Source organism: Somniosus microcephalus, chromosome 21, assembly GCF_052327205.1.
Source record: "Somniosus microcephalus isolate GS21.2 chromosome 21, FLI_Smic_1.0, whole genome shotgun sequence".
NCBI lineage: Eukaryota > Metazoa > Chordata > Chondrichthyes > Squaliformes > Somniosidae > Somniosus > Somniosus microcephalus.
In genome coordinates this window covers 50,439,785-50,548,415 of record NC_141007.1, presented here as the reverse complement: position 1 = coordinate 50,548,415, position 108,631 = coordinate 50,439,785, and the positions used below count along the sequence as shown (strand labels likewise).

The following is a 108,631-nucleotide window of genomic DNA, read 5'->3' as shown; positions in this document are numbered from 1 at the left end:
TTTTATGTCCACCTGATAGAGCAGACAGGACCTCAGTTTACTGTCTCATCTGAAAGACGGCACCTCCGACAGTGCAGCACTCCCTCAGCATTGCACTGGAGTGTCAGCCTGGATTTTTGTGCTCAGGTCCCTGGAGCGGGACTTGAACCCACAACCTTCTGACTCAAGAATGCTACCCACTGAGCCACAGCCGACACAAATTGTGAAAGTTCATACTGTATCAATTTTAATACATCGTTCAGGTGCCGGAGCGACTGCCCCTGATGAAGGGATAAATAGCTGTCAGTATATATGACCACTTGTACGGTATGAATTATATACTCCCTAACCTGATTCTTCATAAATAAAGCTTATGGAATAAATATTGTATTATAATTTCCTGCTATGTAATGTGTTTATAGTGGATGTTTGGTAAATAATTAGAAAAAAGGTAGATATAAATATTTTAACAAAATATTGATGGGTGAAAAAAGGCTGAGGGGTGACCTAATCGAGGCCTTTAAAATTATGAAAGGTTTTGATGGAGTGGATACAGAGAGAATGTTTCTACTTGTGGGGAAGAGCATAACTAGAGGCCATCAATATAAGATAGTCACCAAGAAATCCAATTGGGAATTCAGAAGAAACATCTTTACCCAAAGAGTGGTGAGAATGTGGAACTCGCTACCACAGGGAGTGGTTGAAGTGAATAGTATAGATGCATTTAAGGGGAGGCTCGACAAGCATATGAGGAAGAAGGGAATAGAGGGTTACGCTGATAGATTTAGATGAGGAAAGACGGGAGGAGGCTCGTGTGGAGCATAAACGCCGGCATGGACTGGTTGGGCCCAATGGCCTGTTTCTGTGCCGTATATCCTATGTAATCCTATATAATCCTATGCAATGTAATGTTTTCCTCAGTGTTGTCCCCATTATAACTTCAACATTGCATCAATGTGGTAGGATGTTTTATCTACCCTAACCCATTACAAAAACTATATACATTTAAAGGTTATAGGGGAAAGGAGCAGGAGAGTGGGACTAACTGGATTGATCTTCGGAAGAGCTGGCGCAGACTCGATGGGCCGAATGGCCTTCTTCTGTGCTGTATTATTCTATGATTCTAGGATGCAGTGGCCACTTGTCATCTCTTTCCTCATTGGTTAAATGTCTTTTATTGAATAAGTCTGTTTGTTTCCTTTCTAATTGTTTTTTCTTTTCTTTAATCAAGTATATTCCACAAACCCTTTTCCAACAACGTTTTCTCTCCAATCATTGTGTGGTGACGGGAGAGAGAAACTTCCGTAGGCTACAGCTGCCAAGATACGCCTCTCATTCAGACTGAAGCGTTTGAAACTACAAACTAGTGAATTCTGAGTTGAGTGGATTGCCGTGTGCTCCTAGGATTACTGCACGAACCTGAAACTCCATTTACAGCACCCTGATGTACAGATGCCTGGCCCTCCTCAAGTTCTGAATGCAAATGGAGGATCACTAACTGCTGCTACACCTACCTCTTCCTTTCTACCTACCCTAACTGCTCCACTGACACCACTGCTCCCTCCCTTGAAGGCATGGTCAAGGGCTCCAGCTAGGCTCCCTCCTCCAACCTCAAGACATGACCCCTTTCCACTTCAGACCAAAGGTTGTGGGTGGTGGACAGACCAGAAACTTAACTGGACCAGCCACATAAATAACGTGGCAACAAGAGCAGGTCAGAGGCTAGATATTCTGTGGCGAGTGTCTCACCTCCTGACTCCCCAAAGCCTTTCTACCATCTACAAGGCACAAGTCAGGAGTGTGATGGAATACTCTCCACTTGCCTGGATGAGTGCAGCTCCAACAACACTCAAGAAGCTCGACACCATCCAGGACAAGCAGCCCACTTGATTGGCACCCCATCCACCACGTTAAACATTAACTCCCTCCACCACCGACACATTGTGGCTACAGTGTGCACCATCTACAAGATACACTGCAGCAACTCACCAAGGCTTCTTCGGCAACACCTCCCAAACCCGCGACCTCTTCCACCTAGGGGTGGAAGGTGGCAGCAGGTGCATGGGAACACCACCACCTCCAAGTTCCCCTCCAAGTCACACATCATCCTGACTTAGAAGTAAATCGCCGATCCTTCATCATCGCTGGGTCAAAATCCTGGAACTCCCTCCCTAACAGCACTGTGGGAGTACCTTCACCACACGGACTGCAGCAGTTCAAGAAGGCGGCTCACCACCATCTTCTCAAGGGCTATTAGGGATGAGCAATAAATGCTGGCCTTGCCAGCGACGCCCACATCCCGTAAAAATGAATTAAAAAAAATAAAAGTGGTCCCATGGCCCTACTAAACACAAAACTGTACTTCTTCCTCAGCACATAAGAAACACTATAAATGATCCACTTCTTATAAATTACAGTAGTACATGACTACAGTCATCTTCTACTTTGCTTATAAATTCTAGTCGTACCTGGCTATAGTCATCTTCTACTCTGTAAGAGATTTTACATAGAATGACTGGAATGGGTATGTTGCAAACCTGTTAGAATGGTGGGATCACGCAATTCAAAACTCAAGACTGAAGTTTTATTGGTTTGTGAATATCATTTGAACTGCTTACTAATACGTAGTAAGAAATAAAAGATATGCAACGTGCTCAGTGAAAAATCCACAAATTTCAAGCTTAGATCAGATTCACTATTGTTCCACAAACTACACCATACATCTTGCTTGACACAACTGGTAGTACAGTACTCATGTCTCAAAAGGGTGTGGGTTTAATTCCCATTCAAGGACTTGAATGCAAAATCTAAGTTACATAAGAACATAAGAAATAGGAGCAGGAGTAGGCCAATCGGCCCCTCGAGCCTGCTCCACCATTCAATAAGATCATGGCTGATCTGATCCTAACCTCAAATCTTCTATCACTGTGCATCCACCCGAACCCATGTGATCTCCCGGGAGAGGCGAAAAACCAGATAAAGACCCAATGGCCAATTTGGGAGAAAAAAATCTGGGAAATTCCTCTCCGACCCATCTAGGCGATCGAAATTCTTCCAGGAGATCACTCTGTCCCTATATTTTCTACAGTACTTACCTTCTGTAAAGGCGATCTCCACCCCAGCCAGGAACAGGAATAAAACCATCTCCTGAAATCTAACACAGAATTAGAACACAGTAGGAGCAGAACCAGGCTACACGGCCCCTGGGCCCACTCCACTACCCACAGGGCCATGACCATTCTGAACCTAGACTCATGTCCAATTTCCTGCCCGCTCCCCGTAACCCTTAATTCCCTTTACTTCTAGGAAACTATCTATTTCTGTTTTAAATTTATTTAATGATGTAGCTTCCACAGCTTTCTGGGGCAGCAAATTCCACAAACCTACCACCCTCTGAGTGAAGAAGTTTCTCCTCATCTCAGTTTTGAAAGAGCAGCCCCTTATTTTAAGATTATGCCCCCTAGTTCTAGTTTCACCCATCATTGGGAACATTCTCACCGCATCCACCCGATCAAGCCCCTTCACAATCTTATATGTTTCAATAAGATCGCCTCTCATTCCTCTGAACTCCAATGAGTAGAGTCCCAATCTACTCAACCTCTCCTCATATGACCACCCCCTCATCCCCGGGATTAACCGAGTGAACCTTCTTTGTACTGACTTGAGAGCAAGTATGTCTTTTCTTAAGTATGGACACCAAAACTGTATGCAGTATTCCAGGTGTGGTCTCACCAATACCTTGTACAACTGCAGCAATACCTCCCTGTTTTTATATTCCATCCCCCTAGCAATAAAAGCCAACATTCCATTGGCCTTCTTGATCACTTGCTGCACCTGCATACTAACTTTTTGAGTTTCGTGCACCAGGACCCCCAGATCCCTTTGTACTACAGTACTTTCCAGTTTCTTGCCATTAAGATAATAACTTGCTCTATGATTTTTCCTGCCAAAGTGCATAACCTCACACTTTCCAGTATTGTATTCCATCTGCCAAATCTCTGCCCACTTACTTAGCCTGTCTATGTCTCTTTGCAGGTTTTTTATGTCCTCCTCACTCACTACTTTACGTCCCATCTTTGTATCATCTGCAAACTTTGATATGTTACACTCGGTCCCCTCCTCCAAATCGTTAATATAGATTGTAAGGAGTTGGGGACCCAGCACTGACCCCTGCGGAACACCACTAGTTACTGGTTGCCAATCTGAGAACAAACCATTTATCCCAACTCTCTGCTTTCTGTTAGAGAGCCAATCCTCCACCCACGCCAGAATATTACTCCCAATCCCGTGATTTTTTATCTTGAGCAATAATCTTTTGTGTGGCACCTTGTCAAATGCCTTTTGGAAGTCTAAATACACTACGTCCACTGGTTCCCCTTTATCCACCCTGTATGTTACTTCCTCAAAAAACTCCAGCAAATTTGTCAAACATGACTTCCCCTTCATGAAACCATGCTGAGTTTGTCCTATTAAATTATGTTTATCCAAATGTCCCGTTACTGTCTCCTTAATAATGGACTCTAACATTTTACCAACCACAGATGTTAGGCTAACAGGTCTATAGTTTCCAGCCTTCTGCCTACTACCCTTTTTAAATAAGGGTGTTACATTAGCAGTTTTCCAATCTGCCGGGACCTTTGCTGAGTCCAGTGAGTTTTGGAAAATTATTACCAATGTATCCACAATCCCTACCGCTACTTCCCTCAAGACCCTAGGATGCAAGCCATCAGGTCCAGGGGATTTATCCGCCTTGAGTCCCATTATTTTGCCAAGTACCACTTCCTTAGTGATTTTAATCGTATTTAGTTCCTCCCCCCCTAGAGCCCCCTGTTTGTCCAGTGTTGGGATATTCTTAGTGTCCTCTACTGTAAAGACTGATACAAAATAATTGTTCAGTGTTTTTGCCATCTCCATGTTTCCCACCATTAATTTCCCGGTCTCATCCTCAAAGGGACCAACATTTACTTTAGCCTCCTTTTTTCTTTTTATATAACTATAGAAACTTTTACTGTCTGTTTTTATATTTTTTGCTAATTTACTTTCATAATCTATCTTCCCTTTCTTAATCAATCTTTTAGTTATTTTTTGCTGTCTTTTAAAGACTTCCCAATTTTCCATCCTCCCACTAGATTTGGCTACCTTATATGCCCTTGTTTTTAGTCGGATACTATCCTTAATTACTTTACTTAGCCACGGATGGCTATCTTTTCTTTTACACCCTGATTCAGTCCAGGATTGAAGGAATAAGGCATTGTTAAATTATTGTCCTTAAGATGTGTTATTAAATATTGTCTGCCAGTTTCAGTGGGCATTAAAGATCCAAGGGTATACAGTAATTTGAGGAACAGCAAAGAGATCTCCTAGTATACTGGCCAACACTCTTCCCTCAACCAATATCACCAAATCTCAATTTGTTTGTCACCCATCCAAATATGCTGAGTATTTTTGCTTCAATATATTATTTGGCTGTAAAAACTATTGTTTTAGATCTAGTTTAGCATGTGAGCCAGCCATCCAATAAACTGAAGACAGCAGAAACCCTATGTAAATTCTGGTGTGAAATTTACTGTATTCAGGGTTCATTGTCGGACATGGCCTATTTTTATCACTACAAGGCATAAAGTGAAAGATACACATTTCAGACTGTAAGTGATGCAGTCCACTTATGGAAACTACCATTAAGCTGTTTCACAATAAAAATGTTCAAAAAGTCCAAGCCGTAACACAAATCAGACGTAATTCCTAACATTCTCCTCAGCATTGACAGCTGCAGTAGAAAATATAATAAAAACTATCAGTTTTGTTTCTATAATTATAAATAGAATTCCAACTATTTTTAGTCAGCCAGGTCAATACGGGGTGATAAGGAGATCTGAAGCTGGAGATGAGTAAATTATATACAATGAGGCCCAGCTGGCTTTTGATTGTGCCTGGAGATTGTGCAATTGTTTCACCTGGTGGAAAATATGGTTTACCCAATATATCTTGTTTTCAGCATAGATTTTAGTTAGTTGTACTATGTGGTGTCAAAGTTACCCCAGTGCTGGCGAGCATGAAAATTAGCTAAAGGCTTGCTAGAATTCACTCACTTCTCTTTGAAGTGGAATTGTGCATTGGACTGAAGTGTTGCTAGTAGAATGTGAAGCATCAAATTACACCATGATTTCTTCTAAGATTACTTCTCTGCATTACAAGTGTTCCTGGAACAGACCGAAGACGATTTCTTGCAGCCAGAGTGTCTCCCGTGCTGTCAGCCGTGGCTCAGTGGGTAGCACTCTCACCTCGGAGTCGGAAGGTTGTGGGTTCTAAGTCCCTCTCCAGAGATTTGAGCATAAAAACCTAGGCTGACACTCCAGGGCAGTGATGAGGGAGTGCTGCACTGTCAGAGGTGCCGTCTTTCAAATGAGATGTTTAACTGAGGCCGCCTCTGTTCTCTCAGGTGGACGTAAAAGATCCCATGGAACTGTTTCAAAGAGGAGTTATCCCTGGTGTCCTGGCCAATATTTATTCCTCAACATCACTGAAACTGATTATCTGGTCATTATCACATTGCTGTTTGTGGGAGCTTGCTGTGTGCAAATTGGCTGCTGCAGTTCCTACATTACAACAGTGACTGTAACTTCCAAGAAAAAAGTACTCCATTGGCTGTAAAGCGCTTTGGGACGTCTGGTGGTCGTGAAAGGCGCTATATAAAGGCAAGTCTTTCTTTCCTTGCTGTCTCAGTGATATAATCCTCTTGGTCAGGCAGATTTCACGCATTGTTTCTTGTTGATAAACCTGTCTCTGGGACAAGATTTCCTCGATGGACAAGTTGTGCAAAATCAAACATGCTGTGAAGAATAGGCTTATGATTCTGAGTGCAAGAAGGATTTCTCCCCCACCCCTCTGCTGTGAAGCCTAGATTCAGTTTTAACCTATTTTTTTTAAGCTTCTGTAGCCTGTGACAACCCGTCAGATAGTTTCAATTGCACTTTTCCTTGAAAATACTGAATGCAACTGTGCCAAGCTTTTTGACACTGATAAGAGTTGCAATTGTTAGTAGTTTACAAGGATGAAATGGTTGAAAGGCTCTATTACAATACACCCTCAGTCAAAATCTCCAAGGAATTTCACTAGATCTTGTTTAACTGATTGTATCATGCGAGGGTAATAAATGCTCGGGGTTAGGCTACAATGCAGTTAAGATGACATTTTACAACTTATAAAAGGGCTATTCAAGAAGTTTGTCATCGCGGTTCAGATGTGGTACTGCTCAGAAAACAGTCCCAACACATTTAAATCTCATCAGAGGAAGAAACTTAGAAACACTGGATAAAACCGGTAACAAATCAGAATCAGAGTATACCACTTAATTTAAATTGAAAGTGATTTGAAGTTTTATTTGATGTTTAATGCTACAAATTGCAATGCCTTGGATAGAATAATACAAATTATAACTACAATTTGTCTTGTATGATCGTAAACTACAGTGGTCAGGATAGCTGTGAGAGCAGCAGATAGCAATTAAGCTTCAGTTAGTCAAATTTAATTACGTTCTCGTGAGAAATGGCACAATTACTGCATTGTCAAAAAATTGACAGAAGCCTAGTAATCCTTTCAAATATCTAATGAACTTAAATTACTCCAAAAAATTAAACCTTTAATTATTGTTCTGTTCTATAAAAATGAATTTTAAACCAGAAATTGATTTTTATTAAAACATAAAATACAGGCCATGAATATGGCCCAGAGTAGCTGTTTTACAAAACCAAGGAAAAGATGGTAAGTCACAAAATACATGAAATAAATTCACTGACATACGTTTGCTAATGACACTTCAAACAGCAGGATCGGCCCACTTACATGAATGTGTGAATGTCCGTTCCTCTGCATAAAAGGAATTGGTGCATTATCTCAAAAAAAATGATCTTTATGCAGTACCTCTTTATGTTCGACTTATTCGGACTGATCATTTCAGCAATTTAATGGGAGTTCCACAGGGGGAAAAAGTGACATATGCAGTACACACACTTTTACAAAATGCAGAATCGTGAATTGACCGTGTAAAATGCTCACACCATTAGGTCCCTTGTTTTGAATTAGAGATCCCCTTGTGTGACTTTGTTTTTGCAAAGGAGGTTCTGTTGAATCTGCGAATTAGTTAGAGAGTGCACCAGAAACATCTGCTAAATATGAGTTGGGGTGGGGGGGAAATAATTGACATGCATTGACGTTTTCTGCTACCTCCATGTAAATAGGCCATGGTTTCTGCTCTGTGCAGGTCGTATTTTACAATTATGACTAGGTGTCATCGGTTGTTTTGGTAAAATATTTAGGCCAGCATACCCCGCCCCCCCAAACATCCTGCTCCCCAAAATTCCCCTCTGGCCTACAAGGCCAGCAGAGCCCGAGTTTTGCTACAACTGCCATTTGCTGGCAGGCACTGTGATTGGAATGGCATGAGGATAATGATGCCAACTTCTCATTCACCACAATGGACATGCTCATTTACGGGTGTTGTTCCAGCCAGCAGCTTCATCCAATCGCCACAGGCAAGTCGGACTGCCGATGCGATTCCGGGACTCAAAACTCAGGATCTTCTGATTCGGAGCCAGGCACTTAACAACTGATCATTCCAGGCGGAACTGGTTAGGACCCTTTTTGCAATGCCAAACTTAATACTAAAAATAACAAGACTTGACCTTTATTTAATTCCACACACAAAAACACAAATAGTTTACAGTTTGGGAGAAAAATTATAAACATTACTTTCGTGGACAAAAAAAAAGGAATGGATCATGCTATTGGTAGGTTCCACATTACATTGTTGTTTTACAAGCTATTCAACTGGACAAATTAAAAACTGCAGCATCATCAGTTTCTATTTCCTCATAGACAATGCATGTCTCAGAAATAGGTCAGTCAGTTTTCTCTGTTTGCCCTTTTAACAGTTTCTCTATTAAGCACTATATTTACTGCTTTGCGCTACAACTAAGCCACACAAAAATTACAGTTCTTGCAACAAATTCAGTGTGAGAAAAGACTCGACAGCTGTACAATCTATTGCACGCGCCAGGAACCATGGTTTGATTGGTCAACGTGTAAATCTTCTGGTTCAGCCCTCCCGAGCAGCAACTCGTGGCTCTGCCAAAGTGTTGTGGATGATGCCGACAACTGAATCCACTGAGGCTCCCTTTAAGAATGTCCAGTGATCTCCCTCGATTACGTGAATTAAGACACGCCCATCACAAACCTGGGGGTGAAAGAAGATGATGGAAATCAAAATGAAATTCGTCTCATTTTCTACAGAAATATAGGAGGTAATTTTAGCCTACCCACCCATCGGGAAACTTAGGGTGGAGGGGTGTGAGGGGAGGAATCAGGTGGAACGCTGGTTTTACATCCCGTCCAATATTACTGTCTGTTGGCTTAGAGTAAAATCGGGCGGGGTGTAAAAGCAGCGTCGCACACAATTCCGTCAGTTTTCCGATGGGAGGGTGAGGGTAAAATTGCCCCCTTGGATTAGATTGGGTAACTGCCAGTAAAGGTCTTGCTCTTTGTGTAACACTGGCCATTTTGACATAAAAAGTGAACGCGGGGCCTGAAACTTGGGCAAAGGCATTTTGCATTCATAGAACATTAGAAGTTTAGGTTTTTCATTTTGTAAGACTTAACAACTATACAATAAAACGTGTTGCTTGTCTTGAGTTCTTGTTCGTAAATGTTACCGAGAGATCTATCTTTTGCGTATCCCCAGCTCTGAAACAAGCACGTCAACTGCAGTTATTCTGCTGTCAGAGTGATGATGATCCAAAGGGAAGTGTTCACTCACGAGGCAGGAGTTTTAAATTACATTTACAAAGCACACCTCACATGAGTGGCCATCAGCTCAGTGCTTCTACAAAGGCTTGACCAACTATCACCCTCTGGGATGTGGGTATAGAAGATCATCTGTAAAGAGATTTTAACTGCAAAGGACTTGCGAATCTTGCAAATGAATGGTAGTTGACATCAGCATTTAGATCTTCAGAGACCAGGGATGTTTGGAATAGCACATCCTTAAAAGGCTTCTTGTAGGGGGACAGGGTAGTGCAGTGGGCTACCTCACTGTCCTTTTCCCCTCAAGTGATGAGCTAAAGGAAAACATTTTGGACAATTCATTTCTGTCTTTGAGACCCCCGACCCACAACATAACTTGGCAGTCTCAGGGAGCCCACAAGCTGGCTGACGTGGGAAAGGGAATGACAAGTACGCCACACGATAAAGCAGTTGTGTAGGTGCATATTCAGAGGAAAAGCTGTGCATTCAATGCATTCAGCAGCAGTAACCAAGCTGACATGCAAGGGAACTCTATTTTGTATTCCTCACTCCTGCCAACAAGATAAATGTAGCAAATGCATTTGAAAGTGGAAGCTGATGCAAGGATCTGGGCAAGTTTTTACAAACCAATAAAAAAGAGCAATTCAACATGAGAGGGGAATAAAATGCATATATCCAAAAGAAAAGAACAACAGCTCACCTCAGAGAGTTGGTAATCTCCACCCAGACCCTCTTGAAGTTCGTGGGTGGTCTTTGCTCGCAGCAGTGTGATGTTGCCACCGAATTTAGACGCAGGGATATACGCGTCTGCTGCTTTAAGTTTGTAGTAGAAAGCGGTAGCAGCAAAACTAAGCGTGTTACGGTTGATGCTTTTATGGTTTGTGGTGATCATATCAACAACTGCATCAACTCTAGCTTGCAAGTTCTCCAGTGGCAGCAACTTCTCAAAGAGCTGCAGAAAGAAAGAGATCGGAAATGGTTAATTTCACACAGACTGTTGCACAGAAATCCCAACATATGAATGAACAATACTGGAACTCAAAATACTTTTGCATTTCAGTAAATTTAATAAGATCACAATTGCTCTGTTTGCAGCATTTGCTGAATAAGCAAAGAAATGAAGTAAACAAACAGTCACTAACACAGACAGATTTTACTTCCTGGTCTAAAACATGCTAGGAGATGTTTAGAAAGGGGAAGGTTTGTTTATGTTGTGGATAGAGCTGGACATGTAGCTGCTGAGAGACTGTTTCATATTTTCCACTAAGTGTTGCAGAACCTGTTTTACTGATGTGTTTTAACGCAACTAGATTTGGTTCTAATGAAGTAAAATTTTCACATTTTTAATCTTCATTTGTTTGTAATAATCTCATTTCAATTCTGCCAAAAGTCCCTTCCAGTTGCACCTTTAAGAGTCTCTGCTACCACTGACAAAACATAAATCTGTTAGATTGATGGATAAGGAGATGGATAAGGAGATAGATTTAAAGACTGAGGGGGGGGGGATTTCCGTAGGGTTTCTCCTGCTCGTACATCCTAACCTCAGTGGAAGAGCCATGAAAAGCTCAGGATAAGAAACAGTTTACACACCATTTTCCTGGGGTTTCCATTACCCTTCCACCCAAGTAAAGGCAGACGAGCAGGAGAAGCCCTCTGGAAATTCACCCCTAAATATTGGGAATGTGGTGGCACAGTTCAGTGCAGCAGCAACGTACGGCACTCAGTGGATGCAGACTTGTTCCGTTATGCCTTCAAGTTACCAACATCAAAGAAGAAGCTAAACCGTAGCCAAGCTATTGAGGGCAGGAAAATCACAGTGCATCATACTCAGGTTGAAATCATGCCCCTTCTATTGCTAGAAGGGAGCAAATTCAGTGACAACCCACAGGAGTGTGGTGAGGGCCATCTCACCCTCTCGAAAACAATTGTCTGGGGATACCAGGGACGTTTACACTGACATTAAAATAAATTGTGTACATGTTGGAGTAGAAGCGACAACATTTCGCATTTTCCCGGTGATTTTTTTTCTGCTAAACAGGCTCAGCCCATACCTTGTTATGTTCTGCATTTGTGAACTGCCCAACAAATGCACACATTGCTTTGGTTTCTGCTTCAGCATCATTTCCAGTTGTCAGTTTTGCTTTGTAACTCTAGAAATCAAGGGAAAGAGAAGTCCATTAGTGCTGATCTCGGAAAAATAAGCAGGGTTTAAGAGTCGACTTTTTAAAAAAATTTCGCAGGACGGTTCAAAGAAAGAGAACAGCACTTGTCAATTATGGAAGCACTTTTTGATCATGTCCATGCAGTCCCTTTTACCCAGTAGTGTGGGGATAGTCTTTATTAAATAAAAGCAGAAAATACTGGAAATATTCAGCAGGTCAGGCAGTATCTGTGGAGAGAGAAACAGAGTTAACGTTTCAGGTCGATGACCTATCATCAGAATTGTTCAGAAGGCCATCGACCTGGACCGTCAACTCTCGTTTCTCTCTCCATAGCTGCTGCCTGAGTATTTCCAGCGTTTTCCATTTTTACTTCAGATTTCCAGCATCTGCAGTATTTTGCTTTCGTATTGGTCCTTTTTATTGCTTTCCATAAATTACAGCATTGAAAGCAGGCACACTTAAGAGAAATGTGAAAAGGGACAGAATCAGCTCCACTGCAGTCATGGGGGGGGTGCTTCACTTAAAGGCTCCGATGACCAACCGAAAAACAAATTATAATTGCCGTCAATGGAAAGGGAAATCAGGCCGAGTGCGTAACGTGCAAGCAATAGGGCAAAGGAACAGAGGTACACTGCAGAGTAAAAGGGAAAATACTGCAACTGCTGGAAATGCTCAGCAGGTCAGTTAGCTTCCAATTCAGGCGTGTACCCTTCATCAGAACTGAAACCCAACAGACAAGCAGGCACTTTAGTAAGGCGGGGAAAAACAAATGAGAGGGGGAGGGGAAGAGAAAGAATAGATCCAGCAATCAAGTGACCTGGGTTAAGTGACCTGCAAGCTGTTTAATAGAAAACAATTAGCCGATATAAAAGAGATGCATTGTAGCTTCTTAAAATAATGGGGACAGTTAGATACCTGGGTGTACGCAGCCACATACGAGTGGGAGCCATCAAGTAGGATCAGGCAGTCAACAGGACGGGACATGTTGGCCTGCGCTTGCAGCTGTGTACAAATTTCAAACGCCACACAGGCACCGAAGGAGTAACCCGCAATTCGGTAGGGCCCCTCGTGCTGGACCTGCTTAATGCAGCCAAGGTAATAGGAAGCCAGGTTCGGAATACTATCCAGAGGGGCAGCTGCACCACAAAACAGACAGAGAAAGTTAATGCAATGTAATAATCCACAGTATTTAAACTCAGGTCTAGTTTACACGTATAGTGTCAGCCATGTGCCCGACTCTCTGAAACGACACTCTGCCCTCCCTCTGTGGGACCGAGCGGGCAGGGCTGGGGAATTTGATGGGATCGCACTCTGTTGCTTTCCTGCCCACTGAATTTCTTGCTGGCCCCCTTCAAAAACAGCAACCCATATATGGGTGGGTGCGTGTATTGCAATAGTCTGCAAGGAAGGGGAAATACATTATCATTTACCCCATAGCAGAGGGACACCGGTTTGTCCCTGGTGTCTAGCGTTGTCACGGGCAGTGCAAGGGCCATTTAAATGACACAAACCCCTATACACCAATTCTTTTCTTTTTTTTTTTTAATTCAAAATTTTACTGGTTGCACTGTGATTGTTGGCAAGGCGACACTGCGGCAGGCTTGCCACAGCATTTCAGCACCCGCTGCAGGCAGACTCCCCAGTAGAGGCTTGGACATGCCAAGACTATGCAAATATCTGCCCCAATTTTGGTAAAGCAGAAAATCTAGGCCAGTGTTTACTAATGTTGGGTTGGTCTTAACCCCATTTTCATAAGCCAATATTTTGACAATTTGTTTTTTTAAAAATTAGTATCAATAATGCAGTATTCAAGCAAAGTGATCATCATAAAAATAATAATATATCTTTCTGTAGCTAAAGCTGCAGAAACTCTAGCTAGAATCTGAACATTTTTTGCATGAGCTGTTTTCAGTTGAATGGTTGCCAAGAATTCCCAAGCTGATTGTGATGGAAAATGTTTAGACAAGGGGCTTGCCCAGCCCTGTACCTTGTGTACACTGCAGACCGTAGCAGGGAATGCTGACTTTGGATGCAAGGGCCTTGAAGGCTTCAACCGACCCCTCAATTGGGTGGATGAGGAAGAGAGGTCGCTCATTACTCTCTACGTTATTCAGTTTGGTGACGGTTGACCCTTCAGGATTGACAAGTAGCACATCAAGGTCCAGATCTTTCAGCTGAGAGTCTATTGGTGTCAGAGGTGCGGGTTTTGATTCTGTACAAAAGACAAGAGTATATTAATTATCCAGAGCGAGTGGTATGAATTTGCATCGTTTCTTAGTGATTAACATTATTGCAATTTTCTGAAAGAAAAACCTGCAATAAATGCAACAGGTTAAGTTAACAATATTTAGAACAGTGAATATTTTAATAAAATAACATAGGAATAAAATTCTCAAAGAAAGGTAGAGCCCATTCACATAAAACTAAAATGTTAGTCATAGCATTTGTTGTTTTAGTATCCAAGTATCAAGGAATATTTCATTTTTGAACACATCCCCCGTGTTGCCTGAATTTGCGTTTCCCAGCCAAGTGCGTTACTGGCCAAGTCTTTCCTGTGCCTGTAGAACTATTCAAAATGAGGGCTTGGGTGTTATATAGCAAATGTTGGCAACGCCCATGCTACAGGCACACCCACACCACAGGCACGCATAGTCACAGTTTTGCCAGAACAGTAAAAATTGAGGTTATAGTGTACCACCGTTCAATATTTTTAAATTCCTACCTCCTGTACTGCCGGATTTGTTCACTAGTTCACGTAATTTATTGATGGTGAGTTGTCGGATTTCTCTCATCGTCATGACAATTTCATAATCCCTCTCAAGTGTTTGTCGTACTTCCACTGCCATCAGCGAATCAAGGCCTAGGTCGCCAAGAGTTGTATCTGGGTTCAAACCATTGACGTCACGTGCACCTTAGGGGAGAAGAAGAACAGCACCTTAGCCCAAGAGACTAAGCCAGACAACTGAATACATAAGCTCTGCAAATTAATTTTTCAGAATTTCCAGGGCAATTTCCTAAGATTCTGCTCCAAATGCTTAATGCCATAAAAACCTGTTGCTAAAAGTCAAAGTGCTCAGGTAACACATAAATTATCATGCATGGGATCACCAGCACTGCTAGATACAGGAAACTTTCTGGTATCCGGCACTGACGGGACCGAGTTGGTGCCGTCCCATCAAAACCACCGTATAAACCAGCGCTAATGTTAAAACATACGGAGCTTTTGAGCTCCGTGTGAATCAACAAACCCTGTTGCTTAGCAACAGCTTCAAAACAGTCGGCTGCAGCTTAAAAGCGTCTCTGTAGCTAAGCAACAGCTTCAGCTAGACCTTGCAGAGCCTGACTGGGGGGAAAAAAAGCAACGAGAAGTAAAAAAACTTATAGGAAACAGCTCCTGAATTTTGCCGGTAGATAAGAGCTTTCCGGACTTTTAACCTCCGGTTAAACGAAAGTTTCCTGTAACATGCATGGGATCACCAGCAGTGTATATTCACTGCAGTTTATCCTTATGAATAGAATGCCCTGTTCTAAAGCTCTCTGTTTATGTATACCAATTACATTTAAAGCTTCCTGTCGGATTCTCCGGATGAGTCAGTGGGTTTATCCAACAAGTACCCGAGCCGTACAGAGCAGGAAAGTCCCAGAATCAATCCGCAGTCTGTGCTGAGTTAGTTGATCTTAGCTGGGGTGGTGTAGAACAGGGGCACTACAACTGGTTGCAGCATCACTGGTTTAGGGAAGGAACAACAGCCAGGATTGTCATTCCTAATCACTCACCAAAGACCCTGCCAGTATGTTTGGATGTTGGGTGAGGAAAGGATAGAGTTTGGCTGTGATTCCCCCCAGAGTTCAATGCCCTGCCAAGACTTATAATAAAGGCTTATACATTAATAAAGCCTGTGGAGCACAACTGGTGCACAGGGAACCATATCACAAACAAGGAGTCAACAGGGCTCCAACTTCTGCTGGGCGCAAAACAGGCGGCAGTGGATCCGCCAAAATATATAGGCCCGATTTCCCCCAAAGTGAATGGAAAGGAAAATCAGGCAGGGTCTATAACGGGCAGCTGATCCACTACTGCCCATTTTGTGTCCAGGTCAAAGTTGAATTTTACCTCCAGTGTCTTTGAGACGAGGAGGAGGGAGAAACTGGTGAGAACACTTTTTAAAAATTGCTTCTTGTTGGATCATACCTAACCAACCTTCATGGGAAGCCATTACAAATGTTTTGTACTGTCTTAATTTACAAATGTTTTAATTGAAAAATGACAAGAAAAAAAGTGTGGCGCCTATTATAATTTAGAATTTTTGAAAAATTGCGATTGTAAACTAAATCATGAAGATATGAAATCCAGGTGTCTCCTACATTCTGCAATATAAAACAGCTGACTGATGGTAACTATTCCTTGATTTGTAACTTTGTTCAATATTCAAATAGCAGCAATGTTCTTGCTGTATTGTTTGCATGCTGAATGAGTTCTGCAGGCTACTGCTCCAATCCTTCATTTTAGAAACCATTTTAATCCGCTGTATTGTTGTGTAAGCAAACCACAGTTATGACATGGAGAGACACAGATTGTTTTGCAAAGTAACAGAACTACATTCACTTGGTAAGTATTTATTTTTAAACCATGTGGTGTTAAAATTAGCCACTTAATATAGGACCAATAGCAACAGGTCCTACATTATCATACAAAAACCTAAAATCCGTCAATATTCACTCACCAAGTATGTTGGCAACAGCCTCGATGAGGTCCCGCTGGCCACTGCCATCGGTCTTTAGAGCTATTTTCTTCTGAGCAAGGACGAAGCTGCACATAACTGGATGCGACTGGTTCAGGAACTGGTCCAGAACCTCTAAACAGGAGTTGATCTTCTGAGGCAGAGTTCCACCGATTACAGTGTCGTTATCGCCCATGAGTTCCAAGATAATACCCACATCTCCAATGGCACCCCACTGTATGGCTAGGCCTAAAGACACAGATTGAAGATAGTCTTTGTAAATTGTAAATTACAGAAACATGCTCAAACATCCTTAGATATTTTCACAACCATTTATTCTTTTATGCTTTTCCAATTGCCTCGCCGAGGTGATTTCTATAAAGGAACTGCCAGCTTTTATTACTTTAAAGTGTTTTCAGTTGAATGCCCTAAATTCATTTGGGTATTTAACTCATTATTTCTCTTCCTTCCCAAATGCTTTTGTTCGAGTTCTAATGAGGGTTTAAAGTTGGAAACGTTATCCCCTCAATTTACAAATGCATTTGCTGTGCATTTCCAGGTTATATTTCAGATTTCCAGCATTTTTTTTTTTTTGATTACAGGAAAGGATGCACTTATTTGCTGCTGATTTATTCACTCAAATGACGATTATTGGCACACTCCTGTAGGGGCAAAGAGGGCTGATGTGCTGTCATGTTGTAGGATGGCAGTGGATTGAGGGAATGTCCCTTTCCTGGAAAGTAGGGGAGGAGATAAGGTGGTGGTGTCAAAGGTAGACTACATTACACAGAAGAGAAGACTTGAGGGACAAGGGGTCTTCTGATGCACCATGCAGCAGTCACGGAGGAGTCCCGAGTTTTTGTCATTTTTGTTCTTTTTCATTTAGTTCTGCCTTCAGCCCAGTTTTCTTGCCACTAAAATGTTACAGCCCCATTTATATACCGCCAATACAACAGAAACAGTGAGGTAATTCACTCCCAAGGCCTCCCTTCAGCGGGTGAAAACTGGATAGTACGTGAATGATTGTAATATTCCTTCACAATAATAACATGGCCTCACATTAAACTGATTGATATTTAATGACTGGATGTCAAAGTTTGATAGAAAACTGCCATTTTCAAAAACATAAATAATACACTATGAATTACTGAAACTTAATAGAAAAGAGTAAGGATTTTTTTTGAGGGGGGGTGATGAGTGAGTCTAAGAGGGGAGATCGCACACGATCAGTCATGAAGGAAAAACATAGTGGCCCAGAATTTGCTGGAGTGGGACATCTCGCGGCATGCCCTGTTAGTTACACTTCTTCCCTCACCCTTCAGCTCAAAGTTTTTGCCCTGTAAGTTGTTGGAAGTGTGAGCTGTTACCAGCGCGGCGAGGGCAATGGGGCATCTGGGACCTACAGTCTATCTCCTTAACCAATACGATTTAAGGATTGAGAAAGAAACAGAGGAATGACGGAGAAGGAGGGTGAATCAAATCAGGTACAGAAAGAGAAATAGAGGGAAAGAAAGATTGGATTGAGAGAGAGAGAGAGAGAGAAAAAAAAAGATAAAAGAAAAGAAAAATCTTAAAAATTTAGAATTTAAAACATTTCTAACAATGTCGGAATGAGACTCCATGGATTAAATTGTTCCCTTTCTGGGCTGGAGAAGTTAATTGGCATTGCAGGAATATAAATCTCCTCACTTGCACTGTTAAGTACTAACCCTAACTTTCTGCAGTTAGTTTAATGAGCATTTAATGCGCAAATGCAGCAACTTCATGAAACTCATGGGGAAGTCGAGGACGAGCTGCGGGTTTTGCGAGGTGAATGGCGGAGTGGCGTAAATCATCCAGCAACCTGCGACGATTCACGGGGCATTGCTTCCTCACCATAAGTCGCTGGACAATTTACACGTTAATAATGGCGTTATTTTGGTAGCAAATTCCGGGGCAATATTTTTAATACTTGATACATCAGGCAGGGCACTAATCTTAAACCAATTACTGTAACTTCAATTTCTTTCAGAATTAGGAAAATTTCAGAAAAGGAAAGTTGGACGAATTTGCTTCTGTTGGATACCACGTACCTGCCAGTCCATCACGGTATCTCTGCTCACAGATTCGTTCCATGGCAGAATTGGCAAAACCATAGTTACTCTGGCCAGCAACACCGTAACCACAGCTCACAGACGAGAAGGCAACAAAATAATCCAGTGCTGGGCATTTCTCCCTACTGACCCTAAAGAAGAGAATTGTAACAAAAAAACTTACTGGCTGCATTAAACTGGCATGAAAATCAAATTTAAAAGATAAAACAGGCACTAAAAATAGTACAGATGTTAATCAGGCTCTCGGTACATTTAAATCATACAATAGTATCTCTAAGAAGGATTGTTGATTAGAATGAATGCCACTGCATAAACAATGGGTTTTGGAATGATTTAGTTTTTCTGAAGTTTTCAAATTCATTGATATGTAATACTAATACTATATATCATACAGCTGTCATTGTCTCTTTTTGACTTATAGTTTGTATTTTACATTTTTTGGTATGATAAAATCTTAAATAAAAAATGTAACTCTTTGCAGCTTGTAAGAGATGACTTGAGACAAGTTCTATAGACTATGGTGGCCAAGGAATGCAAGACTAGCCATCCCAGTACCCTGAGTGGGGGGGAAACCTGTGGTCCGAGCCTGGTGAAGTTGAGGGAGGAGCAGGGCTGGGAAGAGCTGCCTTCATCAAAGAAAAAAATGAAATCTAGTGCGTATCCACCTTTATCGCTCACATGGTTCTTAGATCATAAAACAATATAATGTATAAGCATTAGGTCACATTAATCCTACCGACCAATCAAATTGGTGGAACAGTAATAGTTTGGCTCACGTGATCTTCATGGGCCAATTGGATCATGAGAAGTTAACATGGATTGACTGAGGCAATCAGATGTTCAGAAGGGAACTCAAACTTGTTTTCAATGATGAACTGATTTTTTTTAAATTTTTTTTTTTTTAAAAGCTGCTGTAATAATTTGACTTGTATTCCAAAGATCTTCACAGTTTACTTGCCTGTCCAAGTTAATTGTGCCATTGTACTTGGGCTGATTAACGTCCTTGAAGAGGTCAGGAGTCAGGTTCTCCAACATGGCATCTTTTAAAACCTGTAGAAAAAAATACTTAAATGAGATTCCAGCAAATTTGAAGGCAGGTCTCATGGGTTAACAGGGCAGTGTGCTACCATGTGAACAATCTAGTCACCAACAGAGATTACAGAGCTTAATCAATCTGATCTGAATTCAAATGCAAGTATTGGAATTTGAAAGAGCAGGATTCACTTCAGAAGTTGTTCCCAAGTAGGACCCTGTGTCCGTGTAGAGTGGCCACATTCCTTATAGGTACAGTAGCTAGGTTTAAATATTCTAAACTAGATTGTAGTATGTAGGGAAATTTGCAGCAGTGATATTTAGCGCTACTCTTGAAAGAAATAGCCACCTCAATCATGGAATAAGGTAAGTGGCTAACCTTTGGCGAATGTAAAAGTTTGTAAAGTGCTTTTGAAAACATTTTGTGGGGTGGCAAGACATGAGGGAACTGGATTTCACTTCCGGGATTTTTTTCTCCTCTCATTACAGATAAATCCAACTGAAAGTGGAAACCATACAGGAAGCACCTTCACATGACACCGTACTCTGATCACATCCAATATACTCACTTTGGATGGTCACAGTGGTGCAAATATTCACATCCATGGTAGCAGAGGGTGGAAAATATTACTACTCACTGTAATAATGCAGTGCATGAAAAAGCCAGCACAAGCATCATCTGTGGCCAAAAGAAAAACATAAATATAAACTCAGGCCCGCTGTGTCCATGGGACCTAATTCCTGGAAGCAAGTCTTATTAACGGACGTAACAGTGACCGGTTTTAATATTAGCACAGCGCTGTATTCTGAACTCACCATGGCCAGGTGGAAGATGCCACCCACAGAGCCAAGAGCAGAGGCCTCTGCAATGAGACGTTGTGTGCCCTCTAAAGAACAAACATCACTGGTGGAAATGAGGATTTCTTTGCCCATTTCCCTCCACTCACGTACCCGCTTAGCCTGGTACCCTGTAACGGAGCAGGAAATATCCTTCAGTTACAAACAATCTGTCAGAGGCAGCGCAGACATTAAATAAACCCCATTCAACAACTGCTAATAATTGCAGTACAGTCAAATTTCAACTATTTCCCCAAAGTTCTTGGGTGACAGAGCTTAAAAGAGTTTAAAGTTCCCATTCAGCTGACTACATGGAGGAGTACCAAATTCAATTTGCCGTTAACGACAACAAATTGTGTGTCCAATGGGAGAAGGGACTTTACACAGTTACAATATGGGACAATAGTCAACCCATTCTGAAACATGATGCACGGTATTAATCTAAGATGGTCAGGCATCACAGATTATGGCAATTGTTTATGTGTTTTAGTTCCAAAGATAACACTCAATGGAGATTTCTTTCTACCTAATAGAAAACTGAAGCCATACTTAGAATTCTTGTAACACTACAATCATTTTACACGGAGTGGTTAGCATTGGTCAAAACAAATAAAAGATATTTTCAAAAATGCAGTGAAGGTAAGAATTTACTTTTGCTAAATTGGATCTTTAAAAAGCTACAAAAAGATTTATCACACACACGCACACAAGTTTGACAGACAGACTTGCATTTATATGGCATCTTAGAGTACCACATACAATGAACTACTGTACTTGGTAACTGTGACTTATTATGCAGGCAAACATAGCAGCTATATTACACATAGTAAGATCCCATAATCAGCAACAAGTTTTGATAACTAAACTAAACTTACCATTGCGTATTCCAGATCGGGATGTCAGCACCAGTTTCTGAGCACCTCTCTCGATCAGCCAGTTTGCCAGCTCCAAACCAAAACCTCCCAGACCTCCTGTGATGATATAAGACTTTGTTGCTGGACATGCAGTGCGGGGCACTGCAGCAATGGAGAGCTGTTCTGAGTATGCAGAAGGGGATTTGCCTTCTTCTTCTCGAACCTGTTTAGTGACACACCATGACAGTTCTTTAAATATGATGAGACTATTATTTCCACCTTTCCACCAGCACCACCATCATCAAAGCTGCTTCACCATCAGTCAGCACAAGGTGAAATCCTAACAGGGCAACATGGGCAGTATAAGTGGTTTCCCTCCCTACTCCCCCTTCCCAATTCCACCTCACAACCCAGCTAACAGTGAATGAAACTCGTCTACCTGAGGCCACTGGTTTCAAGTGTTGGCCCAAGCAGGAGCTTCTAACGGAGAATCAAATGTGCTCACAGGCTACTTTGATAATATGGGGACTGCAGAAAAATATACTCCATTAGGTAAAAAGCGCAGTAAAGGAGGTCGGAAAACAATGTGGGCAACAGGGGACGTAAGGGATAAAGAAAATATAAAACCACAGGTAAGAGATAATGAAAAAAAGGTAATGAGAATACAATTACAAAAAATATGGAAAGAGAATATTTCTATAAATGTACTTGGGGAAAACAGGTGACAAAGAAGGGTTCACAAGGGGAACATGATAACTAATAATCAAGGAGTGGCAGATGTCTTTAATTTTTTTTTGTGCCAGTATTTACAAATGAATCTGAAGATGACCGTGCCCTTACAAGGTTGCAACTTAAAGAGGAAATTACTCACAAAGAAGATAGAATGAGACCACAAAGGAGAGCAATGCACCCAGCCCCGATAGACTCAAAAGGAAATGCTAAATTAAGTTAGTCATGTTGCGAGCAATTGCTAAATATAGAGAAGTTGTTTCATGAGGTTATAGGGGTACGGTGGTATTATGGTTATAGGGGTACGGTGGTATTATGGTTATGTTACTGGGCTGTTAATCCAGAGGCAGGGAATAATGATCCGGAAGCGCAAGTTCAAATCCCACCACGGCAGCTGGGGAATTTAAATTCAGTTTATTAAATAAATCTGGAATAAAAAGCTAGTATCAGTAATGGTGACCATGAAACTACCGGATTGTCGTAAAAACCCATCTGGTTCACTAATGTCCTTTAGGGAAGGAAATCTGCCGACCTTACCTGGTCTGGCCTATATGTGACTCCAGACCCACAGCAATGTGATTGACTCTTAACTGCCCTCTGAAATGGCCTAGCAAGCCACTCAGTTGTACCAACCACTACTGCAGCGGTTCAAGGCGGCGGCTCACCACCACCTTCTCAAGAGCAATTAGGGATGGGCAATAAATGCTGGCCATGCCAGCGACGCCCACATCCCTTGAACGAATAGAAAAAAATATATATATCAGCGGTTTGGGAAGGTGGCCGCTGTCTATAGGATAAAAGGAGATCAACTTGCCCAACTTCATGAGCAACACCAAGCCTGATGGCATTTCTCAATTATTTATTAGTCTATTTGGAAGATGATTGTTTTATTCGGTTCCCTAGATTGACAATGCATTCATGAAATTGCAAAACATGTCATAGTCAGGTATCCTGCAGATTGGCTGCAATTTATTTTACAGGTTTTCCTATTCATTTCCTTAATGATGAATTTTAAAAAGGAAAGTTCAGGTAGCCAAAGAACTTTAAATATAAAACACTCTCCTTAACTATTTAATGTCAAAATGCGTTTAAAACCGCCCATCTCACAGGAGGTATTAACAGTTTTAATATTCTTTGAGATCCAACACCTTGGAGCCCCGACTATCAGTAGGTAGCTGCTCAGCTGATGCCAGCTATAGGCTACAGAGCAAAATGATGTATTGAAATCATAGAATCATAAACGATTACCGCATAGAAGGAGGTCATTACACGACACAGAATTTTAGATTTGGATCTTGGCTGGCGTAACACTGCTCAGTTTGGCACTCTCTGCTCTTTATTTAGGTTTCTCCAAACTGAGATTAGCACTACCAAAGCAGTAATTTTATACCAAAATTGATTTTTCCCCATTATGAGAATAAAATGAATTGCAAATGATCCTATAATGATCCAATATGTTGAGGTTTTTTTTTTTTTTTACAATGATGCAATAGGTTTCTTGAATTTAACTTTATAATTTCCTCCTAGAGATATGACAGAAGGTATTTTGTGTACAGCACCTCTGAAAGCTGCCTGCTGATTACTACCTACCGCCCTCCCTCAGAGGGGGAGAGGGAGAGCACAGAGGGATCCAGGACTTGAGGGAGGGGAAGAGAATGAGAGAGAGAGACAGAGGTAGATAATGAAAGGGACACGAGAGAGAAACACACAGAGGGGCAAGAGATAGTGAGAGACAGAGACACGAGAGTCAGAGAAAGAGAAAACCCAGTAAGCCAGGGCTGTGTTGGTGGAAGAAAGGGAGTGACACCAAGAGAGAGAGAGAGACAGAGAGTGAGACACAGACAGAATGAGAAAGAGATGCAAAAAGAGAGATTGAGAGAGAAGGGGACAGAAAGAAGAGAGGAAATCATGGCTTGGATGGGGAGAGAGAAAGAGCAGGAGCGACAGAGTGGAGACTCCTACTCATTCGGCATGAGAGTGGGAGAGAACTGTGGGATTTTGGGGAGGGAAGGGGTTTCTGGTATTGAGGCTCCCGGGGTAGACCAGGTTTAATGATCTGTACAGTTGAGGCCAATTCATTAAATATATTCAAGAAGGAGTTAGATATATTTCTTAAGGCTAAAGGGATCAAGGGATATGGGGAGAAAGCAGGGACTGATCTCATTAAATGGCGGAGCAGGCTCGAGGGGCCGAATGGACTACTCCTGCTCCTATCTTCTATGTTTCTATGCAAAGGACACCCAAGTACAGTACTTAAAAGGTTAAAGCATTTGCTTCACAAACCGGTCTTTCTAGATTCGGCACCTAGGTTTGTCTCACACCCTATTCTTTAACTACAAGCCACACACAATTAGTTTTGTCAGTTCTTGGCAAAAATGTTGGGTGGGGCGATTAGCAGGAGCACAACATCTGACTCAATCGGAGGTGGGCCCAGAATATTCAACACACTGCAGTGCTTGCTGGTGGCTCTTCAAATCACACCAACTTTATAAGAAGAGTTTCGAATCTGCTTATCCTCCCAATTGAAGGCAGCTTGCTGGAGCTAGATCATCCTTTCCACCACCTACGGACTGCAGCGGTTCAAGAAAGCGGCTCACCACCACCTTCTCAAGGGCAACTAGGGATGGGCAATAAATCTGGCCTTGCCAACGATGCCCATAAGCGAATTTTTAAAAAATCCTTCAGAAGTGAAGAGGAACATGACCAAATGTTTTTTGACCTCACCTTCAGAACAACTTTTCCAATGTGTTTACCCTGTGCCATAAAACGAAAAGCAGCTTCCACATCATCTCGATCGAACACCGTGGTCTTCAGTGGTTTGACCACACCGCTGTGTATTCCATCCTTCAGGAGCTCAGATACTTCCTCCCACTCACTGTTTCCTTCCTCAAACAGGGCATCAAGCAGGATTCCATGGAATGCAATATTCTTCAGGAAAACAGCCATGCCTGAAAATAATGTATGCTCATCACAAAGGACGGCTAAAATTGAGCCCCGTGACTAAAACATATTGTATAGAAAGAAAAGATTACTGGAAATGACTTTAGTTCAATTCATCACAGATTAAAATAATTTGATATGTAAATATACAGAAACCTAATAACAGTTTGGAGACCACTGTTTTAATCGGTAAATAGTTACTAGACTTGCGTTTGTACTGCAACATGCTTACCGAGTGGATTGTTATTAGAAAGGTCATATTTGCCAATCTCAAGGAAGCATCCATGCCGAGCCAGGCAACGTAGACTGGCCTGCAGCTTCTCTTCAGCTAACGAATTCAGCACCAGGTCCACTCCTGCGGGCAATGGCATCACAAAGTTAGATTAATTGACAATGTTCAGGGGAAGATTATTCTCCATAATCAATACTTAATGCAGTAAGGACAAAGAGCTCCTCACAGCAGCAATCGCTATAAAATGTGCATGCCTACTGCTACCTGACCACAGCTTGGACACAGACCATTTGTCATTAAACAGTCGTTCTACCAGTTGGCGGTGCAGCCATCATCCTCAGGTCTCTAGTTTTCTCATCAGCTATACAGTGCCCATATGGCTTCAGGAGGTGGAAGGACCAACATAGGCATCAGCAACATGACAGCCAATTTGACTTTACACACATCCAAGTGCGGTGCCATGTACCATCTTTCCTCATCATCCTGTTTAATCCACATCCTTCTGTGGGAAACTTTAATCAGAGAGACTCGCCTACTATGGAGCTGATTCCACCTCCAGGGTACTCAGCAACAGATTAATGTAGGCCAGAATCCTCCCTCCCCACAACAGTTTTGCCACAAATACACATCACAGCTTGGTCCCAAATATTCCACATGGGCCCTTCCATTGTACACCTGGGATTTCTGAACCATGAAGAACCATCGGGATATGTCTTATAGGCCACAAGCTTAACTTGCATAGGGACTTTAACGTCATTGAAGAAAGATAAGACAGCCCTAAGCTCCTTTGCCCTTTTTAAGTACAGTCCCAAAGGACTGTATCCATGTTGAAATGAGCCTTACAATGCCCAGCAATCTTATATAAAGCCAAAGCAATATTGACGGGGTCAAAATTCGGATTACTTTGTGGGCCTTCAAAGCATCCGATACAAGTCCTGAAACAACTAGCTCAAAAGACCTATTTTCTGATCTAGGATCATTTTTACGTAGTTGCATGCCTCTGTGAACGAACCCAACTCACTGATCCCATGTCACCTCCTTAATAACCCTCCTAACTTCATGAGCTGCTACATCATAATCAATCTTCGCAGCAGCTTTTAATTGTCTAAACAGCCTTTAAATACTGTTTCAAAGGCCTTCTGCTTTTGCCCAATAGTTCCCCTTCATAGTTAGAGACCACAGGTGAATGACTAGGTGGTATCACAGACACACGACATAGTTGCACTCTAATAAAGCTGGAATTATTTCGTTTATAGTTTATTTTCACATTCTGGTTGAGGCAAAAAAAAGAAATATGAATAAACGGTTCAGATTCCAGTCAGTAACCACCTCAACAAATAAGAATATACTTTGCTGATTCAGCTGCTAATAGTAATCTTACTGCCATAAATAGATCATTTTGTTGGTGCTTTAACAATGTTAATGGCAAAACAAAAAATGCCTGGGAAACAAAAACTGTTTTGGTTTGGTAATATCCATTTTAAATTACTGCTACTAATGCCTATTGGAACAAGTGCGAATTGGATTGTTTGGGGGAAAAAAGTAGATCTGTCCAACAGTAAAATGTCGGAGTTGGTAAAATCCATAAACAAACACTCTTGAAAGTCAAATCCACGGGAAAAGTTTTAGAGTCAGGCAGTAGCAGAGTCTAATATCTGCCAGCAATACCCATAGAATTTCACGGTTTTAAAATGAAGGCTGTACAAAGATTAAATAATATCGTAATTGTGCTTTGGAATGAATTCAGAATCTACAAGTAGAATTGGGCAACTAGTTATCCTGCTACCTGATCCGCTTCAGACTTTCTTCCCAGCCATAAAAAGTGACAATATCATTTATTCCTGAAAATTCAAAGGAAACAAAACTTCCCCTAATCAGTCTTTCACCTCCAAAAGAGGAGAGCGCTAAATCAAACTTCAGTTCACCGACCGAGACTACAGGCACTCAGTAAAGGTCCTCTCTAACTCCTTGTCCCCTATACAATCACATTCTGTGTATCATCTAGGAAGCAGACTTAGTTACAAACTACTCTACAATATAATCACGCAGCTTGTACTAGTAGCATGGGCGAAACAGATGATGACAGACTTTCATAGTCTAGTTGAAAATGTTCTAATGTGCAGGAGTCAGTTGAGCTTTCTATTACCCTAGGCCACTTCATCTGAATTTGCCCAAAGCAGGCAATTCAAGTCCAATAAATTTAACCAACGTTCTCTGGATTGTGAAGCTGGCAAGCTTTCTTACTGGGCTATTTGTTACGCAGTTATTCTAGTTAAACAAATAAGAGCTCACCTTTACCACCAGTCACTCGTAGCACATGCTGCTCAAAGGAAGCGTCTCTAGAATTTGCAAAAGATTCGTCATTCAACTGTGGGAAACGTTTCTGAAGGTAGGCACGCTTCTCTGCAGAACCTACAGGGAGCGATTAGAAAACTGGTCAGTCAGTGCCCCATTGTTATAATCATTTTAAAATGATCTTACACATTAATTAAAAAGCCCCTGCAAATACTTCTATATGCAACCCCCCCACCCCAATGTGTCCATCAATAAAAGGTATGTGTTCTGCATATTTAATGTAGATTTGCAATTTTGATTGAAAAGTACATAGATACATTTGTTATAAAGCAACTACTGCTGTTCATCAGCAAGGCAGTTTGAATCACTAGAAATCCCAACACACAGCAGCAGCCACTGCATACAGTATTCATAAAGAAGAATTTAGATTGGTCCCGAAACATGTTAAAATCCACATTAAATATATAATTGAGCGTAAACATCAAAACCTGTTAATTGATTTGGTTCCTGCCATCAAAGTTGGTGAATCACTGACATCAACAAGCAAATACGTTGCAATCACACTAAAATGTAACTAGCAAGATTTATCTTAAGTTGTGTTTTTAAGTACTAGGCATCACGTCATGCCAATAGACGGATGCACCAAGTCAAAGATACATCTATACCCTCTTGATATTATTGCCTAATAATTGAACCCTTCTATAACTTAAAAAAAATCTCATTTCACTTACCGACAGTAGTAAAGACACGACATCCCATACTGAGGGCAATGGAAATGGCAGCCTGTCCAACACCTCCAGACCCCGAATGGATAAGTACACTCTGGTTCTTCTTAATTCGACCTCGCACCACTAATGCATAATATGCAGTAGTATAAACAACAGGCACCGAAGCAGCCTCCTCCAAAGTCCTTAATAAAGAGCAAAGAATGAATAAATAGCAATGCAATTTTTCATACACCAATAAGAAAACTATAAAGAAACAACTAAACATCAACTCCTAGGACTTATTCTGACAAGTATTTGAACACCTCTGTTGGACATCAAGGTGTGCAATCATGCAACAATAATACAGATCGTACAATACAGAGAGAAATCAGAAATTGTGTGAAAATATGGAGCGCCCCTAATGAATCACTGGGTAAATTAATTGTATTGTGCGCTACTGAATCATACAGACCAGGTGTGATCCCTATTCTGTGCTGAGTTCACTGATCTCAGCAGGGATAGCAATGAGCATTTTACAATTGGCCTCAACACCTGTGGGATGGCGATGGTTAAAATCAACAGAGTTCCTGTCCCTAATGCCTATTCAGTAACCCTTGCTAAAAAGTGCATGAGTCAACCTTGGATGAGGACAGGATCAGGCTTGATTGTAATGCTATGATCAAAAACCTGGCCAATACTCATTGTCTAGGCTCCTGCAGTGTGGGCGAGAGAGAGAGAGAGAGAGAGAGAGAGAGAGAGAGAGCGCGCAAGGGCGAGAGAAAGGACGTGAGAGAGAGAGCACAAGGGCGAAAGAGTGCGTGAGTAAGTGAGAGCAAGAGCAAGAGAAGGTCTTTGAATGAGGACAGAATAGGTTTCAGTTGTGAGGCAACTAAATAGCCAGCAAATACTTGTTTGCAAACACTAGCCTCAAACCTGAAGGACAATCACTTGGTCATAGAGGGCTGCTGCTGCCACTCACAGAATCGCATGTGTCACTACCTTTAGGATAGAAAGGGAAGAAAAAAGGGGAAAAATCTGGAAACAAGTACAACTATTTACCTACCTGTTCTAGGGTTAGGAGAAATCAAACAACTTTTAAAGAAATGTCATTTTGTGTGTGAAATCTAATTGATTGTAGATGACACACTCCATTATGGTAGAGTATACAAATGTGGGACTACTTTAAATATCATTTTGTTCTACACGGATGTGTCAAATGTTTATGTTTTAAGGCTCCTTGGTAACTCGTGGTAGTGGCAGGATTTTAATCAAAGGACAATGTTCGGATCACAACCTCAACCTATAACTGCACATAACTGCTCAACGGAAATGAATTTTTATCAGTTCCGGCCACCAGATGGAGCGCTGCTTTGGGGCCAAACAGAGTACAATACAATACAATACAAATCGCTTTATTGGCATGATAAGGTACATCTTATGTTGCCAAAGCATCAAAATACATTTATGGTTGAACACATAAACGCGGTTCCATTCATACAGTGTATAAACAGGTATATCCCTGAGTTTATAAATATATTTTCGCCTTGTTTATATATACTCTTGTCTTAGTTTACTGGTTGTCCCTCTGTTCATGGCAAGCTGTAACATAGTGTGCCGCCAGTGTTACACAGCTTCTCTCCTCCCCCAGTAGGAATGGGAGTTTTTGGTTGTCAGTCAGATTTCTGAATTCAGGGCATATTTGTGAGAATTTTTGATAGAAATTCTCTCTGATGCCCTGATATTTTCCACAGGCTGTGAGGAAGTGCATCTCTGTCTCAACTACTCCCTGACTGCAGTGAGAGCATATCCTGTCTTCTCTTGGCAGCCTGGTCTGCCTGTGTCTGCCTTTTTCGATCGCTAGGCTATGTTCGCTAAGTCTGTACCTTGTCAAGGTTCTTCTCAGTTTGTTATCCTTTACCATGGTCAGGTAATCAGCTATGTTGTATTGTCTGTTTAGGGCCAAGTAGCAATTGAGTTTGCTTTGGGTTTTTGTTGTTTCTGCCCAATATGACAGATATTTTTCCTTTTGCTTAGCGACGATTGTGTTGGGTCGAATTCTTTGTGTTACCCTGTCACTGTCCTGGGGCTGGTTATTGTTAGTATTGTTATTAGTTACTTTATTGAGTCCCAGGACTAGTTGACTGAGGGTATTCTTCTTTATGGTCAGCTCTTGGCATTTCAGGGCGTCGTAGTGATAGCATTGGGGGTTGCTCATTTGTAGGTGATTCCAAAATTTGGTGGCTCTTTTTTGGATAGTGATTATTAATGGGTATTGGCCTAGTTCCGCCCTGCATGCGTTGTTTACTGTTTTCCTTTGAGTCCGGAGGATACTTTTACAGAATTCCGCATGTAGGATCTCAATTGGGTGTTTGTCCCATTTTGCAAAATCTTGTTGTGTTAGTGGTCCCCAGACCTCACTGCCATAGAGTGCAATTGGTTCAATTACTGATTTGAAAATTTTGAGCCAAATGCTAATTGGGATTTCTATTTGGATTGATTTTTTGATGGCATAGAAAGCCCTTCTTGCTTTCTCTTTCAGTTCATTCACAGCCAGTTTGAAGTTTCCCGTAGAACTGATTTTTAAGCCCAAGTATGTGTAGTGAGTGGTTTGTTCAATTTTGGTTGTTCCTACTGTGAAATTTATTGTGGGTCCATGTTGTTTGGATCTTTGCTGGAACACAAGGACTTTGGTTTTTTGGGGATTTATTGTCAGGGCCCAAGTCTGGCAGTACGACTCCAGCAGGTCCAGGTTCTGCTGTAGACCCTCCTTAGTTGGTGACAGCAGAACCAGGTCGTCGGCATAGAGGAGGAATTTAACCTTGGATTCATATAGGGTGAGGCCGGGTGCTGTAGATTGTTCAAGTAGTTTTGCCAATCCATTAATGTAAATATTAAAGAGTGTCGGTGAGATTGGCGAGCCCTGCGTCACCCCCCGCCCCTGTGGGAAGTATTTTGTTTGTTTGTCTCCAATTTTAACTGCACATTTATTGTTTGTATACATTGATTTAATTACATCATATGTTTTACCTTCTACCCCGCTTTCGATAAGTTTCAGGAATAAACCGTCATGCCAGATGGAGTCGAAAGCCTTCTGGAAATCTACAAAGCATGCGTAGATTTTGCTTTTGTTATGGTGAACGTGTTTGTCAATTAGGGTCTGTAGGGTGAAGATATGATCGGATGTTCTATAGTTTGGCAGGAATCCAATTTGGCTTTTACTCAAGACATTGTGCTCTTCAAGGAAGTTTATAAGTCTTTTGTTTATGATGCTACAGAATACCTTCCCCAGGTTACTGTTTACACAGATGCCTCGATAGTTGTTTGGGTCGATTTTGTCCCCACTTTTGTATATGGGTGTTATGAGTCCTTTGTTCCAGATGTCAGGGAAATAACCGACACTCAGAACCAAGTTGAAGAGTTTTAGGATAGCCAGTTTCAGTTTGTCGTCTGCGTGTTTAATCATCTCGTTTAGTATGCCGTCTGTCCCGCAAGCTTTTCCTGGTCGCAGGTCCTTGAGTTTTTCAAGAAGTTCTTTTTCTGTTATTATGGCGTCTAGCGGGTTTTGGTTATCTTTTATGGCCATTTCAAGCTTTTCAAGTTTTTTGCGTATTTGGTGTTGCTCTGGTCCTAGTGTGTTTTTCTGGTATAATTTTTCAAAGTGGTTTACCCATGTGTCCCCATTTTGAATGGACAAATCGTCGTGTTGTTTTTTGTGTAGTGTTTTCAAGTTGTCCCAGAAACAATTCGACTCAATGGATTCCTCCATGGAGCTGAGTGTATTCTTAATAAATTGCTCTTTTTTGGTCCTGAGTGTGTTTCTGTATTGTGTTAGCGTCTGACAATAAGTAAGGCGTAATTCCTCGTTTTCTGGATGTCTGTGTTTTTGGTTTGATAGTTTTCTAAGTTTTTTCCTCATGTTATGGCAATCATGGTCAAACCATTTTTCATAGTTTTTTGTTTTGGGTTTGTTCTTGCGAGCTTTCAAGTTTGCATTTGTTGCCAAATTATCAAAAATATTGTTTAGTTTACTAACTGCCCGGTTTACGCCTTCTTTATTGTGAGTGTATATGTTATCCAGAAAGGTGTCTAAGAGAGCTTGAGTTGATGCATTGCTAATTGTTTTCTGGTATTTTTCCGTGTCGTTTTTGGCCCATCTGTACGATTTTTTGGTGTTGTACAGTTTACTGGGTTGTGTTTCTATGTTGTTTGTTTCTGTCTTTTTGAGAAACATAGTAATTTGACTGTGATCTGACAGTGTTGTTTGTGGTTTGACTGTGAATGCTCTGAAAGAGGATGGGTCCAAGTCTGTAATCATATAGTCTACTGTGCTGCAGCCAAGAGGTGAGCAGTAGGTCGATCTTCCTAGGAGGTCTCCTATGAACCTACCATTGACAATGTACAGACCCAGGTTTCGACAGAGCTGTAGTAGCTGTTTACCGTTGGTATTTGACTGCTTGTCGCAGTTATGCCTGTATGGAAGGGAAGGGATGTCAAAGTGGTTATTCCCGAATACGTAATTGTTTCCCTGATTATTGGTGAAGTCTGGTTCTTCGCCCGTTCTTGAATTGAGGTCCCCACAGATCAACACGTTCCCCTGGGCCTGGTATTGGATAATTTCCCCCTCCATGTTGGAGAAGGTGTCCTCTTTGTAGTACGGGGAATCGATTGGAGGGATATAAAGTGCGCAAATGTAAACATCTTGGGTGTTTGAGATAATCTCCCTCTCAAGTTTGAGCCACATATGGTTTTCGCCCTTTTTTATAAATTTGATGTAATTCTTAAGTTCTGTTTTAAACCAGATCAGTATGCCTCCGGAGTCTCTGCCTTGGGTTACACTTGGTAATTTATTGGAGGGGACCACTAGCTCAGTGTACCCTTGGGGACAGACGGTGTGTCCTTTTCCTTTATACCAAGTTTCCTGTAAAATGATAATATCTAGATCTTTAGTTTCCTCTATGAACTCTGGGGTCCTACTCTTCACTTCTCGCAGTGAAGAGCGTAGACCTTGGATATTCCAGGTCGAAATATATAAGGATTTCATGTTAAGTTTTATCTTTTTCTACGATAGGTTAAAGAGTGGTACGTGTTTGTCGTGTCTAAGTGTGGGGAAAAAAAAAAGGATCACCCCAGTTGTCTACAAAAGTTAATACAATTTGGTTACAGTTCTTTCTATAACCCTGCCCTTCTGTCTCAGCTGACAAGAGCTAGTCCCAGAATAACAATGATGGTGACTGGAGACAACCATGAATGTCACAGAGAAAGAACAAAGGGAGGTGTAAAAAAAAAAGAAAAATCTGTATCACAACCTGTTTTTGGAGACTTTTAGTAATCGGAACACATTAGTAATCTGAATACAATTGCCCACAGTCAACAGTGACTACACTTCAAAGGTAATTCATGAGACGTGAAGTGTTTAAGACACCGTGAAAACATGAAGAAGCAGCTTTATAAATGGAAGTTCTTTATTTACACAAATTTCTCCTCAATCCCAACGGTTTGTCTATAAATTCACATAGGTAGCCCATTTAGGGAATATTTTGTATAAAATCGCACATGTGATTCCTTTGTCTTTTTTTTAATTGAGGCATTAGCCTGTTTGGTTCAACATCTCTGTTCAAACAGCCTAATTTCAAGGTCTTAAGTGTTTTCTGATCTTATACCCTAACACTCGATGGACCTGCAACATTATATTGCTTGGGCAATGTCAACAAGCTTAATGTTCCCAAGAAATGCTGTTAAATACATACCAATTTTCAGGAACTTCCCACAAGAATCGCTTGTCACAATCTACAACTGTTGCCAGTCCCTTGGCAGGGAGCAGTCCCATCACTCTCCCATCACTGGGGTCACGACCTGAAAATTCCATTCCCAACAGGCAGTGCTGCAGAGCTGCATCACCTAGGAAACGAGACAAAAAATTGACAGTGCAGACAGAAATGAAACACGATTCTGGATATTTGATGGAAAGTGTGCATGAGGAAAAAACCCAGAAAAACTGAACTGTACTGACAACTTAGTAAGAGTATTTGTTTTGGGAACGTAACCCTGCACTGCTCTCCCAGGCTTAGGTCCAATCATCAGTAGCATACTGAAAACCAGACCCTATGGGGGCAATGTTAACCTAACCCGCCCATCGGGAGACTGAAGGGATCGGGTGTAATGCTGATTTTACTGTGTCAGCTGTGGCTCAGTTGGTAGCATCCTCGCCTCTGAGTCAGAAGGTTGTGGGTTCAAGTCCCACTCCAGAGTCTGGAGCACAGAAATCTAGGCTGACACTCCAGGGCAGTACTGAGGGAGTGCTGCACTGTCGGAGGTGCCATATTTCGGATGAGACATTAAACCGAGGCCCCGTCTGCTCTCTCAAGTGGACGTAAAAGATCGCATGGCATAGCAGGAGAGGTATCCCCGGTGTCCTGGCCAATGTTTATCCCTCAAATCAACATCACTAAAACAGATTATCTGGTCATTATCACATTGCTGTTTGTGGGAGTTTGCTATGCACTAATTGGCTGCCACGTTTCCCACATTACAACAGTGACTACAATTCAAAAAGTATTTCATTGGCTGTAAAGCGCTTTGGGACGTCTGGTGGTCGTGAAAGGTGCTATAGGAATGCAAGTCTTTCTTTTTCTCCATTGAAGTCACTATAGAGTAATATTGGGCGGGGTGTAAAGCTGGCGTTCCACCTGATCCCGTGAGTTTCCTGACGGCAGGGTTAGGTTAAAATTACCCCTATGTCTCATTCATTTCAACAGGAAGCACAGGTCCATCCACAAACAGCTCTATGGCATTGCTCCATTTCTTTTCTGGAAATGCACAGCCATTTGGTGCAAACACAGGGCATTACATTTCCCAGTGAAACACTCTTAAATAGTATAGTGTGAATTACAGAGAATATCCAGCACAGAAACAGGCCATTCGGCCCAACCAGTCCATGCCGGATGGTTTTGGTAATGATGACAGCAGGGTGGCTCAGGCAGGTCGTGGGAGTATCCCCAAAGGGAACCACCCCCTGTAATCATATCTGTCAAAAGTAAATCCTGCAGAATGACAAGAGTAGTAGGTTTATCGGACCCAAGAAGTGCTTACATTTATTGTGGAAAAGTATTTACATAGACACCCCCCCCCCCCCCCCCCACCCTGTTATTTTGAGCATTATATTCTCTACCACTGAATCTCATTCCGTCAGTCCACCTCCATTCAGAACTTTTTTTGGGGGTTGGGGATGTTAAAGTGCAAAGAGACACAACAATGCAATCATTTTAAAGTCTACAGAGCTACATTAGAATCAGAAGGCCTTACCAGGGATGGCATCGGGTGGCAGTTTGCCAGTTGCCAGCATGATATCACGGAAGTTGAGAGATGCATAATACACCTTGCATAGCTGAATATTAGGGTCGCTGGAATGGAAGTGTTGTAGCGGCGATAAAATCCAGCGGAGAGATGAGAGGTCTCCACGGGTCAGCACATTCACGTAGGCAAACTCTGTCAGTTCCTTATTTTGGCCTGCAAGGACAAAACCCGTTTTTACAGTTTCTGATTTAATTTGAAAGCATGCGCAGTGCAGAAAGGCTGGGGCATGTTACTTGAGTAACTTGACATATTGTTCATAAGGTAAACAGTCTTTAGTGAAAAGGAAATTAAATGTTATTTCCCCCACCCCCTCATCTCTTTCCCTATCTGCTCACCATTCCTACAGTCAGTAAGTCTAGTTAGGGACTTGCTTCCGGGCCACTGTAACTGCGGCTCATCCAAGACTGGATATCAGACAAGCAGTCTAACAACACAGAGGCAGTGGAAGGGTCAAGAGGTGGAGGACAGGTAGAGATGTGGTCAGCATACATGTGGAAGCTGACCTCACGTCTGTGGATGATGTTGCCAAAGGCTAGCATGTATTTGAGGAGGGGGCCAAGGACAGATCCCTGGGGGGGACTCTGAAGTCAACAGTGCAGAGGCGGGAAGAGAAGCCATTGCTGGAGATGCTCTGGCTACGATCAGATAGGCAAGAGTGGAACCAAGCGAGGGCAAGATGCACTGTAGCAACTCGCCAAGGCTTCTTCGGCAGCACCTCCCAAACCCGCGACCTCTTCCACCTAGAACGACAAGGGCAGCAGGCGCATGGGAACACCACCACCTCCAAGTTCCCCTCCAAGTCACACACCATCCTGACTTCGAAGTATATCGCCAATCCTTCATCGTTGCTGGGTCAAAATCCTGGAACTCCCTACCTAACAGCACTGTGGAAGTACCATCACCACACGGACTTCAGCGGTTTAAGGCGGCGGCTCACCACCACCTTCTCAAGGGCAATGAGAGATGGGCAATAAATGCTGGCCTTGCCAGCGACACCCACATCCCATAAGCGAATTTAAAAAAAATCCTACGGAGCTGGACAACAGAGGAAAGGCAATGAAGGAGGATGGTATGGTCGACTGTGTCAAAGGCTGTAGAGGTTATGGAGGACAATGTGGGATAATGCACTACGGTTACAGTGACAGAGGATGTCCTTTGTGACTTTGATTAGAACAGTTTGAGTGCTGTGGCAGGGACTGAAACCTGATCGGACAGATTCAAACGTGAAATAATTGACAGGCAGGCTTCCTGCTAAATTAATAACACATTAAGGATTTACCTTTTAACTATCCTCAATCATTATAAACATTCTCATTCCAGAAAACAATCCACAATGTTCATTAATGTAAACTTCAATAGGGGCTTTAATTCTAATCTCATTTAAAAAAGAACAAACAGCCTGAGCCACTTTCATCTTCCAGAGTGTATGACATCATCTCACTAGAGCATCAAAATATGCTCAATGTCAACCGCCCTCAATGGAAACTGAAGTCCCATAATTGTTTTGGAATGATTCTTTCACCTAATCCAACACAACAAAGCAAACAAGAGGTGTCAAATATTATATACATCTGCTTTGGACTTCCACATTCTTTAAATTGTCATGGTGCTGGTCCCTCTTTTTTCCTCACCTACCTGTCCTTTTCTTCCCGATAACAACGCTAACAGATAATGCGCTATTAAAGCCCGAGCATCACTGGGGCTGTTCCTCTCACGAATAAGCTGTCAAATGAAGGCTCCAATAGGAGTCACGCTACATCAGGTGTTCCTGTCCCACCAGAATCAGCCTGTAGGAAGTTGCTACGGCAACTCAAAGATCCAATTCCACAGACTGGAAAACCAGGTTTGCCTTGGATTGTAAAGAGCTACCAAGATTTATTTTGGCCTCCTCGGTTTAGATTTATAGGGGTGCTTGGATGAGAACAAACACTTTGAGACATTCCCTCCCAGACTATGAAAGGCAAGCTCCCAAATTTCTCAATCCTGGTAGCAAAATCTTTCATTGTTGTTTCCAGCATGAAATCTTGTACACGATGCAGATGGGAGGGGACAGGTAGCTGTAGCGAGGATGAAAAATCTTAAATTGGAGAATGGTCCATTCATTTTTATGTGGAGCATAAATCTTCGTTAAACAGATTAAATTAATTTAGTGATATTTACAGACAAGAGCAATACCTTGTTGTAAGAAAAAGTGTCGGAAACTCCCCCAGTGTCCATCACGATAGACGTTCATCACCAGGTCATTGTGGAGAATGGTTTTCATGTCCTTCCCGCAAGTGTCCAGAGATGGAACAGGCGAGGACGAGATTAAATTTGTTACAAATGCACACCTGAGGGCAGATAAATGTATCTTTTTTTAATATTCATGTCTGCAGGTTAATGCTAATGTACTGAAAAACCTATCACCCCAGATAATATGGTTATAAATGTAGTTACAATCACAAGCAGCACAAGTTGGATGAACCTAAACTACCAGAATATATCTCAAACATTTTTTCTTTCAAAGTTGTTATCTGTTGTTTGGAAGCTGATTTACAGATACAGTGCTCTGCTACCGTTCATCAGTTATTAGAACGTCAGGCGAGGTGTAAAACCGGCGCGCGATTCACTCTTGCCTGTTTTTTGCCTGCCATTGAAAGTTCAAAATGAGGCCCTTGCCTTTAAAAGGTGTATGCTGGCTGTCCTCGAGTAACCCATGCATTTCTAAATGTTTGATCATTTTATTTCAAGTTACGAATTTGATGAGTTTGACAATGCATTTTGGACGACCTGGTCTATAGTTCCCTGGTTTATCCTACTCTCCCTTCTTGAGCAAAGGTGTTACACTGGCTACCCAGTCCATTGGCACAATTGGCATATTTTAGAAGGGTAGCCTTTGCTATCTCCTCTATTAGTTATTGATACGTTTAACTCTTCAATTCTGGTTTGAATACTTTGTGCATTCAGATTTATACCATCCAATCCTGGCTCCAATTTTTTGGAACATTTACCCCGATTCTTTTTCATGGTTTTCTCATTTAATTTTTTTAAAATGTTTCTCCCCCACCTACAACAATGCTTTTATCCCTCACTGTTTAATAGGCTGTTTCTTTCCCTTTCTCCTTTGGTAATATTTTCTCACTATACATTTCTGCTCAGCCTTTTGCTTCTATTCCAACAGCTGTATTCATCCTGCTCGCCCTCTCCAGTCTCAGGCCAAGACTACCCCCTCCGCAGGGACATTGGTGCCTTTCAGTTCTGTGAAGGCCATCCCTTCATGATAGAGATCGATCTCTTCCTACTCAGCTCAAACTTGTACTGTCTCAACTTACAAAATAGTCCAACTGCCACAGGAAAGACAGCCAAAGAACAACTAATGACACCACCTATTTTCCCAATGAATTAACCTCTTAAGCAATTAATAAGCGCTGCCTACATTTCAAAAGTACTTCATTGGCTGTGAAGTGCTTTGGGAACGGCATTACATAAATGCAAGATCCTCCTTCTCTTTTTCTAATATCGACTCAAACCAGCCCACAGTTAAGCCACTAAACAAGCAAGTTTAAATAGCTCCTGAATGAAAATTTCAGTAACTGTCCCAGTCACTCCCACCAATGCTAAACTCCACTCTCTCTGGCCTTTCACACTCCACTGCTCTCGTGCAGCTTTAATAAAATCCACCATTTTCATGTTTATCTGTAGAAGCTGAACGCTTCTAAAAGGCGAAATAGCATTTTAACCACTGCACAGTGGCGCCACTATGCTGTGATGTACAATTGCACACAGGGTGCACCCTCACGGGTGTTGCATTTCACTTTTCTCTAGGAACACTGTTCATTTGTTTTCTGAAACATTCTGGAGTGCAACAACTAATTGATCTGTTAAATAATTCAGCCGAGTGAATTTTCACATGATATTACCAAGAGGGTATGGGAAATTAAAAGATTATTTTTCAGTTCCAAAATATTTTCTAACTGTATACTGAAATTTGTGGTGGAGGAGTAACATAGCCCAAGAACAGCAGTTTTAACCGAGCCGGAGGAAAATGTGGCATGGGTCAAATACAAAATAGATGCCCTCAAAACAACCCGACAATACACTACCTCCCCAAACCAGCTTGACACTTTATGAATTGTTTCACTGTATCTACTTAGAAGCCCCTTAAGTGAGACTGAGATTAGTATCGACAGCACCCAGTCTCAATATGAAGTGAAGTAAAGTGGGGGGGTGGGGGGAGGGGGGGGGGGGGGGGGCGGGGTTGGGGGCACGGTCGGGGCAGCTGCATAGAAATACTTGTACTGGATGGCTGTAACAGAAGTAGTAAGCTTTTTGGAGAGCAAAAGCAGCAACATCCAGCTCCTGGAAGTGTGTCAGGTGGAAGCACCTTATCTGAGGAAGGATGTTCTTGCCATGGAGGGAGTGCAGCGAAGATTCACCAGACTGATACCTGGGATGGCAGGAATGACGTATGAGGAGAGATTGGGTCGATTGGGCTTGTACTCGCTGGAGTTTAGAAGAATGAGAGGGGATCTCATTGAAACTTATAAAATTCTAACAGGACTAGACAGACTAGATGCAGGAAGGATGTTCCCGATGGTCGGGAGTCCAGAACCAGGGGTCACAGTCTAAGGATAAGGGGTCAGCCATTTAAGACAGAGATGAGGAAGAATTTTTTCACCCAGAGAGTGGTGAACCTGTGGAATTCTCTACCACACAAGGCAGTTGAGACCAATTCATTAAATATATTCAAGAAGGAGTTAGATATATTTCTTAAAGCTAAAGGGATCAAGGGATATGGGGAGAAAGCAGGGACAGGGTACTGAATTTGGATGATCAGCCATGATCTCATTAAATGGCGGAGCGGGCTTGAGGGGCCGAATGGCCTACTCCTGCTCCTATCTTCTATGTTTCTATGAAGCACATTGTTAATGTACAGGGAAAGAGATATATAACAATAGAGAGTCTTCAAACATCATTTGTATCTACCGTCACAGGTTCTGTATCAGAAAAGGGAAATCAGTTCGAAGGTTGGGTGGCAATGGCCACAAATAGACTGGCTAAAGGACGGAGTAGATTAGTGTCCTCGTACAGTTTGGGATTGGGTGGTGCTGTTGATTATTACAGTACACGGCCCTGTTATCTTTGGGTTTGTTTGAAATCTAGCCTGCATGTAAGGCTCTTGCACAAAATGTGTTTGGACAGTCTCAAAGCAAAAAACTCCACAGCTCAGCATTAAACTGGCATTCTCACTTACACCGACAGTAATGATAGCTGGGGTAAGAAGTGAAAGCATTGACACGACTGCATTGGGACCGTTTGTCAGAGGACAGGTCAGGTTAAGATACACGAGGACGGGGTATAGGGTTGTGGTCTCTGAATTGTTCATGCTATACTTGACCTGTAGGGTGACATTTTTGGTGCTGACACAAGCGGTTTCATTCCATGGCACCCTGGAGATGCACAAGTGTACACCAAAAAGAAAATCAATAAAAACATTTAGAAAGTGCTTTCACTTCCAGGATCAGGTTCAAAGCCATCAGGGATAGAATATATTTTACAGAGGATATAGAATCCTACAGTGCAGACGGAGACCATTCGATCCATTTGGCCTGCGCTGGCTCTTTGAAAGTGCGTCCCAATTTAGTCGCACACCCCAGCTTTTTTCCCCCCTATAACCCTGCAAATTAGTCCTCTTCAAGTGCATGTCCAATTGCCTTTTGAGAGTTACTATGGAATCTGCTTCCACCACCCTGTCGGGCAGTGCGTTCCAGATCACACTGATTTCAGCTTGGCAAACTTCTAGGGAAGAATCACTTTATAAAAAAAAAAAAGCCATTCGGAAGTGTGGTACCATAAACCAGTTTCCCTACTTTTTGTCATGGATAAAAATCTCACCGTATTCTATGTCCACCAGGTTCCTGACGAAGGCAATTCACCATTCCAACAATTCCTGAATTGCCACAGTTAGTGACCATAAGCCAGACTGGCTCCTCTGAAGAGACTTCCAAGATGGCCTGCAAGAAGAAAAATAAACTTTTATAGGACCCAGCATGTCCCACACAGCATTTAGATCTTTGAATTCAGGATTGCTGATACCAATAAGTTAATTCTGGTGATTTCATTCCACTGAACAACTACTTGCGTTCATAGAATGCCTTTAACATTGAAAAATATCCCACGACGTGCCACAGAGGCGTGAGCAGATAAAATGGATGCAGAGTCAAAGTAGGAGATACTAGGAGGGGTGACCACGAAAAACTTGGGTCAAAGAAATGGATTTTAAGGAGGGTCTTAAAGGAGGAGAGGGAGCCGGTGAGGTGGAAAGGTTTAGGGAGGGAATTTCAGAGCATGAGGCTTAAGTGGCCATAAGCATGGTGCCAATGGTTGGCCGAACTTAACTCTGGAATGCTGTGATTCATAATAGAAAATAATAATGGAAAAAATTAAAAACACAAAAGAATACATGCATGAAATGATGGTTTAACACAAACTTTTGGCATTGACTAGATAGATGCACATCATGATCAAGTCCAACTTCTACAAATGGAGTTTTGATGCAATATTATAAAACAAGATTCCACTAAAATAACTTTGATGGCTCCAGTGACTTTCTCCAGTGGAGTAGCCAGCCCACAAAAACCAGGAAGGTTTGGCCTCAGGTTAGGGAGTGGGCATTTGGCTTGTGTTGCCACTCCTGATCACTGTCAGTGAGCCCTCCAAACACTGGGTAAAGACAGGACTGAGCTCAGCTGTGCCGTTCTCTGTAGTTATTCACAGTCAAAGGTCACACACGAATCCTGGTTAAGGTGCCTAAGTGCACCATCAACAAGTGTTTATATAGCAACTTTAACGGAGTAAAACATCCCAAGGCGCTTCACAGGAGTGCCATAAAACAAAATTTGGCACAGAGCCACCTAAGTAGAAATGAGGGCAGATGAGAGGTAGGTTTTAAGGAGCGTCTTAAAAGGAGGAAAGAGAGGTGGAGAGGTTTAGGGAGGAAATTCCAGAGCTTAGGGTCGAGACAGCTGAAGGTACAGCTGTAATGGTGGAGCGATTAAAATCGGGGATGCTCAAAAGGCCCGAATTAGAGCAGGGCAGAGATCTCGGAGGGTTATAGGGCTGGAGGAGATTACAGAGATAAGGGAGGAGTCAGTGCCTTCAGCAGAGGAGAGGAGGGGAAAAATAGCAAGAAATATAAAATTCCACTACAGTTGCAAATAGCCAATGTGACCACTCTGCCCCTGTCACATTTAACCTGATAAAAAGAGAGGAAGTCCAACAGTCTGCACAAATACTCTAAATTACACTGCAAGAGGTAAAGCTCTTGTTGGATATAACTGCCGTGACACCCATTTGGCTGTGAGATGCTCAGGAGGATTCAGATATTTTACTTACTTTCAGAGGCTCAATCCAGCTGAAATCTGTTGGCTGGGCAGAGAGGAAAATGGGGCTCTTTGGTTCCTCCTTTTTGTGACCCAGAAGTATTGCAGAGCCGTAGAAAGACTTCTTCATGCTAATCAGGTCCAGCGAGGCCTGGCTGAATACCTCTGCCCACTCACTCTGTTTAAAAACAAAACCAAGCAAAGACCATTAGTGTGTAAAATTATAAGTTTGCCCAAATCAACTACTAGAATTGGAGAACACACTGCATGTTTGTAGAGATTCTCACTTTCAGATTTCAAACCTGGCCTTCAACAGGAGTAAAGAAGTCTTACTCCAATTATATAGGGCCTTCGTGAGACCACACCTGGAGTAGTGTGTACAATTTTGGTCTCCTTACCTAAGGAAAGATATACGTGCCATAGAAGGAGTGCAACAAAGGTTCACGAAATTGATTCCTGGGATGGCGGGACTGTCGTAGGAGAAGAGAATGCGTAAACTAGGCCTGTATTCTCTTGAATTCAGAAGAATGAAAGAGGATCTCATTGAAGCATACAAAATTATTACAGGGCTTGATAGGGTGGATGCTAGGAGAATGTTTCCCTTGGCTGGGGAGTCTAGAACCAGGGGCCACAGCCTCAGGATAAAGGGTAGGTCATTCAGGACTGAGATGAGAAGAAATTTCTTCACACAGAGGGTGGTGAATCTTTGGAATTCTCTACCCCAGAGGGTTGTGGAGGCTCAGTCATTGGGTATATTCAAAACAGAAATTGATAGATTTCTGACTAGTAAGGGCATCAAGGGATATGGCGATAGGGCCGGTGAATGGAGTTGAGGCAGAAGATCAGCCACTGAATGGCGGAGCAGGCTTGAAGGGCTGAATGGCCTACTCTTGCTCCTATTTATTATGTTCTTAAAACCTTTTACTCAGCTCATATTAGTAAATCTGGAGAGCAATCAGTACATTTTGTAACTGAAGTTAAATTTCCCAGGGCTGTCATCCTACTGAACTCCACAAATAAACTCTAAAGCCTGCACATCTGCCAATGCACTTTATTATGGTTATGCTTATGTTAATGTATTACAAGCCAAAAGTATGTTAAATGTTTAAATGTCTTAATCTAAATGTACACTCTCGGGAGCCGCAAGCCTACATTTCATTGTACTGCACTTGTGCACTAACAATGACAATAAAAGTTGATTTGATTTGATACATAACTGAAGTAAAGAAGAAATGCCCAAATTACCATGCACACAATGTTCTCTAATATCAGTCAAAAACAATCACAACTGTATAGAACACACAAACGCCAAATGCATTAAATTTTCTGTGTATATACAAAAAATCTCCTGTGTCGTTGTTTCAGGCAAGTCAGAAGATGCACTGGACAGGAACATATTCCCAAAAAAAAACGATAAATTTATTAGCACCAATTCGTTAAAGAAGCATTTCCCCATGAACACTCAACCACAAATAACTATACATACGCATAAGCATATTGTCATAATCAGTAAATCTACAGCTTAACACATCAATATTAAAAAAGGCTAAATTTGTTTATGCTGACATTGTGCTTTATTTCTTTAGATACAATTTTGTGAAAATATCTGGGAAAAAAAGTAGGAACAGGTTTCGCATCTTAGATCGGCTGTATGCTTAAAGGATAAATATAATTAAATATTTTAACATTATTTTACCTGTGTTAGAAGCCCCTGCGATTGCTTAGGATCTTTTCCCGTGAGGAACGCAATAGTCTCGCCGAGGATTTCCCCTTTAAGAAGCGTGTGTAGTAACAAAAATCCACCACCTTTCACTGTAGCAGCCATATTGGAGACAACAGTCCGAGGGTCCTCAAAAAGGAACGCCGAACTGTTACAGACAACTAATTGAGCTTTGGCCAGATTTGAAGTGGCAGGACTCATGGGATTCCACTGATCAATGGAAACACCCATCTCCTGGAGCCGATTCTGACTGGCCGACAGCGAATCAGGGTTCAGATCAGTGGCAATATAATCAAGATCGATTATTGGCTGACTGTTCAGTAATGGGACAATGCGAGAGTACAAGTTTCCATTGCCAGCTGAGACCTAAAAGGGGGGCAAAAATAAATCAGAATATTACTATAAAAACACTAACATATGAACGTACAAAAATGTCAAGACAGTAAAAGACCAACTGGCCCATCTAGACTGTCCCATAGTGGTGATGCATCATGGTACACATTCTCTAACCCACTCAGAGCCGCTTAATCTCCTGGGAGAGGCGTAAACACAGGATCAAAATCCAGACCAATTAGCGGGGGGGCGTGCGCGTCTGGAAAATTCCTCTCCGACCCCTTTAGGCAAATCGAATTTATTCCAGGAAACCACATTGATCCCGACTTCTAAAAAGGTACTTATAAAAAGGTATATCAATTTGAATAGCAAAGTTGAACAAACTAAATATTTTTGTGGTTCAGTATGCACTATTCAGGAAATAAATCAACTAAAATGTACTTGCATTCACCATGTTTAATATTCAACAGTTTATTTAAAGGCCCTCTCTATGTTGGTTATTTATCACAGGTAAACCAGCAATGCCCAACCCGAAACAGAGTGCTGTGAGTCAGCGATGCGGAGAGTATCAATGGTGCTACTCAAACAGTAGTTATGCTGACACCGCCAAAAATTACATGGGAAAATTTCATTGTGTTTTAAAATAAAAAAGGTTAAGAGATTTTTTTAAAAAAACAATCTTCATATATTAATTTTACAATAGTACAAGACTGCAGAAAGGCAATAACCCATCTGTTGAATTCAAGATTTTTAGGACAGGCGATTATATAATTCAGTGGATTATGTAATTAAGCTCCTTCATTTAAACGAATGGACTCCCTCTCAGATCATATCTCTTCCTAAAATTTTTACAGCTGGAATACCGAAGTAATAATTATGAAAGTAAAGTAAAACATTATGGTCCTGAATTTCCTTGGGGGTGGGTGGGGGGGGGGGGTTTCCATCAAACTCCCACTGTAACTCTCGACTGGACACCAGAGGAACCCACGGTAAAATGGCAGGGACCCTGCTGCTGCAGGTCTCCGCTGTTTCCGGCCTGCCATAAGGGGCTGACTTCCACCCATTCCCTTCACGGCAATCATCAGGGAGCCAGGACCAAGAGTTCCTGCATTCTTGGCTCATTTGGAACTCCGTGTAGTACACAATGCTGATAGGTCAGGGAGATGAGATGTGCCTGCCTCCAAGGAAGCCCCACTGGGGGAGGGTTAAGGGTCCAGGCCAGGTGAGTGGGGTTGACGGGCACATGGCTGGGGTTTGAGGGGGCCTGGACAAGCCCCCTTACCCCTCCATGATGAGCAGGTGCTGGACTTTCTGGCTGCATGGGGTAGGTGGGTATCGGCAAAGTGGCACAGCTGCTCGTATGTTCATGTAAATTAAGTGCCCACACACTGACCTCAAAAGCTCCAGCAGGGCTAGAGCTGGAGGACACTGGTGGGCATGCATGGTTTGCCGATATTTGAGGCCCATGGGGGCAACTTGCGTCTTCAGGTTAGTTCTGAATGTTTTAGAACTGGTGATAGTCCCAGCTGAATCTGAAGTGCAAAAAGCACTCTTCAGTAGTGCTGGGAGTGGAAAATTGCATGTCGTGAAATTTAAAAGGATGGGAGACACTGAGTAGTGAAGCTCATGAAGGGGGAACAACAATTTAGAAAGCTCAGAGTGCAAAGAGGCATCTCAACTCATCAGCACAATTTACCAAGCTGAAGTGGCAAGGGATTAAGAAGTGCCAGACCAAAATAAAGGGGTAGGAAATCCTAGGTGCAGACATGAATCTGCCAAAAAGTGACAAGAGCATCAAACCCTGTTTGTCATAGAGTCATAACGGCAGAGAAGGAGGCCATTCGGCCCATCGAGTCCATGCCAGCTCCCTGTAGAGCAATCCAGTTGGGCCCTAAACTTAACAGTTTGATGACTGCTGCAAGAGATGGGAAGGGCTGCCCTCTGCGTCATTCCACAGCACCATCTTATAGGCTAGCATTGCAGCATGCCTGCAAGGAGATGCAACCAAGTTTCAGATCACAGTTGCCTGTACGTGCAAGCCCTCTGCTACCAGGAAGTCACAGGTGCCTTCGCAGCAGATGGCACAACTCAGCACCTTCCTCTCTGTTGGCCCAGTTGCTGACAGGACAAGTAAGTGAGCTGGGCCTAAAGAAATGGCTGGTGGCATCATGGCAGATGCAGCCAAGCAGGCGTCACTGGCTCGTGAATCACCCTGGCAGGTCTACGCAAAAACCTGAACATGATTTGGGTGCTTCTGAAGAAAATTCCAACATGGTTAGTCAGGCATTCAAATGCTGTAGCGATGCCATCGGATGTCTGGTGCTGCAGTCTGCCTTGGGAAGAGACTCGACCAGCACCATGTCTGCCAAAGTGCGATAACGCCACCTCTTTTTGCACCTCTCCAGCAGCCTGATGTGTCAGGCCTCTCCCTCCATTTAATGCCATTCCCACTGCTACCCCGGGCCTACCATGGCGGACAGGAATGAAATGGGATGGAAATCCTGGAACGTAGGAACAGGAGTAGACCATTCAGCCTCTCGAGCCAGCTCCGCCATTCAGTCAGATTGTGGCTGATCTGTACTGCAACTCCATTTGCTCGTCTTGGTTCCGTAACCTTTACCTAACAAAAAGTGTCAATCTCAGTTTTTCTCGGTGGGGAAGGAGTGGCCAGCAGCAGGGAAATTCAGATCAGGGTGGTGAGGCGGCCCATCGTTGCCTTCTTTGCTACGGCCATTCCACTTAATTCAGTTCTCGCAGTCCCTTTATACCGTGTTTGCACCTGAAATGGGGCGTATGGGTCATGGTCTTTATTTTAAAATCAAGAATTGCCACAGTGTGTTAAGAAGTACAACCAACAGTATTCTTTGTTCAATGTACTGAGCAATGCAAGGTGCATTACTAATTCGATAGGCTGTATACACATTTGGAGACCAGACATTAGATTGTGCAAACAAATAGGTGCAGATTAGATTTCATTGGGAAATCTATCTCACAAAATAACTATATTTGATTAAGCAGTTTGAATTTGCAGAGCAAATAATAGGAAACACGCAAGTACTTTGGCGTCTTGCAATTCAGCGCAGGTACTGTACGTCACTTGCAATCTTCATCACTCTACTTAGCAATTTCTCAAGGACATTACACATAGAGGGCCTTTATTCATGTACAACAAAATTACAACTCTGAAACGGTTATTCTACACATACTACACCTAGGGGTTGATTTTAACCCACGGATCGATTCAACAGCGCTTCATTCCCGCTGGCTCCTATTATACAGGAAACTTTGGTTTATCCGGAGGTTGTATGTCCGGAAACCTTGATCTACCGGCAAAAATCAGGAGCCGTTTTGTTAGGTTTTTTTTCTTCTCGTGGCTTTGTTTTCAACAGTCGGGCTCTGGAACGTCTCTCTGAAGCTGTTGCTAAGCTACAGAGACGCTTCCAAGGTATGGGCCGACTGTTTACAAGCTGTTGCTAAGCAACAGTGTTTGTTGTCAGATACGGAGATGAAAACCTCCGTATGCTTCAACATTAACTTTGTATGTCCGGCAGTTTTGATAGATCGGCAACAGCTCGGTCCCGTCGGTGCCGGATATAACAAAGTTTCCTGTAACTCCCGAGACACCCACTGGAAGCAGGCAGGTGCCTCATGAGTGCATTCAAATCGGGGTCCTATAAAATCGTTAGGAGCACGATGGGATTTTAAGCGGTGGCAATGTTCCCTTTGAGCCGGGCGGCCGTGTGGCCACGCCGTGTTCTGCAGGTACCGCGCAGCCAATGAGCGGGCTTTTAAATTGAAAAAAAAAACGTGCGCGGGCGAAACCTTGAATGGGCCGCGCAGCCCGATAAAGGGGCCGTGTGACCCAAAAACATTGAAGGGAACTTTGCTGGGCGGGTCAGTAAAACCTCCTGGGATTGGCATCCGGCACCAAATGTCTGCCAATTTTGCTGGCAGCCGTCACAAGGCATTCGTCCTGTGACATTCATCCACCACCGCCCCCCCCACTATTCCACCCTTCTAGAGTGTTACAGGATGGCTGCTACAGGGACAAGGGCTACATGGCTGATAACACCACCCCACCCCCAACCCCGCCACACCTGAACCGCTCAGGTACATTCACAACCATGGCGGTCATGCGCTATTGAAGAAAAGGTTCAGGTGCCACGATAGGCCTAGGGCCCCCACACAGAGCCCGTCACATCATTGTGGAGTGCTGCATATTGCACAACATGGCAAAACAGAGCGGGCTGCAGTTGGAGGAGGTACGGCAACACGGAGAGCCAGCATCAGACGAGCAACAATTGGGCGACGGTGAAGGAGCAGAGGAAGGCGAGCTGGGACAACGCAGTGCAGCCAGAGGGGCCAGCTGATAGATCAGCGCTGCCAGTGACCTGCTCATTCCCCTCCCCTGAAAAGTTACACAGAGCCCCTCTGCATTTACAGTCCACATTACCCCCTTCACCACTCCCTTCACCCTGCGTTAAAGAACATTGAAACCAGTCGGTCAACTTTGATATCAATGCCCGACTGAAAGTGCTGGCTCAGTAGCTATTTTGAAATGATCAAAGTACCAAATGTGATAAAGGCGACGCCAATCAAACAATGTCTGGGAGTTAAAACACCCCGAGGCTGAAATCTGGGTCAGCGAATGCACTTAGCACACACCCCACCCACTTGAAACCTGCTGGAGTTAAATTCAACCCCACACTAACTCAGTATGTATAGGCTGAACTTTCAAACAGACAAAAAAGATTTAGACTGCTTAAATAAAAAGCAGAACATTTTTGTGAAAATCCTTGACTTTGCTCAAACTGTTCTAACATGATCACCTTCACTATGATATCAGGCCATGTTATAAATTCCACTGTCAAGGTTTAACTGGCCTCTCATTGGTTCAGAAGTAGACAACTGCCATTTGTGGTAAGTGTCAGTCAATTTTACTGAATATAAAATATTCTGAAGTCCACTGTCCATTAATATCTTTGGAAGCATTACATTCAAGTGCTATTACAGCACTCAGTATTGGCAGATTGTCTCAATTATTTAGCATCAATATTCTCAGGTACTCTGGTCATCAACCATAGGGAACATCTGGACCTGGCTGAAAAGGGGAGGGAGCAAAAAGCTAACACCATCAAATCAATCAATCAGTAAATAGTTAAATAACAAACTCTCAGCATAGCATTTAAGTGCTTCTGCTGTGAAATAATAGTTGTAAATTGCCACCAGTACACATGCAACCTTCTTTATCTAAATGACACATGCCCTGAAGAGTGGAATTTATCACTGCTATCAAAGCCTCTTTGTGATTGGCTAGAAACATTATTTAGAGGGAGTATTGCTACTCTCTCTCAAAGTAGATAAATCTTTCCAATACCTCAATTATTCTGGAGACCAAGAACAATCAGATTTCCCTTCTCAACCACAAATCATTTCCTCCATTCTCAGTTCTGATAATAATTGTAAGAAACTCATGGACTTCATTTCAAATATTGAGGTCATTCCCCTCACCACCCACTCCCCCACCCCCAGCCCAGCTACTCACTCCTCTTGCCCTATACGTGCTGACATCATCAACTTCTTCCTATTCTGTGGCATCATCCTAACCCCATTCAAAACTGCTGTCATCAGCCCCACCTTCAAGCTCTTGGTTTTCTCCAACTACAACCCTATCGCCAACCTGCCTTTTCTCTCCAGCCATGCCATGAGCACAACTCTTATGAATTAATTTGCTATGTGTGACAGTGATAAGTGAGTTTCTGAATTTAAGGTAGATAATGTTCACAACCTCACCCTTGTCCACCAGATCACCTCATCAAAGAACTCTAGTAAATTGGTCAGACATGAACTATCCCTTCTGAGCCCAATCCTTTTCCTGACCTCTAGCCCAAACCCAGGGTACGATGCAGTCATGAAGGTATTTTATAAGATATAATTATACATAAACTTAGCTAGACAAAGGGAAATCATGCCTTTACCTCTATAATCTTCATCTTCTTGCTTGTGGTGTTTTCCAGGGTGACATCAAGACAGATTTTCAATGCTGGGCTATCTAGTAACCCATTCAGTAACTCATCTTCGTGCAAGCAATCCTTTTCCCTCTCCACTGTCTGCTGCAGTTCTGACCAGAGGTTCCCATTCAGGTCTAGACCACACAGTTCATTGAGCATGTGCAGAAGTCCTTTCTCCGAGCCAGTGGTTCCAGTAGAGGCATTAATACCAGTAGGTAGGCCAGAGAAAGAAAGCTTCAGCCCATGATTGGACAACTTGTCCTGCAGCTTCTGCACAAAACCTTAAAAAAAAACAGCAGATGTTTAAAAAAAACAGATGTTTGATTTAAAATCAGAGACAGTGGGAATGAAAGTTTCTGCTTTTAAAATGAGCACATTTCTAAAGTAGGATCAGAGGTGGCAAAAGGCTTTTGTGCCAATACGTTGCAGCACGTCTGATTTTGGACAAGTCATCACCAGAAGCACAGAGTGGCGGCCAGGCATTTCCCCACGTGAAAAAAAGCAGTCAACTCTGACTAGTGCGCTTCTCGCCTCATACTGGCCAGTCACTCAGTAGCATCACGAGGGGCCTGGAAGTACAATTCTTGTACTGTGGAGTGATGCGTAGCCCAAGGAAATATAGGCCCAGAAATTCGGGTCCCCATGGGCGAGTATGCGCTGGGTACTCACCCGTTGGCCCAACGAAAAAGTGCTGGTTTCGTGCATGCACTGCGCATGAAACCGGAACTTCCGTTCCCTTAAAGGAAGGGGTTCACAGATCGAACGCTTGCGCCGGAGAGGCAGCACGTACGCCTGGAACTTCCGTTTTTTTTGCAGGTTTCTCCAGGAGGGCAAGTCTCCAGGAGTTACACTTTTAAAAACCAGTCGCAAGGCCTGCTTTTAACAAGGTAAGTGGTGAATTAAGTAAAATTAGAACATTTTTCCACAGGTTTATTATTTTTAAATACTTTAAAGGTAAGTTTTTAGCCCCGTTAGAAACTGTAATTAATTTTTTCAAAAATTTAAATTATTGTTTAAAATAGTTATTTTATGAAACTTAGTTATTTTAAAAATGTGATTTAAAAAAAAAATTTGAAGTTTTAGTTATGTTTTGGGGCTGATTTGTATTTATAGTTTTGACAGCTCTTCCTGTCAAATTTATGAATGGGCATTCCCTGCTACCATTGGCTCCCCATGGCCCACGTGATCCCAGGGGACGCTTTGAACTAACTGCGCCCCTGGGATACGCAAGCAGTTGGAGGAGGTCCAGGATCGGAATCCCACGCGGGCCCACAGCTCAACGGCCGGCGCGCTAGGTAAGTGCAGGTCGGGGGCTTGCACCCGCGGGAAGCCCCCGACCCGAATTTCTGGGCCATTAATATTAACACAAGGGGTCGGCGGGGGGTGGCTGTAAGCAATAGATGTAGAAATGAGACTGCAGTCTGCACAAAGTTATTGCTGAACTTTGATTCCTTTAGTGGCAATGCTGACAAAATACAATATTTTATTAAAACCAAACAGAAATATTAAATCTCAGAATAGCTGCTCACCTTTGCACTGTGCTAGGCAGGAGCGGAGTTTCTCGCTACCGCTCAGACAGTCATTCTCAAAGTATGGGCTGAAGTGGAACTCTTGCAAAGTAGGCAGGGTCTGCTGCTGCTGGCGGCGCGGAGCTGCTGTCGCATGTAACCCGCTGATCTGGACTCCTCCCGCCACAATGTTGTCAAGACAACGATTCACAATGACATCCACAGCTGCGGAGGAGCAGGCAGAGAGAAAAGCACAGTGAAATGAGTATGTTTAGAAATAATGAAACATAGAATAGAAAAACAGGAGCAGGAGTAGGCCATTCGGCCCTTCGAGCCTGCGCCACAATTCAATATGATCATGGCTGATCCTCTATCTCAATACCATATTCCCGTTCTCTCCCCATACCCCTTGATGCCTTTTGTGTCTAGAAATCTATCTCCTTCTTAAATATATTCAGTGACTTGGCCTCCACAGCCTTCTGTGGTAGAGAATTCCACAGATTCACCACCCTCCGAGTGAAGAAATTTCTCCTCATCTCAGTCCTAAATGTTCTACCCTTATCCTGAGACTGTGGCCCCTCGTTCTAGACCCCCCCAGCCAGGGGAAACATCCTCCCTGCATCCAGTCTGTCTAGCCCTGTCAGAATTTTAGACGTTTCAATGAGATCCCCACTCATTCTTCTAAACTCTAGTGACTACAGGCCTAGTCGACCCAATCTCTCCTCATACGACAGTCCTGCCATCCCAGGAATCAGTCTGGTGAACCTTTGCTGCACTCCCTCTATGGCAAGTATATCCTTTCTTGGGTAAGGAGACCAAAGAAATAAGGAACCTCATGCTTTACTAGCAGTAGTGAGCCAAAGCTCTGCATTGGTTTCAAAATACCGACCTAGCATTCGGCAGACTCAGTTCTTTATGCTATATGTAAATGCTGAAATGTTCAGCAGTTTTTGCTGCTCTGTATTAATGCGTAGACGTAAATGAATGTTTTTAAAGTGGCTTTAATTGAAGCTTTGCCACGTCTTGTGAATTTTAATAAAAAATGTGCTGAAGTGCTATATTTGCATATAAAGAAAGTCAGAAAGATGTATTATTACACATGTAGTACAGAAATGCAATCTAAAGATAGGTGAATGCAAACATCAAGGCATTATGTCAAATCTCCATAAACGGAAGCAAAACTGGGCTTCTGGAGATTAGCATTTAGGAGCAAAAAACTTTGTACTTTTAAAACCTGATACTTTTAAAAGGTGTGGTCTGTTGGTAGATGTACAATAGCGTGAAAGATTCCAGCAATTTGGATACTTTTAGAGCATAATGTTTTGCAAGTATTTAACTTCCAAGTTTTGATTAATTTAAAGCTTGATGTTACCGTGCACATTTGCAAAACAAATGAACTATAGCTCATCAGCTGCCACCGCTGACAAACACAAGTCAAAGATTATATATACACACACCTCGATCACATAACAGCCCGCAGCTTTTTGAAGGTCAGTCAAATATTCAAATCTTGCACTATCAAATTTGGCATAGTGTCTTCTACAAACCTTTTTTGTTATCCTTGTACTCTTGGATCTTCTCCTCATGAAGTTGTGGGTCAATGCACACCGAGCGGATGCGTGTTGGTATTCGCAAGCTGCGTCCAGGCAGTCCGACCACAATCATCTGCAACATGGTATCCAAAAGCGTCACCCAGTTCCCGGACCACAGCAACTTTCCTTTATCTCCTAGCGTATGAAAGGCAAAAATTATTATGTATACATGTATTTAACTATATTACAATATACAAACAAACAGTTTCCCTCATGTTATGTGTTGGATGTGCTAATTTAGAAAGCATAAAACTAAAGTCTTAATACAGCACTTACCAGCATTATTAGATTCTAAGATTCCCTGGAAGTTTTTTCCATATTCATACCCTCGTAGACGTAGCTCTTTGTAAATGTCCCCCGGAGAAAGACGGAACTTTGTCTCTGTATCTTCAAACTCTGAGTTTTTCTTTATCTGGCTTCTGAAGTCATTTAGGGCCGTTTCTTCCAAAAGAGACACTTTCCCTGTAATTAATAACATTGCATATGTACATAAAATGAAATTCATGGCAAATAGCCCCTGCAATATTTGAATAACCTAATCTTTTTCATTTTAAAAAAACATCTGCATGGCTCAGTGCGTTCTTGTCCTCATGTGACAAATTGAACATTGTTAATAACAACTCTGCTAAGCATTGCTTTTCTTAGACAATATATTCACAAACAACGACATTTAAAAAAAACCAATTCCGTTTAGTCTAAAGTACACAACATGTGATACAAGTAACAGAAGTTGCAAAATGGATTCCTAAAATTATACAATTATCATTTGGCCACAAACCAACTCCTGAGCAAATACACCTTTAAGCTTCACAGCCAGTTATTTCTCTCTATATCTCTTCTTCTTAGGCAATCCCTCGGAACCGAGGATGACTTGCTTCCACACTAAAAATGAGTTCTCAGGTGACTGATGGGTTCAATGCGGGACCTACAGTCTGGTTGATGAACCAGCTCATAAATTATAGAAACATTGACTTATGAAAAAAAAAATCATCTGGTAATGGTGCAGGCCCAGCCACATAATTCACTGCAGTTTATGAAGTCTTATGTTATTAAATTAGTAATGTTGTTGTCCTACATCACAGATACTACTTTCAAATTCAAACTAAAAGTGTCAACTGTGGCTCAGTGGGTAGCACTCTCGCCTCTGAGTCAGAAGGTTGTGGGTTCAAGTCCCACTCCAGGGACTTGAGCACATAATCTAGGCTGACACTCCAGTGCAGTACTGGGGGAGTGCTGCCTGTTAAACCGAGGCTCTCTCAAGTGGACGTAAAAGATCCCATGGCATTATTTCGAAGAAGAGCAGGGGAGTTATCCCCGGTGTCCTGGTCAATATTTATCCCTCAATCAACATGACTAAAAAAAATTATCTGGTCATTATCACATTGCTGTTTGTGGGAGCTTGCCGTTTGCAAATTGGCTGCCGCGTTTCTCACATTACAACAGTGACTACACTTCAAAAATATTTCATTGGCTTTGGGACGTCCGGTGGTCGTGAAAGGCGCTATAGAAATGCAAGTCTTTCTTTCTTTTAAAAACCTTCATGTGAAATAAGTGAGTCTTCATAACAATAACGAGGAGACGTTTATCAACAGCAAAAATCAAAGGATAGCACAGAGGCAAGTGTCTTTGGGGTAGATTTTAAATTTCACAGCCAGTAGCAATTGGCCGCACGTTAATACACTTCGTGGGGTTAATGGACAACCAATCCGCTAGTTTACCGCCAAGCGGCGAAAGTTAAAATCTACCCGTGTCTCTAAGCCTTAGACCAGGAAGATGCCAGGTTTGATCATCAACTTGTGTTAGTTAGCTAATCTCAGCCAGGCAGCATTTGACATTCTGGACTTGGTGGTAATGGTGATTAGGGATGGGAAAACTTGGCTCAGTTTCTTATTCCTGAACACAGAGTGACCCATACTAGGAGGGTACGGACTGTCGATGAGGACACGAATATGGCCAACCGTCATAGCTTCAACATTCAGATCACCTGCCAGAGCTCACCATCCATGCTTTCACAGGAATAATGGTCACTTTGGTGAGGTACTGAAGGGCGAGCACCACCTGGGAACTGTACCCTACTGAAGGATTCAATGCCTTCAATAGAAACCCCCTGCTGCCCTTTTTTTTTATTCGTTCCTGGGATGTGGGCGTCACTGGCAAGGCCAGCATTTATTGCCCATCCCTAATTGCCCTTGAGAAGGTGGTGGCAGTGAGCCACCTTCTTGAACCGCTGCAGTCCGTGCAGTGAAGGTACTCCCACAGTGCTTTTAGGGAGGGAGTTCCAGGATTTTGACCCAGAGACGATGAAGGATCGACAATGGGCCAGAAATTCGTGAACGGGGCTTGCCGCGCGTGCAAGGTCCCGATTTGCACTTACCCGACGCACCTGCCGATCACCTCCAGGGACGCCTGGAATTCCATTTTGAATCTGAAGAATCCCGGGCAGCGTTTGACGTCATGCCGCCCAGGAGTGCAGCCAGCGCGAAGCCTGTAGCGCGCTGTGCAACTGAGACACGCCCCTTGAGGTCTCAGTTTAACAGGACACGCCCCCAATGTTTCTGCCAAGCTGCTAAGCATTTTTACATGCAAAGCAGCAGTTTAAATAGGTTTTTGGAAGTTTTTTGAAGCTTTTGGTAACTTATAAACTTTTAAAAACGTTTACATTATTTTGAAGAATCTGAAGTAGTTTTAAACAGAATTAAAGCAATTTAAAGACTTTTAAAAGCCCTAAAAGATTTTTTTTAATTCCATTTATTTATTTAGCAATGTCGTCGTCATACGTGTCTTCACACTGTTCCCTTTGGGGAACTGTATGAAGTGGTGGAAGGATTTATGGCCATGATTAACGCTCATTCCGTGACCGTAACCATCTTTGAACCAGCCATTAGGGCAGTTAGTCCTATGGCGGGAGGGTTTTACGGGCTCCCACAAGCTATACAAGGAGGGGGGGCCACCCACACCCACGGACGCAAATATCCCACTGGATGTCAACCCAGAATTTAGAGCCGGAGCTCCGACTCCACTTGCCGGGACTGTCTGGAGCGGGGTTCGAAACCCTACCCTGATCTGGCCCAGCGGCGGGGATCCTACCGCTATGCCAAAGGCCCAATCCGATTAGCAACGTGAAATGGCTGGAATGAGCACAATTCACGGCATTAAAAGAACTCACAATTGAACTGATGATGACCTCAGCAATCTCCTCAAGGAGGTGGAGGCGCAGCGCCTGCTCATCATTGGTAATGAGAAGTCAAAGGCGCCGCAAAAAGGGCAGATGATAGCTTGGTCTTTCAAGTGGCAGCATAGGGCTCCAGTCACGGGGAGGGAGAAGGCGCAGGAAACGTATGGGTGTCACCTTTTGTGTGGAGTGGGCCTTTTGCGTAGCAGTAAGCATCCCCGCCGCTGGGCCAGAAGGAGTAGGGTTTCGAACCCCACTCCAGACAGTCCCGGCAAGTGGAGTCGGAGCTCCAACTATAAATTCTGGGTGGACATCCAGCGGGATACTTGCGTCCGTGGGTGTGGGTGGCCCCCCCCCCCCTCAGATGGGTTGTGGGAGCCCGTAAAACCCTCACGCCATAGGACTAACCACCCTAATGGCTGGTTCAAAGATGGTTACGGTCACGGAATGAGCGTTAATCACGACCATAAATCCTTCCACCACTTCATATAGTTCCCGAAAGGGAACAGTGTGAGGATACGTACGACGATGACCTCTTGCGCAATGCACCTCCTTGGACCCTCAGTCGCAGATGCGAGGGGGCAAATCGTGCAATTGTTAAATTTTTCATTTTATTGACATGTAAAATGTTGGCCCAGTAATTCCCTTCCAAATGCGCGAGTACGGTCGGGGTACTTATGCGTCTGGCCGGAGGAAATGCCGGTTTTCAGCATGCACAGTGCATGTGGGGAAAACCGGCATTTCCTGTCCTCTGAACGAAGGGGTTCAGAGGCAGAACGCGTGCGAGTGCACAGGCAGCGCGTGCGCAGTAAAATTCGCCGCTTTCATTCATGCTTTCAGTGGAGGTCAAGTCCTTACAACTTACACATGAAAAAAGCATGGGTACAGTTGCTCCAGAGGCTGCGGAGGAAGATATTTCTTATCGTGGAGCTTCTGAAAGTATGTATGTCTGTATATATTCCTTTGCGTGTTATGTATATATTCCTTTACTTATGTGTATGAATGTATTATTTAATTATGACTTTCAGAGAAAGTAACTTATTGGAAAATCATAATTAAAAACATGTGTATGAATGTATAAGTAAAGGAATATAAAACATACATACATATACGTAAAGGAATATATGCGGACATACATACATAATTACTTATTACTGATGAAAAGTTTCTTTCTTAAAAGTGCTGGAAATGTTACATTACTCATTTTAGAACACTCATTTTCACATTCAATTCACACAGCCACAATTGCTCCTTCTACCTACCGTTCTGAAAACCCGTTTAAAAAAAAAAAAAAATTTAAACTTTAAAACTTACTTAAAATTTCTTAAAATAACTTCCCTCCCTTTCCCAAACAAAAATATTGCCTTTCAGAAGCTCCACGATAAAATATATCTTCCTCCGCAGCCTTGGAACAACTTTACACATGCTTTTTTCAAGTGTAACTTGTAAGGGCTTGCCCTCACTGAATCCATGAATGAAATCTACGAAGTTCACTGCGCAAGCGCTGCCTGTGCAGTCGCACGCGCTGTGCCTATGAACCCCTTCGTTCCGAGGTCTGGAAATGCCGGCGTTCCCCGCATGCGCTGTGCATGCTGAACGCCGGCATTTCCAACGGCCAGATGCATGAGTACCCAAACCGTACTCACGCATTTGGTCACGAATTTCTGGCCCATTATATTTCTATGTCAGGATGGGGTGTGACTTGGAGGGGAACTTGCAGGTGATGGTGTTCCTATAAGCCTGCTGCCCTTGTCCTTCTAGGTGGTTGAGGTTGCAGGTCTGGGAGATGCTGTCGAAGAAATCTTAGGGAGTTGCTGCAGTGCATCTTGTAGTTGGTACACACTGCAGCCACGGAGTGCTGGTGGTGGAGGGAGTGAATGTTTAAGGTGGTGGATGAGGTGCCAATCAAGTGGGCTGCTTTGTCCTGGATGGTATCGAGTTTCTTGAGTGTTGTTGGAGCTGCACTCATCCAGGCAAGTGAAGAGTATTCCATCACACTCCTAACTTTTGCCTTGTAGGTGGTGGAAAGGCTTTGGGGAGTCAGGAGGTGAGACACTCACCACAGAATACCCAGCTTCTGACATGCTTTTGTAGCCACAGTATTTATGTAGCTGGTCCAGTTTCTGGTCAATGGTGATCACCAGGATGTTGATGGTGGGGGATTCGGCGATGGTAATCGCAATGTCAATGTGGAGGTAGCTAGACTCTCTCTTGTTGGAGATGGTCATTGCCTGGCACTTGTGTGGTGTGGCCCTGTAAGGGACATGTTTACTACTGATTGAAGCACATGTGCATATTCATTTGAGATAAGAATCCCTATTTTCAGGAGGTACCTCACATATTAGTACAGGGAAAAATATGCCACCATTGCTGGCATTTTTTGAGTTTACAAGAAGCCCTTGGACTTGCTTTTTAATACCTGTAGATATTAGAACAGTCAACACCCACACCATTCCATCAGAAGAAAAACTTTAACAAAACGTGACTTACCGCTAACAGCCAGGTTGTTGTTCTCCGAAACCTCAAATCTATTGGATGCTGGCATCAGCCGCACTTCAAGCTGTACAGAGCCTTGTGAAGTACAAGATTTAAAAAAATATCAGGAGTGGTATTCACAATGAACGATCTGTTAATTCTTTTAACTGTTTAAGAATTAAAATACCAATAATTTTAGTTAAAAAAATTGGAGTGTACAAAACAGGATTTCTTTTTTTGCTAGGAATTAACAAAAAGGATCTCACCCAGTATAAATAAGTTACAAATCAATTACAGGAAACTCTCTTTTTACCGGCACCTGAATAACCAGAAATCTCTCTTAACCGGCAAAATTCAGGAGTAGGTTCAGGTAAGTTTTACTTCATATTAGTGGCCGTGTAACCGGGGTTCCTGGATCTGTGGCCGTGTAACCGGGGTTTCTGCACCTGTTGCCATGCAACAGGGATGCCTGGATCTGTGGCCGTGTACGGGGCTCTCGTACCTTAGTAAGTATACCTCTCTGTAATCCAGACTTTTTGATCAACCGGCACCACGTCGGTCCCGGATTTAAAAAAAAAAAGTTTCCTGGAGTTTTTTTTTTTTTTTTTTAAACTGGTGTACTGTATATAGTTAATGCTTTGTGTTATTATAGAAATAAAACAATGCTTTGTGTTATTACAGAAATAAAACAAAACAGTCACAGAAACATCTCCAGTTGCTCTCTTGACTCTTTCTTCACTTATCTCTCTCCCAGCAGTACAGGTAGATGAAGATAACAATATGCAACTGTTCAAACAGCTCTAAAGGTGCAATGCTATAGAACTGTTGGCGGTTGGGGGCGGGAGTGGGAGAGGACATTAAAAGCTTTGTACCAGAAACATTCACTTGTTGCCATTAGCAATGTCCACATTTCACAGAATAGAATAGAAATTTACAGCACAGAAGGAGGCCATTCGGCCCATCGTGTCTGCGCCGGCTGAGGAAGAGCTATCCAGCCTAATCCCACTTTCCAGCTCTTGGTCCGTAGCCTTGTAGGTTACAGCACTTCATGTGCATATCCAAGTACTTTTTAAATGTGATGAGGGTCTCTGCCTCTACCACCCTTTCAGGCAGGGAGTTCATGACACCCCCGCCAGCCTCTGGGTGAAAAAGGTTCCCCTCAACTCCTTCTACCAATTACTTTAAATCTATGCCCCCTGGTTTTTGACCTCTCAGCTAAGGGAAATAGGTCCTTCCTATCCACTCTGTCGTGTTGCACAACCAACAAGAATTTTTTTAATTAAAAAAAAAGTAAAGAAAAAAACAACTGGATGCAGGAAAAACAATGCCAATTGCATTTTTCTAAAGTCTTGGAAGCCTAGATTAGCATTTCCACTTTTGAACAGAACACCAGTCAAAAGAATTAGCATTTCATATTTTAAGATGTACTCGCAAGATTTGCCATAAATTTGAAATTCAATGTTTTTCTATTTTGTTCCTCAATAGTGCGGCTGTTTGTGCTGTTGTTCCAATTCTGTTGTAAATTAGAATAAAAATGCATGGAATGTCCTGGCAGCTGAGACTTAAGAGCCTTCATTCTTTAATTTATGATGACCATCATCCCAATTAAACGGACAGAGTTCGAACGCGGCCTCATGCAGTCGGCGCGCGAGACCTTCATCCAGAGGACTGAATACGAACACATCTAAAACTACATGGCGATGACATTTTAAACCCGGTACCTGTTTTCGGTAGGATTGTTGCCCCGTGTATTGTAACATCTTCAAATATTACTGGGGTCTGCTCCATAACAGCTCCAATCAATCGTAACAGAGCTCGCCAGGCCAGAACTAGGTAACCGGTGGCTGGATACAGTACTCTCCCATCAATACAGTGATCGACTATATAACTGTCAGGAGATTCAGGGTTCATATCTGAGGAGGAGGGCACAAATCAACAATAAACAAGATATCAAAACAGATAAGAATATCCAGCTATAGACATTAAATTATCTGAATCAGTTTTATTTTCCAGATGTTACATGTTTTAAAAAGATCTGCAAATATCTGAAAGTTGAAAAGAGAAAACAAAATGCGTTTAACAGTCATCATCGGTACAGTGCAATGCAGGCGATTTATTGCATTTATTATCTAGCAGGTTTCTGACTGCGCAACAACTCACCAATATTAAACACAATGGCAGATCCCAAACCTCCAGAACCCGAGGAAAAGTCCTCCGTCTTGGGTACGTCCCAGGTCTGGCTGTGGTCCCACATGATGCAGGGGGAAATTAAGGTGGTTCCAGCAGGGATGGGATACTTTACCGGTGGGTACAATTTGTTGGAGTCCAGGTTCGCTCTATTATTTCAAAACAGCACATAAATATTTAATGATTTCATGCCATTTTAGAGATGTCTGTTGCTGTGCAATCTCACTAATTTAAGATCTCGTCACACCTACTCAGAGAACCAGTTTAAGCAGCATCCGTCAGTAAGCAGCAGCAATTTGCTGGGAACAGAATTGCTCTTTCCAAGGGTCAGCCCCGGACTGATTCCCCCGCGCTTTTATGGAAAGTAAAGACGGGTACAGGTTTAGTCATTTTAAAAGCAAAACTTGAACTGAATATTGCAAGCTTGTATTAATCGGGAGGCGCTATTTTGAGGTGCTCAAAGGCCTGGATTTCTGGCTTCAGCACCCTTGGTGCACACCAGGAATGCATATTAGAAAAATCTGCACTCCTAGCCCAGGATATTAAAATCAACAGACGGAAAATCACGGGCTGGCGCATGCAATGTCCCGAAATGTACTCCTGGCATGCACCCAGAATACACAAGTGGAAAATCCGAGCCACATTATCCTACCATTAAAAAATCTAACCCCCAGCCAGTTCTTAATTTCCACATCACCACTTGTAGTATGACGTGGAATAAGACTTTGAGCAAGTCCTCAGCTAGGTCCTTTAAATGTTTGCCAAACATAAATGGAATTACTGTCGTTTTAACAGCACACTACTTTTGGATCACTGTACTTCCTTCTCCTATGATGCGAAATGGAACTCCCACATGTCCTCCACTGAGGGAGTTGCCTCCAAGAAATCGGATTTCCTTTCTCGTGCTAAACATTTATTTTACCTTCAACAATTCTCAACCTGCTACAAAGCCCAAATTCATCCAAGACTGAAATACTGTTCCTATAACTGGGTAGGCTCGAACACCTTGCTCAGCTGCAGCCCCCTCTTCACCATTTTTGTCTATCGGTTTCATAAATAATATTTACTTCACTGAATTTTCCTCTCTTGTTCCTCCACATCACCAAATGCACCCTACATCCTTCCCTGCTATACATCTTCACTGTATCAAAATCAGGAATCATCATATAATTTCCAACTCTTTCCAAGCACCCCAAAGCTGTAGATTTCCTTACTCCCCCTCCCCTTTTATAGCCAGCCGTGAATCTACTTACCCACCCCATCCCCATGTTCAGCTGTGGAGTTCCTTACCCTAGTCATGGTTAGCTGTAGCCTTAAAACTAGGATGTACCTCCTTGTAGGCATGTTGCAATGCTGCCCTTTATCATCCTACCATCCACAGGGTTTTAAAGCCCACATTAGGCATCATCTAACCACTACCTCTGGATTTACTTTGCCTTTTTTCAGCCTTCATGCTGTCCTGCGCCAAAGATCTTGACCCTTCACCCCATTTGACCTCCATTTTGCCCACCACAATTAGGAGCTGGTTGTTTTGAAAACGATCCAGCAGGTGGAGCGGCACGCTGTCACAGGAAGTTCAAGTGGCGAGACAGGAAACACAGTCAGTAATGGAGCTGCATTAATGGCAATCGCGAAACATGCAGCCCACTCTGTCCTATTGACAAAACTGAAAGAAGCTGCAGAGTGGCAAATGTCGCCTCCCACCCTCTCTTCAAGACTCGCTATTCAATAAATGCCAGTGCAATGTACAGGCAGCAGCAGAAATTCCAGGCTTCTTAATGTGGCTTGTGAGCAGCAAGTCATGCTTATAATTTACATTTGTTCACACACAAATTTCAAATCTCTTTCCCCTAAAAAGATAAATCACTTACCCACTTGTGTAGATTTTGCCAATGTGCATTAAGAAATACTCCAGGTTATTGCTGTGCCCTCGCTTCATCAGCGGTAAAATAAGACAGGATTGTTTCAAACTTCGTTTCAGAATAGCCTGAAGTAAAGAGCAAAATGCGCATCAGGAGTTGCCTTCACAATCTTGAACCTTTTACACTGAAGCTCATGTTCAGCAATGACAAGTAACGTCCTATAATTCCCGGTTCCCCACTATCTAAAAGTGAACAATCCCGTTATTTTTCACACCTGTTTTTGAACTTGTCCTCAAAGTGTCAATAATTTGAAAAGTAAGTAGTCCACTGAGAGTTTAAAGACTAACTGTAATAAATTAGAGGAATTAACCAGTTTAGGTGCCAATATGGTTTTAGTGCCTGGATTCTCCCTCATGTCCTGGAAAAGGCAACCACTCCGACTCAGGCTTTGTGGCACAGTGTCAAAACCTACAGGTCTTTGTGGCTATTAGAAAAACAGCTTTAAATTAATACTTAATCACGTGAAACTACAGTGAATACATCAGGCACTAAAATTGTCAAGTGCAGATGTGCATAACTGATACAGGGAAACAAAACTACAATATTCTGTGACAACATAGATGCATTCTCTATAATAAACATTTTCCTTGTTACCAAGCACTTTAATGCTCATAGAACCATAATATGCTTTGAAACAACCTTGTATTAAGTGAAACTCTCTCATCTCTTACACTTTAAAGGTGAGCGCACACTCCAACACAGTGGGGCCTGCCACAAAGTCAACTGTACATGCAGTCTGAAGTAAAAGAGAAAGGCAGATACCTGAAGCAGGGCATGAGCAGAAATCTCCACCACAACAGCGTTATCTGGAATATGCTGCAGTCCTTCTTGGAACAGGACTGGGCACACCAGGTTGTTGACGTGATACTCAGCAGAGGAGAATTTAGCCAGATCACTGTCCCATTTGGACTCTGGGATTGATGTACTGATCCAGCGAGCAGAACGAGGTTTGGGAACAGTTATAACCTGTCAGGAAGGGAGGTAGTGGGGGGGGGGGGGGGGGGGGGGAAAGGAAGGTGGTGTGCAGAAGGAAAAATATGGTACAGAATCAGTACATAATACAATGGGCACTCAATTATCTAAAATTGTCAACAGGAAATATTTACAGGAAAATAATTTCTGAAGGATAACTTAAAATACACCTGGAAGAACCATTTGGCATAAGACTTTATATTTCATCACCAATTTTGAGAACCATATCGAAATGGCAGCATCAACTACATTCAACTCAATTTATTCTTGCTGATCCTAGTTCCATCTGAACTTACAAACTACATCAATACGTCTATAACTGTATGCATGTATTGTCATATTTATCCTAAATTGCCCTTAAGGCATATGATGTCCTTTAAACACAATGTGACAACCCAGCAGTACATTCTTCAAATATTTCATTACGTGCACTAAATAATTATCAACATACGTTGAAAATTGCCTTCTAGCTTGAGCTGCAAGCTTTACGTAGAATCTACAGCACAAAACAGGCCATTCAACCCAACTGGACTATTCTGCTGTTTAGACTCCAAACAAGCCTCCGCCTACTCTCATTACCTCTTCCCTCATATCCCTCTAGTCCCGAGTCCTTCGTGTATGCATCAAGCCTCCCCTTAAATGTGTCAATGCTCTTGGCTTTAACCACTCCATGGTCCATACACTCACCACTCTGCATAAAGAAAGTCCTCCCAAATTCTCATTTGATCTGCTAGTGTCCGTCTTATATTTATGCCCAATTTTTCTGGACTCAAGCAATTTCTCCCCGTCCACCCCAATCGAACCCCTTCATAATTTTAAAGACCACTGCCAGGTCTTTCCTTTTCCAAAGAGAACCGCAGCCTGCCTAATCTTCCCTAATAGTTGAATTCTCTCAATTCTGGTAGTATACCTTTACACATTTTCTCCAGTGCTTCAATATATTTTTTGTAGTATAGAGACCAGAACTCCAAGTGTGGTCTAACCAAGGTTTTGTATATATTTAAGATTACTGTCCTGTTTTTGTATTATGTTCCTCTAGAAAAGAACACCAGAACTATGTTTGCACTGTTTATGGCCTTATCAGCTTGCATTGCTACTTTTAGTTTTTTAAATTATTTATTCATTCACAGGATGTGGGCGTCGCAAGGGCAGGATTTATTGCCCATCCCTAATTGCCCTCGAGAAGGTGGTGGTGAGCTGCTTTAGTGGCTTGCTAGGCCATTTCAGAGGGCAGTTAAGAGTCAACCACATTGCTGTGGGTCTGGAGTCACATATAGGCCAGACCGGGGAAGGACGACAGATGTCCTTCCCTAAAAGGACATTAGTGAACCAGATGGGTTTCTACAACAATCCGATAGCTTTATTACTGATACTACCTTTTTCATTCCAGATTTATTTAATTAACTGCATTCATTTCACAAACTGCCATAGTGGGATTTGAATTTATATCTATCAAATTATTAGTCCAGGCCTCTGGATTACTAGTCCAGTAACATAACCACTGTGCTACCGTACCCATGCAATTCGTGTATCTTTATTCCCAGATCTCTTTGCTCTTCTACCCCATTTAGTACCTTACCTTGCAAGGAAAAAGTGGTCTCAGTTTATCTCCTACCAAAATGGACCACCTCACTTCACCACATTGAATTTCATAAGCCATTTTTCCACCCACTCTGTAAGCCTATTTATGTCTACCTGCACTTTAGTACAGTCTTCCACATCGTTATCTATAACCCTCAATTTGCAAATTTGGACACCATACCTCCAATTCTGGAGTCCAAGTCATTGATGTATATGGTAAACAACAGTGCTCCCTGCACAGATCCCTGCGGGACACCTCTTCCCACTTTGTCAGTCTGAGAAAATTCCTTTAACTTCTACCTTCTCTTTTTCTGTTTTGTAGCCATCCTTCAATCCCTTCTGCTACCTGGCCTCTGACTCCACATGCCCTGACCTATAGCGTAAGTATCTTATGTGGAACATTACTGAAGGCCTACTGAAAGTCTACATATACCACATCCACTGCATTGGCCTGGTCCAGTCTTTCCATTACTTCTTCAAAAGAATTATCCAACAAGGTTTATGGCCATACCTGCTGCAGTGCATTTAGAAGTGTTGGGGCAATGGAAGCCATGTAGTAAGAGTGGAACGCGACTCCTGCACTGCGAACTTCTTTTGCGAAGACTCCATCCTCCTTCAGTTTGGCCACAAATTTACCCACAGCTTCCTAACATGGAAACAAAATAGAATCATACAATTTATAGCATAGAAGGAGACCAAATTTATAGCATAGAAGGAGACCAAATTTATAGCATAGAAGGAGACCAATCAGCTTATTATGTCTGTTGCTTTTCAATTGGAGATATATATTCCAATGCGAATAGTTTGCCATTTCCAATTATCGTTTTATATTCTTCCTTTTCAAATATTTAATCGAATTCCTTTTTAAATTATGCTTCAATAGCCACATGTGCTAAAACATTTCGAGGTAGAGTTTCCACTTTGGGCACAGTCTGCGAAACGTTTTGAAAAGTGTTTTTTTCCCCCCTCAAGTTTATGCTCAAACTGATTTGCATAGCGCCAAAAGCAAAATCTGCCATGAAGCAGCGCAATCGGGCAGCGTTTCGAAAAAAAAATTTTTTTTTTTAAATTGCTTTAAGAGTGGTAACTTGGTAAAGTTTAAATAATACAGCTGAAAATGGGTGATCACAAAAAATAAGCATTTTAAATCAGAGTCAATCCACCACCTATGGAGTAACCCAATTTTAAAAGACTGAAAATGACTTAAAAACATATGCAGAACTATTTTTTAATTTAGATTGGGATACAGTAGTCAGTTCCTTAGTAAAAAATATTTTTAAAATCATTCAGCTTAGTGTCCTTGCGGTCAAAAGTTCCAGCTTAATTTTTGGAGCCTCCTCGAAGGTCTGCAAACAAGTGTCATTAGTGTAAACTCCCAATTAAGTGGGGGGGGGGGGGGGGCGGCCAGTTTGGTGGGTGAGGCCTACTTCCAGCGCGATGTTTTTAAAACTAGCGCAAAAGATCGCAAAAACCTGATTTGCACTGAACGCAATTTGCGCTCAAAATTACCCGATTTTTTAAAACTGATATCGGGCGAATTGCACTAAAAAAAAAAATCCAGTGCAATCGAATGGAAACTCTAGGCCTTCATGTTCTAATAATGCACGGTGAAAATTTTTTTTTAACATCCCTTTCATTCTTGTGTTAGGCCCAAGTCGATGCCTCCTTTCACCAACATACCAACTGGTGGAAATAAAAAATTCTCCATTTACCCACTCGAAATCTTTCAGAATTTTGAAAACCTCCATTAGATCCCCTTAACCGTCTCTGTTCCATTGAAAATAACACCAATTGTTCCAAGTCTTTCTTCAGAACTATAACCACTCATTCCTGGCATCATCCCAATTAATTGTCAATGTGCCCTTTTTATGGTTAACATCCTTCCTATAGTGGAGTATCCTCACTATTGTTCTGTTTCTTACCTGTGGCCCAGAGATGGTGACAGTATCCTCTGCATTGTGGCAAGCTGGGACCACCCCTTCTGGACACTGCTCCTTACACTCATTCCAGGTCAGCCCTGTCAGATATTGAAACATTACAATTATCAGTTATGTTTTCACAATAACTTAATTTAGTTACATGGTCCATCTTTCCATTCCTTGGATTGCCAATACTCAGATTGTGATCAGGCTTTTCCTATATACTAAATAGTGTGTTTTCATGTAAGCCCCATGGTCACTTTCCTATATGTTGGCCTGAATTGATCCATAACTGAACATGCATCAAGAACAGTATGTGAGCAATTAAAATGGCTTAAACAGCCAAATGCTGCAGAAATAGCACCTTTTCAGTTGTCCATATACTTATCAGCCTGCATTGCATTGTGACTGGGCCACCGCTTTGAATTCTGTAAAATACGAGGTGGCCATTTTGGAAGCAAGTACAATCCACAGCCTCCTAAACACAAAACTAATTCAGTAGTTTTGCAGCTTTCTTTGCAGGGTCCAATTCATCAACACCATTTTCCCAGCAGATTTTGGGAACTTGACTTCATAGAATTTCTTACAGGTACTAAATCTTCTTTTGAGCTGGGGTGATTTTTTGTGTGCATATCCAGCGCCTGGATATCAGTGTGAAGAATGGACACTTCCACTGTTGACACTCCAATATCAGTATCAGACACTTCCTAGTCAAGAATAACACGAAAATGGCCAAATCCAGGTTAAAGCTTCCACGGCCCAACAATAAGTCGGTACCTCGACTTCAGAAGAGCCTCCCCTACCCTATTAGTGTGATTAGATCACCCAATTTGTGCCAAATAATTATCAATTTTCCTGCGTCGGAATTCTATCTAATAGGAGCCGGTTCAAAAGTTCATTTCTTTTTGATTACTTCTACTTTTGTACTCAAGATGAGGGATGTTGGGATTGGAATATTTTCTACATCAGAATTCCAGTGAAAGCACCAACACTTCCAGGCCAGGTATAGCATGGTTACATGCAAACAAAAGCTCCCTCTACTTTACTTTAACAGTGGGTATCGCCTCCAGCCCTACAACCCTCCGAGATATCTGCACTCCTCCAATTCAGGCCTCTTGAGCATCCCTGATTATAATCGCTCCACCATTAGTAGCTGTGCCTTCAACTGCCAAGGCCCTAAGCTCTGGAATTCCTTCCCTAAACTTCTCTGCCACTCTACCTCTCTTTCCTCGTTTAAGACGCTGCTTAAAACCTACCTCTTTGACCAAGCTTTTGGTCACCTGCCCAAATATCTCCTTGCGTGGCTCGGTGTCAATTTTTTTTGATAATGCACCTGTGAAGCATCTTGGGACATTTTACTATGTTAAAGGCGCTATATAAATGCATGTTGTTGTTGTTATTGTGACTCAGTCCCAACCTCGAAGGAACACCTCCTTCTGCACACGTGATCATTTCCATGTTTCATGCCAGCTATCGTACGAGCTCTCTGAGGTAGACTGACAATTTAGCACCAATAAATGCTGAATTTGAGCAGTTTTTTTTGTTGCAATGTTCACCACGAACTGGATTGAAACCATCCAAACTCATTTGATGCAAGAGCTCTACAGCCAGCAGAGGAGATTTCATCCCCTCAGCCTGGGCTCGATTCATAGCAAAGTGTTCAAACTCATTTCAGATACAAACCCAACAGCCAAGAGCGATGGGACTAAATTTGAACCAGTCCTTGTTTCTGGTATAAAATGAACAGTAACACCATCCTTAAGCCTGAACACAAACTCTGCTCTGTTAAGAAAGTGGATTTGACATCTTGCCCGTGTCATTGTTTGAATAGGTTATTTTTCAACTACATCTCTCTCAGTTCGTTAGATCAGGTTGTCTCCTGTTCCCTTCCCTCCTGATGCTGTTGATACCTTGCTGGGGTCCAATTACATAGCTGCAGGTCACCCAGATGGTCGTGCTTGATGTGTACACCTTGACAGCAGTGTCAGCAGGCTTTTCACCTCAGAGGGAATCACAGCCAAGCCTGATCTTGTCCTTATCCAACATCTATGCTTGTGCTGTTCCAGTTGTGTCCACTGGACAGTGTTCAGGAGCAAGAACCCTGGCCAACTGTGCCCTTCCTAGCCCACTGATGCTGAAGCCATTTGCACCAATGCCCCAATTGAGAGCAGCGAATGGACAGTGGTCAACCAGAGACTTTGCTGGTCTATATGCTTCAGTTGCTCATTGGATGAACTTGCGGAACCATCAGGGGAATTCAACAGTTTTACTTTTGCAAGTTATGATGCGAGGTGTTCATCCAGTCACTTACCAACAGCAGCCATTGCCCCTAGTGGTAGTTTGGCCTCCTTGATGCATCTCCCTCTCCAGTAGGCTGCTAATATAACTTCTTCATGTGCCAGTGAGTCATCAGCATATCCACAGGCCAGCTCACCCACGGAGTGGCCAACAATACCATCTGGTTGCAGACCCATAGCCTTCAACATGTCTAATTGAGCGACCTGCAGCAAAAAGCAGAGTGGTAACGCAAAGCCAACTTACAGCATTTTTTTTGAAATTGTAAGATTTTTACAGTAACAGAGTGTTGCTTACCTGAATGGCAGCAAGTGCGACAAAGGAATGCACAGTATCATCCAAAATTGTCTCGTCAGTGCTCATAAGGAGTTCGGATACTTTCAATCCAATCTTTGCTAGTGCTTTGTCAGAACGCAGAATGGATTCACGAAATATGTCCAATTTCATCAGAGTACGACCCATTCCAACCCACTGAGCTCCCATGCCTGGGGGAACAATAGCACATCAGTAGGAATATCATCTCAGTAGTACCCAATTAATAAAAAAATACAAGACTATTCATATCTTCTGATTGGTGCCAAGGCACGGAGGAAAAAAAGGTACTGGACCCTCACTGATTCAACAGAGCAGCTTGCTGACTAACTTTGTCGTTGATTATCTGCTGAGCAACATTCCTGCACCTGTATTGTATGCAACATCGTTACTCCGTCAGAGTCACTCCATCAAAAGTCAAAACCCCAAGTTTTTTCAATCACAATCCAAGGTTAAACAAACAGTGACCATACATTGTTAAAATGTCTTACTTATTCTCATCATTTCTAACAGCACCACCACGACTATCTCCTCTCTACTCATGGGAGGTTTTAAGGCACCAACCTGAACAAATGTACCAAAGTGGTCTTCCAGGAGACTGCACTTGCTGTACTTCTTTAGCATCCATTTCACTTCCGACCAGGCTGTAGCCGCGGTATGGCATTGCAGAAGCAGGGACTGTAGAAATATCATTAAGCATGCTCAAAAAATTGACATCATTGCTGTGTTGCCTGCTTTGTTCAATCAGAGTTTCAACGGCTTCAGGTGTTCGGCCACATACTTGGACTAAATGCGGCAAAGCCAGGGGCACTGAAGGACGGACTCTTTTTGCATTGGGACGCAGAATGACATGAACATTGGAACCTCCAAATCCAAAGGAGTTAACTCCCACGATTCCACCTTTCACTGGGATAGGTTCAGTTACTACTCGGATACATCCATTCTGCAGAGCTGGAACATCAGGATTGGGGGTTTTGTAGTGAATATTGGGAGCCCATAAGCCATGTTCCAGAGATAGTATAACCTGACATGGGAGAAAGGAAGCAAGACTTCCATTAAAATTAATCTCAAGGTTAAGAATCTCCTAATATGTAGATAGATCAATAGTTGTTGATCTGTAGTTTTCATAGAAAAATCCGATCCCTAAAACACCTGAAAAACCCTGGAAAAATGACAAACCCATGAACTAAACAAAAGTTGACTTATTCAGTCACCATTAAATAGTAGCGCTGCTGATTATTTCACGGAAATGATTCAAATTCATTTTTTCCAGGAACCACAATTCAAATAATTTCTCATGCTATTGTTTGCACAGTACTATATACAGGAAGCCATACATTTACTGCAAAAATGGCTTTCCGTACAAATCTCAATTAAAAAGACACATCCTATAAGGTGTCTTCCCAATAATGAACTGAATTCGAAACAGATGGAGAATAACACATCGTTGAATTGAATTTATTTTGTATTATTTCCCCTTCCTATTTTTCAGGCCCTCTCTTCCCAGGCCTCCGCCAGTGACTGATGTTACTGCTAGCTTACGCTCTCTCCCCGAGGAGTAGCCACTATCCTCTGCCCAGCACCTCCCCAAAATGGCAGAGCGGAGATTGGGAAGTTACCATGTGGTACAAACATGTGTGCAATCACTCCATGGTGCAGTGTGTTGCAGATTCAGTGAGTTGTGCGATCATGCTACTGTGCAACTCTTACTTATTCAAGTTCATATTTTTTTAAACCTTTTCTCAAGTTAAATAAAAGTTCCAACGCCACTCCTGCTTCTCCCCAACACATTTCTCTTTTTACATATACCAGGTTGAGCATCCAAAATCTGGAGTTCCGGAATCCGGGACGATTGGTGGCAGGGTCGTCTGGAATCTGTAAAATGTTCCAGAATCCGGACACCCTGTCAAACCGCAACCTGGGCCCAGGCATTTCCAGACTCAGAACGTGCTCCTGGTGTCCGGAAACGCCCAAGCCCAGGTTGCGATATTTCCGGACTTTGGACATCAGAAACACGTTCCGAAGTCCGGAAAAACACGGAAACTGGCTCGGTCCCGAGGTTGCCGGATTCGGGACGCTCAACCTGTACACACATCCACAACTTTGAGTCTATATTATTTTTGTTTTCTAAGAAATCTGAACCAATCTTTCCACTCAAGTGCAGAGAAATTTTCCGCGCCGATTACAAAATAAACTTTGTCATATAAACAGAAACATTCCAAAGTTCATAAACCTTATCGCCTTTAAATGGATAAATAAAATGAATGTTTCATAGAATATCTTACAGTGCCCTCTTCTGAAATTTCAATGCTCCCAGAGAACTAGATGGTTCTTGTTTTCAAGTATATTTATCCATACAGCCCACAAATTATAAAAATGCTCATTTTCCAGCTGCTAATGTATAGAACATTAGTTTCCACCCACCTCAACTAATCAAAGGGTAAAAAGATAGGTGACTTGCCTTCGCTAAAGCAGCCAATCCTGATGCAGGTTCTGGGTGGCCCATGTTTGATTTTGTTGATCCCAATAATAATGGCTTGCGATCAAATTGGCAGAAGACATTCACAATTCCATTCAATTCCTGTGGGTCACCAACCTGTAGAAACAAAATTGAACATTTAACAGCCATTAGTTAGATACATGCCTGCACTTGGGTTCCCTTTATTATGGCCTGCTACTTCTTAAACCCACCTACCCTTTGAGCTTTGCAGACAAGTGATGGCAAGCCCAGTACCTGGCCTTCTTTTTGATGGCTGCTGAAGTTGAAGGAGTACTGTATGAGAGAAGTGCAAGAAGGGTTGCCCTCTGCACCGGTTTGCCATCCCATAGATCAGCACTGCAGTGTGCCTGCAAGAAGACACCGCCAGATTTAGGGCTGCAGCTGATTGCGATTGCCCAAGGTAGCTGCTGGTGTCCTTAGAGCAAATCGCATAGATCAACATCTGCTCCTCAACTGACCCAGGCCCCGAGAAGGTAGTTTCCCACAATCACACCCAAGGTATCTTTGCTGCTGATGGGTTGAGATGCTATTGAATGCTCTCCAGATGTGTTCTAGATCCACTCCATTTTCTGTCCCTACCTGATTACCGCCCAAAAATTGGCAGAACACTACAGGAAATTTGGGCTATGAAGTCATGCCATTGCGTTGGGCAATACAAAGATGGCTCAATGGACAGACCTTGGTTCCTGTGCCATGTGCTTCAACATATTCCACGTCAGCTGGCGAGACACCTGCTTCCTCATATACCGCTTTTATTAACTTTTGCTGCATTTCTCCAGAAGGGAACGTTACACCTGCAGGCGGAAACCATAGTAACAAAAGTCTCATTACAATAGAGTAAAACTGTTCAACCATAATGTGTTATTGTGGATCTGTACCACTTCACATCCATTAAACGCTCAACAACATGATACTCTATAAATAGAATCCATTACACTCTCGACAACACGATACCCTATAAACACACCTGTGAGCTATGGCTTGCAAAAAAAAAAATCCCTTTTTTTGTTTTCTTCCCACCTTTCCTGGACCTGAACGCTTGCCTTATAATACCTGATGACTTTGACTAGAGAAAGTAGGATGATAAAGCTAACCACCCCAGCCCGCCCCACCTCATCTCATAAGGAGATGGTGGGACAATGAAAAACAATTTTGCAAGCAGAATCAAAATCTGCTGTTTATGTCCCCATTTCTCCACTCCACATAGGGAGCTGATCAGAGTGCACATGGTAGATTGGATTTGCTCTCCTGTTGACCCTAGCAGCTAATGTATCTTCTCATCTGGAAGCAAGACAAGATTGTCAACACTTTTGAGGGACCCCATTAGTAATTCAACATAATCCTCAAGGTCCCTGTCCATCATTTTCAGCTGCTAATCTGTTATCCCAGGCCTGTGTCAAAGATTTGTATAGGAACAATTTTAGTAAAGGGGAAATTGTACTCCTTGAAAAAACACTCAGTAAATTTCAGTACTCTCGAGGGGTCTCCTTTGTTGAAATGTTCCCACTTTACAGTTTTACTGCAATTCATCAATAAAAGACATTACCTCTGTAGGAATCAAAGTCCACTTTATTTGGACATAGAATAAAAGGTTCAAAGTAAATCAAGATTAAGATTCATGAAATTCTCCAACACAAATTTATTTTTGGGTCATAATTTTTCATCGCCAAAAACAAACTGCATTATCTCCTTTTTCAATCACAAAAACAGTTAAACCATGGACAGAAGAATGCTGCTGCTTGGCACAGTTGGGATGATACTTCAACTACTACAGATATGTTGGACTGTTTATATAATAATGCTCAACTGCAAAGGCATATGAGTAACAGTACATAGGCAAGGAAAGGCATGCATTAACACCAGGTCACATGACCTGTTGTTGAATATAGAAATTATCTGTTCAGTGAAAACAGGTACTTGACTATTAAAATATATTCTAGTGGGATTTCTGACACTGTTTTCATGAATGTGTTTACAAAGCTATATAGAACACACATATTTATCTACTGCATCACTGCCTTAAAGGGCTTCAGAGATGATCCTCACTCAACTAATTAGACCTATTTTTATATTATTATTTGAAGGGCTTTATAATCCTTTAACGTCATACATGTAAGCTGCTCTTCCTCCTCCCCCACCCCCTCAGTTAGAAATATGCTTTAAGTTGGCAAGACATAAAATATATTACAGGCATTATAATACAGCACACACCAAACAAAGTTTGTAACATAGCTAGAATTGTTTTTAAACTACAAAAAAAGTCTGTTTTCTTTTTCTAGAATTGACGTATACTAGGTAGTTTTTTTTTTAAATAAAAAGGAAAATTATTTCAATGCAAAGTTTAGAGGACTGAGCTGTTCTGAGCACTCAGTGCAAATGTGACTGATCTGAACTTTTGTTCCCCGAATTGATTACGCGATAAAATGTTAAACTCTCATCACACCTTGTTCTTTATAACCATCAGTGTTGGTTCTTGCATTAACTACTGTAGCATAAACTCGTTTGGCCGCTGATCTCTTGGTCACAAGAACAGCCACAGCTGCTTCAGACCGACAATATCCATCACCTAAAAATATAAACAAATACAACTTCAGATATTTTGGGAGGAGTGCTCTTCAGGAGAAAACTGACAAAAGAAAACTATTCTTTATGGTTAATGGTTTGCCAAAATAATAAATGAGAACCATAAAGACAAGCAATAATGTAGAATGTTAAAGGATTCAGCAAATTCAATACAATTAGAATGAATGGCTAAAAAACTGAAAATAGCTCTTGGGAGGGTCACCATATACAGTTAGACTATCCTTTATCCGAAAACCTCGGGACCAGCCGTGTTTCGGTTTTCGGAAAATTTCGGATTTCGGAAGGTATTTTATAAGACTGGGAAATTTGGCGGGGGTGGGTCGGCGGGGGTGTTGGGGGTGGGGGTCGGCGGGAGTCGGGGTCGGCAGGGGTCCGCGGGGGGGGGGGGTCGGGGTCAGCGGGGGGGGGTCAGCGGGGGGTCGTCAGCGGGGGTCGTGCGCCACTCTGGTCATGTCGTGCGCACGACTTACGCTGAACGAAAAAACCTTCGGTTTTTAGAGGGTTTCGGTTTTCGGAAGTTCGGATAAAAGGTAGTCTACCTGTACTGGTAGAAGCTAAGGTCACGCCCTAAACTGTCTTAAATGGAAATGTCTCTACAACTGTCCCATTTCAGTTCCCCCTCGGTATTCAGAAAACAACAAGTGAAGAATCGCAACTTTAAAGTTCTGGAGAGGAAATCAATTAATAGCTTGTTCGTGTACAAGAAACATTTAAAATAAGATATTTAAATTTAACAGTTTATAACATATGCCAGGCCCTCAGTGAAAAAGAAAAATCTCATTGAAATATATCAATGTTTTCATTCTCCTACCTGAAGCATCAAAGGACTTGCATGCTCCATCAGGACTGAGCATACCCAGTTTCATAAATTGTACTGATGTATTGGGTTTTAGCAGGAGGTTGACTCCTCCTACAATGGCAGCATCACACTGACCATGCCGAATTGCCTGGAAGGCATTTTCCAGTGCATGCAAGCTGGATGAGCAGGCAGTATCGATGGAACAGCTGGGACCTAAAATCCAGATGAAAAAGACAGTTATTTGTAGAATTCCTCCAACAGTGGTAAGTAACATTCGCGCCACACAAGTGCCTGGCAATGACCATCTCCAACAAGAGAAAGTCTAACCACTGCCCATTGACAAGTTAATGGCATCACCATCACCAAATCCCCCACCATCAACATCCTGGAGGTCACCATTCACCAGAAACTTAACTGGACCAGCCACATAAATACTGTGGCTACAAGAGCAGGTCAGAGGCTGGGTATTCTGCAGCAGGTAACTCACCTCTTGACTCCCTAAAGCCTTTCCACTATCTACAAGGCACAAGTAAGGAGTGCGCTGGAATACTCGCCACTTGCCTGGATGAGTGTAGCTCCAACAAAACTTAAAAAGCTCAACACCATCCAGGACAAAGTAGCCTGCTTGATTGGCACCTTATCAACCACCTTAAACATTAACTGCCTCCACCACGGACGCATCATGGCTGCCGTTGACTTCAGTGTGTACCATCTACAAGATGCACGGCAGCAACTCGTCAAGACTTCTTCACTAGCACCTCCCAAACCCGCGACCTCTACCACCTAGAAGGACAAGGGCAGCAGGTGCATGGGAACACCACCACCTCCAAGTTCCCCTCCAAGTCACACACCATCCTGACTTAGAAGTATATCGCCGATCCTTCATCATCTCTGGGTCAAAATCCTGGAACTCCCTCCCCAACAGCACTATGGGAGTACCTTCACCACACGGACTGCAGCGGTTCAAGAAGGTGGCTCACTACCACCATCTTCGAGGGCAATTGGGGATGGGTAATAAATGCTGGCCTTGCCAGCGATGCTCATATCCCAGGAACGAATAAAAAATAGTCTGCGAGTGGAGGTGGGAAGAAGTGTCTAGTCATGGTGCTCCGGCAACACGGTGTGGGGCAAACTTAATGACCAGCTGGTCTTTTCCTGCTCATCAAAGACCCTGTACACAACTAATGGCAGCCATGGATGTGAAACACAATGATAAAATAATTTATACCAAATAACATTTACTATGAATCATATTTTTAATTGAAGATTCCTCACCTTTCAAATCAAAGAAGTACGATATCCTGTTGGCAAACATGGCGTGTTGACAGCCAACCATGCTGTAGCCGACCAGCTCTTCTGGGTCCCTACTAAAGGCTTCAGCTGCCTCAGAGCCACTCACACCAATCCAAACCCCAGTATTGGTACCTCGCAGAGTAGTAGGGTTTATTCCTAAAGAACAGACATAAAATAAACGGCCTCATTTCAAAGTCATAAAAATTGGGCTGATTCAAAGATGAAAAGAGGAAGCATACAGACGCAACTTGGAATAGCATCAAAAATACAATGTGACATGTCAAACTGCAGAAAGTATAACCCATGCAAGAAGGATGCGGCACCTTCCAAATAGGTTAGCTTCAGAGATTGAGAGAAGCTACTATTGAGAGAGTGAGACTTATGTTCCCTGAATCTGTCTCTCACTGCAAAAGCAGGACGTAACAGTGTTATATAATTGTCACACTTTTGGCAACTATTGCGGGGGGGGTTCTTAGTGACATATTAGGCAGTCAAACCAAGTGGCATGAAGAAAGAAGGATACAATGAGGAGGCATGAGGGGTATGTAAAACTTATTAATCACCCGGCTGAAGAACAAAAAACGGATTCATTAATAATTGCTAATATACTCTTATTATTTCCTTCCCATTTTCTAATACTTCAGAACCTTTTCTTTGCATGTTTATTACAGGACATATTAGAGGCTTAGATGAAGGGACCGAGTGTAATGTATCCAAGTTTGCTGATGATACAAAGCTAGGTGGGAAAGTAAGCTGTGAGGAGGACACAAAGAGCCTGCAAAGGGATATAGACATGTTAAATGAGTGGGCAATAAGGTGGCAAAAGGAGTATAATATGGGGAAATGTGAGGTTATTCACTTTGGTAGGAAGAATAGAAAAACAGAATTATTTTTTAAATGGTTTTAAATGACACAAAACTTGGAAGTATAGTGAAGATGACACAAAACTTGGAAGTGCAGGAAACTTTGGTTTATCCGGAGGTTGTATGTCCGGAAACCTCGATCTAACGGCAGAAATCAGCAGCCGTTTTGGTTAGTTTTTTTTCTTCTCCTAGCATTTTTTTTTAATATAAAAACAGTCAGGCTCTGGAAAGCGTCTCTGTAGCTTAGCAACAGCTTCAGAGACGCTTCCAAGGTACGGGCCGAGTGTTTATAAGCTGTTGCTAAGCAACAGTGTTTGTTGTCAGATACGGAGATGAAAACCTCCGTATCCTTCAACATTAGCGCTGGTCTATCCGGAAGTTTTGATAGATTGGCAGCAGCTCGGTCCCGTCGGTGCCGGATATCGCGAAGTTTCCTGTATAGAGAACAGTGAGGAGGATAGTGATAGACTTCAAGAGGATGTAGACATGCTGGTGGAATGGGTGGACACGTGGCAGATGAAATTTAATGCAGAAAAGTGCAAAGTGATACATTTTGGTAGGAAGAATGAGGAGAGGCAATATAAACTAAAGGGTACAATTCTAAAGGGGGTGTATGAACAGAGGGACCTAGGGGTATATGAGCACAAATCGTTGAAGGTGGTAGGGCAGGTTGAGAAAGCAGTTAAAAAAGCATACGGGATCCTGGGCTTCATAAATAGAGGCATAGAGTACAAAAGCAAGGAAATTATAATGAACCTTTATAAAACACTGGTTTGGCCTCAACTGGTGGATTGTGTCCAATTCTGGGCACCGCACTTTAGAAAGGATGTGAAGGCCTTAGAGAGGATGCAGAAAACATTTACAAGAATGATTCCAGAGATGAGGGACTTCAGTTACATGGATAGACTAGAGAAGCTGAAGTTGTTACCCTTAGAGCAGAGAAGGTTGGGAGGAGATATGATAGAGGTGTTCAAAATCATGAGGGGTTTGGACAGAGTAGATAGAGAGAAACTGTTCCCATTGGCGGAAGGGTCGAGAACCAGAGGACACAGATTTAAGGTGATTGGCAGAAGAACCAAAGGCGACATGAGGAAAAACTTTTTTTACGCAGCGAGTGATTAGGATCTGGAATGCATTGCCAGAAAGGGTGGTGGAGGCAGATTCAATCATGGCTTTAAAAAGGGAATTGGATAAGTACCTGAAGGAAAAGAAAATTGCAGGGCTATGGGGAAAGGGCGGGGGAGTTGGACTAGCTGAAGTGCTCATGGTCTCGATGGGCTGAATGGCCTCCTTCTGTGCTGTAACCATTCCATGATTCTATGTTAGAAACTATTAAATGTCGGTGTTCAGAGAGATTGAGGGGGTCCTCATACAGGAAACACAGAGTTAGCATGCAAGTACAACAAGCAATTAGGAAGACAAATGGCATTTTGGCCTTTATTGCAAGGGGGTTGGAGTACAAGAGGAAGGAAGTCTTGCTACAGCGCTTTGGTGAGACCACACCTGGAGTAATGTGCAAAATTTTCATCTCCTTATCGGAGGAAGGATATGCTTGCCTTAGAGGTGGTGCAATGAAGGTTCGCTAAATTGATTCCTGGGATGAGAGGGTTGTCCTATGAGGAGAAATTGAGTAGATTGGGCCTATACTCTCTGGAGTTTAGAAGAATGAGAGGTGATCTCATTGAAACATAAGATTCTGAGGGGGATTGACAGGGTAGATGCTGAGAAGTTGTTTCCCCTGGCTGGAGAGTCTAGAACTAGGGGCATAATCTCAGGATAAGAGATTGGCCATTTAAAGCCTGAGATGAGGAGGAATTTCTTCACTCAGAGGGTTGCAAATTTTTGGAATTCTCTACCCCAAAGGGTGGTGGATGCTGAATTGTTGACTATATCCAAGGCGGAGGTAGATAGATTTTTAGACTCTAGGGGAATCAAGGAATTTGGAGATCGGGTGGGAAAGTGGAGTTGAGGTTGATGATCAGCCATGATCTTACTGAATGGCGGAGCAGGCTCGAGGGGTCATATTGGCCGACTCCTGCTCCTAATTCTTATGTCCTTATGTTCTTGCATATGGTGACCAAAAGCCACAGCGATGGGGTCAGATTTCTCAAGAGATTTAACTCCTGTGGAGGCTTGGAGAACATGAACTTTTTCTGTGGTGCTAAGCTTAAAGGCTTCACAGGGATTAATACAGGAACCAATGACAGTACTTCAGCAGGCGATAGTTAACTCTATATCGGAGTCTTTGCAAACAAAAAGACACCGTTTCAAGCAATAACATTGTCTGAGAGTGAGTTCAAAGCGATGTGCGAAGCTCCAACCCTAGAATTCTCTACAGAATTTCTAGACTGAACACAGGCAACCTTGCCGTGACATTTTCACTTATTAGCATGAGGGTAGGATGGTCTGAGTCATGCTATTTTCCACAAATTCCATTAATGCCACCCTGCTAAACTAATGGGAAGCCCGAGTGTGGCATGATTAACCCGATCGCCTCATTTTTTTCCTCTCCCTTCTGAAAATTAACAAGAAACCGAACACAGGTGACAAGCCAGCTTCAGTCAAGGGAACCCATGACCTCTAGGCAAGAGTCAAATAATCAACCACATTACTTTCTGGGCTATAAATTTTACTAAGCCGTAAAAAAAATCTCCAAGAGAATCATAACAAAAAGAAAATGGGTAGGCATGCAACCAACCACCATTCATCCTTGAAGGCAGCTCTGTAGTACCAACAGATACACCTCAGGTGGATATTCTAGTCAACAAAGCTTTATTTTCTTTTTTAAATGGAACAGGATTTATTTTAATTGATATTAAATTACTGTCCAAATTGTGGACTGAAATATATATATGCAGAATTTCTACAACCCTAGAAAATATTTTCCAAAAAATAAGTTACAATGATTGTGCACACCTCCATCCACAATAGCTTCATATGCAGTCTCCATCATGATTCTGAGCTGGGGGTCCATTGTGTGTGCTTGCTTGGGGTGGACACCAAAGAACGATGCATCAAACTTGCTGATATCCTTCAGCTTCCCACTTCTGGGAGGGAGCCCATATAGTCCTGGGGAGAAAATCCAAGTTAAATGTTAATTCCTCAACTTGTTTTAGATTTTTTTTTAAAAAGAGAAAAGTTCACTTACTACTTAATCTGTGCTGTTTTGTGGAGAAGGAGTGGGTAGGGAGCAAAGGTGCTAAGTGAAGGGTAGGCACCTCTTTAAGAGAAGGTAGGTAAAACCAATTCAAGCACTTATATCTACAGCAGAAAGAATTAGGAACAAATTGTCTGCCCATTCTCTCAGCTGATGAACTGTGCACAGGGAGATGCTAAAAATGGGGAGAATTTAGAATGTGCAAATTTATAATAATCTTTGCATTTATATTCAGCCTTATTCCATCAAAATATTTAATGCAGTGAATTACTTTTGAAGTGCAGTGGCTGTCATTATGTAGACAAATGTGACACCCATTCTGCTTCAGCAACATCACACAAACAGCAATGAAAGGAATGCAGAGTAAATCTCTTTTTGGTGCTATTGATTGAGGGAGCTATAGTGGTCAGGACACTGGGAAGAACTCCCTGCTCTCCTTCCAATTGTGCCATGGAATCTTTAGTGTCTACCTGAACCATCAGAACCAGCAGCCAAGACATTGGCTTAGTGTCTCTTTAAAAGACAGCACTTCCAGCAATGCACTGAAAATCTTGAAGAAGGCTCCAACCCACACCTTCTGGTCTGGAGGAAAAAGTGTTACCAGCAAAGTCAAGCCGATACACATTTTTCAGAATAACTAAAAACGCATTTATTTCTTCAAAACTGAGAAATATTTTCAGACCTTTATTCTTCAAAAAGCTTAAGGCTGCATTCGTACCACAACTGTAGCATTGTTGCAAAGCAGCTGCAGTATAAATCCAGAATAAGGGCCTGATCTGATTCTTGAACGAAGCAGAGCGAGATTCCTTCGTCCAGGAAATACGACTTCATTCCACACTTTCGTCTGGATTTTTTTTTCTTCCCTCCCACATGGCAGCTGTCCATCATTCTGCCAGCACCATTCACACTTCATCTTGAGCCATCCTTTGTTCCTTTACCTGTCCCATCACCACCTCCTCTGGCGTTCAATATCTCTCAATGTCTCTTAATCTCTCCTACTTTCTATCCTATCACTGACCTTCCCTTTTGTTCTTTCATCCCCTCCCCCTTTTCCCAGCCCCCAACTTGCTTTAAAATCTATTCCCTCTCCTGCTTTTTTCTAGTTCTGACGAAGGGTCATCGACCTGAAACGTTAACTCTGTTTCTCTCTCCACGGATGCTGCCCTGGCCTGCTGAGTTTTTCCAGCGTTTTCTGTTGTTACTTCATTCCAGTGACAGGTTGAGCCCTTACTCTGGATTTACACTACAATTTTAGTGTTGGTGAGGAGCTAGACCATTTTGCACTGTCATTATAGTTGTTGTGAGAAGCTTCTCTTGTCTTATACATCAATACAGTGGAACCAGTTATCGTGGTCTCCTGGAATGAACAACCATTATTTTTACTTAAAAGCAGACAAAATGTTCTGTGGCAAAAGGATGAATAACCTTACTCGTCTAAATCCCTAGGTCATTTTATACATTTCTCTAGAACCCCCCACACCTATATTTTTGCTTCCACTAATGTTTGCATTTAATAAAAGCAATAAAATATTACTTGTAAATCATATATTCATAAAACAAACAGTTAAGCAAAAACTAATAAAAGCATTGTTAACAAAGAAACTGCACAAAAGGTTAACAGCAGAAAATGCTGAGCATCATAAGAGGTTTCTTTACTTGACCTTTTTCAACAGTCCATTATAGTCATTAATCATGAAAATGAAGATCAAACAATTTCTACTCTCTCAATGCCCACCTGGCTTCCATCGTCTATCATCGTCTGTAACCATGTCAACACCATTGATGAGATTATCCCAAAATTCCTGCAGGTTTTCTGACTCTGGCAGTCTTCCAGCAATTCCTGCTATCACGATATCCTCCATTTTGGCTCTGCAACACAAACCAACAAAACCCATTAAAGAAAGAACGATCAAATGGACTTTCATTTATATAGTGCCTTTCTTCACCTCAGGATGTTCCAAAGTGCCTTACAGCCAGTGAAGTACTTTTGAAGCGTAGTTGCTGTGGTAATATAGGAAACACAGGAGCCAATTTGAGCATAGCAAGGTCCCAAAAACAGCAATCAAATAATGACCAGATAATCTATTTTAGGAGCTGCCATTTTGCTACAATTAAGTCTTTTCAAAGCGAAGGTGCCTGGCTCAAACTCGCGGGATCGCCAGTGCGCGCGCTGCCCAGCTACAGACGTTAGCCAAAGGGCAAGCCCGACTCGGAGATTGGCCACGGCGACAGGCGGGGACTCGAGCTTTGCAGGTTGCTGCTGCTCCCACTCCAGGATCATGGTATGTGCAGCAGTTGAGGGGAAAGAACAGCCAAGGGGAAAAAAATTCCATTTGCTGACCTGCTCTGAAATGGAGAAAAATAGCACATCGGAGATTTTTTCCAAAACAAAATCCAATCAACAGAAATGATCCAAGAAAATAACTTCTATTTCTAACACCACAAATAACGCACACTCAATCCAATTCATGAAGAATTTCAGACGGTTGGTAGACACGGCCTAATGCATCTACAGGATTATTGAGTTGCAGCACTGCTGTCATTAAAGCCAGAAGTACAGTTCAGCTTTAGTTGTATAAAACCATGATATTAATTAGACATTAATAATGTCCTCAAATGGAAATAGTTTAATCGCTGGGCTATTTAAGTGTAAAACTGAAGCCAGGCCACTGAGGCACCTCATTACAAATAGAAATGCACAGCCACTGTTGGAGTGAGAAGATGTGTACTGTCACTTTCTCACCTCTCAGGCTGCAGCTGCTCTGCACGATCAGGGTGTGCTTCGATCTAATACAGGAAGCACTGTAACAAAGGATCACCTTATCCCATCACACATGCAAATACCGCACTCAGTTCTTTATAAATAGGCACCAATACAGTTTATGTATCTTTGAAACTCAATACCATTGGTCTGAGCTGTGTCAAGATTTTACACCGAGCTAAAAAATTACCATCTGGGGGAATAGAGTGGTCTTAACCACACTGCTTCTCATATCCTAGTCAGACTTTATAATGGATCACACACTTTCCCTACATCTCCACTTGTTTTTCCTGTATATTCCCCTGTAGGTACATAGATGCCAATGCAGCAATTAAAGTATTAAAAAAACAATGGAAAACTTTCCATCCCCTTTCTTTGCACGTTTTTCCACACATGGAAACATTTTTTTATCATTTACCATTAAATTTAATATTTGCAAACTATTGTTTACTGTCAAGTTGCTTTTTTTTTTTAAAAATGTTCTTTGCTTCTCCTTGCTGCTTACTTTTCAAACTGCTCTTTTTTATTTCTCTCTCCTGTTTCTCTCTTGTTGAGCACGCAAGGCCAGAGTCGGGATTGAAAGGCGCAGGAGGGGCTGCTCTTCAAATAGTGCCATAGGATTCGTTCACCTGCTCAGGCTGAAAGACGATATACCTGTAGATTTTCTGTTTGCCCAACACTAGTATCCTGTTCAACCCTAAACTGAGCTTCAAAACCCATATTCTATTGATCACAAAGAGTACTTATTTCCTCTGCAACTTCATCTACCTCCACTCCTACCTGTCTCAATACCAAAACCCTTATCCACACTTTTGCCACCTCTAGGTACAAATTCCCCAACACACATCACACCTGCCCCCCCCCCCCACATAGGTTGGCCTCTTATCTTCGACTGTCCGCAAATTCCAACACTTTGAAACTCTGCTATGTGCATTCTGTGCCTCACTAAGTCCTACTTGCCCATCTCTCCTGTCTTGGATCCCAACACTGGCTTCCTATCTTCCAATGCATTGAAATTAAAATCCTTCCATGACCCCATCCCATCTTAACCCTGCAACATTCTCCTGCCTGACATTCCCTCCCTTGTCTCTTCTTTATATACATTCCTCCTTCCTTCACCCCACCATCAGCACCAGCCAGTTCAGTCTCTCTCAGTGGAACTCCCTCCCCAAACCCCTCTGCCTCATTTGCTGTTTGTGGGCCCTTGCTGAACACAATTTGACTGCCACATCTGTCCATAGAACAATAGTGACTACAATTCAAAAGTAATTTATTGGATGTTAGAGAAGAGAAAGACTTGCATTTATATAGCACCTTTCCATGACCACCAGACGTCTCAAAGCGCTTTACAGCCAATGAAGTACTTTTTGAGGTGTAGTCACTGTTGTAATGTGGGAAATGCAGCAGCCAAATTGCGCACAGCAAGCTCCCACAAACAGCAATGTGATAATGACCAGATAATCGGTCATTATGTTGATTGAGGGATAAATATTGTCCAGGACACCGGGGATAACTCCCCTGCAGATGCAGTATAACGTGGATAAATGTGAAGTTATCCGCTTCGGTAGGAAAAACAGAAAGGTAGAGTATTATTTAAATGGTGATAGATTGGGAAATGCTGATGTACAAAGGGACTTGGGGTGTCCTTGTACACCAGTCACTGAAAGCAAACATGCAGGTGCAGCAAGCAGGTGCAGCAAGAAGGCAAATGGTATGTTGGCCTTCATTGCAAGAGGATTTGAGTACAGGAGCAAGGATGTCTTACTACAGTTGTATAGGGCCTTGGTGAGACCACACCTGGAGTACTGTGTGCAGTTTTGATCTCCTTACCTAAGAAACTTGCCATAGAGTGAGTGCAGCAAAGGTTCACCAGACTGATTCCTGGGATGGCAGGACTGTCGTATGAGGAGAGATTGGGTCGACTCGGCCTGTATTCATGAGAATTTAGAAGAATGAGAGGGGATCTCATTGAAACGTATAAAATTCTGACAGGGCTAGACAGACTGGATGCAGGGAGGATGTTTCCCCTGGCTGGAGGGCTCTAGAACGAGGGGTCACAGTCTCAGGATATGGGGTAGGACATTTAGGACTGAGAGGAGGAGAAATTTCTTCACTCAGAGGGCCGTGAACCTGTGGAATTCTCTACCACAGAAGGTTGTGGAGGCCAAGTCACTGAATATATTTAAGAAGTAGATAGATTTCTAGACACAAAAGGCATCAAGGGGTATGGGGAAGAGAACGGGAATATGGTATTGAGATAGAGAATCAGCCATGATCATACTGAATGGTGGAGCAGGTTCGAAGGGCTGAATGGCCTATTCCTGCTTCTATTTTTCTATGTTTCTAAGTTCCTTCGAAATGGTGCCATGGGATCTTTTACGTCCACCTGAGAGCGCAGACGGGGCCTCGGTTGAACGTCGCATCCGAAAGACGGCACCTCCGACAGTGCAGCACTCCCTCAGCACTGCACTGGGGAAACTATACGGAAGTTCTTCATTTCTTTCAAATTTCTCAATAGTTTGAATTGGACACTTAAAAATGGTCATAGGTTTCTGTATACATCAGACACATGGCTGAACAAATATAAAAATTGTTTCCATCTTTGCTTTATTTTTTAACTCTACCTCCTTTTTAATGTTTATGCTCTATATCCCTCATGCATAGTTGATCTTCTGTCCCCTCTCTTTGTCTGATCCTGTCTCACTTAATCTGCATGCCTGTCTAATTGTGTCCATCTCCCACTTGTTGTACCTCCCGCCTTGTTCTGTGAACATCTCTCTGCTGCCTCCTGCTCTCACAGTGGGAGTCAGGAAATGCCACTATGAGGCAGGGATAGTACAGTCTCCTCAATAATGCAAAACTGGTTTAGTCTCAGTAGAAAAATAGACTGGGTTCACATTGGACAAAAGGCTGAAACCTCCCAGTTTTGTGATTGATTCAGAAGTCAGCAGATTTTTACATAGGCAGGTCAGCTAGAAGGGCAGGAATGGCACAGAACAGGGACAGAGAGGTAGGTTGGGAAGGAGTGCAGCGAAGATTCACCAGGCTGATACCTGGGATGGCAGGAATGACGTATGAGGAGAGATTGGGTGGATTGGGCTTATACTCACTGGAGTTTAGAAGATTGAGAGGGGATCTCATCGAAACCTATAAAATTCTGTCAGGCCTGGACAGACTAGATGCAGGAAGGATGTTCCCGATGGTCGGGGAGTCCAGAACCAGGGGTCATAGTCTAAGGATAAGGGGTAGGCCATTTAGGACTGAAATGAGGAGGAATTTCTTCACCCAGAGAGTGGTGAACCTGTGGAATTCTCTGCCACAGAGGGCGGTGGAGGCCAGTTCATTAAATATATTCAAGAAAGAGTTGGATATATTTCTTAAGGCTAAATGGATCAAGGGATATGGGGAGAAGGCAGGGACAGGGTACTGAATTTGGATGATCAGCCATGATCTCATTGAATGGCGCAGCAGGCTCGAAGGGCAGAATGGCCTACTCCTGCTCCTATCTTCTATGTTTCTATGTCTATGTTTCTATGAAAGGGGCAGGCAAAGAGGAGGAGAGGTACAAGCAGGTGGGTCAGTTTGGAAAGAAGAACATTGCAGTGGCAGAATCCTGTGGATTCCATTTTCCTTCTTGTATCCTGTATTTGATGGTCCAAATCTCATCAATTACAGAACCTGTGTCCACGGGACAGAAACACTGAAATCACAGCAAACACCTTAAAGACTTATCATTATGTTGTTATCACAGACGCAGCATTCATGTCCAACTGCTTCTGAATCACACACGTGCAGGTCAAGTTTTTATGGTTATTTCTGGAAGTGGAAGTGTTATCTGTGTTAGCCACAATTAGAAAAATATCAGTGTCACATTAAAACATCAGCACATGTAATCTGCACAGTATTCTCAGTACACGGATACATTCAAACTGCCTTCAGGCAAACTGAATTATTTTTCAGGAATTAGAGATTTCTAAGTGATATTATTGAACACATGTTTGAACAGATTTCCAAGAGATTTCACAGTGTGTGGGTAAATTAGTTAGTGTATTTGTATTGATGAAAATATCAACACAAAGTATAGATCGAATTATTCAAGTCTCTCACATACGAGTTGTTATATTTTTGCAATTTAGCTGGTGATTTTCAACTTATATTTTTAATGTCATGTCAATCAGTATCATATCCATATATGACACCACTAAATATGATTTGCAGAAACTAATAGTTAGAAATAATGTTAAAATCCCATTTTTATTCCACTCAACTTAGCAGAAATAGAAGGCAAGTGCAAGGTCATCAAATGTATTAAAAGGGAAGTTAATTTATGAATGTACTAGTACGTCAATCGCCCCCACCCTGGGCTGGAGCAAGCAGGCACAGAGAAATCATGATCCACTTCAGCAAGACTAACACCCTTGAACTCAGAAAGCTGCATTCAATCATCCCTCTTCTGGGTTCTGCTCCTCCAACCCCCTTTCTTGTCTCTCAATAGAACCTTGAGCAATTCTTTTTTCTCTTCTAAAAAGTGCTGACTTACGCTGCGTTGTTGCTCGAGGGGCGACAGCCACCCTCCAAGTACAGACTGCACTCCCATCTATCTCCACCTCACTGTTCTTCATGTGTGACGATAGGCAATGAGTGCCAGCAGGCTATTTTAAACATAGAAGATAGGAGCAGGAGTAGGCCATTCGGCCCCTCGAGCCTGCTCCGCCATTCAATGAGATCATGGCTGATCATCCAAATTCAGTACCCTGTCCCTGCCTTCTCCCCAGATCCCTTTAGCCTTAAGAAATATATCCAACTCCTTCTTGAATATATTTAATGAGCTGGCCTCCACCGCCCTCTGTGGCAGAGAATTTCACAGGTTCACCACTCTCTGGGTGAAGAAATTCCTCCTCATCTCAGTCCTAAATAGCTTACCCCTTATCCTTAGACTATGGCCCCTGGTTCTGGACTCCCCGACCATCGGAAACATCCTTCCTGCATCTAGTCTGTCCAGGCCTGACAGAATTTTATAGGTTTCTATGAGATCCCCTCTCAATCTTCTAAACTCCAGTGAGTATAAGCCCAATCCACACAATCTCTCCTCATATGTCATTCCTGTCATCCCAGGTATCAGCCTGGTGAATCTTCGCTGCACTCCTTCCATGGCAAGAACGTCCTTCCTCAGATAAGGCGACCAAAACTGCACACAATACTCAAGGTGCGGTCTCACCAAGGCCCTGTACAATTGCAGCAAGGCATCCTTGTTCCTGTACTCGAAACCTCTTGCTACGAAGGCCAACATACCATTTGCCTTCTTAACTGCCTGCTGCACCTGCATGCTTACCTTCAGCAACTGGTGCACAAGAACACCCAGGTCTCTTTGCACTTCCCCTTCTCCCAATCTATTGCCATTCAAATAATAATCTGCCTTCCTGTTTTTGCCACCAAAGTGGATAACCTCACATTTATCCACATTATAGTGCATTTGCCAGGTTTCTGCCCAATCACCCAACCTGTCCAAATCGTACTGGAGTTTCACGACATCCTCCTCACAGCATACCCTCCCACCCAGCTTTGTGTCATCTGCAAATTTGGAGATATTACATCCAATTCCCTCGTCCAGATCATTAATATATATTGTGAACAGCTGGTGTCCTAGGACCGATCCTTGCGGTACCCCACTAGTCACTGCCTGCCACTCGGAAAATGACCCGTTTATTCCAACTCTTTGCTTTCTATCCGCCAACCAGTTCTCTATCCAAGTCAATACCTTGCCCCCAATCCCATGTGCCTTAATTTTGCATGCTAATCTCTTATGCGGGACCTTATCGAAAGCCTTCTGAAAGTCCAAATACACCACATCCACTGGTTCTCCCTTATCTATTTTACCAGTTACATCCTCAAAAAATTCCAGTAGATTAGTCAAGCACGATTTACCTTTTGTAAATCCATGTTGACTTTGTCCGATCCTGTCACTGCTTTCCAAGTGCTCTGCTATTACATCTTTTATAATGGACTCTAGCATTTTCCCCACTACCGATGTCAGGCTTACCGGTCTATAATTCCACGCTTTTTCTCTACCACCTTTTTTGAATAGTGGGGTAACATTAGCTACCCTCCAATCCATGGGTACTGTTCCAGAGTATATCGAGTTCTGGAAGATGACCAGCAATGCATCTACTATTTCTAGGGCCACTTCCTTAAGTACCCTGGGATGTAGATTATCAGGCCCTGGGGATTTATCGGCCTTCAGTCCCATCAATTTTCCTAACACCATTTCCCTACAAATACTGATTTCTTTCAGTTCCACCCTTTCATCAGACCCTATGTTCCCCGGCATCTCTGGGAGGTTATTTGTGTCCTCCTTTGTGAAGACAGAACCAAAGTATGTATTTAGTTGGTGCGCCATTTCTTTGTTCCCCATTATAAATTCCCCTGATTCTGACTGCAAGGGACCCATGCTTGACTTCACCAATCTTTTTCTCTTCACATATCTGTAAAAGCTTTTACAGTCAGTTTTTATGTTCCCTGTAAGCTTACTCTCATATTCTATTTTCCCCTTCTTAATTAATCCCTTTGTCCTCCTTTGTTGAATCCTAAACTGCTCCCAATCCTCAGGATTATTGCTTTTTCTGGCCAATTTATATGTCTTCTCCTTGGATCTTATGCTATCCCTAATTTCCCTTGTTAGCCACGGTTGAGTCACCTTTTTTGTTTTATTTTTACGCCAAACTGGGATGAACAAATTCTGTAGTTCATCCATTCGGTCTTTGAATGTTTGCCATTGCCTATCCACCGTCAACCCTTTGAGTGACATTCCCAATCAATCCTACCCAACTCGCGCCTCAGACCATCGTAGCTTCCTTTATTTAAATTTAGGACCCTTGTCTGTGAGTCAACTACTTCATTCTCCATCTTAATGAAGAATTCGATCATATTATGATCGCTCCGACCCAAGGGGCCTCGTACAACAAGATTGCTAATTAATCCTTTCTCGTTACATAATACCCAGTCTAAGATGGCCTGATCTCTGGTTGGTTCCTCGACATATTGGTCCAGGAAACCATCCCGTAAACACTCCAGGAATTTCTCCTCCACAGTATTGTTACTAATTTGGTTAGCGCAATCTATATGTAGATTAAAGTCACCCATGATGACTGCTGTGCCCTTACTGCACGCTTCTTTAATTTCCCTTTTAATGCCATTTTACCACAGGGATCATCACAACAAAGCCAGATAATGTCCTCGCCTATCTACTCAAATGCACTTTTCCACAGGAGGCAGGATCCTTGCTCTTTTTGTTGCCCTCTCTTTCCCAGGGAACTGAGGTCAAAGTTAGCACCGTGGGTGAAATCACCTAACTCAGCACAGACCAGGGTTTGGACCTGGGACCTTCCTAATCTGTATGGTTCAGTGAATTTATTAACTCAGTCTTCAGGGCAGCTACTAGCTAACAATTCTTAACTGAAGTGGCTTTTCCTGCAGTTCCATTCAGCTCAAAGCTTCCTTAGCTGATAATCGTGTCTTCTAGGGGTTTCTCCTGGTTCAGTACAATGAACATCTAAACATCGCCCCCCCCCCCCCCAAATTCCCTTTTAAAAACTTGGATCAAGTCTTGCTGCAGTTATACAGGGTATTGGTGAGGCCACACCTGGAATACTGCGTGCAATTTTGGTTTCCAGATTTAAGAAAAGATATACTTGCTCTCGAGGCGGTTCAGAGAAGGTTCACTCGGTTGATTCCAGAGATGAGGGGGTTGACGTATGAGGAAAGGTCAAGTAGGTTGGGACTCTACTCATTGGAATTCAGAAGAATGAGGCGCGATCTTATCGAAACATATAAGATTGTGAGGGGGCTTGATCGGGTGGATGTGGTGAGGATGTTTCCACTGATGGGTGAGACTAGAACTAGGGGGCATAATCTTAGAATAAGGGGCTGCCCTTTCAAAACTGAGGTGAGGAGAAACTTCTTCACTCAGAGGGTAGTAAATCTATGGAATTTTATACCCCAGGGAGCTGTGGAAGCTGCAACATTAAATAAATTTAAAATGGAGATAGACAGTTTCCTAGCTGATAAGGGAATTAGGGGTTACGGGGAGAGGGCAGGGAAGTGGACGCGAGTCTAGATTCAGATCAGCCATGATCCTATTGAATGGCGGAGCAGGCCCGAGGGGCCATATGGCCTACTCCTGCTCCTATTTCTTATGTTATCATTTTCCCTAAACTGTTACAGTTCAGAAATTAGATCTAAATTGGTAACAATTCCCAATATAGTAAGTGAAATACAGAGCGTGGGCAATGGTGGTCTGTACTTCTGTCTTGTTTCAAATACCTTGTATCATTTTGTTTTACATTGTAACATCAGTATCTCTGTGGGAACTAACAGTACTCTGACCTCCTTACCACACACCAGGGTCACCAGACAATACAGCACTGAATCAAGCTTAAGAAAGAACATTTAGGCATTTCTTGCATCTTCACCACCCCCCACACCATCCAGTTTACATACTGTATTACCTTCTAATTCAGTAATATTGTTTGGTGACTCAATTTGGTAAAATGATTTAAAGAAAAATATAAAGTAAATCCTCTATTTCCTTTGTCTCTCCCCCATTATCACACTCTTTTTTGATCCTCTTAATTTTCTTCTCGAAAACTATTTATTGAGGAGGTTCTGTTCTACAGAATACACAAGATGTGTCTGGGAAGTAAACACCAATAAAGAGCAGAAAAGAAGAATTTAAAAGTAAAGTAAAGCCAAACATTATCAGGTTTGGCAGATGGGTTTTAATTTACTGTTCTTGATCATTTTTTTCTGCTGAGACAGTTGGTAGAATTTAATCTTTTGCCTTGTTGCAAAAGGGCCTTGTTATTTATTTGGTTGAATGCAAAGAACGTCCCAAATTTGCAGCCACACAGAATATTCCCAACATGTCCAACTCAGGCCTACCTCATCGACTTTCTTCTGGTGCAAACCATACAGTCAGGACAGCACCTAAAAAAGTGGCCCCCATGTTTCGCAAAGCTTTTAAGTTAACACTAGGTAGATAAATCCAAAACTAATACAGTTAGCAAGGAGCAGCTGACAGTAGCTGGTATATTGAGCCATGTTCTAACAAAGGTTTACTGCACGGTTACTGGTTATCAGCTACTGGTCATCCTTTGTAGGAATTCTGCAACTTTAAGCCCTGTATCAGGACAGTAACATTAATGACATGTTTCTTTCAATATAGCAAAACTGTTATAAAAACAGATTAGTAAAATGTTCTCCTGATATAGCACAGAAGGGGGCCATTCAGCCCATTGTGCCTGTCCTGGCTTTTTGAAAGAGCTACCCAATTAGTCCCATTCTCCATAGCCCAGCAAAATTTACCCCTTCAAGTATTTATCCAGTTCCCTTTTGAAAGTTATTGTTGAATCTGCTTTCACCGCCCTTTCAGGCGGTGCATTCCAGATCATAACAACTCCCTGCAATAAAAAGATTTTTCCTCATCTCGCCTCTGGCTCTTTTGTCAGAGACTTTAGGCATATACCTGATGTATTAGATGAAGATTCACTTGTCTTTAGTTTAAAGATCTACACTTTAAGATTATCAACATATACTGTTGAGGGTGCTCACTGATTTAGTGTCCTACTGAAGTATCCATTTGCACTCCAAAGACAGCAAACAATGCAAGAAAACTGAAAAAAAACACTATACTTGACCAATAACATGTGGCTAAAGAAAATGCTCTCAAAATCTGCATGGAAGTAATAGCATCAATGCTTAATAAAAGAAAAAATCTGAAGCCCTGCTTCTGTTTTCAAACATTTTCATGTGGACAGTACTACTATTGCTAACTGCATCAGCAACAAATTGTTCAATGTCCCTAACCAAAGCTACCCTGCTGCATTCTAAAGTCACAGCATTGTACAGAATTGATCTGAATTGCGCTTTGATTCGAGGCTAACTGAAACCATTCAGTAGAACTTTCCCAGCTCCTAGTAACAGTCTGTTGTCTATATAGAGAGATCGCCAATGTTCTCACACACGCTGCCTTAGTTAACTGAGCTTTTCCATTGTACAGTAACAGCAGGCCTCAACCCTCACGGTTTTAGGGGCTCAAAGCTATTTTTACTGTGCGTACAACACAATGAACATTCAACCTCCGATTTTTACGAGCTGTTGAAAGCTCTGCTCTAGATCCCTGCAGAAAGTGTGATTTACAATTTATACCTAGGTATGGGATTCCGCTGCCAAAAAATGCTTTATTTAAAAAAAATATTCTGCATATTAGGCGAAACCTCTGTTTAGTGATATCAGTATAAATACACTGATTATAAAGCTAATCTGCATTCTTCACCTTAAAAAGACTGTGAAAGGTAGACTGAAGGTAAACCAAAGGGAATGTTATCAGAAGTTTGTCAAGGTTACATATTAATTTCCATTCACTGCCTCACAGAGAAAGGAAGGAGTGGTTCAGTACCTGCAATATTTAATTGCATCTTTCCTGTTGCTGTACCAATATTGAATTAATTTTGCTTCTATTGAAATCTATGGTGTCCCACAGATGCCACCAAATTTATTTTCCCAACCCATGTACACACTGGAAAAGTATATCTATTAAACAATTCTTCTTAATACCACTGATTGTGAAAATATAGTACCTTTTACCGTGGAATTCAATATTAGCACCATATGGTGCACATACTTATTCCATTGGCCTCCCTAGTTTGCCCTTTAGATTCTGGCTCAGTGATTGGATGAACTCAGACTACCCTTTGTGCCTCTCAGCGTTCTCAGGCAGGCCAATTGTAGCAACTGTTGTTGCCACCTTAAGAGTAGTCCACCTTAAGAGCAGTAACCCCAACTGCCCTGCCTACTCTCCCAAAGACATACTTATCCAACACAACTGTTGGGGACTAATTTCATCAACCTCCTTCCCACTTCACTCATGGCACCCATCCTGGACACTGCCAGTGGATCAAAATCACCGCCCCTCTGCTCATTTCCCCCCAGGATGTCTGTTAATCTGTGAACAAGGCACTTTTCAACCACATCCTCATTGTGGATGTCATCCTGGTTTTGACTGAAACTGGCCTATAGGAGAGGCAACACTTTACTTACACATCCCCTTAGTCTCCTTCATCGCCACTTCCTTCTGCATCCACTTCTGGAAAAACATCACCCCAAGTCACTTACAACTGCACTCTCAAACACGATACTGCCTAGCCTTTGACCCTGTTCACCAGCTCCAATCTGCAGCTGCTGATTTGCTGAACCAGTCCCTCACTTCTATCTCTAATGCCCTTGTCTCCAGCAAAACCTTTACTCTCTCCCATCCAGCTTGTTCCCCATGAAGTGACCACCATCTTTGCTCCCTCAAGTTCAAGGAGCATAAACTTCAGTGTGTCTGTCACACAACTGGCTTAGCTATCCATCGCCAAATCTGGCTTGACCACACCAAGCTCTACCAGGCCTTGCTCTCCTTTACCAAAATGGCCGACTACTTTACAATCATCCTAGAGGAAAAAGAAAACCCCTGGCTCCTTTTCTCTATTGCCAACCATGTCCTTAAACTGCTCTTCCCCCATACTCCCTCCACCCTCACTTCTAACAACGAGCTAATGGAATTCTTCATCTCCAAGATAGAGATCATCAATTCAGGTGCCTTTGCTGCTTCCTGCTTTTCTCTGCCTATTAAGCCAAACTGTGCCATCTCATTCCCACCCTAGCATTGAACCCTCTTCTCTCCATAGTTCCCCCTCCCCCCAGCTCCTCCACTACCCCTCTCTAATCTGATCTCATTCATGAGACTTACATACTGCTCCCTCGACCCCAATCGCACCCAACTTCTGGGCCCATAGCTGACATTCTAAATGTTTCCCTCTCTGCAGGCACTGTGTCCCTACCTTGTACAACTGCTGCCATTACGCCCCGCATAAAAATTCTACCCTTGACCCTTTGTCCTCACTAATTACCATCCCATCTTCAACCGCTCTTCATTTCTCAAGTCCTTGAACATGTTGTTGCCTTCTAAATCTGTGCCCACTTCTGCTGAAACTCCCTTTTTTAGTGCCGCCAATCAGATTTCCTTCTCTCCCACAGCAATGAAACGGCCCTAACTAATGTCACAAACAGCAGGTGACTATGACCATGGTGCATGATCCCTTCTCATCCTCCTTGACCTCTGTGCAGCTGCTGACATAGGTAAATCACACCATCCTCTTCCAACACCTGTTGTCCAGCTCCATGGTACTGCCCTTGCTAGGTTCTACACACACCTGTCCAAACATAGTCAAAGTATCTCCAGTAATGGCTTCTCTTCCCAACCCAGCACCATCATCTCAGAAGTTCCCCAAGGATCCATCCTTGGCCCCCCCATCTTCTTTGTTATCTACATGCTGTCTCTCAGTGACATCATCCAAAGCCATGGTGTCAGCCTCCACATGCATGCTGATAGCACCCATCTCTTCCTCTTGAGTCTCCCACTGCCTCTGTGCTGTCAGACAGTTTATCTAATATACAGTGTTGGATGAATTGGATCTTTTTCCTGCTAAACATTCAGAAGACTGAAGTCATTATCTTCAGCCCCAGTCCTACAACCTCCCCTCCCCTGTACTCTTTGTTTCTCTAACTCTGGCCTCTTTTGCATCCCTTCCTTCACCCTACTACTGTGCCTTTAGCCATCTAGATCCCACTCTCCAGAATTCCACCTCCAAACCCCTCTCCTTCTTTGAGACCCGCGTTGAAGCCCACCTCTATGACTAAGTTCTTTGTAACCCCTCCGAATCACCTGTGCCTCACTCTCCATTTTTCCTTACACCTCAGACACACCCTGGAACTTTTTATATGTTGAAAGCGCTATATAAATGCAAGTTGTTTTTGTTGTTGTCAATAGTACAAGCTGAATATTCTTGAAATTAACATTCACTGAGAAAACAGCAGATGGCACTGGTAGAAAAACAAGGTTTAAAACAGGCCAGCATCTTTGACTTTTGCATCTGTGTGAACACTGGCTTTCTTTTTTCAATTAGGGTTTTTGTAGTTAAATAAAAATAGAACATCTGTCAATTACTGCAGTTTTAATGCCAGACGGATAGATTACCATGGAATATTTTTGTATGTTAAATAGTAGTCAGGGCGACATTCTGGTTCAATCAGATAATGTAATTAGTTACTATACATTACTTAAAATATGAATGAATGCAAAAAATATATTGCACAGATCTGCATTCAATATCCTAAATATAAATCAAGCAGCTCAGTGGAACTCTGCCAAGTGTAGATGTCTTACATGGGAAACAGCAACTTCCATTTTAAACCAATTACCAGCCATCTGCTCAAAAAATGAGCAGTATCCTAGGGTTAGATTTAGAGCCAGGTTAAAAATATGTTTAACAGCAGTTACGACACATACTTTCAGGGAAATGATTGGACTGGGCTAAAACGATCAAAGATATTCAAACAAATTTATGGTTGCGTGTTATTATGGGCCTGGAAGTCCCCAGAACACAGCACCGTGAGGCTGTAATCTTCAGGAGGTGTGCGCATTCAGGCATGAATTAAGAGCTAAATCGATGAAATCTTACTCAGTAAAATTGACTATTATTTGTGCAGGCGTCCTCTCCATTACTGTCTCAGCAATGCTGTAATGTTGTAGACTTCCTGTTTTTTTAATGCAGTCTAGTTGTCAATTTCTAGTTGTCAATTTCAGGTTAAATTCACACTTTTGAAATCAAGCACCGAGCGGTGCCTTAATTCCCCCACTGAATATATGTCAGCCCACACCACATGAAGGCCCGAGGAGCTGGGAGCAGAGCACTCACACAATGACTTCACATCCATCCCTCCCTCCCCTAGCTCGTTAAGTGGGAGGCCCTCAGCACATCGGGATGGTGAAATGCCTGCCTCCACCTCTCCCAGAAATTCAACATGTCGTCCATCCCAACATCCACAACGTGGAGACGGATCGGAGCGTGCTATTTAAAAAAGACACAAATCACACCTCGATCTGACCGACCGAATCCCGTGCGCTAGAAAAAAAAAACACCTTAAACGTGAATTTACCTTCGATCGAGTATCAACAGCAGCCACAAATAAAACACAAGAATGAGCCCCTCTTTTAAAAAATGGCAGCGCTGTAATCGTATCTCCACTGCAACATAATCAGACTAATCAGATGAGAGGAGCTCAGCAGCAGCGCCCTGGAGATAGCTATTAACGCTGCGAATCAATGAACTCGGTTAAAGAATGGAAACACTAAACCTTTGTACAGTTCTAAGCAACCCGTTTACTCTCTCCATCAAGGTTAGTGCGCAGACCCAGCCGCGCCATAGAAACCCTTTGAAAGGAGTGTTTTTCTGCCCTCCCCGAGTTTGTATTTCCTTCTCCCACCCACCCCAGTCGCCCTGCCACGATCAGTGCGGGAGCGACTGGGATCCCAGTCATTCAATCCCATCAGATATATCTAAAATATATAAAAGTGAAAGTCATACCTGTAGTGTACTTCCTTTCAAATCCGGAGAGTTATTGTCTCGCCTTCCTTTGTTTAGAGAGGTATTCAATGATATTGGAGCAATATTTTTTTTAAATAAATAATAGTCTATTCCCTCTGCGCTGCCTTGGGCTGCTGTCTCTAGAAGCTGAGCTGTGCTTCTCAATGCTCCTCTACATTATTTAAATGGCTGATTCGCCGGTTCGACACGCCACATGGTCTGACAGATTGGGTTTTCAGCCCAGTCCAATGAGAGGAGAGGCAGGGCTGGACCACAAGCTCGTGAGATGATCAACCCCCCCTTCAAACGCCTGAGAAGACGCAGTCTCCGTCGAGGTTACTACAGTTCATTGCAACATCACTGTCCTGGACGGGCTAAAAAGGTGCAGAACAGACTGTCTACAATCTGGAACTTCAAACAAATGAAATCTCGTCATCTGTAGCCCTGGGTTTAAGCCAAATTAAGCGTTTGCAAGTGTACTTTGCAAAGGAATAACTCATTGTAGTAAGAGAAAGGCAAATATCTGACGAAGGGTCTTCGACCTGAAACGTTAACTCTGTTTCTCTCTCCACGGATGCTGCCTGGCCTGCTGAGTTTTTCCAGCGTTTTCTGTTGTTATTTAAGACAGATATCCTTTCTGACTTGTTCCCAAAATAAATGTATCCTAAGACCTCCAGACAATACATCTATATCATGTCTCAGGATTGCTTGTGAAGTGCATGTTTGTTAATTGGTACAGATACATTGAGCTGCCTAGTGTTGAACAATGCGTTTCACCCTGGAACTGGCAGCACACGGAATCTTTCTGTGATTCCACCAGCCGTGGTCTCCGACAGGCCGGCGAGAGGTAGGCTCTCAATTGCGGGTAAGCCACTTCGCAACAGCGAGACAAAAATCAGAGGGTGAGTCAACCAGCACCTCTTGTGTGCATGTACCAGCTCGTTAGAAATAATATTGAGAGCCCTTCGGAGCAGGTTACCTGCCTGACTGCTCTCCCACCCATGGAGGGCGGTGCAGCAGAATGGGCAGAAATATGTGAATGCGATGTGGAATTGTTGGATCATTATCTCTCTCTCTTAATCATCTGTCCCAAGATACATATCTTTCGGATGTGAACGCAGAGGCTGGTTTTCCTGGCAACAAAGATCACGTGAACTTAGTTCTGAAAATAGCCATTGTAGTCAGATTTTTTTAATGTATTATTCGCTGTTAGTTGCAAAGATGGGCTAAAGGTAGTTAATTTTGAATTCGCACGCATCTGCATTTCCTTTAGTGAACTGAAATTGGTTGTTGATGCTGTGATATTCCCAGTAGTGAAGCAAAAGCTCAGATTGCCCTCCTTGCCCGCTTTGAATTTTCTGATGAAAAGTGAACTGAAAGAACTATTGAAATACCTGAAACCAAACCTGAGAAATTAAATGATTATTTCCATGCAATGGATGCTGAGGTTTTTTTTCTTGCATTGGAATACTTTAACTGCCTAAAATGTTATAACATTACAGAATTATTGCAAGAATTGGGGAATGGGTGCAGGGGAAAGTATTAGCTTGTGGTACAAGTTTCATGATTTTCTAACTGAATTGGTGCAATATTTATTTAAAGAAAAAAAATTGTACCTGTATTTTTTAATTTGCTTGCTTAGACTGACAACCAATAGGAAATGATGTTACTGTCTCCATAGAACATACAAAATTCTTACAGGGCTTGACCGGGTAGATGCAGGGAGATGTTTCCCCTGGCTGAGGAGTCTGGAACCAGGGGTCACAGTCTCAGAATAAGGGGTTGGCCATTTAGGACTGAGATGAGGGGAAATGTCTTCACTCAGAGGGTGGTGAATCTTTGGAATTCTCTACCCCAGAGGGCTGTGGAGGCTCAGTCGTTGAGTATATTCAAGACAGAGATCGATAGATTTTTGAATATTCAGGGAATCAAGGGATATGGGGATAGAGCAGGAAAGTGGAGATGAGGTAGAAGATCAGCCATGATCTTATTGAATGGTGGAGCAGGCTCGAAGGGCTAAATGGCCTACTCCTGCTCCTATTTTTTATGTTTAACATTAATATTATTTTCAGTCTATGTAGTATAAATACAAGTTAAACATTTCACTGTTATGACCAATTATCTTGAATAAATTGCATTTATGATTAAACTTCAAAGTGAGAAGACTACATTACACCCGCTACCCCAACTCATGCACTGCTGTAACTCTTTGGCCCTTGGAACAGGCTGGAGATTATCTTTTGTCGGTAGATTTGTTTTTTTGCTCTGACGTGTGGAAGTCCGTCAGCATGTTTTAATAGTCTCCAAATAAAGCTACTGAGAGAAAAATTCATACAAGTACATTTTATGTTTGCCCAGTATGGATTGCACAATCTTTCCCCATAGCGCCACACACCACCTATCTAAGTCCAGAGAGCTTAGGTGTAGGTTTAGCCTTCCCAAGTGTCAGGGACTGCTGGAGTTAACCAGATAACATTGAATGGCCATCCACTACAGAGCACTAATAAGCTTCCTGCTGCATGCCCTATCCATTAAAACATTGGCTTGTACAGTTATCTGGAGCAGTGAGAAAAATCCCAGCCATCAATGACAGATCTAGCTATCCAGTTTCCATTAGTGAGCCAAGCTGGCTAGTCAATCATCGACAGTGCCCTGCAGTACTGTGGACCTGCCTACCAAACACCATTGTGTAAGCACTATCACCATGAAGACTGCAGCGGTACAAGGATGAGGCCCACCACCACCACCTCGGGGAAACTGGGGATGGATAGTAAATGCGGCCTTGTCAGCATTGCCCACATCCAGAGATCAAATAAAATTTAAATCCCCTTGGATCATGGATTGGGCCTAGTGATTAAAATTAAAATCCTCTTGCATGCTGCTTGACAGTGCATCTTAACCACTGGTAGCACACAGAGTTGCTTCCTGAATTCAAATGCAGCAAAAAAATAGGTCAGTCACAAGAAATGATGCACTTAATCTGTCTCAGCCAAGCAAGGCTTCTTCCTCCTTGAGTATTGTAAGTGAAAGGTAAATATCTTGTCTTAGCTTTTATTTTTTATTTTTATATGAAAACTCCCTCTCCTCACTCAATAGCTAACGCCCAGCTCACCAGGAGTAATGGGTGGGTCACAAACTCCTATAATATGATTTAATAATGTATATTTATACTCTTTTTGCATACCTCACTTCACTGTCTTCTGCTCACAACTCCCTAAAATTGAATGTGTACCATATATTGTGCCCTTTATTCAACAACAAAAAATCCACTAACGATAAATGAAATGTATTCAATAAGTGTGCAATATATTTAGGACTGTATTAAGTTTCATGTTATTTATTTATGGCTTTGTGCTATATAATAAACAATTTCACTGCAAAATTCTTTAATGTTTTATTAATCATGTCTTTTTTGTAACATTTACATTCCTAATTTTTTATCTCTATGTTTCAATATTTTATATGCACCTCTCCTCTCCGGCAGGTGAGGGTGCTACTTTACACCCAACGTGCTGCCCCTCCTTACAGGAAAATGCCTGGTTCAGTTCAAGTTCTTCCACTTGATGCGTCACTTCCACTAAGCACCTCCTTCTGACACCCCAGCTGAGCTTGGGAACGTACCGTGTGTGAATTGTAGATGCAGACTTGCATCTTGTCACTCAACAGTTCGTATAGGTTACCACACTATGCTAAAATCATCGTGAGATCGACTGTTCTCACTGATTTATAATTTAGTATCCAGAAATACAAGCAAACATTAGATAACCTTTAGCGGAGAAAAAGACTGAGACTTTAACTTGGGCTAAATTCAATTGTAGAATAAAGTCTTGTGTTTAACTGTTCCAGTATGAAAAGTTTCTGCAGAGTTTTCATGATGAAGCTCTGGATTGGCTATCGACAGTTTTTGGTGTTGGCATGCATAGAGAAACTAATGGGAGGACACTACTACTGTATACTTTATAATAATGATATCTATGGTACAGGCTGTTTGTACTCCTGGATAATGCTACCAGTGCTGTCAGCTAGTACAAATGAGACTTTGCTATAAAGGTCCCAGTGTAGTATTGAGCCATGTGAAACATAGAAGATAGGAGCAGGAGTAGGCCATTCGGCCCTTCGAGCCTGCTCCGCCATTCAACGAGATCATGGCTGATCATCCAAACCCTAGCACCCGGTCCCTACACCGACAGCCATCCCACCCAAGCCCTATCCCCGTAAATTTAATCCCCCCTAACACTAAGGGTCAATTTTTATCATGGCCAATCAACCTAACCCGCACATCTTTGGACTATGGGAGGAAACCGGAGCACCCGGAGAAAACCCACGCAAACACGGGGAGAATGTGCAAACTCCACACAGACAGTCACCCGAGGCCGGATTTGAACCCGGGTCCCTGGCGCTGTGAGACAACAGTGCTAACCACTATGCCACCGTGCTGCCCTTTGAAGCTCCTACAATTTGATCCCCAGCTGAGTTCGATGATCACAGCAAGACTAGCAGTAGGGTGTGTTACGATAGGCATGGGTTAGGGAGTGGTGGGGGTGGGCAAATATCAGCCAGTATTTCCACTTCAGACCATCGCTCAGCGACACCTGCTGGATGGGGTGTAGGTGGGGTGAGGACGGGATCAGATTCAGCTGTGACGCCCCCCGTAGTGGAATAGCCTAGCGCAACACTCTATCAAAGCTCACACAGGAAGACCATCCACCTGAGAGAGGCAGTGGAATATTGTCAGTGCCACTGGAACTGAACTCGGTGTGAGTCAGCACCTGCCGGTGAAGAGGTGAAAAATGAGGAAAAGAAAGAACATTAGTTACATTACGACGGATCACACTCATTTTTTAAGGTGTCAATAATTTGGCAGAATGCGGCGTATCTGAACTTTTTAATTTATATTCCCCCATTTTTTATTTAAGTTATTTTCTCTTCTGTAGCATACAACTAACTTACACTGAGGACACTGCTTATAAAAATGTAACCTAACCACAAAAGATGTGCAACATTTTATTTTTGAAAAGCCAATTTGTAGCTTAGCAAAGCCCGGCACCAGGCCCTTCCCTACTCTCTGAGAGACAATATTTGTAGAATAAAGTGGATGAGAGAAAAATGTACATTGTGAGTGTCCCATGTTTGAGCACCAGCATGTGCAGTGGGGGGGCCAGTGGGTGGAAGTTGGATCCATCACGCTGCTTGGCTCCTGACTTTATCCGGAAACATGCTAAGTGAAGCAAATACCTCTTTAGTTTTGTAAAAACTGGAGGGGGGGATCAGTTTTATCCCCCCCCCCTTCCCAGCTTCCTGAAGCTGTCCTGGGATACAGTTCCATATAGATACCAGGCCCAAGTGAAAAGGGGCTACGACTGATCCCATTCTCGCCTGTTCACTTGTGTACATTTTTCCAGCAGGGTTCACTGTGGAGCAATCAGAAGCAGGAACCCTGGACGATGTTCCCTCCCTCCCTCTCTCTCATCCAGGAGTGCTGAGGCCAACTATAGTGTCCTTGCTGTGGTTCAGTGGGCAGCACTCTCACCTCCTGAGTCAGAAGGTTGTGGGTTCACAGTCCCACTCCAGGGACTTGAGCACAAAAATCTCAGCTGACACTCCAGTGCAGTGCTGAGGGAGTGCTACACTGTTAGAGGTGCCGTCTTTCGGATGAGACATTAGAAAGACTTGCATTTATATAGTGCTTTTCACGACCACTGCACTTTACAGCCAATGAAGTACTTTTGAAGTGTAGTCGCTGTTGTAATGTAGGAAACGCGGCAGCCAATTTGCGCGCAGCAAGCTCCCACAAACAGCAATGTGATAATGACCAGATAATCTGTTTTTGTTATGTTGGTTGAGGGATAAATATTGGCCAGGATACCATGGATGACTCCCCTGCTCTTCTTTAAAATCATGCCAAAGGATCTTTTCCATCCACCTGAGTGAGCAGACAGGGCCTCAGTTTAACGTCTCATCCGAAAGACAGCACCTCCGACAGTGTAGCACCCCTCAGCACTGCACTGGAGTGTCAGCCTATATTTTTGTGCTCTAGTATCTGGAGTGGGACTGTGAACCCACAACCTACTGACTCAGAAGCGAGGGTGCTACTAACTGAGCCACAGCTGACACAAAACTGAGGCCCCGTCTGCTCGCTCAGATAGACCTAAAAGATCACATGGCACTATTTTGAAGAAGAGCAGGGGAGTTATCCCCGGCGTCCAGGCCAATATTTATCCCTCAATCACTATCACTAAAAAAACAGATTATCTGGTCATTATCACATTGCTGTTTGTGGGAGCTTGCTGTGCGCAAATTGGCTGCCGTGTTTCCTACATTACAACAGTGACTACATTTCAAAAAGTACTTCCTTGGCTGAAAAGCACTTTGGGATAACAGGTAGTCGTGAAAAGCGCTATAGAAATGCAAGTCTTTTACTGTTGCACCTGTTAGCACAAGCTGGGGCTTCCCTGGTTAGCCCACTAATCATATGAGCCAAAAACAGCAGCTTCACAATGGAGAAGGAAAAATCAGAAGCGACGTCCCTCTCCAGCTGCTCGTCCTCCTAAAAGTCAGCGCAGAGCAGCATTTGCAGAGAAAAGTAGAGGGTTTTTATCCCCTTACAATTTAAGTGTAATAAAGATTTAATAGGGCCTAAAAATAACCAGCCATTACTTTTAAACACACTTTTAAACGTTGATAGTATATACAGACGGCGGAGCAGGAAGCTGTCAATCAAGGAGGAAATCACACAACACCAGGTTATATGTGATTTCAAATAAAGCTGTTGGACTATAACCTGGTGTTGTGTGATTTCTTACATTTGTCCACCCCAGTCCAACTCCGGCATCTCCACACCAATCAAGGAGGAAGCTGAGTCAATCATGTAACAGACAGCCATTCAGAGAAGGAGGGTTGGAGGTGGGGCGAGTCTGTCCAATCGTGTGCAGCGGATGGGTGCAGTGCAATGATGGGCTGATGTGGTGGTGTTGTTTAAAGGGGCAGGGCTTAATGTAAAGGGTGTGTTGCAGAAATCAGTACTGCCAAGCTGTGAACTGAAGCTTACCCTCGGTCATTCGCCTCAGGATACATTGATTCAGGATCAGGGAACTGAAGGGTTACTAAAAGTCATTGGGGATGCTGCTAAAATAGTGTTTCAACATAAAACATGTACTTTTTTTTTTACAAATCTGACATTGTGTTAAAATAAGCAATTTACTGCATGAATGCTAAATACCTGAAGGTTTAAATATAACTTGCTAAAGGAAATTTCTTTCATAATGTATAATGTCTGAGAGTGACTCAAAGAGGGCCTCTGGAGAGGGAAGCATCTTAATCCTGACTATTCCTACACTACTGCAGTGCTTCTGATCTGTGACCTTACCCACATGTGAAGAACCTCACATTCTCCCCACGTGAGCATCACAGCCGAGCCTGATCCAGTTCTCACTTGGTGTTCACACACGTTGTTGCAATTCGGGCTATTAAAACATTGTTTTCTCACTCAAACGACCTGACAAGTTTTCAGAAGGGCTCCACACCCCTTACAACCTGAAACCTGCAACTTTCGCTTTCTGCCCTTGAGGTAACAGCCACGATCTAAGAATGAACCCTGATGGCAGTTCATTGGAGATTACATGGCATTCCCATAATGTTTTCAGTTTTCTGGACGTTGCAATTCAGGCTTTTAGAACAACAACGACTGCTTGTATTTAACATAGTAAAACGTCCCAAGGTGCTTCACAGGAGCGTTATTAAACAAAATTTGACACTGAGCCACAGAAGGAGTTATTAGGGCAGATGAGGTAGGTTTTACGGAGCGTTTTAAAGGAGGAAAGAGAGGCGGAGAGGTTTAGGGAGGGAATTCCAGAGCTTTGGGCCTAGGCAGCTGAAGGCACGGCCGCCAATGGTGGAGCGATTATAATCAGGGATTCTCAAGAGGTCAGAATTGGAGGAGTGCAGATATCTCGGAGGGGGGGTTGTGGGGCTGGAGGAGATTACAGAGGTAAGGAGGGGCGAGGCCATGGAGGGATTTGAAAACCAGGATGAGAATTTTTAAATTGAGGCGTTGCTGAGGCAGGGGCAGAATCGAGCGATGTTCCGGAGGTGGAAATAGGCAGTTTAGTGATGGCGTGGATATGTGGTCGGAAGCTGATTTCAGGGTCAAATATGACACCAAGTTTGTGAATAGTCCGGTTCAGTCGCAGACAGTTGCCAGGGAGAGGGATGGAGTCGGTGGCTAGGGAACGGAGTTTGTGGAGGGGCCCGAAGACAATGGCTTTGGTTTTCCCAATATTTAGTTGGAGGAAATTTCCGCTCATCCAGTATTGGATGTCAATTTAGAGACAGTGATGGGGTCGAGAGAGGTGATAGTAAGGTAGAGCTGGGTGTCATCAGCGTTCATGTGGAAACTGATGCCGTGTTTTTGGTTGATTTCACCAAGGGGCAGCATGTAGATGAGAAATAAGAGGGGGCCAAGGATAGATCCTTGGGGGACACCAGAGGTAACAGTGCAGGAGCAGGAAGAGAAGCCATTGCAGGTGATTCTCTGGCTACGATTAGATAGATAAGAATGGAACCAGGCAAGTGCAGTCCCACCCAACTGGACGACAGTGGAGAAGCATTGGAGGAGGATGGAGCGGTCAACCGTGTCAAAGGCTGCAGACAGGTCGAGAAGGCAGAGGAGGGATAGTTTACCTTTGTCACAGTCACAGGGGATGTCATTTATGACTTTGATAAGAGCCGTGGCAGGGGCGGAAACCTGATTGGAGCGATTCAAACGTGGAGTTCCGGGAAAGATGGGCACGGATTTGGGAGGCGACAACATGTTCAAGGGACTTTGGAGAGGAAAGGGAGGTTGGAGATGGGGCGGTAGTTTGCAAGGATGGAGGGGTCAGGGGTTGGTTTTTTGAGGAGAGGGGTGATGACAGCAGAATTGAAGGAGAGGGGGACAGTACCCGAGGAGAGAGAACCATTAACAATATCAGCTAACATGGGAGCCAGGAAAGGAAGTTGGGTGGTCAGCAGTTTAGTGGGAATAGGGTTGAGCGAGCAGGAAGTGGGTCTCATGGACAAGATGAGCTCGGAGAGGACATGAAGGGAGATCGGAGAGAAACTGGAGAAAGGTGCGAGTTCA

The 108,631-nt window shown here is 42.7% G+C and overlaps 1 protein-coding gene across 2 annotated transcripts; it reads right to left on the bottom strand.

Moving 5' to 3' along the window:
• Nucleotides 1–7,331: 7,331 nt before the first annotated feature.
• Nucleotides 7,332–99,697, bottom strand: fasn (fatty acid synthase). 2 transcript variants are annotated; one of them, XM_085963589.1, is made up of 43 exons: nucleotides 99,514–99,697; nucleotides 84,023–84,156; nucleotides 82,047–82,199; nucleotides 78,250–78,423; nucleotides 76,987–77,187; nucleotides 76,036–76,158; nucleotides 74,271–74,386; nucleotides 73,554–73,688; nucleotides 71,657–72,116; nucleotides 71,078–71,265; nucleotides 70,797–70,986; nucleotides 68,489–68,583; nucleotides 67,078–67,212; nucleotides 64,776–64,979; nucleotides 63,963–64,078; nucleotides 62,065–62,240; nucleotides 61,626–61,817; nucleotides 59,920–60,000; nucleotides 54,534–54,719; nucleotides 54,213–54,392; nucleotides 52,687–52,890; nucleotides 51,125–51,438; nucleotides 44,790–45,179; nucleotides 43,107–43,271; nucleotides 41,607–41,725; nucleotides 37,908–38,062; nucleotides 35,682–35,885; nucleotides 34,127–34,277; nucleotides 28,404–28,582; nucleotides 27,670–27,789; nucleotides 25,378–25,500; nucleotides 24,930–25,153; nucleotides 21,498–21,699; nucleotides 20,602–20,753; nucleotides 19,712–19,803; nucleotides 18,733–18,884; nucleotides 16,664–16,909; nucleotides 14,662–14,850; nucleotides 13,927–14,151; nucleotides 12,855–13,075; nucleotides 11,829–11,927; nucleotides 10,478–10,729; nucleotides 7,332–9,211 (listed from the first exon to the last, which is right to left on the bottom strand). In XM_085963589.1, exons 2-43 carry the CDS (start codon nucleotides 84,147–84,149, stop codon nucleotides 9,074–9,076), a joined length of 7,548 nt encoding a protein of 2,515 aa, XP_085819715.1. In that variant the 5' UTR covers nucleotides 84,150–84,156; nucleotides 99,514–99,697; the 3' UTR covers nucleotides 7,332–9,073. The 2 variants fall into 2 exon arrangements, with proteins under 2 accessions (XP_085819715.1, XP_085819716.1); XM_085963590.1 differs by lacking the exon at nucleotides 99,514–99,697 and adding an exon at nucleotides 99,086–99,104.
• Between the last annotated feature and the right edge of the window lie 8,934 nt (nucleotides 99,698–108,631).

Coding starts and splice junctions, on each gene's coding strand:
- fasn (XM_085963589.1), bottom strand. CDS start 84,149: ATGGAGGATATCGTGATAGCAGGAATTGCTGGAAGACTGCCAGAGTCA. Junction 62,241..63,962: donor GGCAAAATCTACACAAGTGG/GTAAGTGATTTA, acceptor TTGAAATAATAG/AGCGAACCTGGACTCCAACA. Junction 27,790..28,403: donor TCGTGTCTTTACTACTGTCG/GTAAGTGAAATG, acceptor CGCTCCCTGTAG/GTTCTGCAGAGAAGCGTGCC.